This window comes from Lathamus discolor, chromosome 12 (assembly GCF_037157495.1).
Source record: "Lathamus discolor isolate bLatDis1 chromosome 12, bLatDis1.hap1, whole genome shotgun sequence".
NCBI classification, from domain to species: Eukaryota; Metazoa; Chordata; class Aves; order Psittaciformes; family Psittacidae; genus Lathamus; species Lathamus discolor.
The window spans coordinates 6016977-6158490 of NC_088895.1; the positions used below are offsets into that span (position 1 = coordinate 6016977).

General features: G+C 44.4%; 3 protein-coding genes and 3 long non-coding RNA genes across 21 annotated transcripts; 4 read left to right on the forward strand and 2 right to left on the reverse strand.

Moving 5' to 3' along the window:
- Window positions 1-37488: 37488 nt before the first annotated feature.
- On the forward strand, window positions 37489-46611 carry LOC136020890 (uncharacterized). 12 transcript variants are annotated; one of them, XR_010615544.1, is made up of 6 exons: window positions 37489-37555; window positions 37680-37698; window positions 38081-38205; window positions 42559-42662; window positions 44919-45150; window positions 46131-46611. It is a non-coding gene; the product is annotated as an uncharacterized LOC136020890 (long non-coding RNA). The 12 variants fall into 12 exon arrangements; XR_010615543.1 differs by having other exon boundaries at window positions 37503-37555; window positions 37633-37698; XR_010615548.1 differs by having other exon boundaries at window positions 37507-37555; window positions 38086-38205.
- Window positions 46612-48515: 1904 nt separating this feature from the next.
- On the forward strand, window positions 48516-67198 carry UBE2L3 (ubiquitin conjugating enzyme E2 L3). The gene is made up of 4 exons (XM_065693022.1): window positions 48516-48618; window positions 57046-57141; window positions 60965-61151; window positions 64432-67198. Exons 1-4 carry the CDS (start codon window positions 48592-48594, stop codon window positions 64584-64586), a joined length of 465 nt encoding a protein of 154 aa, XP_065549094.1. The 5' UTR covers window positions 48516-48591; the 3' UTR covers window positions 64587-67198.
- YDJC (YdjC chitooligosaccharide deacetylase homolog) lies at window positions 66267-89715 on the reverse strand. Of its 5 annotated transcripts, XM_065693016.1 has the most exons (8): window positions 89506-89715; window positions 86803-87013; window positions 83228-83868; window positions 79778-79950; window positions 72254-72413; window positions 71437-71536; window positions 70351-70528; window positions 66267-69467 (listed from the first exon to the last, which is right to left on the reverse strand). In XM_065693016.1, exons 4-8 carry the CDS (start codon window positions 79933-79935, stop codon window positions 69137-69139), a joined length of 927 nt encoding a protein of 308 aa, XP_065549088.1. In that variant the 5' UTR covers window positions 79936-79950; window positions 83228-83868; window positions 86803-87013; window positions 89506-89715; the 3' UTR covers window positions 66267-69136. The 5 variants fall into 5 exon arrangements, with proteins under 5 accessions (XP_065549088.1, XP_065549089.1, XP_065549090.1 ...); XM_065693017.1 differs by lacking the exons at window positions 83228-83868; window positions 86803-87013; window positions 89506-89715 and adding an exon at window positions 80530-80730; XM_065693018.1 differs by lacking the exons at window positions 83228-83868; window positions 86803-87013; window positions 89506-89715 and adding an exon at window positions 80079-80240.
- On the forward strand, window positions 78584-87050 carry LOC136021133 (uncharacterized). Its single transcript, XR_010615681.1, has 3 exons — window positions 78584-79151; window positions 81617-81872; window positions 86822-87050. It is a non-coding gene; the product is annotated as an uncharacterized LOC136021133 (long non-coding RNA).
- Window positions 89716-89944: 229 nt separating the features above from the next.
- SDF2L1 (stromal cell derived factor 2 like 1) lies at window positions 89945-93812 on the forward strand. The gene is made up of 3 exons (XM_065692580.1): window positions 89945-90167; window positions 90932-91128; window positions 93133-93812. The coding sequence occupies exons 1-3, from the start codon at window positions 89999-90001 to the stop codon at window positions 93409-93411; spliced, it is 645 nt and encodes a 214-aa protein (XP_065548652.1). The 5' UTR covers window positions 89945-89998; the 3' UTR covers window positions 93412-93812.
- A 13735-nt stretch (window positions 93813-107547) lies between these two features.
- On the reverse strand, window positions 107548-119363 carry LOC136020923 (uncharacterized). Its single transcript, XR_010615576.1, has 2 exons — window positions 118851-119363; window positions 107548-109193 (listed from the first exon to the last, which is right to left on the reverse strand). It is a non-coding gene; the product is annotated as an uncharacterized LOC136020923 (long non-coding RNA).
- Between the last annotated feature and the right edge of the window lie 22151 nt (window positions 119364-141514).

Here is a 141514-nt window from a genome sequence, read left to right on the forward strand (position 1 = left end):
AATAGAAGCCAAAATGAAAAAAAGAAGAGGAGAGAGAGGCAGAGAGGAGAGAAAGAAGGGGAAGAAGAAGAAGGAGAAAGAGCGGAACAAGGGGAAGCAGCAGCTAAGCAAGTGCTGTGCCAGGGTGGAACAGCATCGGCTCCCGCTCCCTGGCCAGCTAGTTTAGTAATAAGCAATTTCCTGCTTTTGCAATAAATGTTGCCGCGGCGGGGCTGGGAGAGGGACGCGGAGCTGGGTCCTTCCCACCGAGGGACCAGGGCTTCCCCTATCCCTCCCCACCACCCGCACCCCGACCCCCCAGCCCTACCTCTGGCCACCCGAGTGCTGCTGCACCCGCCGGGTTCCGAGCACTGAAAAAGGCATTTGTTAAGGTTATTTCTCCCGTCACTGATGTCTCTAGTGTGAGTTAAGGGAAACGATACAGATTAGACATGTACTGGAATCCGAAATGAGGTTTACACACAAATTAAGAAAACATCCTCGTGTATAGGGCAATTTGCATATTAGCTTTTTATCGCTCGTGTCTGTTTGTTAAGGATTGACAGTGTGTTTTGCACCACCCAAGGCACAGATGAAGACATGGCCTTTGCACCCTCAGAATCTGTAGAAATCTAAAGTTTTAGTTGTGCTTTTTTCTTTTATTCCTTTTTTTTTTTTTTTAGTTGTTTACCTATGGGAAATATATCGAGGGGAAAAGTTATTTGTGTTTTGCGTCCCTGGTCCTGCAACGACTTTCATGCGTGCTTAACTCCAAGCACATCAGTAATCACACTGAGCAAGCAGGGGCTATTTGGATGTGCACAGCCCACAAGCTCACGCTGTTATTTTGTAAAATGTGAGCTGATACCATCTCGATTTTCCTGACCATTGCCACAAAGTACAACTGTGCACAAATCTGAATTGTACCTTCGTAGCACTTTCTCCCTCAACAGCTAATTAATTTGTAGTAACAGGAGTGATGCATATAAACATTTTTATTGTCATCGTGCTCAGGTCTTCCTCTATCCCGTGCAGGAATCTCTGTATTAGCTGCATGTGCGAGATGACGTTTTCTTTTCTTCTGTGCCCTCAAAGCCACCTATAACCAAAACTCTCTGTAGCCTGAGCAAGGTGATTCATTAGTGAAGCTGAACCTACCATTTAACACATCTCTAAGAATTCCCTAATAGCCTCCACGCCAGCGACTCTCAGCCACTTCCTGTGCAGATCCCTGCAGTTTCCCTGCACTTCAGCTGGACCCCAGCTGCAGCCTAAGCTCTCCTTCCCTGATAATAAAGGTATTTTCTAGTTGCTCATCCAGAGTTCAAAGTTTTTTTGCAGGAGATGGTTTTTTCAGCCCTACCAAAGTGGCTTGAGGAGCAAATAAAGATAAGGCAAATCACAACAGCCGTATCAGAAAGGTCTGGACTGGTGGGTTTGTTCACAGTGCACCCAATAAAGAGCAAAACACTTTAACAGTGGTGAGAACAGCAAACTGGACTGTCAGCACAAGACCCAGTGAAGCAGATAAGGATCAATTCAAGCCTCTTCCCCCACCAGGAGAGTTAATTTAAGATTGGTGGTGCAGCTCTTGGCTGTATTTTAAAGCTAAGTGGCCTTGCAAATAGCCAGGGAGGTGTAGGTAGCCATTTGCTTCACGCTGTGCCAGAGGAATTGGTAGGCAAATACACAGAAGTCCTTGTGCTGTGTTATCTAAACAGGGAGAAAATGCATCATAGAGTTATTTCAAGCAGGTTTAGACATTTGGGTTTAGAAATAGCCACTTTTGTGAATCTCTGTGTGGCATCTCAAGACCTCAACAATGCCACCGTCTGCCCTCAATCTTCCTTCCTTCCGCTGAAGCTCACCACCCCAGCAGGAGTCAGCAGAACAGTCTGCATGCCCCTGCCGCTTCACAGACCAGCATCTTACTTCAAACCCACTTTCTGCAGACAGCTGAGCAGAGGTGCCAGGCGTTGCACAGGAATGGCTCAAGGCACAAGCATTTCAGTGTGTCTGCCAACCCTGCTAGGCAGGTGATAACTTTGCCGAGTGAGGGAAATGAAAAAGGTTGGGAGGAAGGGGAGAGACATCCTCAAATGCCACACAAGATTTAATCTGTGAAAACCTCTGTTTCTGTTTGAATCTTCTCTAGGTTTGGGGATGATCAGTTTTGAGCATCCATGAGGAAATAGAGAGAGAGACACATTCTTAGTGGAGAGGAGACAAAAAAAGATAGAAATTAGGTGTCTGGCACCTAGAAATGATATGGTAGGATGCAGCACTGCATTCAGCTTCATATATACATGATAATTATAAGGTTGAAAAAGAATTAATGAGAAAGCCAGACCTGGCGCTGTCACTAGATCCATGGACATCTGTGGGGAATCTGATGAGCCAGGTAGAAGTATGACCACACCTACCTGGAAAACATCTACAGGCATGCAAGGCAGATACCATGATACCAGTAATGTCTCCAAGCAACCACAGCCATGGAACTTGCCATCCAAACAGAGGGTACACCCTCAGGTTCCAAGAAATCACACCCACTGCGGGCACATCTGGCACTGGCTGAAACATCTGCCTGTGTACATGAAAAGCAAACTCATTATGTAGGTGCAGGGAACAGCATTCTCAAGCGACAGACTGGACTAGAACAGTGATGATGGCACTCTGGTTGCGGATGCTGTGTCACGAGGGGTATCTTCATGAGGGCTAGTGGATACTTTGAAGAAAGAGGCTCTTGTGTTTCCGGCCAGACATTTGTGATTAACTTTGTTTTCTAGTTTGGTCCGACTGTGGGGTTTTTAACATTTAGTTAGAGAAGCTCGCAGTCAGGACAGCAACAGTGGGTTATGCTGGGTGCTCTGCAGACACAGATGAAAGCATCAGCTTCCTCTTTGGTGTGTTGATGAAAATACTGCACATCCAAGGATGTTTGTCCTAACAATATACAAAGAATTCAGACCAGAATGCAAGAACAAGCAGATTTCACAGCAGCCTTATATTAGCCCTTAGTATCTATTCACAAATAGCTCTGTAATGCTGCTTTTAGGCAGAAAAGTTTAATTAATCTTATCCTCCCAAATCAGATTGTTTGCAAAATACTTGGACTCAAATCAAGTCAGTGGCTGAAACCCAGAGGAATTTCAGGGCTTCTGTTTGGTTTTAATTGTTCTCAACCAATTGATGGGTTCAGAAACAGCTCAAATCCTCCATAGCAGTGCTAATAGGAAGTTTATACTCATCATAAAACAGGAAGAGGACACGGGTAGAATTGTTATAGTGGCAGGGCAGTGCTGTGGATGAGGAATGAAGTAATCTGAGCAAAGAAAATGCCATTGCAGAAAGTAAATAGAATAACGACCAAAGGGTGGCCGTGTGCCCCTACAGCTCTTCAGTGCCACCTGCCTTCAGTCCCAGCGCTAGTGGATGTCCAGTGCCATCTAGCAGGCAAAACAGTTGTTTACAGTAGAAAACTGATGGGTAAAGCTGGGCGGAAAAGTTGAAGTGGAAACCTTAAAGTTATAATTCAAGGAACTAAGCAAAACATAAAGGGCAGAGAATACCAGTGTAGGGGGTATGTCAGAAAGGGAAGCGAAAGCGAGGGCTCACTAGCCTGCTCCTCAAGAATAAATAAGGATTTAGCCCTAAAAATACTTTCTTAGCAGAGGTTTGCAGTCATTGTCTCTCCAATGGGGCAGTCCTGACAGTGCTACTGGAAATGCAGAGGACCAGAACATCAGATTGGATCTGAGACAGGCATCCTCTGAGGCATCACATCAACCCAGGAGAACGGTGATTGAACAGTAGCAAACAGTTGGTGATGGCTCGTGAAATTAAGAAGTTACTTTATTGTCCCCTCAATAGAACTATCTCTCTACAGTCAGACACATGTGTCATCTGGAAGGTCTTTTTCCAGCTGACATGAAGTGTCCATGGAGGATACTCCAATTTTATGCTAAGATGGGTTTTGAAGATCTTTTCTCTCCTAGCTGCAAATGTTCTGTGTATGAATATACTCTCTGCAGTAAAGCTTCTTTATAATTAGCTGGATTAGTTGGTTCCCCCACTGCTATGTATGGTCCTTTGACTGCAGTTGGTGGGTGGACACAAAGAACACTCCATTTTACCTTTGTATAATGCTACCGGAATTTCTCATCTCTCCCCTGTTTGTACTAATTCAAAACTTGATAGTGCACAAATTCCACACACGACTTTTCATAGCTGAAGAGGAAAATGCAATCTTTAAGGAACTAAGATGTGATCAAGGGAAATCAGAAACTGTAAATGTAATCAGAATCCTTAGCATCAAAAATAGCCACAAAGGTTTCCAGTTCAGAGCTAGTTTTATGCTATGGCTTGTCTCAGATTGGCTCAGCCTTGCTCTGGTTTGCAGTGTAAGGCTCCTGCTCAAAATCAGGCATTAGAAACCCTATTTAAAAAAAAGTACATAAACAGAAGGCAACAGTTTGAAAATTAGGCACTATTTTTTACAATTCTGCTTCTGTTTTATTCTTAGTGATAGAAAGTTTTAATTCCTTTGGAAGGGAAGAAGCATACAATATTTTTATTGCTGCAAGCCAAAGCATTTTGCTCGGCATTCTGGCATAGGCAGGGCTGATGCAAGGGGTTTTCGACTCTAATCAGATAAAAACATTGCTTCCATTATAACAGGATCTTTGATTCCTGTTGGCCTGTGAATTTCATTGCAAATATGTTCACTCTGTACCTACCTACAAAACATCTGTATTTAACCATGTCTACCCTGTTAGTTAATATAGTCTGTGCAATGGCATCATTTCACTAGACTGTGGGAGAGCAACAGAAAATAAGGAAAGCAACTGATGAACAAACCCTCTACCTGTGTGTTAAGAATAAAGTGAGAATTGCTGAAAATAACTCTTAAATAGATGTCAGAAGAAAATTAAAAAGGAAACATTTCTTCAGCTACGTAAATAAACAGGGAATGAGACAAGAACCTAAATGAAAAAGAATCTAAATGAAGGTTTTTCCAAGGCTTTTAAGAGGAAGAATGGAGCAGACCCAGCATAATTAGTTGGAATGAGGGGATGAAAATGAAAATGATCACAATAAAAGTGAAAGCAAATCTAAAAGAGCTCATAATTTTCAGGCTAGGGAAACCAGATAATTTCCATCCCAGAATTCCAAAGGAACAAGTACCAGATTGATAGCAAGGTTTTGAATTACATTTTTGAGTGGAAAGTTGTACTTGCATGATTTAAAAACAGTTGATTAAATACTTTATTTTAAAAAAATATTTGAAAAATTATCTAATTTTAAGACCATTTGAGGCTTTCAGAAGAGTGGTGAAAGAGAATATAATGGACCGGAAAAAAAAAGAAGTTGCAAAAGAGAAGATAAACAGGATACAACCACAGTGCTGATTTTGCTGATTTTGCTGAGTTTCCTAAACTATTTCTTTGCGTAGGTAACTGATTTTCTAAGCAAGGCGAATGTGGTAGATCTAATCTGTATGGATTTTAGTCAAGCATTTGATGTGATGCCACATGGGAAGTTATTAATTAAGATGGAAAAGATGGGGATTAGTAAAAGAGCAGTAAAAGGCATAAGGAAGTGTCTGAAGGAGAGGTGCCAATAGATTACTATTGGGATAGACAGATTACCGGTGATTCAAGACTAAACTTGTTTAATGTTCTCTATAATGATCTATTGTCATTTAAGCTGGAGTATGCTAAAGAAATGTTCTGATGAAACAGTCAAGAGGCACTGTCATTAACAGGGTCAGAGCATCAGGGCTGGTGAGCTGGAACACAGTGAAAGCAGTGAGCAATGGCAATGGGATGCAATTCCCTACAAAAACAAACGTACATTTGGAATGCACTTCACCATTAACCATCAAAAATCAGGCTGCTTCCTCAAGCTGATCATCAGGGCTCCTTGGAGGTCTGTCCTGCCTCTTGTAGATTCTTAATTTAGGTTAAGAGGAACTATTCTGTGGATGTGTCTCTGTTATCTACACAGAGCTCTACGCAGGATGAAGAAAATTAAATTCTCTTGAAGGAAAAAAACTGACTACAGTAAAAAAAATAGAAAAAAATGCATGCCTTGGTTTGTTTGTGGATGACTGTGAACCATCAGTACATGAGGCAGTAATAGAAATGACAAATACGATCCTAGACAAGGTTCTTCCAGAAGCAATAGGAAGGCCCTGCTGGCATGACACAAGGTGCTGCTGGACTGTCATGTCTGTTGTTGTGTAGGATCTCATCACAGGTATTAGGACAGGTATTAGTCTATCAGGATACCCAGTCTGATCGTAGGAGACACTAGCTTCCCAGCAACAACAGAGCTGAAAGCCACAACTGCTTTACAGACAAGCGCTGATCCATGGCTATGAGAGATGTACGATATGTTGCTGGTAGCAGCTGGGAATTCCTGAGTGCTAGGATCTCTTCCAGTCTTACGTTTGTAGTGTTACAGACAGGATAGTGTTAATCACCAAAAGCGTATGTATATTTTGGCCAGCTTTTTTTGGTCCTGTTTTTATATTTTGGGGGTTACATGTAAGTACATAATGTGTGTGTGTGTGTACACACACATCCAACCATAAATCCATGTTTAAGTGAAGGTTTGCTTCTGCTGCTTATTGGGTAGTGCAGACATACTGAGCTATACTTTGTATTATCTATAATAACCTACAGAGCCAGCCAGTGTTTGTTAATGTGCTACATTTCTGAGTGTTTCTGGTGTTGGTTTTCAAGTTATAGGTAACCTAAAGATCTCTTCTTTTCCTCACATTAGATACAAATAATAAGGAAAAAAAGCACGAAACTCAACTGTGCATAAAATCTTTCTGTTTTCTTTATGTGCATGTACTTTGAGTGGCAGCGTGTATAGTATACATAAGTAATTAATGTTGCAAGCTGGAAGAATGAATTATTGTCAGATGGAGGTAAAGCATACAATATGGTCAAGTAAGCAGTTCCAATAATGGCTGTGCTTATAGAAGCAAAATGTAACAGAGGGCAAACTCTACAGGTTGCCAGATTGGTGTCAATGTGGAGCTTTGTTGCCAGTTGGTGACCAGGGGACAGCAGAAGGATTGGTTTTAGCTGAATGCTTTCAAGCTTACGTGTTAATCGCACATAATGAAGTTGCTTCCCAAGCAGTGGCACTTTAGCAGAAGGGCACAGGTAATTTTAGCTTGATATAGTCGGTGGAGGTCTACCTAAAAGCCACCATTTCCTCCTTCCCTAACTTGACATTTTCTCAGTGAGTTACATCTAGGTGAACAGGAGCCACGTGCTGTCATTGCTAGGAGAGCTACCTCAGGCCACGTGTGCCTCTCCAGATGGGAGCTTGGCTGAACTAATGAAACTGTCGTAGAGCATCTGGGCTATGCAAACTCCCCAAAGTTGGCACTGCCCAGGGTAAAGTACAGCCCAGGCAGCACTCCAGGTTTGGTCAGGTCACAGCAGTGGTTTTAATTAATGTGGTAGAGAAGATAATCACAAGTACAACAAAAAGCCTCATTTCCATACAAAGTGGGTACCAGAATATTACTGTGTTGTAGCCCAGCTGAAGACTGCCCTTTAAAGCCAATGGCCATGCAAATACCACTTTTATATTGTATAAGAGAAAGAAACTACAGTTCCCTTGATTACATGCACACATACACGGGTGTGTATTAACTGAGTATCAGCAGCCTCAGAATCAGAGTCACGCACACAGGCACATCCATAACATGTGCACACACTGACACGCTCGGGGCACAGTCCCTGTAGGGTTTGTTACTGACCCTATCTACCTCTTCACAAACAAGCAGAGTTCAGTTTCAAACTGCCCAGTGTACAAAGCAGATAAAGACTGGCATGGAAGAGCCCATGGGCAGCTTGGCAGCCCTCTGTAGTTACTGGTATCAAAGGTCACTGAATGCTAAAAAATAAATACATCCCAGTGCCAGCAGGACACTGGTGACCCAAGATAAAGTTTCTCTGCCACCATGCCACCAACATGGACTGTATTTACTGCGATTTCTCAAATGCTAGTTAAAATACATGGCTGTGAACCGTGCTTTGCTTTATGCTGGAAGGAGATCTGCTTCAGAGGTCAGGCTCCCTTACTCTCTCATACACTATGCTGGTTTCGTGGAAAGTGGCTTTCATGTGCACCTGAGCTGCAAAGCAGAGAAATTCACTGGGTTCTGGTGCTTTCATTCTTTCTATTTTTCAAAAGTGTTGTTGGATTTTTCCATCCTAAAAGTGCCTTTCTGTTGGAGTCTGACTTCCCCAGTGCTGCTGCAAACCTGAAAAAGCTACACTGGAGCCACTGGGCTGGTGTGGGTGAAAGGGAGAGGAGACTCCAGCCCAGTGCCTGGCATTGTTAACCAAGGTTATAAACACCATTGTTCAGTTCATATTCATCTCCTGTGATTAACACCAATGACAATGGGAAGCCTGACTAGTCATTTCATACCGCGTAATGCAAGGTGACTATAGTTCAGAGGACAAAGAACAAGAGATTGGAAGGGGGGGGTCAGGAGCAGACGCAAGACTGGTTATGAATGTTTGGGGTGATTTAGTTCCATTGTTCTCTGTATCAGCACTGAGGGCTGAGGGCTGCCTTCTTGCAGATTTCTGGAGGCAGTACCAGTTTAGGGGCTGTGCATGGGAATACAGACCCTCTGCTTCTCCTTCCTCTTTTTAACACTTGCATTGTTTTCTTCCTTCTGTTTCTCTGGAGGCACAAAATCCCTGACTCACACTTATCTTAAGGACAATGCATGTAAAAAGGGACATACTAGAAACCCAGATAAAGGCGTAATTCCTGGTGCTCTTCTATTGCCCCTGGGCCATTTACGTGTCATTTAAGGCAGCTTTTAGCCTGTTCTAACTGGTGATGAGTGACAGGATGGTGCAGGGACGGGGAACTCTGGATACCATTACTGAGAATGCCAAAGACACCACAGAGCAATGAATTTTTACACTCATAATTGTACAAATAGAGGAACAAAGGGGCAAATCTTTCTTCCAAGTGCTCAGGAAGCCCAAAGGAAAATTCTGGAGTGCTGAGAGCCCAGAAGTATGGGATTGTGAAACAGACAAACGACAGTTCTGCCCTTTCATCCAGCACAGCAGATAGGCTGCATTTGCTCTCCTAGAGGCAAGAGACAAAGGATGGCTCCTGAAGGGAATCATTGCCCCTTCTTGCATATCAGACAGTTCAGCAGTACTTGCTGTTAGGGGTTGAATGAGAGGAGACCTGGATACACAGATGGAGGGGGACTGAAGTGGAACAGCAAGGCACTTCTGCAAGCTCTTGTCATTCTTCTGGAACCTTTAACAGCACATCAAAAAAGGCTCAGGATTTGCTGTAAGAATTAAGAACTTGCCCAGAGGCTGAGAAACAACATGACATGCCTTGGGCTGCAGGAGCCCATGTCAGAAACTGGTTAGAGCACAAGCATTTCTGCATCCCACTCCTCTGCTCAGATGAGCAACCCACGCCTCTATAAATCATACAGGAGGCTCTCGGGCTTCATATGCATGCAGTAAATCACAGAGGCTGTAGTGAGGGAAGCCCCATCTCCGTGCTGGCTGCTGGGGGCATTGTGACAGTGCTGACTCTGGCGGCAGTGCCCGAATTGCCACCATGCCCTCTATTTTTAAGTAGGGCATGAAGTCTTCTGGTGCAAAAAAAAAGGTTTCTACTTCCTTGTCTATTCTTAAACATTCATTCTAGGTATCGTTCAATCTGTTATGAAACACTTGTCTTAGGATAAGATCACTGAAGAAGCTGTGGCAAGACAACTCTGACAATTTCTGGATGCTGCAGATCTTCTTGGCACGTATCTCTTTGATTACAGTCCTGAATATGCAAGAGGAACTACAGTTTCCCACTCCTCTATACTTACTGCAGTGCTCCCAGCCCCTGAAACTCCTGTCTCCTTCATTATCAAAATTATTCTAAAGTGTTGCTGACTGCTCAGTTCTTTATCCTCTCTGTCCTAGTTTCTTTGTAGGGCCACAGTAGACTGTATCAACAGTGTATTGTTGCTTTATAAGATACTGCAAAACTTTTTGATCCCCTTGGTTCTCTATAGGGCATTCAGGTGAGACTTGTGGTAGCTTCAGTAAGGGGTAGGACCCTGTTTCTCACAGTGATGCTGCTTGTGTGAATCACATCAATCTATTGCTTGAGTGAAGCATCTCACAAGAAATTGATCCCACTAAGTGTCTTCCACTTGCATTGAACAGAGAATATTGGTTTTGTTCTCTGTAACCACAAATGCTTTGAGACGTGCCTAATTGAGATGCTATATCTCCTCTTCTGCAGGGTTTTCAGCAGCAGAAATCACAGAGGCAATCTTGACTCAGAGCAGACGTATTGTTTTCTCTCCGCTTTGGAAATTACTTTGTCTAAAAGGGACGAGATTTGTTGGCTCTTAGGAACTGAAACCATGAGCAGTGGGAGAGGTCCCGGTGGCAGAGCGAGGAATTTGCTTGGTTTGTTACTGTGATTGTGTGGCTGGATTTTTAGTAGTTGCAATGGCTTTCCTGGCTCTGCATAGAACAAAGTGTGAGTAGTATGGGGCAAGAATGCTTCCGGGGGCACTGGAGAGCCACTTTTATGGCTATCTTAAAATTATAATAAACATAGTTAACCTGTTACTTTTATTTTTCCTCTAAAAAAGCCAGAAAGGGATAAAATATTAAAGCAGGAAAAGTATTTTATTTTTAAGACAAGCCGATAACCTGTTTAAAGTAACCCGTATGTGTATAGTTCTTGCTGCTTTTTTTTTTAAACAAGTGGCTATATTTTATCCTTAATTAAGAATTAAAGGGTTGGTATGCACGTGTCTACAGTGGAGACCCCCAAGTGATTCCGAGATGAGGGTAAACTGTGGTGTTTTTTCAGCTAGTTGGTTTGAAATGACTTACCACTTGAACAGCATCTGCAGCAGCGTAAGGCACGGAAGCAATTTTTCTTTTGTAAGAAGATGAAAAAGAACTAAAAAAGGAGTCAAAGAGTAAGCGGGCTGAATGGGCCATTAGCACCAAACTCTAAAGATGTAGAAGTCAAATAGGATAGAAAGGCCCCATAAATTTTTACAACTCCTCGGAGAAAAACACTGTGATTATTAAAACATGAAACCTTGCTTTTCTAAAATGCTTAAAAGATTAATATAGAAATGTCATACTGTGGCTGCTGGAGGGATTATCCTTAATGGGAATGTTAGAAGTTATTTTAATGTAAAGCAAACATAGCCACTGAAGAAAGATCAAAAGTGGAACAAATTCAAGGCTCTTAGTTTCAGGAAAATGAAGTTTGTCAAGAAACTCTTTCTACTCTGTTAATTAGAATGAGCAAATTCTCCATAAATACTGTATATATATGACATAGAAAGTGATGACCTCATCTAATTAGTCATTACCTAATCCAATCACTAGCACAGAAGCAACGCTTAGGTCTCTTATGAAGAATTTTGTTCCCTTTTTGGCTTGAGAAAAGCCTGGTTTTGCTAGTGCACATTTTTGTGAGGTCATGTGCGTGTGTCCGAATAGTTTTGACAATAATCCACCATCCACGGGCAGGGGAAGTTCGGTCACAAGGCACGGTAGCAAATGCTCCCAGAGTTTATGGTGTTTTCCATGCAAGAGCAAATCCTGTGTCTTTTGGGGGTTTTTGTCTCAATCTGGCATTGTTACTGTTTTTAATGTAAACTGACCACAGAGCACCATACCGCTTTGGTCTCTATGTAAGCCTTTGAGGTCTAAATCAAAACTTCAGTGTGGCTTATTTAGAGCAAGAAATGGAGTATTTTCTTTGCTGTTCAGGAGAGAGTATCAATTCCAGGAGCAGTAATTGGTTTACAAATTGTGCTGCTGTCAACTTGTTTTTTTCCGCGAAGGTGAGGCACCAAACCACACTGCGCGGTGCAGCGGTCCTCACACATTGCTGGCCTTGTTTCCCTGTGAAAGGGTTGGACTTGCGGAACACAGGTTCTTTTAACGTCTATTCCGAAAAGGATCCATCGTGGCAGCAGTCAGCCTCAGTCTGCTGCTTTTGCTAAAAAACCTTCCCAGAAAGTAAGGAAGTGCTAAATCATTCTACCCAGTGTGAAAATTCACTGACTCAAATGTTTAGTGTCATATGTGACAGCAAGATATTACTGAACGCAGGTTTTAGTTAGAGATGCATCCCTGGTTTCTCTCCCAGTGGATTTTAGCTTTCTAATGCAACTGAAATCCAAAGAGTATTGGGTAAGCTTGGCAGCAGTCCTATTTGCCACCAGATGTTTGTAATGATAGTCCCGTAAACAGTGTTCTTCTTGTCTTGGAGCAGGATTTCTAGCAAGATTTTCAAGCACTTTCCGAGGTTGGGGACTAACCTGGATGTGTCCTTCTGAAATGTTACTTCCTGAGGTTTCTGACCCTCTCTCTGAGCAGTTTTCACTGAGATGTGACCTTTGAAAGCTCTGTATTTGTATGTTACAGGACAAAATACCTATATGAATACCCTCTCCTCTTCCTTGCCTGTTTTCAGCTTGCCCACTCCCTTCAGTGTATTGTTTCTGGGCAGACCTGGCTCCTGACTTGCTGGCTCCTGACCTGCCAGCTCCTGACTGCTCAAAGCTTTTTCGAAGTCACTGCCATCCTGTGTCTGCCTGGGTTCACCATGCTGGCTGCAGTGGGCTATGCTTGAGCAAAGACACCGCTAACAGTGAGCTCTCTGGAATGAGGAAGAGCACAAGAGGAACAAGAGCCTTAAATGGCAAAGCTGATTCTGGGCTCCTTGTTTGTGGAGCAAGGGAATACAAATACATTGCTGGATGTTGGCACATTCCAGCTGTCCAGCATGTTGGCAATGCTGTTGAATGCATCCTTTCTCAGCATGACACAAACAGCTACCGCTGGTCCCAGCATCTGCATCAACAGGCATCTCCAAAGGGGCTCTGCAGAAATATGGGGACTGCTTCTGGCTCCTAGTGCCTAAAAGATGAGAAAAGTCCAAGCAGGCAGCTCTGTAGTTGCTGTCCTTGTCTCAGGATTCCATCTGGGGCCATGTGCTGGAGATCTGATACAGTGTGTTTTCAAAATGCCCTGTATATCTCATTGTGGGAACTAGCCCAGCAAAGGTGACCAATGCTGGCAGTTCATGAACGAGAGTAAGTCCGGCCTGCCAGGGACTGGAAGTAGAGAGGGGTTGGAGTCACTAGCCAGAGGTGGGGGCTTGTCTGGGGCTTTGTCTTTAAGTGCAACTCTGATGTTCTTGGTCACAGCTTTTGGGTCATTTCAGAAGATGCTCGTGCTGGGTATCATCACATATAAGGCGGGTGGATACTTTTTTGTTTCCCCACAGGGTGGTATTTGGGAATTCAATGCATCCTTAGTTATGGATTTTCCGGGTTCAGTTTCTGAGAAGCTGGTAGGGCAGACATAGAGAGCTGTTTTATGCAGATGCAATACGTACAACTAAATAGAAAGAACTCCAGAACCCCTCTGCTCCTTCTTGCGTGGTCAATTTCTCTACAGAACTCAGAAGCACCACTTAGGCCAGGGTTGGTTCTGATGGCAATTTTATTGTTTGGATTGTAAATTTCAAGTTTAGTACTGAGAATGTTTGTCTGTGGCCTTTGAGGGTCGACTGCTGGTTGTGATGACAATCTGAGTCACAGCTATGGAGCGATTCTGTCCATAAGCCACTGTTGTGGTTTAATACCAGTGGGTAACTCAGGACCACACAGCCGCTCTCTCATACCCCTTTACCCCCTTCCCTGAATAGGGTGGGGAGGAGAATCAAAGGAATGTAAAACCTGTGGGTTGAGATAACATTTTAATAACTAAAGTACAATATATTTATATAGAATATAAAAGTGAAAGAAGAAAGGGAAGAGGAAAAACCCAATAAACACAAGCAATGCACAATACAATTGCTCACCACCCTTTGATCAATACCGAGCTCAACGTGAGCAGCAATCAGTCCCTTCCAGGTAACTCCCCATAGTGTATATACTGGGCATGACATGCTGTGGTATGGAATACCCCTCTGGCTAGTTCAGGTCAGGTGTCCTGTGTCTGCTTCCTCCCAGCTTCTTGTGCCCCTCCTCATGGCAGTGCATGAGACACAGAAAAGTCCTTGATCAGGGTAAGTGCAACTAATACATCAGTGTGTTACCTGCATTGTTCTCAGACTAAAGCCAAAAGACAGCACTGCACCAGCTACTAGGGAAAAAATTAACTCTGTCCCAGCCAAAACCAGGACAGGATCTACCCTTTATTCCATAGCATTCACATGATGCCAGTTCTCACACTTCCCACCATCAAAGGTGACACCATCACCCTTCCTGTCCTTTGAGATATATATATATATATATGTACTTAATATGTATATGTATACACACACAGAGAGATCATTCCCGTAGTCTATGGACCATCCCTGCAAATGTTTGTTGAGTTCATTCAGTCCATGACTTGGGGCTCCATCTGTCATGAGTCTCTCTGGGCAGGAAAGATGGATGGTGTGCGGTGGTGGATTGTTGCATGCTGAAGCTTTTACCAATCCCATCACCGCTGCACTTGTCCAGTTTTATCAAAATTCATTCTTCATTAATGTGGTGATCAAAAAGGGGTCAGGTTCAGATCCTCAAATCCAGAGCAGTGGAGATGGGTGCCACAAGGCGTCCAGCACAGTGATGGGTGTGTATGGCCACTGTGGATATGATAATATCCAGTGTACACAGCATACACCTCTTGGTGGCATTCTTTTGATAGTCGTTTAACCTTAAGCAAGGCCTGAACCATAGGCAGCAGCATGCTGGTTCCCAGCAAAATGCCCAGGTTGGCTTCAAGGGTATTCAAAGTATATTAAAATTCTTTGACATTCTCAAATGCTTCCATAAATAGCCACCAGATGGGTTGCACGATGGCATAGATTGGTGCTAAGCTGCTGGAGACTATGTGTGAGAGAGCACATGCTTCAGTTCAGCCTACTCCTCAGAGTCCTGAAGATCCCCAAATGTGGAAATAGCTTTGGCTGTGCAGAGCTACTATCCACTGGGTCAGTGGTGGAGCAGGGGTTTATTTATGACAGCAGGCACAGTTCTTCACTTCTTCAGGACAGTGAGGAACAATGTAGAGCATGATTTCAGCTGCAGAGGTGACTCTGAAATATGGGTGCTAATGCCCATGGCTGCAGTGGGGCAGAGAAGTGAATGATGTTGATTGCTGCAGTCCCAAAGGGGGAACAGTGCTACAGTTGTGTGTAAGATCTTTACCCTTTTATCATGAGTGTTCTTGCAAACTGCTGTCTACTCACATATGATGAGTTTCCAGTTTTATGTGGGGAGACTGGGAGGCAGTTTCTGAACACATGGAGGTGAATCACTGACCTCGTAGTATGCTGTGACTGCCAAGAACCCTGTGGAGAACACAAACACATTTAACCATATTAAGTGAGAGATAATAGAGAAAGCTGCATGTTGGTATTCAGCAGGGGATTTAGCAAGCTGTAAAATAGGGACTTGGGAAAAGCCATCAAAAGGGAGAGAATTCTTCATTTTCTTGCGCACATCTTTTCATCAAAAAAGAAAGTGGCACAGGAAGGAGATGGGATAGAACAGGGGAGAAGCTAGCTGACCTGAAAACTGATGGCAGGAGCTTCCAGGCTGCTCCCAGGCCCCAGTGCCTGCCAAGCCCCAGTGCACCAGCACCAGTGCAGCAGCAGCAGCAGCAGCACAGCAGTCTCCTGACATCTTGTGGCTTGGCTATACAGTACAACTATCCCTTCCCCCATGGCCTCGGGCACTGGTGTCAGCTGGAGCTGACCTTGGCATTAACCGCAGGCACTGGGGATCCTTATATATAGCTGCATTCCTGACACAAACGCAGCACCACTTCTTTTTCCCTCCTGTGCAAGAATGAATGTGCTCGGGTGAGCCTGTGTTTTCCCAAGTGCTGGCATATGAGGTTTACCCTGATTTAGAGGCACCTAAATTTGCATTGAATATAGATGAAGTCTACCTTTATCTACCCAGATTCTGCATCCGTCATCCTCCCTTTCACTGGTGGAACAGATCCAAACATCCCAAGTTCGCTGTAATCTCTCACTAGCTCACCGATGCTCAGATCAGGGTCTGCTCGTTGGAATCAGTCATTTCTTTTGGTTGTAATAGCCCAGCTTCAATGTTAGTCACGCATGATCTCTAGAGGAAAGGGAAGGAATCTGAAGTATTTAAGAAGGTGTATGTATTTTTAAACTCTGGTTTCTTTTAAGAAAAAACTTGGCTATTAAAGATGTTAAATTTACACACATACAGACATCCATGCAATGCAGTCCTAACCTCTATCATCTAGAAGTGTTGCCCGGTTCTTGAACTTCATGGAAGAACGTTCTGTCTCCTCTAAGTAGCAGAGCCTGACTCTGGTATTTGCCTCAGTTACTCAGTTTAAGAACTGGGAAAACAATGAACTACACCGAAGTTTGTAAGCAGAGAAATCAAGTACTTTTCCTGGCGTTGGGTGCTGTTGGATCTCCCCTGGGTTACTCATTACACCAGGCTCTTGCTCTGGGCTGGATTTGCAGTGGGAGGGCAGAGGACAGTCAGAGCTGGTGCTTCTGAAAACTGTGGCTAGGACTGGTGAGAGCACAGGCTGGAGTTTCGGAGGTGCAGGAGGATGAGGAGGGAGGAGGAAATGAGCTGCTGCTCGGGTATTTTTTTGCAAGTGTGTTTCACACCTTATGTTCCACAGATTGGCAGAACAGGGTGCCAAGGGAAAGACATGCAGCCAGTATTGACCGTTCGTTCTCTGGCAGCCCCGCATGGAGAAGTGCCTTCCATACCCTTCCCTCCTTCAGGAAGTACGGTTCAAAGGGGGAAGGAAATGAGATGGAAAAGGGGGAGAGAGGGCTCACTTACTGGTGTGGAGCAGTTCCCTGGGGAGAAAGCTGTGGCCAGCATTAGGGTTAGAGAAAGATTATCACTGTTACAAAGAAGCTTAATGGGAAATACATGGAGAAAGCTTTGGGAAGCTGAAATTTCATTTTTCTTCATGTCTGTGGGAATCCCAGCAGGTCTGTGTTGCAGGGAGGTAGGCATCCTGCTTGGGTTACCACTGTGCCCTTCTGCTTTACCATTCAGATGCACATAACTCCAACAAGGGCTGTTATGGGAAATTCAAGGGATTAAAAAAATCCAGCTGGCCAGTTTCAGTTTGAAAAAGTATGGAATGGATGAAGTGGCACTGGGACATGAGAGGTTTCTCCCAATCCTCACTATTATTCAATGCATTTAAAGCTTGTAATTTAAGAAACATGCAAAGGAGCAAACTTACACACACTTCATACAATGTCTTTGAATTTGTCATGGTCTTGACTGAAAATACAAATGGAGCTAATGGACAAATGCTATATTCCGTGATAGAACTTGTGCTAAGGTTTTGTAAGATAAATTGCCCCTGACTTTGTGTTAACCAAAATTGGAGTTGTGGTTGCTGTAGCAGCGACTGCAGTATAGACGTACCATTTCCAGTTCAGCTCTATCAGTCCCTTTGTTGAAGTCTGCTGTAAGTAGACAATTGACTATTTGTGGCTTGTGGCTACTCTCTCAAGAGAAGTTACAAACTGAAAGTGATACCAAGTGTTATACAAGGGGGAAACAAGGCACAAAATGGATGGCATTGAAAAGCTAAAAACGTCTCCTTTTCAGTATGTGTAATCACACATAAGCGTGTGTGTAAACACACCCGCATGCAGAACCACACATACGTGCAGCCATGTTTCATTTAACAAAAGGAATTACATTTTTTGAAAATATATATTCAATATTTAGTTGCTGCAGACCGAAGTCATCTGTTTATCTTGAATGCTGAAGAGAGTGAAGGCAGCTGCAATTTGAGCTTCTCCACACTGGCCAGCTGGTAGCTTAAACCAGCAAATGGGGAGGGGGAGGTGAATTATCCCCTCTTGTTGGGCTTAAAAGTGGTCACTGTACAGAATAGCTTTGAGATTACAAGGGTTGTGATTTCCATAGGAACTGCTGGGCTAATACTGTTACATATGTTCTTAAGACTGAATGGTGCCTGGAAGCTCAGCATCAGGTAACCTCCACCACCACACACTGATTCAGGGCTACCTGTACAGAAACAAATGCATCACTTGCTTTTTTCATGCTTCCCATTTGTTTCCCTCAATTGTCTTTGAATCACTTTTGAATCACAGCAACTGTCAAGATGCTGTAAATGGTATTCAATTACAAACACCAGGAGTATGTGATCACTGTTAGAAACTGGAAACATCAAGCAGGTCAGGTGCAACTCCTTATAGCTCCAGAGTGCCTTTAAGAGGATGCCCTACAGTTGATGCCTCTATGGGAATGAAAAATGTTACCTTACTTCGGCAGCTGCATGTGGAGAAGTGGCACAATGGCATGTATAGGGGGCTCATTTGAATGAGGTAACAAGAAGAAAGAGAATGGAGGGGGGAATGTGATTTATGTCCATTTTGTTATTTTCAGTGACAAAATGCTGCATATAAGATGGCTACAGCTAGATTTCTTGGGTGAGTCCAAACCCCAGTGTGTCTGGGGCTCCTGGATTACCCTGCGTGTCCTGATGCGTGCGCCCTTACATATCGGTGCACTTCAACAGCAACATTCAACGTGTTTATCACCACTCTGAGCTGACTGTAGTGATCTCTATACTCATCCTTTTTCTGCACCTGGGTTTTATGATTTCCAAACCACAACATAAAAGATGTACCAGCTTAACCAGCTAAAGCAATGCTGAATATACATGAATGCAGTATGTCTGTAAGCATTGCCATATTTTTCTCCAAAGAATTTGTTTAGGTTACATAAAAGAAACAGGCAGGAACCCATGGGGTTTCATTTGGTGGTTCTCCCTCTGTTCTGCTTGGCTTCTCAGCTTTCAATAGATCCCAAGGTCAGGCTGTTATTTGTTGCTAGGCCAAAGTGGCAACCTCCCACCCTAACAATGCTACTATCTTCATATCATCTAAGCTATAGGGGCCACATTGTGATGCTTTGGCAGTGTTGCTAGGGAGGTTGCTAGGTTAGATTGATGTCACTATGTGGGTTATAAATTGCCTTTACCCTGCTGGCCCTAACTTGGCCCCTAACACAATGATCTAGTAGATGGCATCGAAGTGTTCAAATGATGCATTGGAGCAACATCTTCGGACCCTGAACTTGGCAGCAAATGCATGTTACAGCTATTTGGAAAAGGAAGCTACTTGTAATCTAGAGAAGAAAATAAACAATTGCAGAAAATGCATCATCGCATGTCCAGAAATTAACAAAACTGATGAAAAATACCCAGTTTCTGACGCACATACATGCACTAGAACTAAGGCTTTCCCTTAACTCAGACTGTGTGCCCTCTACATGCCCCACTGGTGAGAAGAGGAAGGAAGTTTTATAAAGACGAAAGTGAGAGCTGAGGAAACGAGGTAGGTGAGCTGAGAATTTCCCAGCTTTGAGTCATGCTGCATGTCACAATCTCAGCTCTACTAAAACATACCACCAACGCCTTTATGATCACACCTGTTTATTCTAGCACAAAAGTGCCATTCCACATCATCCAATTATTTGCATGTTTCTGGTTTGCAACCTCAAGGGATATTTTAATCTTGCCTGTTGAAAAAAAAACCCCAAAAAAAAACAGAAGAAGAAGAATTTTAATTGATTTTTTCTATATTAATATATAAAAATGTAGACATTCTGTGTTCTACAGAATAGAGATGAATGTGTGAGAATAGAGATGAATGTGTGTGCATGCATGTGCACATTTAATTTCTTTTGAAAAGGAATAAATAAAAATAGATAAACATGCATGCCCTTCAGAGCTGTTCTGGTTTAATAAGTAAACACATCATTAGACAGGCTTCTCTTTATGCATGATGTCTTGATATGCTGGGCTTTAGCTGCACACCTCTCATTAGCGCTAATGAAATTGATGTGGCTAAATCCCCATGCATTGTGTTCAACGTACACCTTAGTATATTTGTAATTATTTTTTAAAGACTGCCTTTATTTCAAGGCAGACTAGAGCACTGCTCCTACAGTGCCGTGTGAGTCCATAGGGTGTATACATATTTATAAATGTTTTCAAAATGCATATTGTATTTCGCCCACAGAGCATAACATCTCTGCTGGCTGGAAACATGTATTAAAGAAGGTAACAAAAATCCAGAGGAGACGTCTTTGAAATACATAGTTAATACACATGGGCTACAGCTGCCTTTAAAAGATTAATTTCTTGGCCATTTGCAATGTGGTTTTTATTATCAAAAGCCAATGGACCATATTACAGAAAATCTTGCTTTGTAAATTCCTTTTGCACTTCTCGGGCCTGATTCTGTTACTCGGAATTCAGTGCTTTTCTTTGCAGACTTACACTGTCCTTTGCTCAAAACTGGACCTGGATTGTCACAGGGTTACTATTTGTCCTCCTCAGCTGTCACCAGCATTCCTTGTGCATGTACTAGTGCAATTAAATGAAGGTAGAAGATAGAGATCTGAGTCTTTGTTTAAAATGTGGCTTGCAACACTGAAAACATGAGCATAACTTTGCAGAGTCATATGCATGGGTGTAGATATTTGCATGCACTAAATATGTGGAAGAGTTCAGAGAGGTGGAATCATACTTTTTAAAATGTGGTCTTATTGAAGCTGCACTAGTTCTGCCTGGATTATTGTAATTTCTTTCAGTTGATTTCCTGTAGCGTTTGAAAATTAACTAAAGATTGTCTCGACAACACTTTTGCTAATTCTGTATCTTATTTTTCCTCCTTCTGGCCTTCCCCTTTTTTTCCCTCAAGACATACAGAGCTCAGCTTAGTGCCCTGTACTCCTCAGTTTCCATATGGGACTAGATAAAATGCAAAAGCACACCCATGTGTGGATAGAGCAAATCCTGGCCTCTGTTTCAACCTGTAAGCAGCAACATTTCTGATACGCAGAGGATTTGGGGAGCTCATACATGGGCTCTCTTGGCTTCCCCAGAGACAAATTCAGACCTTTTCAGGCTCCTTTTAAACCAAAAAAAGAGCAAGATTGGAAGTAGAGGGGGAGGATGAAGCTAGTAACTGTTAAATCCTGCCAAGTAGTAGCCCGGGGAACACAGAAGAAACTGTAGGCTCAGAGCTGTATTAAGGGCGATAAATTGCTGTTACTCCTTAGCAAGCCATGAGAGGATGGAGGATCTGCCAGGGTGGATCCCAGGCATGGGTGTTAGTGCCTTTTCCAGAGTAGAGGCTTGTCCTCTGCGACCTTGGGCAAATCATTTGACCTCTCTCCGTATCACTATTCTCTTTCTGAAATGAAAATAAATGGCAGTAATGCACCAGAAAATCTAAATGTGCTGGTGATTACAAGGGGCTCTGAAGAAGACGAAGATGAGATAAATATTTTAGACAGATACAAATAATCCTTCCTCAGCTCCTGCAAAACCTTCATACATTAAACGGAGCCTCTTGCTATGTGGGACAGGATGTATCCCTCAATAAACAGGATGGCTTGCATTTTAATCACTGCAGGGTAAGTAGATAAGGATTTTTCTGGGGACTTCTGTTCTTATTCCTATGGTAGCACTCAGTGTTGTTTCCTTATTTGCAACACTGGAGTGCAGGGCACTCCAAGGTGACTTGTTCCAGTAGAGGATACACACACTTATTGAAGCCATCGGTTTAGGTCTTTGATGATAGTGTCTGCATTAGCATTGAAATTTTCATTCCTTGGAAAGTGTTAAATCCAATACGTAAATGTTGATTTTCTTGAATGTGCTCCTGGGGCTTTTTTGCCTATGCCAGAATTAAGTGCAAAGGGAATTTTTACAGCCGACTTGTAAATTCCTGACAAGAGGAGTTTATAATAGAAGTGTTGACATAACCTTAACTACAGTGACAACTGATGCTGGTTTGTTAGGAAAGCAGCAAATAATTTTCTTGCAGGAAGGCAGGAGTTGGGCACAGAAGGTGAGGCAGCTAAATTTTTTTCCCTGAGAATCCCTGGAGGCTATTGTGTGAGACAGCACGTGAAATGAAGCTGAAGGAAATGGCATGGCAGGCAGGAAAAGAAACACTCTGGAATTTGCTCATTTTCATGAAGAAGAAGGTGCAGTTATCCTCTTATAAATTTTTTTACAAGCTGCATTTCTCCCTTCAGAGGTAATCATGAGGGTCTGATAGCAAGTCAGTGCTTGCTTCTGCCCTTACAGCTGGCTCTTACTTCATTCTTTGTCCCTGAAAACCTAAAGCAGCCAGGAATGAACTTTGCTGCCTCAACTTCATGCCTTCAACTGGAGCAGACACCAGCCCTTTGTCTGCAATCCGTCTGTGTCTCTTACAAGTAATAATTTTTCTTAAAAGTCCCTACATCAGATTTATTTCCTTGAGTCACCTGCAAGAATTCAAAACCCGAGAACATAAACACCCAGCAGTAGATGGACTAGCCTTTGTGTAGCAAGGCTGAGCCACGATCTGAGCTACCAGCACAACAGGCAGAAGCATACCTATTAATAGAAAGAGGTGATTTTAACTGGAGCTGAATCCAAAGGCGCATATGCAGAGTTGATTTTTAGTGCTTTTATTCCCCCAAAGTCAGCTGGGTTTGTTTCATACCTGTCACTTCTTTCCAGTGGGCAAGGGGAAGTTCCTAATCTCTTCTTGCAGACATAAAATCAAGGTGGAATAGAGATTGTGTGTGCATCTCCATCCCACAGCACACTCCTACACAGGGAGCCAGGCCCCCATGTTTCTTGGGCTAGGCTCAGAAGTGTGTGTCTCCCAACCACTTTCCCTTCTGCCAGTTCCACACCTCCCTGAACCTTTGGGATTCATTTCTAAATGGCACCCTATTTCCCAAAATGTTTAACAAAATCTTTCTTACATCTCTGTTGTGATGTTTGCATGTGGAGAGGCAGTTACTCATTGGCAAGGAGCAGAAAGATTATGGTGAGCTGGCACACTTCAGGGTGCTGGGAAGAAGGTCCAGTGCCTGACTTCCTCCCTGTCCAGCCTCTGCCTTACCCCAGCATGTTTGGCAAAATCCTAAAGTAACCTTCCTGGAAAGGTGGAAGGTCCAGGGACAGCATATTCAGTAAATAAAATGCCATGTTGAAAGCAGAGGAAAGCTCTGAAAGGGAAAAGCCAGAACTAAATCTCCATAGTAGTTCTAATTATTTAGGGGCACAAGCTGCTGATGAGCAACAGGGCAGTCCAGGCAGAGGTGACTGAGAAGCACTGCTGAATGCTTTCTGTGGGTGCTGATGGAGTTTTAAACCTCCTTTGTGCTGCAGTATGGTTGAAAGGCAACACGGGCTTGTCGGGCCAGATGGCTGAGAGAGGGTAATACCAATCAGCGACCAGTTTGCACAGAAATGGAAAGGAAAGCATAGACTGCAGATTCCTCATTCTCCTTCTTCCTTCCCATTAAACCAAGATCTTTTTTATCCTTCCCTATACGCTTTATTTTCAATAAATATTGAAATACAATCCCTAACTTTTAGGCACTGCCAGCAAACCTGGCGGAAATACTGCAGCTGCAGCCACAGCCATGAGCTGGAGGACATGGAAAACTATCACTTTTTCCCCTGGCAAACCAAACACGCATCAGGGGAGCAACGTGCCCGTGAATGTCTCTGCTTTTTTCCCAGAAAGCTCATTTTGTGTCAGGATTTCCTCTCTCGCTGAATGCCCCTGCATGAGCGGAAGCAAACCGGCCGGCCTTCCAGCCACAAACCTCTGCAACAAGACCCCAAAGCGCCTTCTCCCCAGCCGCCCAGGAGATCTTCTCCTGGCGCTGGTTTCACAGTGCCCTCTGCTGGGTTCCCAACCAGAACCCCGGGCTGTGCGGGGCTGGGAGCCATGGTGCAGGTCAGCAGCACGCTGCAGAGCTCCGGCCTCCGGCGCTGGAAGTGCGCAGGAGGCTGCTGCGCTGCCGCTCGAGTCCCTTTGTGCTCTGTGCACCATTATGGGCTGTTAATGGAGATGGCATTTGGCTGTGTGCTTTTATCTCACTGCACTTCAAAATGGAGTAATACTTCCTCACTTGGATTCAAGGCTAAAGGATGTATCTCAGTGATACATACATTTAGCCCCGGGTCCCTGCCTCTCACAAAAGGATATGGCATGTAGAGTAGATTTATACCAAAAATGAAGTGCCACAAGGAGCGGAGGCTACCGGATATAACTAGGTATTAGGGCTGTGTTTTCCATCTTGTGTGCCTAAATGAGGGTAGTGACACAAAGCATTGTCAGCAACAAATTGGCAACATCCAGCACTGCTGTGTTTTGATCTGTGCTTATGGGACTACTGGGACTGGTTTCTCCAAATAGTCTTTTCAGTTTTGAAAGGGCCTGCCTCTTTAGGCAGCTGCTGTGTTTTGAAGCCGTTATCTCAGGACACAAAGCTGATATTTGGCATTGTTACTTGTAAGTATTTCCTTTTTTTTTTTTTCTGTTTCTTTTCAAGCTTCTTTATTTATGTTTCTCTAAAACTGTCTCCCATACCAAGCTGATGCAGCAGCAGTGCATGGAGGAAGGCAAAGGCTTAGGTGATTTCCCTGGGTTTGCCAGGGAGTGATGGGGTATCCCTTGCTAGAGGTTTTCAAGAACAGATTCAGACTCAAAAAATCATTCACAAAGGAAAATGTAGACACATTTGAGTCTAACTCAGAGCAGAATGGGCAACCACACATCCTCTTCCAGATTTTTGTTATGAGGAATAGGAACTTCTTATGGCAAAAGCTTTCATGTTCTGTCCAGATACTCACTTCCATGAAATATGTGGCAACTTAATAGCTTTGAAGCAGTTTCCCTTGAAGCTGGCCATCCAGTTCAAACCTTACCGGGACGAGGAACAGGCAGACAATGTGACTGCATAATCCTGATTTTCTTTGGAAGCCAAATGCCAAGGGGTCATTGCAGGTTGGGTTTAAGTAACGATGGGACTCTGCAGTCTGGTGGCTGTGTGTGTCGTATGCACTGGCATGTTCCTGCCTACTGATGGCAGCGAGGAGGAAGTCTGAAACGTCCTTGGCATTTCCTGGTAATCCTGTGTTAAATTCTCCCATGAGAGTTTTCACAAAAACTGCTCCAGTTTATGGTAAGACCAGCACAGCCCGTGTCCCCTTCTTCACTCTGTTCTCCCTTCCCATAAGTCAAACCTGTTTCAAGTTCTTCCCTCCATCTCTGGACGTGTTCACTGCTTCTGCAACCCCAAAGCCATTAAGAAAGAAGCGACGGGGAACGCTGACCTGGAGAACAAAGCAGCAGTGGGGACGTGGGAGGGCATGCAGGGTATGTAAAAAGGTGGAATTAAGAAAGAGATGGGAAAGAGGGAGGAGGGTGAAGGAATGTTAAAGAAATTAATGAAAACAGCTGTTTGTGGATTTGACATTTGACTGGAGGTATCGGGCACCAAGGTCTGTAGAGAATCCCCTGTGGGGTAGCTGAGCAGTTTTGTCAGAGGCTGTGCTCCTTGGTTATACAGTGGAAAACCAGAAGGCTGATTTCTGCACGGACTTGATCATTGATCCCTTTTTTGATTCTTGGCAAGCTGCTTCAGCTTCTCTATGGCACCACTCCTTCTTGTAAAATGCAGACAGTACAACTGCATGGATAGGAATGAGAGCTGAGACTTTTCCAGACCAATGACAAATCATAGAACCATAAGGCTGGCAGAGACCTTGAGAGATTGTCTAGTCTGGCAGTCATCAGGGGTTTTTTAATCAAAGGACTGCCTTGGAATTTAAAGAAAATGTTCCACTGCACAGTGCCAGCACAATGGTTTGAATCTAAAAGTAACCAAAACTTGGATTTTATTCTTTAAATTGGAGAAAGGCATGTTGAGCAAAAGTTTGCAAAAAAATTAAAGCCAGATCTACTTATTCCTTTAAATAGACATAAGTCCCTTTGTTCTGATTAGTATTATCCTAACATCACTTATTTTCATAGATGCTTATAAACATTTTCTTTACTAGTTAAAGTGCAGTGGAATCAGTGCATGAATTGAAAGTCCTAAACCCAGGATATACACACAGCATAGCTCTCAGCCTGCAGGAACCATCAGCAGGGTTGCTTAGATCTCCAGCAACACTACCAATTCCATCCTGATTCCAAACATTGCTTCCCTTATTAATCACCCAAAATATCAAGATGTTAGCATCATTTATTTTTTTTTCTGTTTATTTGGAAGGTCATACAAAGTTCCACCATCTGACCAAACCAGCAGTGCAAATAACAATAGCAATCATCGCTGGGTACTTAAAAGCATATTGTTATTGGGAGGAACAGAAAGAAGCCCTGTTAAGTGAGGGGTATAATTACAGAAGAAAATCCCAAAGATCACACGTTTTCATAATTAACTCCTATGTGCCTGAGCAGAGGATTGCATTCATCTACCTCTTTTTGGCTCATTCTGTTGAAATGTGCAAAGCAACACACCACCACAGCTGCTCCACAGGCAGCAGAACCCTGATGCCATTTTGTAATGATGATGCTATGTGGTCATCTTCTTCACATTAACTGATTCATATCCTGTACATCCAGGAAGCACTGAGCATTTTATTAGAGCTGATGAATGTACACAGACCACTCAAACACAGTATATTCACAAGTGCACGCGTTACTGTGGTTTCACTCTGCTTAAGAGATTTGAGAAAGGTAAAGGCAGTAGGCAGTAGACAGTATCTGTTGTGTCACCACAAACTTTTTTGTAAAAGATCTACTTTTAAAGCAAGAAATAACTGCAGCTTTCTTTTGAGTAGAGAAAGACTGGATCCTCCCACAGGGAAAAGGAAAAATAAAGTTCTATGAATATCAATTTGTCAAGTGAAAAAGCAGTTAATCAAGTTACCAAGTAGCTGATAATGGTCAGGATTCTAATCTGTATTGTAGTCCCACTAAAATTTTAACTTGGTACTCTGGGAATGACCAAGAGAAAACTGAAAGAAAGTGTCAGATAGTTTTGAGTTCTAGACCATAAAAAGCCCCAAGTTGTTACTTCATTTTTATCCTGAGCTTCCCTGATGTGCCTCTGTTTTTCATAGCTGAGACATATTACTTCCAAAATGTGACTCCTAAATACATTCCATTTATGATGTAAAGAGAGAGTATTCTCTGTAGCTGTTTATATGACAAATGTTACAAGATACTGCATGTCTAGAAACAAATAGAAGAGTCATTGTGCTTTCAGCTTTGCAGGATTGAGTCTTACTGACAAGTAGGATATTGCAGTACCTGGAATAAGTCCAGTGATTTAAGTTTTCTATAGTAAAAGGACGCAACAAGTCTTAAGTGGCAGATGAAGTTCCTGTAATTCAGAAAATGTCATTTTATCAAGGACTAATAGAAACTGAGAGAAGTCACTGAAGCCTTGTCGCACATGAATGTATGTGCTCTATCTGTACATCTCCCCCATGCTCCCCCACAAAAACAGTGGAAGGCATATCTTCTCTGTGGAATCTACTCATTTATTTACCTGGGCTTGTCCTCATGTGAAGTACAGCATCTAAAACCCTGAAAAAGGTGATGGGTTGTGCCTCATCTGCTGTTTCTATGCTGCACATGAAAGCTGGGGTGAGTTTTCTTCTCCACAAGCCAGCTGCTAGGAGGGAGAGCTGGCTGGACAGAGAAGTCCTGAGTTAGTGGGGAGCTGAGCGATCCCTGTGTGCCAAGTTACCTAGAAAAATCCGTTTCTGACTATACTTTTATGATCACTATTTTTCCTCCTTGAAATATACACTTGATCCCCCCACCCTGCCCTATATACAATTATGTATAATTGTATATCACAGATGGGAGAAAGCAGTCATGTTTTGTCCACACAAACCAGCAACCAATTCCCTCTTGAAAGTTCCAATTAAGGACAAAGTAACCTGTGTGCTTCTTAAATCCACTGCCCGAGTTCAAAAAAGATTTACACCGAGATTCATGGATATAATTTATCTGGAAAAAAATATTAAAACCCAAAACACATCAAATGTGCACGAAGCAAAGCCTCCCTTTGTGTGCTCTCAGAGGGTTTTTCCCCCCCAACACATGCACATGTACTCCCCCCCTGCCGTAAGAGATCCATTTTATAGATTCAAGGACAGCTCTCTCCAAGAGAAGAAGAGACGTTGCCAAGATACCAGATGCGGTTCCATTCAAGACCACTCATAGGAGCAATTCAAGATGAAATCAAATTAGATGTGTTGGTTATACATAGCGCAGCCTGCTCGGGATACTAAATGACAGAGTTTGCCAATAATTAAGTGAAATCTCAGAGATGATGAGTCCCCAGAGCTCTCTAGGTTATGTCGGTCTAATTCTAAGTGTCATCATTATAGCAGCAGAGCAAAATACTCTGCATAGGCCACAGAGCTGGAATTTTTACTGTGGATATTAGCTTCTCATAGCCAATGCTACAGGGCAGTACTGAGCTTCATTACATGTCTTCTGCTATTACACTAGCTTAACCTTTCCCTGTTATAAAGCTCCTGAAACCTGACTCCCACTTAATAATTGATAGTTAACACTTACTATTGATAGCAGTATTTGTAGTCGGAGCACTTTACAAAGAGCTCATTCAGCTCACTGTGTACCCCGCAGCCTGAGGTGTCCCGCACAATTATCCTAATTTTGAAGAAAGGGAAACTGAGGCAGGAAGGTTGTGACTTAGCCTGGGGCTGGAGGACAACGTCACAGCTGGCACTACCACTCCTGTGCTTCTTTATGGGAGAGCTGGCTGAACTTCTGATGCTGGGAAGCAGATAGTTCTCAAATTCACTGTGGGGATAGAGGTGCAAGGAGCTTCCTCCAGCCCTGGAGAGCATTTTGCTGAGCGTCCCCATTGCCTACAGGCAGTCAGGAGCAAAAAGCAGCCTGCCGTTGGGTACTGCAGCCTGCATGAGTTCCTCTGCAGGTCTGCCTGGGTGGATGCTGTGCTGGGGGGAGACTGGAAGCACTCTGCACGGGTGAAGGAAGTGCCACCTCCTAGTATATTATCTTGCAATTTGAGCTTCCTCATCAGTCATACTGGAGACCATCAGGATGGACTCACTTAACACAGCTTGTACCTTTGCCTACCTCCATCCTTATAGTTAGGGTGAGCAGATCTAATTAGAGAGCACAGTGGACCCACTTTGAACAGGATTCAGAACATGAGACAGAGTAGGATCAGACCCAGATGTTTCCAAAATGTGCTCCCAAGGAAGCCGTCCTCCACAGCCCTCTCACAGCAGGACTGAGCCCTGATGGAATCAGCTTGCCAGGAGTTTCATTGTGCCCATTTCATTACCATCCCTTGCTCTGCTCCCAGAAAACTGAACACCACAGCCATATTCACAGAATCACAGAATCCCAAGGGTTGGAAGGGACCTTAAAAGATCATCTAGTCCAACCCCCCCGCAAGAGCAGGGTAACCTACAGTACATCACACAGGAACTTGTCCAGGCGGGCCTTGAATATCTCCAGTGTAGGAGACTCCACAACCCCCCTGGGCAACCTGTTCCAGTGCTCTGTCACTCTTACAGTAAAGAAGTTCTTCCTGATGTTAACGTGGAACTTCCTATGCTCCAGTTTACACCCATTGTCCAGAGGGGTAATGACTGTTTCCAGCTTAGCAAGTATTCACATTGCTTGGAGTTGAAAATGGTGCACTGAATTTGTGGTTCTGGGAGATCACTGACCGAACAGAAACCCTCCCGAAAAACAGGAACTCATTTCAAAAGCAATTATCTAAATATTAAAAATAAAGAAGTTATTGGAGGGCAGATATAAAAAAGTCACTCCGAAGCTAAGACTTCCAGGAAGGGCTTGCTCAAAATTTAACATCTGTTACGTCAAGGAGAGGGAAAAATCTTGGGGACTGTGTCATGGAAGTTGCTTTAACCAGTAGAACAGAGGAAGGCAAAACCTGCTCTCCATTACCCCAGGTTACAGTACCTAGGGTGGCAGGGTAGGACCAAATCCTGGTTTAACAGTGCTGCAGTACCTCTGTTGGCCCCTCCTGGCCCTGGTTGCAGATACTTCTTCGATGTCGCTGCCCAGTGACCTCCGCAGCCCTGGCCATCCTCCCGCTGGCACCTTGCTGTGACTTGGGAAGGTCTGCAGAGCTCAGCTTGCCATCAGCTTTGCGTTATGCTCCTGACAGACTGACAATGCAAATGGAGCAGGGTTTATTCACTGTGCAAAACAGCATCTCCAAGATGACTAGGAGGAAGTTATAAAATATATAGAAGGTTCTGATAATGATCTTGGATAGATATGTTCATATAGCTAAAAGATTCAAACCTAAGAGGCTTTTAATTAAAGACTGGGGCACTCAGAGCTATTTTACCAAAGAGCTAATAAAATTATTGACTAAATCACTAACAAAGGCAACTGAAGCAAGGAGTTTAAATGATTTCCAGAGATTGTTCTCCAACTGAAGGTTATACTGAGAGAGCCAGCAGTGCAATTAAACCAAATGAGGTCAAGCATGTTGGGCCTTTAAGGCCTCTGCCTGCTCCTCAGATTTCTTTTGTTCTTATAATTCAATTATAAAGCCCCCCCCCTCAAGAACCATTTAACTGTCTCGTAAACCAGTTTGTAAACTTCTTTATTTTTCTGTAAATTGTCTCCTAAAAGTGGCTCTCAGCATTTCAGGCAGTGTGGAGCATGTACGGGCTTCACAGGGCCTTTTGTTCTCATCTGCGCATCACATGCACATGGCTGTTCCCACGGGCCAGAGCTCTCGCAGAGCATCCTCAGCCCAGGCAAAACATCCGCGGCTGGAGGTGGCAGCTGGTAAAAACTGCTGGAGAGCTGGAACAACTGTGACCGTTCTGTCTCTCATTCTCCCTTGCTCCATCCCCTTCCCCCCTGTGTTTTCTTTATCCTGTTTCTATGTGAGGCAGAAAGAGGGAAACTTGTGTGTGTGCCTGATTTCCTGCCCACTAGGTCATGTATCCCAACCCTTAACATCATAAATGAGCAGGAAGGTCTGCTGGCCAACAGATGCCTATGCAGATCCATTCACAAACAGTTGAACACTTTTAAGGTATAGGGGTTTTTTTTCTTTTTACCCTTTTGTTTTCTTTTTTCTGGGGTTTTTGTTGGTTTTTTGGTTTGTTGGGGTTTTTTTTTGGTAGAAATATATTTGTAAAACAGGGTTAGGTGGAAGTTAGGTAGCTCCCAAACACAACACTCTTGCAGACTGCAGTCCTGTTGTTCACAGTGTCCGCTAACTATAGGGGAAGCTCCCATAATTTGGCGAGCTTGTAGATCTGGGTGTCATGGTGCAATTTTTCCTGTGTAAAGAGGCAAACATCAGTTACTTACTCCTTTCAAGAAAGAGAGCATTTGAAGAATGAAACCATTCCTGATTCACAATGGCATTTAAGCACCTGTGGGAAGAGAACAGAAGTCCCAAATTTTGAACACAAAACTCCTGTTCAGATCATGGCTTTACAGACTTACATGACTCAGGGTCTTGGATTCCTGTCTGCATCATGAGGAACCTTGCTACCTTTGTAAATCAGGCCCAGGATGGCTGTCTTCAAGTGAGCCAGAAGCGAGTCTAAATCTCATACCCAGCAATGTTCCTTTTTAAAAATGCAGAGCCACAAGTGGCAGCATTCTTTCTGTCCCATGTGTCCCACGTTCCAAGTGACAGATCTCTGCTCAGAGAGAAACTGAATGCTATATATGACTGTTGTAGCAGGAAAGGAAATACTTCTTCTCCCTCTCTGTGTTTAATTACAGCTAAGACAATTTGGTTGAGACATTGGAAGTAGGGCTGACAGCTCTGTTTTCTCAGGAAGAAAAGAGAAAGCAAATGTCTCTGAGGTCCTGCAGAGGTGGTGTGATCTGTTCCCTCACTGTGCCTCAGCAGGAGCTGGGAAGCTCAGGGAGCTGATACCTGCCAGCCTCTGCTCTGCGGGCCCTCACAGATTTGCCATCCCCAGTTCCCCTCACTGTACAAGAGCAGGGTTTAATGGGGTGACTCCTTGTTTCCTGGAGAGAGGAATACTTACCCTGTTAGCAGCAACACTGCAATGACAACAGGTGTTAGAAATAAACTCATAACTCACTCTGTGACTGATCCCTCTTATGAGGTTAACATCATCTTTCTCAGTTCGTTAAAATCTTGTGCCTCCTTCCCCAAAGGAAAGAAATATCAATACATGAAAGAGGAAGGTAAGTTAATGCAACATTCAGGTTGCAGAGCTAGAGATTTTGGAAATGCTGAGCTAAGATGCCTGTATCAGTGCTAACTCAGCCACATCACACACAGTATAGCAGCCTTGTTTCACTGGTCACGTGCATAGATTAATGTAATTACCTTTATTAAAGGTAATTTATCAATTATTACCTCAAAATATCTCAAAGCATTGCTTGTTGCTAATCTGTCAAATCGTAGATGTGGTTGATGACTGTACCATGGTGGCATCTATAAGCAGTTATGTAGCACAATGCCCAGAACTACTGTTCTTCCCAATCATGAGACCTATGGATTTACTCGTATGCGTCTAATCTAACTGCAAGCCCAGTGGCATTTGCTGGATGGCAAAGGAGATTTTAGCTGAGGAAGTGCTTTTATTACTGTAAAAAATTAATGCAAAATGTCAAATATTTTACACCCAAGCCGATACTGGCAAAAGGCCAGAAATATTCTGGTTTCGCTTGGGGTGTGAATATATTTGATCATCTGTAATTCAAAAGCTTTTATTTCAAAGGAAAGAGACAGTGTGTTGCAATAGACTTTGCAGTGATTAAATATCAACTGTGCCACTTCTCTCCCAAAAGGGGTTTCCCACAGTTCTGTAGTAATATACAGTTCCAAAGGCCATACTGAGATTTATAGAGCTGTATATTCAAAAAATGGCACACGAGCCGCTTTGCTCAGCTAAAGTGGATTTGACTTGCAGCCTGCACAGTTCTGCAGGACCGAGAAAGCAGCCACAGGTCCAGGGTGCCAGCAGGCCCGAGTGATTAGTGAACATGTGACAGTTGGGTCACTCAAATCTGTACAAGCAGTTAATCTAGCAAGTCCCCAGTTCCGTGACTGGATACTCTGGAAGCTTTTGAAAGTATTTGCCAGGAGATCTGGTCAGGTTGGAGTAAAAGGACAGAAGTTCATTTAAATTAAGAGAGTCAGAGCAGCTGATGACAGCAGTGAATTTAATCCTCTCCATGCGTTTATTATTATAAACTACTCTTACATTGTCCAAAGAACATCTCTCTCCTCTCCTCTCCTCTTTTCTCCTCTTCTCTCCTTTCCTCTCCCAACTTCCCAAGAATTTAACATATAAAAGGCAAGACATAAAACAGGACTGCATAACATCTGACCCATGAGCTTGTGTAGCCTGCCAAGAACTTTCTTTGACCCATCGTAATGCTCTAGTAAACAGACTTCTCTGGACTGCCTTCTTACACTTACCCTAGCACACAGCTGGAATGATGCTGAGCCTGCTCGGGGTTGGGACACATGGAAATTTGCTAACTCTCAGCCATTTAATTAACTTTAAAATCAAGACTGATTTTTCCTCTTGGTTACTTGTAGCAATACTTGTGTTCCTCATGAGATAAGTGCACAGGAATGTAGTGGATGAGTAGCTGGATGGCATGAAGAGTTGTCCCCAACTGTGTCTGCAAAAAGCACATATGGAAATGAGGGGTGATTGATCTGCACAGTTTGGTACTTGTAAGACTTGAGCCAGATTCCTGCATCTAGTTCTGAACTCTGCAGTTTGAACAGTGCAAAACTGGGGAGAGAGGAAGGGAGGGAGAAAGAGGGAGAACTAAAGCGCTAAGAGATGCAGGAAACCTGGCCTGGGAGGACAGGTTGAAACAACTGTTGTTATTAAATTTAGAAGAGTTATGAGGGAAGCTACAAGCCTTCAGAAATGATAATGGTGGTTTTTTAAATGTCAGCTGTCACTTCGTAGGTTCCCTAACACACAATAAGAGAGAGTTGGCTAGTTTACACCAAGGGGTATTAGGTTAAATAGTAGTGCATCATTTCTGGGTGTGTGGATAGCACACTTGAGCAGTGGAACAGGTTGTCAGGGAAGGATGTAGAATCCCAGAGAGGGAAAATTTTTAGATCAAACAGTCGTTTTCCAGGTCTGAGCTACCTATTATTTTTACTATTCTTTTTCCCTACTCCCTGTTTCGACAGGTAGGTGGGATACGGAAAACACCTTCTGTCTCAAGAATCACCACTGACTGCAGCTTACAGAGAGCTCAGGTCATTGGAACGTATTGAGGATCTGTCCAGCCCTGTGTTTTTACAGGTATCTGAAAAATGCCCAGACAGAAATACTTGTGATTCACAGGATGGGATATGTGGAAGAACCAGCAGAGGTCCACAGAAAAAATGCTGGTTGTTTAGTACCAAAATAGGTATTTAAATCGCACTGTTGGGAAGACTGAATTTCATGACCAAGTCTACCCCACTGAAATAAAAGGGAAAGTTCAGTGAGACTGAGATATGAACACATATAGCTGCCACTGGTTTTCCTCTCAAGAAAGAAGAGAAAAAGCAAAAGCAAATAAACAAACCCAAACTGCTACCTTGAGCCTGAATTTAGACACAATCCTTTCTATGACTTGTGAAAGATGAGCATGTTCTCCTATTTCTGTATATATCTTTGACTCCTGAAACTTGCGAGGTCTTGGTAGGTTATTAATGGGCTTCCTGAAAGTGGCCTCAGCCTGCATGGACTACACTGAAATAACTAGAAATGAGTTAACCAAGTATACCCAACTGATCTAGAATAAGAACAACTGGCATCAGACACAAGATAAAAATATTAGTCATAGTTTCAATATAAAAAATACTTTGGGAATTCAGAGGTTCCAAAAGTAGGCATCATCTACCACAAACCCTTTCTAAGTATTTCACCTTGAGAAATAATCAATTCATTGGGGGCGGGGGGGTGGGGGTGGGGGTGTGGTTAAAGCTGTTTCACAGCCATTATAGAATTCCCATAAAGAGATGTGGGGAAGAACAGGTAAATCACAGCAAGAAACTGTTCCAAAGTGTCCGCATTCCAGTGAGAAATGTTTTAGGTGAGTTTCTCTTTGGTTAACAAATCATGTTAACAAATACTGTGAATCTAACATGAATAACACAGCCAAACTAAGTGTTACTTTTTTGACTCCCAGGTTTATTAATTTGGTTCTCCAGGTTATTCTCAGTTTACTTGTGTAGAGCTTGATAACCAGAAAAGCTGAGCATTGCCAGCAGAGTGTGATGTGAAGCACTCCCCACTTTTCACCTTTGTTTCTTTTTCGATGTTGTCATCTTTTCATTTCGCTTAAGATGGCATCCATCGGAATTCCTGGCCTTTTAGGGGATTTGAAAAGCTTGCTGATGCTCCAGCATCCTGTTTTCTAGCATTGTAAACTAAGCCTGTCATGAAAACTCCAAAGCAGTGAGACAGTCAATGTTCAATATTGTACTTAGAAGACATTTTAGAGACATATTTCAACCTCAAAACCACAATGAGCAATGCTTAGCCTGTGGCTGGCAGGAAAATGAGATTATTTGATTATTTTATGAGTGTCAGTGTTACGCCATTCAACCCCTAGATGCAGTCACATATCTGTTGGTTTGGCTGATCTATTATGATTATCCCCTATCAGAATCAGAAAGATACCATATTTACAACACGTGCATGCCAACACTTGAAAGCATACACAGTGATGTTGGGAATAATGTATTAAATGGTTATTGCCATAACATTCAGCTTATTCCCACTCCTCAATACCAAATGTTGCAAATACTCTATCAATCAGGTCTGCCTTCACAGTGACTCTAAACATTTAAAGTCAGTAACTGAAATAGAAATGAAATTTCTCATAAAATTTACTTTACAAAAGAAGCTGGGCTCTTTTATTCAGAGTATTTTTGATTTCCAGAGCTATCATTATTGAAAGCCATTCAGACAAATTCCAAAAACCTAACATTGCAGGATAAATCATGTTGGGCACAGATGAGTAATGCACAAGGTTTAAAACCAATTTGCCACTGTTCCAGGCACTGGGGATGAATCCTGGTCTGACTGAACTTGCAAGTAACAGGCCCCTGGATTTCAATGAGATAATAATTTGATCCATGCGATTGCTTCTGTCTCTTTCTTTGATATTGCTGTAATTGTCTCTTCTTCTTTAATCCAAAACAACTGAGATAGAAAGGAAAAGCCGCATATGTTTTTCTAAGGAAGGGGCAATACATAATGTTAAAAAAATGTTTCATCAAAGGTGCAACTGTTTAAAATGCAAAACAGATACTAGAGAGGTGACAAATCCAAGTTCTTAGGGTTTTATTAAGATCTTTCAAGTGTTCATTTGTCAGGAATATTTGTTTAATTTTTTTAATGTATTCAGTTAGTCATATTCGGCTCTCTTTTATGTCCACTTCTCATGATTCACTTGACAGATGGACTTCTACAAGCACATCCCTGTGGGGAAAGTAAATTTTAAGTCATAATAAGAACATAAGACCTGCCATGCTGGATCAGAGCAAAGGTCTGTCTAGCCCATACCCTGACTCTGTCAGTAGCCAAGAGCAGTATATTAGATTTTAACAGTAATGGCTTTGATCTTTCAGTGAGTATTAAGTTGGTGACTAAGCAGAAAATGAAAAGAAATCCCAAAAGCAGAGCATTCCAAAACAGAAAAACCAGCAAGTGAAACCATTTCTCCCTGTGCCTTAAACATCTGTGTCTCACAAGAAATCAGGCTGATCAGGTGTAGTAAAAGTGTTACCCTCACAGGGAGCACTGGGGTTGCTGAAACCTGAATATAATGTTGAGTACCAATAGCATTTATCGTTTTGTTCTACACCCAGATAGATACAACTGCTTTGGGATACTATGGTCAGTTTTTCTGTTGCAAAATGGAAGGAGCTAATTAAATTCTACCAAAAGAGATAGTTTGGGTTTAGGAATTTGGGTTTACACACAGTACACTGGCAATATCTAAAACCTGTTGCGCTCTCATTTCCAGAGTAAGAGCTCCATTTGTTCCAGTGAGATTGTAGTAAAAGTCCTCAGGATTTAGCTCGTCTCTTTAATTGCTGCTGTCTCAATTAAATTGTATCTGTGATAACAACAGCCCTCCTGGAGCCCCGACAGGAACTTGAGCACATTGTGAGTAAATTAAATAATTGTGTAAATTATAAAGTTTACAACTACTGGTTATTGCATAAAAAACTACGTCAAGAGCACGTAGTTTTTGTAACCTTCCTGCTCTAGGAAGTCCTAGAAAAAAAGGTGTTTAGCCTGACAAAAATCTACAAGGATCACTGATAATTTGTTGATCAGCATTAGGTTCATTAAATCTATGCACTTCATTATCTGATTAATTCAGAGGCAGGTTTGTAATCAGTGGTGAAACGTTTAAGATTCTTCTGCTCTGGCCTCCACAACCTCCTGCAGCTCATTAGAAAAGCTAATCAGATTGAATTTTCCACCATGCTGTTTATTGTAGCCCTAATGGAAGACAATCACTTTAAAATTACACTCTTGGCAGGTAATTTCTAAAAGCCAGAAGCCATGCAAGCTCTGTTCTCCTGTGCTCTTTGTCTTTCTTTACTAGGGTAAGGTAAGGAATGGTGATTTCTGTTAGGATTTAGAGAGCTATTTTGCAGTACAGGATATAAAAGCTGCTGAAAAGATTTTTTTGTCTTTACCATGTTTCTTCTCACCTGGCATCCCCTTCAGAGATCATCAGTAATGCGTGGTGAGTTTGTTTTAAAGCTCAGGTGGGTTTCCTACTTGGTGATTTAATTATTTAAAGCATTAAGAACTTTCTGCTTGTGCTTTTATCTTGGGATGAATAGCATTAGTTAAAAAACAAAGACAATGTTTTGGTACTCGTGTTTCACAGATCAGTTATAAACCATGTTGTGCTGGAGCTTTCTGAACTAGGTTACTAGTGTGATCTAAAAGAAAACTATGACAACATTTAGTGGTGAAGGACCAGAAAGGAAGGTGACCTAAAATACAGGGTATTCTTACATTTTTAATAACTGAGTATCTGTGAATTAAGAGAAGCAACAGCAGAAGTTGATAGTCATCTATTGTACTAGCAATTTTCCTACCACTTCTCTGTTTTTCTGAAGGGCAGCTGAATCGGGGAATGCAGCAGGGACAGTCAGCAGCTGTGTGAGAAACACTGTTATGCCATCTATTTTAGAACAAATCCTTTCAGTAAAGTGAAGAACCAAAGCTGGGAGCCAGATGCAAGGTAGCAGAGTGATTTCTCTGGCCATTCTACTGTTTTTTCCATCGTGTGAACACTTGTGGTTCAACTGTCGTATCTGTTAATCTCTCAATATATGAAAGGATGGGCTCTCCTGTGACTGGAGAGGCACCGATGGAGACATGGAATGAAGGCATTTGTCCCCTAGCTTGCAATCAGAAGTGAACCCATTGTGTGATGGAGAATGTGCCAGCATTTTAGCTGGGGAAAATGCTTTTTGTCATATGGTGGGGGAATAAGTGATACAAGGAATGATTGTCTTTGATATAAGAAGATCCCAATCTAAACCCTCCCTGTCAAACTGTGTTCATCACATCTTTATCTATGGGCAGTAAGAGGTGAAAACATATCCATAGAACACCATGAAGAAGGTGCATGCCTAATATGCAGGAATCTTTTTGTCAACCAGTGTGCTCTAAACGTGCCAGCCTGAAGGGCTGGATCCTCCTTTTGGGATGGGTCTTCTTGTCATAGGCCTGACTGAGTAAGCAGCAAACTGCTAATGGCAGCCCTACTTCCTCCTTCACAGATGTGACAGCTTGAATAGCAAGCACTAGTTGTGCTTGGGTCACAAGATTGAAATGTGTTGTGCAGGAAAGGTCAGGACAAAAGCCATAGCAAAATATATCCCCTTCAAGTGGATGGCACGCCTGCTTTTCATTGGTTAGGATAATATTAGGTTTTCTGACATCCTGAAATACGATAAATCTAGACTTGGCTTCATGTTCTGTCATCCCACAGGGTCTGCTCCATTGGATGTGTACAGAGGTAACTGAGCTAGGAATAGAGGAGCATTGCAAGCATTGCATCTCCAGCCAGTGTCAGCTTTGCTCAAAGTATTTCTTGCAGTAAGGCAAGCATAAATGTTCTGGCTTTATTTTATGGGGTTACCTTGTGGGCTGCTCTGATGTGTCCGGCAGAGCCACTCATCCACCAGTCATTTCTCATACCTGCGTGCTCAAAGGGCTGAATTTTGCTCATGCTCAGAAGCTCACAGCCTGTACAGCACAGGGATCTGGTTTTGAGGGCACAGGTACAGGCAAAGGCTCAGGTTAGGAGCCCAGACCATTTTCTCTGCTATTTGTGCAAGAAATGTTGTTCCTGAGAGATGATGCCTTTCTTCAAAGCTGATTTATTAAAACCTACGTTCAGGGTTCTGGTTTGTTGTGTTACCCCTCAACTGTTCTTCAAGTTAAAACCTGGCCGTGAATGAAATACAACTTTAATATAAAATTGGGGATTTATGGGCCTCTTTAAACATAGAAATTAGACATGAAAATAATAATCAGTCATCTAATGCCATCTCCCTGTGAACATCCTTTTGTAGTATTTTGAGTCCTTTTGGCTGGTCTGGCTTTGTGCATCACGAGGCAATTTCAGTTCTTTTAATTAAAAGCAGTACCTCCTGGGGTGCAAGACCTGCCAGTTATCCTCTCAATACCCTTGAAGTCCATTGCCAAATGATTTCATCTTTGTCCTTCATCTGCCTCATCTTTCAGTGAACTTGCAGGTTACATATGGATGGTGATAGCCAAGACAACTATACTGAGTGATATTTATGATGCCACAGAAAACTCCAGTGTTATATCTATCTCTGTATTACTTTCTGTTTCAACCTGGCTCAGCACTGTTCTGTGTGACTCTGTGTAATGAGCCAGGATGCGTCCTCTGCAGTGGCAGGCAGCCCAATTCATAGTGAATGCACAACAGAATACAGCCCAGCTGCTGCAAGCTGGTATCTAACCTGATTTGTGGCTGATGATCCATAAGGTTATGGCTGATTCAGGCTCTCAGCAGCTCTACAGTGCCCTTCCTCCACCCTGGCATGTGCTGCTAACCATGTCAGCTCCAACCTTTCCCATTGCTTCCCCTCAAATGACACGGAAGCCACCTCCAAGCTGTCTCTGATATGACCCCCCCTTCTCTTCACCCCGAACTTCACTAAGCCCATCTTCAGGAGCTGTGCCAGCTCTAGACCACTCGATTATTCCTGCATCTGTTGTTTCCTGAACTTCTAGCTATACAGCTAGAGAAACATCCTTCTGATAGCTCCCTCAGCCCTTTATACAGCGCTTGAGTTCGTACTGTATTTAGTAAAATTTATTGTGGTAAAGATGATGTCTCTACACCTTTTCAGTTAGGGCAGTGAGATTTAAACTTTTTTCAGTCATAATGAAACGTTTTATAGTAGCGATGGGAAATATCAAGCTATTTTAGGGGTTGGAAACAATCTCTCTAGAGTTTATTTGCTGTAAAAAGAACTTCACTTTTGCTTTTAAGTGCCTGGAGTCTTGGGATCTGGTTCCTCCTGGTTCCAAACACAACCTTTTAAGTACAGTAACGTTTCTGTAATGAAGTATTCCTTTCCTACATAGGCTTGTCTGAGGAATGAACATTAGAAGGTCGAGTTTGGCTCAAATCTGAAGCTTGCTTTTAGACAAGCTTTTCCAAACCAGGGACAGATAGAAAGATGAGCATAAACTAAAAGAGAAAGAAAAACCACCTCTCCTAAAACAGCGATCTGATTGCTGTGCGCATTATTCCTGGCTGCATTTGTCACGGCTGCAATGTAACACCGAGATGAAGAGTGCTTTGATTAGAGCTCTTTTTAAACACACAGACGAGAACACGAGAGCCCTTTAGGACTGAAGCGGTACTTGGGCAAGGACAGCGTTGGGTCCCGGCGCTCGTTCCGTGGGCTCTGCTGCCATCTCATGGTTCCATCGACATTGCTGAAGTCAGTCACTTGAAATGGCTCTTTCTGCGGCGGCAGCACCGCTTCAACAGCAAGTCGGGATGGTTTTTCCCTCCCCCCCGGCTTAAAGAAGTTTAGGAAGTGTCTGAGTGTTAGAAAGAAATTCTGCTGCTTCTCATCGCAGAGCGGCTCATTTACGCTAGAGCAGGGGGTTATGGACTACTTCTGGGACACAGAATAATTTAGATTGGAAAAGACCCTTAAGATCATTGAGTCCAGCCAGAAACGTAGCGCGGCAGTAAGTCAGAAAAGCAATCTTATGCCAGCAGTAGGCTCAAGTTTTCTGTACCTCCCTGTAAAGCTATCTGTAGCTTACAAATAGAAAAGATTGAAAAAGCATATTCTAAATTACTGATGGGTCTTTAGGTGTGACAGGAGTCAGAACAGTCCCTGGGGCAGTGTGCATGCATGTGATGTGTTCAGCCAACAGCTGCCCCAGCATCTGAGAGGTACAGGTTGGTTTCTGTGCAGAAATTGGTAGAACCCACACTAGACCTGTCACCTTGCCTCTGCAAAATCCCCCTCTCTAGAGCAAAGAGATTCATCTATGAGTTAACCATGAATCTAAATACAATGCAAGGGCAAAATAACTTTAAGTTTTTACAAGTTTATCCTTCACTAAATGGTGGCTTTAAAAGAAAATGCTAAAAAAAAACCAAAAAAAAAAAGAAGCTTGTTTTAAGTAAGCCTTTATTACAATAAAGCAGTCTCCAACATCCATGTTTTCCACAACCAAAACCTAACCAAATTTGTATCTTAAACAATGAGATAGGTACAGAAACCAACAGTGCTTTAGAAAGCAGTAAACTTTCCACTGTTATAAACACATAATTATCTTAAAGAGTGATATTTAAATATTTGACTATTCAGTCGTTTAAAAATACTCCATGTGTAATTTAGCTGTGAGCCACCCTTTACAGCACCTACAAAGCCAATCACCCTAGATTTTATGTACGGAAAAAATAAAGTTAACAAATAAACCAGTGTAATATCGCAAGGAAACAAACCTATATGAGGAAAATTATGTAATCAGTGACAGAAAACAAACACTTTGGGTAATAAAGTGCACAAAGTGGGGCTCTGATGCTGGATGTAACTTGAATAGGGGATTTCCGTGTATAGGTAGAATAGCTGCAAAATTGGTTCCTTAGTGCTAGCTGAGCAGAATCCTTTCTTTTAAAATCTGTGCTAAAGAAAATTTTTTCTTGAGTATAAATAGCCCTTATAGTGTGTAAAGTTATTTAATTCATGTCTTAGCAGAAGAATGGTTTTGGCAGTCACTCCTCTGTTCAGTTTCAATGAAAACATATGTATTTATGGTACAAATATCTGTATGTAGATCTAGAGATAGAAAAGAATGGGTACATTAATCCTACACTTTACAAGTCAACGGAAGAACTCCTAAATTCAGTTGGAACAGGAAATGGTGCACTTTTTTTGTTTTCTAAATAATAAACAACCGTGTGAGGTTTTTCTTCTACTGATTGAAGGAAGGAGTGTCTGTCGTACTATTAAACTCTCAGATAAACCGCCAGGGTGCTTGCAGTGTTGGAGATGCAACTTTTGTCTTTCTCTGTCCACAGATACACACAGCAATTTTATTCCTTTGGAAGATCCTCCAGCATTGACTGGCCCCAGTTGTCAGCTGGCAAACAAGGCATCCACTGGACATTGAGTGGAGCATAAGGTAGTTGAGAGGATGGAGTAACAAATCTCACTGTTGCTGGATTTTGCTCCTGCTTCCCTTGGTTAATCTGCCATTTCATGTCTTTAGGCTATGCTTTCACTTGTGCTTTTTGCTGGGCATTGGGCAGCAAGCTTTCAAAAGTGGACCAGTACCCTCTGCCACGTAGTCCCTTTCACTAGGGTACACAGCATGCAAATAATTGTTGCTTGGCATCCAAGTGACCTCTGAAATAGGAACGATTCTCCTGATTTTCAAACATTGTGGAGCTGTTTGGAAGCCATTCCCTACCAGGACAGGATGCTGCTGCTCACCTGAGTTTCCTTTTTTCTGTTATACTTTGAACTAGAATTCAGTAGGTCTGATTTTTTTCAAACTCCAAGTCTTTGATGACTGATGGAGTCTGTGCTGAGTCTCACATGCTGGCTATAAAACCACATTTAGTATCTGCGCAGCTGGCACAAGTGGAGGCCTCCCAGCAAATAATGATACTTCTTGCAAGTTGTTTGATCAGAGTGAGATTTCTTGGATAAGGGACTGCTGCATGATGAAGAGGAATCTCTTTGTCTCCTAGTCTATCAGCCAACACAATGACACAGATTCCTCTGTCAAGATCATCCTTTTTTCCTCCATTGCTAATGCTTCTACTGCAAAATCTCACTTTGTGTTCTGCATTCTGCAAGAGCTCACTTGGCTCTGGAGGCTCAGCTGTCATCATGTCATCCTTTGAAACTTCTATCACATTAGGGGGGACGTGTCCCCCTCTGCCATCAGTCAGCTGCCCCTCAAGCAAACCATCCTCATCAATATCTCAAAAGATATAAACTTTATTCTCCAGTAGCTACAGGAAGCTCTACTTTAGGGTGCATATTAGGACCATCAAAAGGGTCATAGCTATATAGAGCTAAGAATACTTTAAATCTTGCAGGTTGTTGTCTTGAAGACTCTAGAATTCAGGAACATTTTTCTGTTACTGATTCCTGGATCTCATTTAGTCTCCTCATCTAAAAGATATCAAGACCTGATTGCCCTGAAAGTGGTCTCGCAAAGTTGTCTGGATCTTTGTTCCAGTTGCTGGGTAGTGGAAGCAGTTCTGTTTGGGCCACTTTGCCTCCTGCTATACTTCCAAAGAGCTTCCCTTCCTCAGAAGCCTATTCTTATTTTGAAAGACATTGCATAGTGTCTCCAGGCTCCCCTGGAGTGCCAGTCCCTGCTGCCAGGCAGCCAGTCCTCTTCCTACCCTCCTGCCTGCAACTGCTCTCCCACAGACTCACCGCTGCCTGCCCTTAATTCTGGCAGTGAGTTCAGACCATGCAGCATCATGTCTTCACCCACAGCCTCTGCAGAAGCTCTGTGCTGTCCCCTTCCTCCTGGAGGTGAGCATCTTTTAAACTCTTGCAGGTTTTTTCCCATCCTCTTTCCTTTGCTTGTTAAATTGCCTTTATCTCTAGCCAGTGAGCAATTCGTTTTTTCTCTGCTTTGTCCCTGTCTGTGCAGCACTGGCTGGGGCCTGGGTGCGAGCTCACCCTTTCTTCGATGCTGCTGTGTTTCACTACAAGGCGGCTGAAAACACAGTGATACATATGACTTTTCTACATTTGCAAATTCCTACGTAGCCAATTAGATGTTATGTGATCACGGGTGAAGGGGAAGCAATTCACCAAGTTAAGAATTAAAGAAACAGTCAAGAGCTGGTATATCCCTAGTGCTAAAAGAGCTGGAGACTCTACTAGGGCTTGTGCAGTGTTAACTTGAGCTGGAGTCTGTTATGTTCATTGTTAGTACAAAGGAAATCGACAGAACTCCCTTTTCTTTTCCTTGGAGGCAAAAGGGACTTAATGGATTTAGTTTTTCACAAACGGTTAAGAAGTACTGCACTCAAGAGGAAAGGGGTCTGTATAGAGCACAATCACTTTATCCAAGTACATGACATACAAAATGCAGGAGGGAGAGAATTAGTTTATAATTCTGTAGTGGATACTTACCTTACACATCAAATGTCAAATACTAATCACCATACATAATTAATTGCTTTAAGATGCTTGTCATTAAAGATCTTAGAAACTAAAGGAACAAGAAAACCTATATAAAAACATCAATTTGTTGGCAGCTTTACAGGAATGTAGGGTGGAGGTTTGTCATCAAAAAAATAGAGCAAGTATGTGCACTTTTTGAAATGCATTTTAGCCTTAATAATGCCAATGGAGAGGCATCTAATGATTTAGGGCATTCATTACTTTTATAATTTTTTTATCTTAGATGCTCCTGGAGATGAACTTTGCCCTTGTGTGTTACTGGCAGATCCTTTGAACATGCTTTAAATTAATTAGAATCTGTTTGAAATCTGAATTCTGTCTATATTCTGCAAACCAGCATATCCAAGGAATCCTGAACATAAGGAGTGGCCTGTTGGACCAGCACAGAGGTCCATCTTGCCCACTACTCTCTCCTTTCCATGGCAACAGAAGATGCTCTATTGAGAAACCAGCACGTAAGTCTCTGGTCTGCTCGTCTTGTACTCCCAAGCATCCATAATTATGACCAGGCATCAATCAGATATGTTAAATAATGATTCCATACCTATTCTAATCTGTTTGTAGACCTGTTACCCAGTTTGACTAGTTTCTTTTGAACCTGCTGACTATTGCTTTTACTGCAGCCTGTGGTAGGGAGTTCCAGACATTAATTACCTGCTGTGAAAAAAGGCACCGTCTTCTGGCTGCTAGTGGTGCCCAATGAGTCTCACTGTGTGCACCTTCATTCTAGTATTGTAAGATCTGATAACTAACAACTTTGTATTCACCCTAGCCATTGCCTTTATGATTCCATAAGCCTTGATCATATTGATCATATTTTCTCAGCCTTCTCCTCTGTAGGTGGAAGAGCCCCAGCTGGTTTAGACTCTTAGTATGGCTCTATCTCACCCTCTGGATCATTGTGTCTGCCCTTTTCTTTACCTTCCCTAATTCTTTTGTATTCTTCAGGTGTATGGACTTGTCCCTCTTTTAAGCAAGAAGTGAGGGTACCAAGGTTTCATATGGCAACAAAATTATCCGTACTCTTTCCTCCTCCCCTTTGTTTTTCATGTCTTGTTTTCTTTCATGGCCATTTTCTAACGGTAAAGAAGCAAGGAGAAATTTTTCTAAGGTTCTTCTGAGGTGTTGGGCACTGTTGTGGCTCTTGTGATCAGAAAGGCTGCTCACACATTTTCTCTCTTTGAAGCTGAACTGTTATGTTCCCTAAAACAGCAGAAATGTGGGAGAAAGTTATCTTTGGGAGTGAGCAGGCATAAATGTAGTGTCCCGTCCCTTGAAGGTATCGCAGAGTAAGCACTAAAACCTGTATTCTGGACACTCTTAAAAGTCAAGTAAAAGAACAGCTAGAACCTGGAAACCACATTAAAAAAGGTTAAAAAATGCAAACCCATCTGCAAAACTCAGTGTAACCAATACCTGCTCTTGGTGCTTACAGGGAAGCAAGAGGTATATTGAAATTCTGTCTGAAAGGAAATTCCTGCTGCTTCTTTGAGACTGTGCAGCACCATGTCATGACTGCCAGCAACTTATCCAGGCGAGATGCAATATGGTCTCATAGCCCTTGTTCAAAACCAGGAGATGCGCCACAGGATCTACTCTGGATCAGCCTGAAACGAAATACTGAAAGGATCCAGGATATTGGCAGCAGGTATGTGAAACATGCCTAGCTCTGTGTAAACTTCTCAAACACCTTGCTGTAATAAAGGATTTCAATATGCAGTGGCAACTTGTGAGGACAGCTACACTCAACAGTGATTTCTAAAGAACTGGCCGGGCTCTTGTTAGCTGTAGTGTGGGAGGTATTTTTGTCCTTGTCAAAGGAAATGTGGATTAATTTATAATTATCCCAGATAATTCTGACACTCTCTTACAAGCTATAAATTCGTGGATTAAAATTACTTGTAATCAATTTGGAATTCTCTGTGGTGCTTCTAGTTGTGTCTCCCGCATGTGGTGGCAATGTGTCTCAGTGCAGGTGTGGGCCTGAATAACTATTTTGGAGCAAAAAATAGGTTAGAAAATACTTGGAGACATATGGTGGTCTTGGAAAATTATGCAGTCAAATGAAGATGAGGATATGAACAGAGTTCTGGCAAATAAAAAAATCAATATAGTCTCTGAAGCAGCTTGGTTTTCATATTTGTAGACATCTGGAAAATAAGTTGTACGAACCGTGCTTCCAAGTTACCATGGCATCAGATTGAGGTGTTTCTGAATCCTATGATCTGAATTAGCCCTTTTATACGATGTTGGCTTTTATTAATGTTCACCAGCAGCACCCCATCCCAGCAGCACATCCAGAATCCTCATTGGAGTCTGCACCTTCTGTTTCCACACTGCCTGTGCCTGCCACGGTACGTAGTGTGTAACTTCTGCAGCCAGTCAGCGCTCTCACTTGCCTTACAGCTCTCTGCTACTGCACCAGGATGCTCTCTGCCTCTTTCATTTTCAGTTTCCTCCGACTGCATTTTTCTTGAGTAAACTGCAGGTACCGATCTTTAGATATTTAATGAAGTTATCACGATCTCCAAGTATGTTTAATAATTATTTACAAATTATTTAATAATGCCTATATGAAGCAGGTAGAGTATTAAGTTGGTTCCTGTACGTGCTGCATAGCTTACTTCATTAACAAATGTTAATTAAGTTTTGGAGCAATAAGTACTATATTAATGCAAAATATTGGTTATCAGATACTATCACTATGTCAGGGGATAATTTGAAGATAACATCCTGGGCTTTACAATTAACAACTTCTGTTGCGTTTTCACAAGTCTCTGAAAGCCTCTTGTAATAACCATAACACTTCCTTTTCGGGTTGTCTGAGCCTGTAGAGCTTATTTTAGAGCTTTGAACCTTTTCACGTGACTTGTTCACAGAACAAGTGTTAGATTGAGGACATGATTAAGTGACATGAGGGAGGGGAAAGGGAAAATAAGGCCACGCATGGGCAGAGCAGATTCTGGAGTAATTCCTGAGCACACAGAGAATGTTTTAAGGAGCAAGTCGGGTGTCTGGACACACGTCAGGTGTCACACAGTACGGTAACTTATGTCCCATGTTGGATCTGCTAGCCCTGTGTCTTGGATACCCTAGGGCACCTGAAATAGTACTGGATGCTTATGGTTAGATAGCTGAACTGCTCCTGCAGCCGTTGCTAGAGGCCAGCTGGGAAGGATCAGAGCCGGAGAGCAGTTACAATTAGAGCTCCATTAAAGAGCTAAAAAGCACATGGCCGTTTCGAGCCTTGATTAACACTGACAGGGACGTTATGTGCCTGCTTTCCTCGAGGAGACTGCGGCAGGGCACGGCAGGCTGGAAGCGCCGGGCGAGGCTGGGCTCAACCGGCCGTGCCAAGGGCAGGGATGTACCGGGGTGGTTTCTGTGGGTCAGGTGCCTCTTCTGGACCCTCCCGCCCGCTCTTCCTCAGGCTGCTCCAAGAAGCTAGGCAGTAACGCCTGCGTGTGACCTGATACAGCCTGCGGCTGCAGCTCGCTGTCCCTTTCCCCACAACGGCACTGAATTGGGGGTGATGCCCAGTACGTGGAACAAGCCCCGCCAGCCTGTTACAGCGCTGGGCTAGGATTAAACCCGCACTGGACAAAAGGCATCACCGGGTGCCGGACGAAGGCGGGCAGCCGGCCTCCAGCGAGCGGCCGCCACAGGAGCCCCGGGCCGGGAGGCTGCAGGCGCTCCTGTCCCGCGGGCCGCAGCCCTGCTCCCGCACGGGCGCTGCGGGCCCGGCCCGGCTCCGCGGGCAGCGCTGCGGGGCGGGGACCGGCGCGGCCCGCGGGCAGCACGAACCCGCCCCCGCCGCCGCCCCAGGAAGCGCAGGGCTGTAGCGCCCGGCCCGCCGCCGCCGCCATGCATTGTGGGGCGGCAGCAGCAGAGCCAAGATGGCGGCCAGCAGGAGGCTGATGAAGGTACCAGGCAGCGCCGCGCCGGGCAGGGCCGGCGGGCGGGCGGCAGCGGGCACGGCTTCTCCGCCCCGGTGCCCCTCCGGGTGCGGGGGGCAGCGTCGCTGGCCGCGGCGCGGCGGGGCGGCCTCCTCCCGCCCGCTCGGTGGCACCCCGGGCTGGAGCGACCGGAACGGGAGCAGCCGGTTCCTAGGCCGCGGCCGTGAGCGGCCGCGCTGTCTCTCCCGCCGCCGCCCGGTGCTGGGGCAGCGCTGCGCGGCCCGCGGCCGCCCCTCGGTGCTGGGCGGGGGCAGTCGGTGGGTGCCGCGGGCCGCCGCGGGCCGCCCCGGCCCCGTCCCTCGGGGGGCTCCTGCGGTGACTAAGCAAAGAGGAAGGGCCGGGGGGGAGGAAGCGGCGCTGCCGGGACGCCTCGCCCCCCGCCCGGGGCCGGGCCGCTGCCCGGGCCGCTGTGAGGGGTCGCCCCGCCGGCCGTGGTGCCGCAGCCGCGGCGCGGTCCCCGGCCCTGCCCGCGGGAGGGCTCGGCGGGGCGCGGGGCAGCGCCCTGTCCTCCGCCCCTGCCCCGCGCCCCCCTTGCCGAGGAACCTTCCCCGGGCGCTCGGGGGTGAGATGATTCCGTTTTCACTGTACGGGAGCGCGACCTCTTCCTCGTATGAGTAAGAGGTTTATCGCCCTCAAACGTGGACCTGGGCTCAGAAGTTTCCTCATTCTCCGCGGACGCGGCACTGCTTCTGTTTTCGCTGTGCTCGCTCGGAAGTGTGGATGATACTTGTAAATGCAAGCGCGGCCCCGGCTGGGCTTTAACCGGAGCACGTTTAGTTTGTTGTGAAACACGGCTGGGGACTGTGTTTCTCCTCATTTAGCTTGAGGAGTACATGCTTTTAGAGAGTGGTGACCACTGACCCCAAAGCATGCGAGTTTATTCTACGTGTTGTGTATAATTGCCGGTTAGCATCACAAGCTGCGTGCAGTGGGGTTTGCCTGGGACGTGCATACACAGTGGTGTTAAATTTAGTCATCTGTAAAGTGCTGTGGCAATACCCTGCAGTATTTGCGTGCAAGGTGCCTGTAGCGTAAATCAATGAACTTCACAGGCTGGCCCTGTGAAAGGCAGGGGGAAGACCCTGCAACTGTCGGGTGATGTAGCAGCCGTACTAAAGCCGCTGTCCCAGTGGGGCGCAGTGTACCCCTGCGTTAGCATCTGACAGATACAGGGGCGCGTCTGTTAAATTTAATACTTTAATACCAGTTTTGCAGCTGGCTTTGGGAACGTGGAGCCCTGAAGGGGCTGGGACGTGTAGACTCGTTGAAATTGTGTTTCCTCCATTGTGCAGATACGTAATTAACCATTGCAACCTGGTTATTTTTGAAGAAACAAATAGCTCAGCAGTGCTTTCACAAAGCTGGTTTTGGTGTTTAAAATGTGCTGCGGAGTGATTAAACATTAAGTGGTGGCTACGTTGTGTGCAGTCATTCATATATATTAAATTAGTAACAATTTAATTGTCCTGAAGGATCCTGATGAGAGGGCATTCATTTTTGGATTTCATTTTTGACAGTTAATGTCACAGCTTTAGTTTTGCCATCAGTGTGTGTCGCTTTATGCTGAAATGCGGTTTCCCTTAGTTTCTGATAGTAAACAACCATTTAATTGTGTATCCTTGCAAGCCAGCTTTTCTGCCTGTTTTGAACCAAATGTGTTAATTCCCCAAAAGCACATCACTGTTATTCTGGTAGGGGAAAAATACGTTTCCAATCTTTCCTTCTTTTGAAATTTAAGCTAGAGCATTAAAATCTTGACATTAAAGTCAAGAACAGTTGTTCTTAATATCTGCAGAGCCTCTTGCTGCCCAGTCCTGCTCCTCAGTTCAGTTCCAGGGTCCTTTGAAACGTCAGTCAGTGCTTTAGTGTGTCCCTGAAATGCTGTAAAAATGGATTTTGACAACGTGACCTCCTTCTTTCTTGGAAAAAGTGTGGCAGTTGCTGCTCGGAGGGGGGGTGTAGGAAGGAAGGAGGCATCAGTTGCTTCCCTCTTACATTTTTACTTTCATTTTTATTGCCTGACGTTTGTGGGTTGTGTGTGTGTGTTGTGTGCCACTTGAAGAGCTATGAGGTGCTGCATCCCATGGCTTGTGAAGGCTACTCACTAAGCAGGCACCTTCATGCCTTTTGGAGAGTCGAGTCACAGCCCAAACAGCTTTGAGTTTTGCCATTCATCTTGGTAGGAGCAAGGTAGAGCTCTTGTACAGATGATGTAATCTGGGTTGCTGCAGTGTGATGTTCCAAAGGTCCAGGCTCGCGTGTGTATCAACTCAGTATCGTTTAAGTTCCAAATGCACAGACCTGCCTAAAAAAAGTCTTTCACTGTGGTGTTTTGCACTGTGGAAGAGCCTGTGGTGTGTCTTTCTCAGGGTTGTAGAATGAGTGTTTATAACTAAAGGAAACAGAGGTTTTCAGGGTGCCGCTCAATTATGCTTAATTTAAGCTAAGCATTAACTGTCTTCTCATCGAGCTAAATATCAAGTTTGTGTTCAGTGAGAACAAACTTTGACCCTTTTATAGGTCGCATAAAATAAAACAATTACCATTTCCTTCAGGTCTTGCCAGCATTTTGAAGCTCTGCATTTTTTCTGGGCTCGTGTCATGCATCGCAGCTACTGGTGTTAATCACAGCGGCTCAGAGAGGCTGCATGTAGTGAGCTCATAATGACATGCTGTCTGCCTGTTGAAAACTGGGGCTATGAGTATAGCTTTCCTCTTCCAGGTGGAAATGGGAGTCCTTTTCAGCTTGTGAAAACCTTTGTATCTTCAGTTTGCAAGCCTCCTTGTGAAAGAAGCAGCACAATTTTGCCATTGTACTTGTACAGTTCACTTTTAAACACAAAGTCAAGTTGTAACAAGAATAAGATTGTCTTGTTATCTCAGGGTCTGTTTGAGCAAATTACCTTTCCTAGGCCAAATACCTTATTTATGGCCTATTCTTGCAGAGCTTTTTACCATCAAATAGGCTAACCGAAGTTCTCTGTGCTGATTCACAAAAATCAGTGGAGGTGTGCCCTTCCCAGGAGCACTCCTAGGTTAGCGAAATGTGCAATAAACACAGCTAATGAATCATATTCCAGTGACATCTGAGGTGGAGTTTTGATCTGTGAGCCACCATTACACCTCTTCAAAGAGCCACAGTTGTCAGATCTTGACTCCTCTTGAAATGTGAGAGGTGGGAATAAAGCAGTCTTTGTCAGGGATATGTTATGGATGATCTCCCAGGGTAAAAACAGACCAATGTAGAGTAATTATATTTAGGGAAGGATCTAAGGCTGCTTCTTTGAAGGGAGCTCCTTTGCTTCATGACCCTTTGTCATGAAAAGCAGACTGTCTCCAAACATGTATGATTGGGAGCATAGATCTCCAAGAGACATGCCAGAGATTTCAGTGAAATGCTTTTCACAGTTGCCACCCGCTAATGTAAAACAAGCCGTTCTCCAGCTGAGATCCGTAGCCAAAAACTATGTGGAGAGGTAGTGGGTAGTTGTGAAGGGAAGGCTATTTCGGTGCTGGATAGTTGGGAGTACTTACTTGATGGTGTACTAGTGTGTGGTACTGAGATGCACCTTCAACTGTTGTGTTTGGAGGAGGCTGTCCTGTCCCATGTGGGGAGCTACTCCCGTCTGCTGATCTGTGATGTGATCAAGCTGAGGTGTCTGAAGTCCACACTTTTGTTTTCTTGGGTTTAGTTGAGAAAAAGGATCTTTAGTATTAAACACTGAAAACGGATTTGAAGCATAAATAACACTTCAGATACGTAGAGGCGAGCTGGCGGTTGTTTTAGCCGTACTGTGTTCATTCTGCTTCCACAGTTGCAGTCAGACATTTATGCAACTGGTGAACTCTGTGACAAGAGCCAGGTACGCGAGGCCACACCCGGGTGCCTGCTGCGGATGCCTGTGATCTTCCAGTATGCTGGGGGCTGGTGCACACCGTAGCCCTCCCAAAGAAAGGGGCTTTCAACAACTTTGATATCTGAAAACAATTCTAAATTGGCTCAAACACCATTTCTCAGTGACAAGGGCAATGTGGCTTTGAGCACTGTGTGATTGTTCAGATGCAGACGTGAGAACCCTGATTCCTTTTCCCTTTTTGAAGCTGAGAATTGGGAAAAGGGTTTTTAATCAAAGGCAAATACCTTGCCAAAAAGCAGAATTACTCAGCCGACAGAAGACGGGAGCGTGCAGGGTTGTAATTTTGCAGAGGTAACTTACTGATAGGTCTTGTAAGAGCCAGAATTTGTTGTGGGTTTGGTGGCTTTGTTTTGATAAAGTCATGGGGTTTTTTAAGGTGTTTTAACACTTCTCTGTATGAGGTTCAGAAAGTAAAACTGTGCCTTATCAGTGTCGCGGAGCCTGTTTATCTTTGTCATGCTGCTTTTAGACAGCGTGTTTGTAAATGGGAAACACAAATTGTAACCAGTAGAGAATCATGTTTTAGAGGTATTTCAGGAGACTTGGTTTCCTTTGGCATTTAAGAGCATTTGGGGCTTGATGCAGAGCTTACTGAAGTCAGTGTGAGCTCTTAGGCGTATTCCCGTATTCCTGGATTGCACTCCTACAACTGCTTGTCTGCATTGTCCTACCTGGCTTGGTTTGTTAGAGAAGTCCCAACCCTTGAAAGATGGATGGGCAAAACAGTTGCAGGGTTTTAAATGACTCAACTGCATTTTAAGCTGATGTAACTTCAATTTTCAATTTCAAAACCAGAATTTTGTTCTGAACAACACAAACGATTCCACAATATTGAAAATCAAAGTTTTAAATCCTTATTATGTGAGAGGTAGTGCGTGCCTTTATGACCACCTCCACCATTATACTTGGAGATCAGGCACCACCTCTGAAACGTTTTCTCCTTTTCATGTGCTGTGTGTAACACTCTCAGTACAGCCAAACTGCAAACAGCCCCTCTCAGGAGAGCCTGTGCAATAAGGCTTTTCTGTTTCACAAATGGGGAAACCCAATGCAGCAAGGTCACGTGCAAGGTTGGTAACAGTGGGCATGAAGGCTGACTGAAGGAAGCCCTTATTGCAGTCCTCCAACCTTTAGTTACGCTCCTCACTTGCTCCTTTAATTATGTTACTTGATGAAATGAAGGGGTGGAGGAGAAGAAAAGGAATTAATCTATTTACTGTCTGCCTAGACTCTTAAGTATTATTTTGAATTAAATATCTGGACTGTATCCTTTTACCACATAAAGTAATTTTTGTCCCTTTGGACTTCTTCAAGCCCATGTTAAATGCAGTGTCCACTTTTAATCTGTGCTGTTTGAAAGTATTTAGTAGCTCATTTGCTATTTTAGCAGTACATTTATACTGCAGTTGTGTCTGCCTCTGGAGCTCTCAGGCAGTTTGAGCTTTACTATGGGGTTTGATGCTTGCCAGAAGAAAAAAACAAAACAGCTCCCCTCACACCCTGAAGCTGTGAGTGGTGAATCTCATGGAGCGCTAGATACAAGACCTCTAAAAGCATGACTTATGAGTATAATATTGCACTGTATTTGTGGGGACAGTAGAATGAAAACCAAGCTGTTTGTAAGCAAGTCTAACATGGAATTGATTAGTTGGGAGTGACATGAAATCTTAAACACTTTGGGTATAAGTGATTTCTCTTATAAATGAATTGGAATCTGTCTTAAGCATGGAGTTCAGGCAAGTCCTCCGCCAAGGTAGGTTTTATTCTCTCTGCAGTCCTGCCTGTGTGGGAGGAAAAGAATTGCCTCATTTATCCCCATCTATTCCTGTTTTGAGGACCCAAAGCAGCAGCAGCAGCAGCACAGGATATAGTCCTGATACACTGAAGTAATTTAGTACTTTCTTGATTCTGAAAGTGAATTCCTGCAAAGGCTTCACAGGTCAGTTTAAAAAGGAAGATGTCCTGAATTGTTTTCAGCTAGTTCTTTAGTGTCCTTTAGACTGCTTATTTCCCTCTCTCAGGTGGTGGGCTTGAGGGGAAATGGGGAGCAATTTTCATATTTGTTTTAAGCTTTTCTTTAATTTCGCACAAAGTTTTACAGTTCAGAATGATCTCTGTGCTGGATTCTTGCATTTCTTAATTCTGCATCCAGTTTTTTTACCTGAATCTAGTTATGAAATCAGGTGTTCAGTTCTCCTGTAATGTGAAGCCGTGCTTTTCTAGTTTGTTCTATTAGCTTAGTAGCACACTTGAGTTGTGGAATCTCGCAGTATTCCCTCTTTCTGTGTCTGGGCAATAGTTCTCTGGGCCAGAAGCAGTGTTAATGCCATCATCTGAGCTTGTTCTGCATGGAAGCTGCACTCCCACTGGGACATTGCGGGGCACATTTCTGTCCTGTGTATAATGTTTTTAATGTAGTAACTAGAAAATTGTCCAAACCCATTTTTCTTCCCTTGTTTTAGAGTGAAGGTATTTGTGATGCATGCTTATTTATGCTTAAATACCTAGTGGTTAATGAGCTTATTTTGTTCCCAGTGTTTGATATGTTGCATCTAGTGTGGAATGGGATTTATCCCTTCTACATACTGTGGAGTAGTGGTTTGCCAGCACTTCGCAGTTCTGTACGTGTAGGAAGTGAACTGCTCACAACTGAGTTACTGTCCTGACCCTGATGGGAGAGGTGGTCTGGTTCAGTCAGACGCTGCCTCAGCTGCTGCTCTGAGCACTCAGCACTACCATGAGGCTGGATTTGCAGTTTCAGTGGGCAGAAAGGATCTCCTATAGCTGTGATAATAAAGGTCATTTTCTTTTGAGTATTTTTGGTTGGTCTGTATCCCTGTAAATGTGCTTCATGGGATTACTGGGTGGGTTTAATATGTTTTCCTGCTGTAAGGAAATAGGATAATCCTCTTATCCTTTTCTAAACAAAAACAAAAACCAAACCACCCAAACTGTGCGTGATGTTGCGTAAATCTAACAGCAGTGGAATCTGGGGATTAGTCCACAGGCCTAGACTAAATAGTTGGGCGCAGTGTGATGAAGATTGTATTGGGCATCCATTCAACATCCAAGACTCCGAGGTTAAACTTCAGTGTTCTGAGTATGCTCTTGCTTTCGTGGGTGCAGTGGGTGGGAATGTAAATGTTCATCTGATGCGTGGCTGTCATGTGGGGTTTGTTGGGTTTTTTTCATGTGCATTTGGAAATCTCATTCTCCCTTTGGGTTTTTATTGTGATGCTAAGTTTATGCAAGAGATTACTGCAAGTATTAAATCTCTGCCAGTCAGATGCAGAAAGGTTTGATCAAAGATGAACATCGAGCTGGTTTAGGAAAAATCCTGGGCAGTAGAGCACTCATAGCAGGAAAATTGATCTTTCTTTGTTTTCAGGGCGCAGTGCCTTTGCTGTAGTTGGTGTTCTGTCAGTGATACACAGTTCAGTTCTGCACATGCACTAGTGCCCAGTGAGGAGCTATGTGCTGCAGAGTGCTCCAGTGTTGCTGTATAAGCAACATTTTTCCTAGCCTATGTGGACATGCAGGCATGCGCTTCAGTTTTGAAAGCACTGGGAAAGCTTTATATGTAACTGTAGAGGACTTCTGAATTTGAATTCAGTTAAAGAGAAAACTGCTGAATTCAACAGCAAAGGGCTACAGTTGCTGCTTGGGGGTGGGGAGAAGTGAAACCTTGAGGTGTTTCTTCTTGGGTCTCATGAAATACCCCACGAAGCAGTTGCTACAGTAGGGCTTATACATAATTTTAAATATAAAATGTCTAAATACTTGTTTTGGTGATGCCTGGATCACCAGCTGCTCAGAAGTGGTTTTACTGGAGCAGAAACGTACCTTGTTCAAGAGCGAATAGCTATGAAGACAGGTATCTTACTATATACTGTTATAGTACAAAACGAGATAAGGCTGTGATTTCTAAAGTTACTGGTCTAAATAAGGCTAGTTTGGCTTAGATTGGTATTTTCCTGAGTTTGTGTCAATTTAAGCAGATCATGCAGGAATTTGTTAGTTTTCAGGTGAAATAATTGGCCTGTTCAGTGGCTTTATCTGTATTTAAAACTGTTATGACATAATTCCTCCAAATCACTGCTTTCCTTCAGATACCTGTAAGATACATTTTATTTCTGTGTCTCACAGTTATCAGTAGCCTGTTACCAAAGGCACGGGTTTGCATTTGAGATACAAAAACACCTTTAAATGCATTTTACTTTGCTGTGTCTGTAACGGTGTTAATAACAATGTGGGGTTGTATTTTCCTGACACACACAAAAAAGTGGGTTTTTAATCCCTTGACTCAGAATTTTACTTCTCACAGTGCACAGTTTCATTTCTTGTCTGTGTGGGCTGCACCACTGAAACCTCAAACTTCTTCATGTTAAAGAAACCCACGCTGACCTCTGAGTGTTTTGAAAAGTGAACATGAGCATCTTTCTTAATACTGTCACTAACTGACACTTTGTTTTTTCAGGAGCTTGAAGAAATCCGCAAATGTGGAATGAAAAACTTCCGTAATATCCAGGTTGATGAAGCTAATTTATTGACCTGGCAAGGGCTTATTGTTCCTGTGAGTACAAATCACTCCTTATTCCAATGAGCTTTAACATAAAATGAGGATCATTCTACCTCATAAATCCACAGCTCAGTAGCGCTCCTGGTGACCGTTAGGTGTTTGCACCCTGACAATCTCTTTGATTATTATAAACCCTGGCTTTCACAGCTGTGGGCTTGGGCAGAAGTGGTTGTTCATAAATACAGTGCAAGTTTATTCAGCAGCATCTTAGACATACTCTGAGCAGTGAAATGTGCTCCTGGATTTCATTCTTGTCTCTTTTCAGACCTCTTGTGTGATCTCCCTGTCTCCTTTTAGTTGAGTGTCTTCTGTGTTTGGTTTTATCCCAGACTGATAATGTTAGGAGGTGTTTCTTGCAACTAGCCTGAAGAAAAATCCATATGTAATTGAAAGGTTTGTGGTCAATACCTACTTGGATGCTTCCTTATTGTAGGCCTGGTCCAACATGGATGGGGCTGCAGCTGGCAAGCGCTGTGGACTCTGCTGGCACTGGGTTACTTGGGAGGGGTGTTGGAAGCAGGGAGCAAATGATGTTTGTGGTTTATTACGTTAAGCTTAAAGTACAATATCTGAAAAGAAAAAAAGATACGAAATATTTTGTTTACTCACTAATTTTTTTTAATCGACTGGCTGCTGCATTTCTAGGATAAAATTGAGTACTGGAAAAAGTCTGATGCCAGGAAAGGGTTTAGGTTTTCAGAAGTGAGCTTTTAAAAGGAAGTCTCTTTATTTAGGCATTAATTCATGCCAAAACAATTCATTTTTTTAAAAGCACTGCAGTCTTGTAAGAGAATGTCTGATAGAAGTAGATAACTGCTGTATCAGTCCAATAGAGAGGGGAAAGCGGGGAATCTGGTATACTGAATTCATTGGTTGACAGTCACTTGGTTTTTCACCTCTTGTAATTTCTGCTGTCATGGCCCATGCTCCCTTTGTTACATGAGCTACTTCTAAGCCTGCAGCAGTAGAGGCTGTGCCACTACTGGGCATCAGTTCTGCTTTTCATTGGGGGCTGCCTGAAGGGTCACACTGAAACCACAACCAGTGGCAATCTGGTTTTGTATTGTAAGACCTTGAGACATCTCTTTAGCAGTGCTGCTGCTTTATTAGTTGGAGGCCATTCCTGAATTCAGGTCATGCAGGCTGAGGTAATAGCTAGGCCTTTAAATACTGTAAAACACATTTAGTTTGCTGCTTACTTATATTCCTGAAGGAATTCCTTGGAGTGGTTGAGGCTACTCTTGCAAATAAAGCAAGCAGGATTTGACATTAAAATATGACAGATCTTTAATAAGCCACTTGGATATTTGTGGTTCATGTGTAACAGTTTGCTGCTTTGATAAAACTGTGAAGCAGTATAAGACTGGTAAATATGAATGATAAAGCAAAACACTAAAATATTTATTCCTGTTAAAATCCTCAATATGTGGTGTACAGCATCTATTTTAACAGTTTCTGCTCACTAGAAACCTACTGTTTGTTTTGCAGAGGTTCATAACATTCTAAGTGTTTAGATGCAGCAAACTATGCTTCATACCTGCCTTGTGGTCTATAACAGGCCCTGTTACAGAGGACATAGCCTTAAATTTACTAATGATTGCTCAAGTTAAGAGGGAATTTTGTCATGGAATTACAATTCCTATAGTAATTAATTGCTGTGTTCAGAGTACAGTTTATTACTTTCAGGGTACACTATAGAGGATGCTTTAGTCTTAGCATGATTTTGTAGCTGCTGCAATGCTGCAGTTGATGGCTTCAAGCTCTAATGGACAAGCTGGTTGTCGGTTCAGTTTTCACTTTTGAAGGTTTACATGCTGCTTCCATTTTAGAAAATGTTCCTGCTTTGTGTTTAAAGATCTATCACTCCTACTTTAGCAGGACTAACCAGTTACCGATTGTTATAACTAGGCATTACTTTGGTCAGCTGCTTAATGAAGGTGTGAGAGATGCAAAGGTTGGTATTTTTACCAGTATTCATCCAGAATTATCGCAAGCAATACTGCTTTAAAAGGCTTTGTTGTGTGTAACAGACTTTGTTCTTCTGAACCACCGTTAGTTCTTAAGGGTGTTTGCTCAGTTGAGAAGCAAATTGAAGACAGCTTGTCAACTCCTTTTCCTATTCTGTAGAATAAGATAGTTTATGTAGTTTGTACTGTGCATGGTAAAGGTACACTGTTTGATTTCAACATCAAAACAAGTCTATCTGCCCCAGGCTCCTTGTTCTTGTCAGGTACAGTTGGTGTACTGTGAGTTTCATGTCACTTAAGCAATGCTGCTTGCTATGGACAAACTTTTGCAGACTAAGAATACTCCAAGTGAGTGTTAGTTATGTTTGTCACTTGTGTTTTGGTATTTATGATTCTGCTTCTCTCCCTTGTCAGTGTCAAAACAAATATAACAAATAATTGCAACTTGATTGCTTGAATATTCTGGTTTGTCTGTTGAAAACATAAGCAACTCTTTACATATATTTTTTTGTTCAATTTATTGGTGGGTTATAGTGAAGGCCTATTCTGACTGAAAGTCAAGCAGAAAATGGACAGTTTTAAGCCAGATCAATTCCCATATCAATTCAATGAACATCCTCACAAACTATACCATATGATGGAGACAGGAGCAAGGGAGCTGCAGGGAAACAGGGCACTAACTGGTTCAGTTGTTACCACCACCACAACTTACTTGTAAAACTTCCAAAGCATTTAGGGTTGCTTGGATAAAAAGTAGTTGCCACTCCAGTTACCTTTCCTTGACCACAGAAATCATTGCCGTACTTAGAAATGCACAGCCAGGTGTCTCCATATGGATGAAACTAAAACTAAATGTGTTCTGTCACAGTATTTGAATACAACACTCCTCACCCCCAAATATTAGTAAACGTTTTTCAGCTCCTGGTGTGGGTTTGATTGCAGGGAGTGGTTTGGTTGCTCATGAAGAATGTGTGTGGTTGTACTTCATGCTAACTGGAAACTCTCATCCTTTGATTCTTGTTCCCAGAGTGTTTGGAAAGGCTTCGTGCCATAGTTACTGTTTTCGGTGCAGAATGGTGTTTTCATAAGCTTTACATGTAGCAACGGTGTATTTTTCTTCTGCAGTTAGCATCTGAAGCACTATCAATAGTCTCACAAGTTTTCTAAATGAGATTCTGGGCATTGTTTTTTCTGTTGCAGCATGAAGCACTACTTGGCTTACTTCAGGTTTCTCTCATCATGCTCCTTCAACAATGATCTGATAAGAGTGGGTGCTAAAACTGCGTACAAATTCAGAATGTTCTCATCAGCAGACGCAGTGAATGTCTATCTTTAGTGCTGTTGAATACTCAGCACATTTCTGTGTAGTCAGCACAAAAATGTTCTCGGAACATACAGGGAAATCTGACAAATCAAATTGCTTTGCTGTGTTGTGAGACACATAAAATAACTAGGTTTAGAGAGAGCAATTTTCCTTGTCAGCTTCCTGTTTGTATCTCAAAGGTTTACACTGCTTTTTGGAACACAAAGTTGGGAGTGAAGCTACCTATTAGATAGGACTTTGAGTTTGGAGTAAATGGGACTGCATGCTTTCTTACCAGTAGGAATGTCATTTGATTTCAGAACAGTGGTAACTGTTTTTCCAGGGTGAACACAAAGGTAGAGGCTGTCGTGCCTTTCTCTTACCAAATAGGTTTTGATGTTTCCTGACACACAGATACAGCAGTATGTGCTGGAAAAAAGTGCCTTTAGAAGAGGTCATTTGATTGATAGAAGCCTGGAGCATGCTTTTACTTAATTGTATGCATTGGAATATGCCAGATTCTTGACATTTTGCCTTCCTGTTGCAGGACAATCCTCCGTATGATAAAGGAGCCTTCAGAATTGAAATCAACTTCCCAGCAGAATATCCATTCAAACCTCCTAAGATTACATTTAAAACAAAGATCTATCACCCTAACATCGATGAAAAGGGGCAGGTTTGTCTGCCAGTAATTAGTGCTGAAAACTGGAAGCCAGCAACCAAAACTGACCAAGGTAGGACTCCATGTGGAGAAAGAACTGGGTACCAAAACCCTTGTATTGTGTTTAAGTGTAAAGCTTGTCAGCTGGTCACTGCTCTTACGGAATATTCATTGTCATAAGATTTGTGTCATGAGTCAGGTGCTGTGAGCAACTCTTGTGGAATCTCGTTGTTGTTGGAACGTAAGGTGATGACACTGACGCGTGGCACTGCCTCCTCCGGGAAACCACAACACTCTTCATGACTGAGGAGTTTATCATGGGCGTGTACTCGATGTGCCTAAAAACTCTGGTGGTATTTTGTCAGGGGGTTATTTCCTGTTTCTTTTTAAACAGAAACTTTGTAGTTCAGAGGTGTTCATGACATTCCTGTACCTAAGGACCTAAACCTCAAGGCTTTGTGTGGCTCAGTGATTTGAACATAAGGTTTGAAATAGCTAGGGAGTCACAAACAAAACCTGATACCATAATACAAATAAACTCTTAGGTCTTAAAAGATCCCTGCTGCGAGGTTTGCTGTGCGGTGCCTTTGGATAAGAATTCAAATACTTTAAGGAAAAAAGTTTCATCAGGTTCTGTGGCAGACTGAGAGGGGGATCCGAGTTGGGGTTTATTTCCACTGTTGTTGCTTCCCTTTTGTTGGGGTGAGAATTTCATGTTTTCGGTCAGGTAGTGATTGGTTTGATATTAAGCATTTATTATTTTACCTGTAGAAAGAGCAAACATCCTTGAACTGTGTATTTTTTAATAACACTAATTCAAATGAGTAGCAGTTCAGTGCAAGAGCTTCAGTGACACAGAAGTGTTTTGCTCTGTGGGAAGAGATAGTTTCTTCTTTCAGTCCTCTGTAAGGTTATCTTCACTTGAACTGTGTTGCTGATAGTAGGCGATGCTGTACGGAAGATTGCTTTTTTTCTGTGTGCTAACAAAGCTACTCACAGTTTGCATGATTTTGCTACAAAGATAAAATAGGAAAATTCCTGTAGTTGTTTCAGTGAAGACCAAGCAGTTGAGTGTTGGGGAAAGCCAAAGGGGCAGCAAAAAGAACCTGCGAAATAGGTCAGTGAGGATCTTGCCATTTGTGGTTAATTCCCGATTATACAGGACAAAGATCCTTTGGGAGGCATGAAATGGAAACAATATGTAGCAGGTTTCTGTTAACACCTTGGCACTTGGTTTAATTTTAGGAGTCTTCTCTTGAGAAGTAAAGGAACCATATGTTTGCCTAGCTTGAAATGCAAGTGGCATTAGTTGTGGAACTGCTGAAACAGTGGTTTGCATGCAGGAAGTAGTCAGTGTCTCCCTGAGAAAGAGCAGTTCCTTTTTTAACTGAGTGAATAAAAGCTGTGCTAAAATCAGAATCTGGAACAAACCCTGGGTACCAAAATACTGCAAATCTCTCAATTTCTGCTGTTTTCTGGTCTTCCATCTGTCTTTTAACTCTTTCTTCAAGAAGCTGTTTTAGTGTCAGCATCTGTTACTACATGGTTGTATGAACCTGCAAGAATGTTATTACAGCCCTGCTCAAGTGCCTGTTCTTTTTTCTCCTGAACTCTTCTGCACTGAGAAATGAACTCCAGTAATGCAAGGTGATCAGTGCAGCATCCACGTGTTTGGTTTTGATAGTCAGTTGTCAAGAACAGGGAGAGATTAGGTTCAGTGTAAGTCACTGGTTTGCCTTTCATGGACTAAACATGCATCTTACTGCTGTACTTTCTATTAATTTATGCTTACTATTAATACAGACCTTTGTGCTGGTATCATTTTAAAATGCTGTGGGTATCGAGGAAGCTCCTCAACAGCTTGTGTGTTAACCCTAACACAGTAACACCTTCTCTATGGTGCTTTAGCGAGTTTTTTGTCAGCGAGAAGGGATTGTTGCATGTGGTATTGATGCTGATTTCATAAGTAATGATCAGTATGGTGACAGTTGTCAGAAGTCCAGGACTGGCGAGTTCCTGCCAAGTGAGCTAGTATCATTTATAAATTCCTTAGGATGCAGTTTAAGCTGTGGTTTGTGGTAAGAACTGTTCCTGTTCAGCAGTATAGTGACGGGTGTGCTTCTCTGGATTTTGAGTGTATGTTTTAAGTTGTCTTCCCCATTCCTGTCAGATCAGGGTGGAAAAGAATATGAGCATGAAAAAAATCAGTGTTCTTAAAGAAGCCATTCTGGTATCCTGGCATCTACTGGAGTGACCAGCATTGTAGGAACTGACACTGCGAAACTAGGGAGGATCCAGTTAAGCTGCAGAGTGGCAGCTTTGGAACAAGCGATGGGCTCTAACTTGTAGCTGAATTGTGGAGCTCCCTGCAGCTGGAGGGGGGTTGGTTTGTGGGGTGAGCTCAGGAGGAGGCAGCTGGCTCTACTGTGCGATGCACAAAGGTAACAGTTCTGTTCCACTTGCTTTGGAAACTCTTGGGGTGCTGCTTTGTGTTACTCTGGGTAGCCCAAACTTATCTCAAATGGAGTATTAATACTGTTGTACAGCAAAGTGCGTTTCCTGTGTCCCCACTTTCTGCAGACTTGCCCAGTTACACGCACGCTGTCTAGTGAATACATGAGAGCTCCCGCCCACTGGACCGGACTGGCTTTAATTGGCTGGGAGAATGTATATGGGGAAAGTGTAGCAATAAATGTCACTGTGGTGTGAGGTTCGCTGCCTGAGTGTCCAGTACAGCTCAGTTACTTTAAGAATGACATTTCCTTTGAAAGAGATGGGTAATGTTGATGAAATGGCTGTACACAGGGGGGTGAAAAGCATCCTGTAGTTCTTACCCATCTGTTTGCCCAGGGTATCTCTGCCAGTGGATGCATTTGGCAGTTCAGAATAAAGGGAAGAGTTGTGCCCTGTAAGTAAGAATTGTAGATAAAGAAAGCTGAGAAATGGTTCCCAAACGTAGGCTGGTTACAGCTGTGTTATTGTGAGAGGTGGTAGGAAAAATGCTTCACGATGGAAATCCCCTCGTCACCCAAGCCCTTTTAGATGGACTTGTCCACGAAACACAGGCTCTTCCTTAGCCATAGTATTTTGGATGGGATGCCAGTTACATGGAAAGAGTTTGTAGTGTGTTTCGATCTCCGTTCAAGTTTTGTTTACAAATAGGATTTTCTGGCTTTCATTCACAGTCATTGAACTAAATCTTGGCGCATTGCTATGGCTCATTCATACCCAGGTTTATGGGCTGTATCTAAAGGCAGTTAAAGCTCTTTTCTCACTGGGGAATTTTGCTTACGCTTTGATTTCTTTCAAAATGAACCATCTTGGCCTGACGGTGTTTATACTTCTTTTGACAGTAATCCAGTCCCTCATAGCACTGGTGAATGATCCACAGCCCGAGCACCCCCTTCGGGCTGACCTAGCTGAAGAATACTCTAAGGACCGTAAAAAATTCTGTAAGAACGCTGAAGAGTTTACAAAGAAATATGGTGAAAAGCGACCAGTGGACTAAAACCTGACACAGTTGGTGTCAGCAACGTATGATAGAAGATCGGAGCAGTGCATTTGAGACACCCCGTAAAGCAGGACTCTATGGAAAATTGACAAGTGCCACCTTTCGGTGTTAACTTGTGGCTGTTACTAACTTTCTACAGTTTTCTTAATCAAAAGTGGGCTAGGTAACCTGTAAAGAAAGGATTAAAATTTAAGATGTTCTAGTTCTGCTTTCTTTGTTTAAAAATCACTGCTTCAATATACTTTAAAGTATGCTGTTTTCTTTTTCTTGTCAGAATTTATCAAAAATATCTTAGACTTATATTCTGCCCTTAAATTGAAAAGGTTGCGGCTGTCATTATTTTTTTGCAGTTCCCACTATCTTGAGTTCACTCAGTTCTTTATTGGATTTTATCCCCCTCCCCAAGCCGATGTCTTAGAAAAGAAAATCCCAGTTCTGGCAGAAAATGATTGAGTGTTTGGCAGTTTTGTTTACTTTTCCTTCCAAATGTTGCACTGTGCTTTGTGGGACTTGCTGCAAGTTCCCCTTAACTTCAGTTTGTAACATAATAAACCAACAGATCCCACAAAACCAATCAGAAATAATGTTCAGGTCTTATGTAAATCTGGCTGATGTTACCACCAAATGTTTATTAAACGGGGAAACCCAAGTTTTTGTGTGCGTCATTGAATTAAAATATGGCTCATGTCCTGCTTTTGGAAAACTTTGGGGAAAAAAATCTATAGCAAGTGAGTAGTGGAATGTGATTACAAACTTCTTTCACTTCTGTTCCTAACACCTCTGCAGAGCAGCTGGGGACGCGCACCCACAGAACAACAGCCCAACCAGTTCAGAAGAGTTTCAGAAACTGGGGACCAAGAGGTACCAAAGCGATAAACTGTGTTTTTGAGTTAAAAATTGGTCATCTGGAGATGCTAATTTTGAATTCAGGTACTAAATCTGGCAGCACTGCTGCCCATCTTGGAACACTTTTCCATCAGAATGCGTTAACAAATATCCTTGTATTAATGGGATGGCACTTGTGCCCAATTGCTGCACAGCTCTGACTGAGAATGGGAGGAGAGCAGGGCTGAGCACTAACCTGTAAGGGAGTGTGCTTCGCTGCTGCTGCTGCTCCTGTGTTGTGAAACCACACAGGTTAGATGATGTAATGAGTGCGTCAGGCCTCATTCTGTCATTCTAACCTCATCAGGCAGAGCTGTGTTCCTGCTGCTGCCGGGCCCCCTGCACATGCTGAAGGGGGAAGCCCTTTCTGCTCAGAACTGCGCGTCCTTTACTGCGCCTGTTGCTTTCTGCCTACGCCACTTCTTCCCCAGCCTAAAGCGTGACCGTAGCTCCAGTCAAACTGCCATACAGTCAAACTGCCGCCTCCTCCCGCCTCTTGAACTTGGGTAGGTTACTAAGCAAATCTCCACAAACCCACAGGGATCGGGGAGCACATATCATTGTGATATGCAGGAAGTTGAGTTAGAAAATCCCTCGTACCCAGGTGGTTGTCTGCACTCCTAAATTCAGATTTAATACAGCCTCTGCCTTTGCAACCTTTCAGAACTAGTGTGTCAAGCAGTAGGTCTCTTTTGGTTTAAATGTCTTGTATATTTGCTATTTCTTCATTCATCCCTCCCATCCGGCTTTCATTTCAATTTAGTGTAAACAATGACAGCCCAGTATCTCGCCTCTGGAAGTACTTTGTTTTTATAAGTTAGGGAGCTAAGACATTTTATGTTTTAAGTGTTCTTAGACAGATTCTTTGGCAGGTAAATAAACCACATTCACCTTATTTACGGAAACTTGCATTTCCTGAGTGTTTTCAGGCTTGTGAGAGCACTGTCTGTTACCAAATTTTCACATCTCTGTGTCTTCATTTGCAGAAAGTTGGTACTGATTTTGTTTCATTCACGCTCGGATTCATAATAAAACAATGCCAAATTATCTGTCAAGCTGAAGTGTGTAACTTCCGCATCACGTGAGTCACTGTACCTTTTGATCATGTCTGTGGGCATGGAAACTCGCCATCCTTGAGATTTTATTTAAAACAAGACTGTAGCACTAGTTGGCTGCCCTCGTTACTACTCAATCGCATACTTTCTGGTTGTGAGCCTCTCAGGTCAAAGACTGCGTTTCTCTGAACCGGTGTGACTCGGATGCCGTTGAAGGGAGATGGAAGAGCTGTGTAACACGAGGAGCTCCAGTCCATCCCTGCAGGCCTACAGCAGCGCTACACCAGCTATTCCGATTTCATCTGCAAAGGTCACATAGAAGACAGATATTGCCATCAGTTCTCTGGGTGTGTTCGGCATAGTTCATTTTCTAAACTACGAGATGTGTAACCCAAGTGATGGCTTTTGTTTGTAGGCAGCCCTCTGGAAAAAGACAGATCAGATACTGTGCTGTATGCTTGAAGTCTGAGGAAAGAAATCACAGTATGAAGTCCTATGTTAACTCAGGAAATCAAGCTCTTGTTCTCTCCGGTTCCCTAAGCCATGCTGAATTCTAAACGTGCAGTTTAATATCCAAAATACAACATGCTGGTGAAACTACACCCAGGAGTACTGGTATAGGCTTCCTGCAATTCCATTCTGCTACCCTAATAAAAATTTGCTCTCAAAGGCTTTGTGGCATGGTTTTCTTTTCAGAAAGGGGGGATTTAGACTTGTTTTAAGTATTCTGATGTAGTGATACTCTAGAACCACTGAGGAACTTCCTCCTTTATCTCTGTGCGCTTTAGGCAATTTAAAAGTTCCGTATTTCAAAGTCTTTTAGTAGCTCTTTATTAGTTTCTCTATTTAAAACTCCCTTGCATTTAAAGGAATACTCTGGGTTCAATGCTGCTCATTTAGAAATAAGGAATTTGCAAAATGTAACCGAGGTAAGTCTGCTGTCATGTTTCAGGATTCAGCTAACAGAGCTCAGGGCATGGGTAACGTCCTGATGGCTGTGATGAGAGCACATGCATCGGTTGGAGCCACTTAAGTGTTAACAGATGTCCATCAGAACACGGTCACAGAACGGAAGCTGCGTTCTGGTATGAAATAACCGGGGTTTGTCCCTGCACAACAGCAAAATACCGTCAGTCACTAGATGGCTCTCACGGGCTTCGCTGTGCCGGGGGCCGCGGCTGCTCCGAGCAGGTCTGGTCCCTGCTGGGGTTTATTTATTTTCTGTTATCACAGAGCAGGAACTTCGATGTCCAACACCGACGGGCCCGGCCTCAGCCATCAAGTCACGCCAGAAGACTCGGCTCTTTGGTGCTGCCAGAGGGGGTGTTAAAACCAAACTTGGATCAAATTAATTCTGTGCTGCTAACTTAGGAACCTGGAAACATTTTTAAAGCAGCCCTGCTGTTATCTTTGATATTTGTACAGAGCAAAGCCTTCCTCAGCTGTTTTGCAGTGGGGTCAGACGGATCCGTTATGAACAGAACAAGGCATCTCAGCACCCTGCCAGCAGCCGCAGCAGCAGGTGAGTGGCTTTACTTTCCCCTTTAAGCTATAACTAAAAGCAAAACCCTCCTGCAGCATTCCAGTAGAAAAAGACTTGAGTTTATTTTTTACTTAAAAGAATGATGATCGTATTGATACTTTCAGTATTTAAAGAAAAAAAAAACGTTTAGCCAATAATGATTACATTAAATAGATCAGGTTTGGGCAGAAAATGAGCATAAACAATCAGAAATATTTCTTCCCCTGTGAAAGTGGCATGCCAGCAGCAGGGCTGCAGTTAGACCTGTTGGGACTACTGGGACTTGCTTAAGTTCAAACACCCTGATGACAGACATAAAGATGGACAAACACATGCACCTTCTCCATTTGGAAACTTGCTCATGGTTGGTCCACATCTGTCCCATGCATTTTCCCTGAGAGGCAGTGGGCAGCGCAGAAACAGTTGCTGGGGAGCTCTCATGTGCAGCAGTGACTGAAGCAGCAGATGGCTCAACAGTTGCTGTTCTTGCAAAGTCATCCAGAAAGGACAAAAAGGAAAGCCTCTCTGAAGGGGCTGTGGCTGATGTTACTGTCCTGCGGTGGCTTAATGCCAAAAGACAGTGTAAATGGGACGAGCTGTAATCCCTGCTGGCTGAGCCTGTATGTGGGATGTGGCTGCAGATGCCACCATGCTGAAGGCGTGATCTTACTATTCTGGTGAGATGCTCTGAAGGCAGTGTAGCGTGCACCTTCATGTGTGTCTCGCCAGATACAACCGAGGTGGTGCCTGTGTGCTCCTTGCTCTCACAGCAAAGTGTGTCTTTGTACTGTTTGTGTCGTAGGAGCTGGGCCCTGGGAGGAGGGCTGGGCCTTGGCTGCCACACTGTGCTGGAAGGGTGCAGGGCTATGGGGTGCAGGGGAGGTCTGTCACCTTCAGAGCAGGGGCTGTGACCTAAAATCTGCTGCTCAGGGCACCGGGGTGCTACCTGTAGCTGCTGACGATGGTGTTCTTCCATGAACACTGCTGCTGTCCCCAGGCTGTTCATTCTCCTGTCAGCTGCACCAGAAGGTATTGCACTGGTAACTGTCTTGCAAGTCTGAACAAAGGTGTGTATGGTCACTTGCCTAAAGATCTTTGAAGGAACAAAGCTGAATATTCCTGGTTTTGTAATGGCTCTGCAGCTCTGGATTGATTAATGTCTGGAGTTCATGGAGGCGCTCCCAGGACTGCGAGAAGTCGTCCGGTCCTTCCCCACAGCCACCGATGGGTGGGACACTGGGGTACCCGGGATGCACCATCAGTTCGATCGTTACAGTCCTACTCTGTGGTGGTGGGTCTGTGGGTGAGGGTGCTTTGGACGTGATCTCTGTGATGGCACTGTCGATGGCGCTCCAGATGTTATTGACAGACATGTTCTTGCCCATGGTGGTCAACCCTATGTAAATGTCTGGCCACCTGTAGCCAGAGGAGGGAACACTGATATTAATGCTAACAAGGTGGTTAGAAAAAGTGTGTTACATCCTGCAGGTTGGGAAGCAAAATTAAGCTAAAACTTCAGACAGAAAAGAGGAAGGGGGTTCAGTCTGACAGACAGGCCCAGCAAAGACCCAGCACTGCCGTTATTACTGTATTTACATGTGCTGTGTGACAGCACAAAGGTGGTTTGGCATCTGTGAGCTTGCAGGTGCATTTTGTTGGCACAAGAGGGAAGAGAGAACTAAACTGAGCAATTCTAAGCTATTGAAGTACTTACCCAGCCAATTAAAGCCTGAACAATAGCCATCTCTAGTTAATAACCCTTGGCTAAGGGGAAACAAAAAAAGTGACTGAAACAAAACAGAAACCAACCTGCTAAGAGAGCATTCTGCTAAAGTATAATCAAAGAGTCATAATGGCAGAACACTGGACTTGCCTCCCCTTAACAGCAAACACTTCTTTCCAATTAGTCTTTTTCCTGCTACTTAAAACCCTTTTTTCACTACTGCAGGGAGATGAAAAGTTACTTCTTGAAAACTTTCCCTAGATTATACTTTCAGAATTCCACTCTGATGCAGCGTCAATGCAGCACTCATCCTCCTGCCATGCCAGGTACCAGCTTCACTAGAATGCCTGAGAAACGTGCCCTGGAAAGAAGATTCCCTTCAAGGTGAGAAGTGAATCATCTCTGTGCAAACAAAACTTACTAAGCCCTAGTGCCCCCAGCACTTTTGTTCTCCTCTTGAACCTTTTAAGCCCCAAAGTGGAAAGAAGGGTGGTGGTCAGTTCTGGAAAGGTGCTATCAGGAAGTGATAAGATCTTAAAGCCTTACTAGAAAAAGGATGAGTAATGCCTGTCTTACCTTATTCCATGACTTGTAAACACATCCACTGTGTTAAAAGAATCCTCTTCCACTCCCAGGTAAAACTCCATCAGGGATGGTGAAATCCAGTCACATTTATGGAGGCCTGGCTCTATTGGGACACGTGTGTACTTAATCCCATATTCCTCTAACACCTCTGCAAATATGTGCCTGACCTCTGGGAGTGAAAACACAGACACTATAGTCAGGAATCGCATAATCAGCTCATCAGGTCCCTGCAAGCTGTTAGCACAGAGACATCTTTCCGTTCCATGTTAAAGAAAATATAATCCTATTTGGTTTATCTTCTGAAATGGTTTTCTTCATCTGGATAGGAGCCGCTTTCTGTACCGGAAGCATTACTCCCTCGATATCTGTAATAGGTGCCTTGTTTTTCCTTTCACCACTGAGCATTTGGTCCAGCAACCCCCTTCTATCTTAGCAGCTCTGGTCCTTAAATGCCCCAGAGGTGACTGCACTGCCAGGAACAAGTTCTTCATCAAGTCCCTGCACAGCCAGGTTTGTTGTGAGGGTAAACTGCCAAGAGCAATGACATTCACAGGCAGCTGAGGGCTGGAGTGGGGAAATCTGGGTGGCTTTGCTCTCTGTTTTCCATCTCTGTACCACAATTACCTTACTTGCAGAACAGGGACAAAAGATACTTGCCTATCTCTGTAAAGCATGCTGAGACCTGCAGACAGACATCAGTGTGGAAACACAACTGACAAGATAGAGTTCTTGTAGCACCTGAAAGACCCAGGCTTTCCAGTTTAAACTGGCCAGTCTGCTACTGGACTCCTTGATGTGGGCAGGAGCATGCAATTAGGATGCTGAGGTGAATTATCAGTACTAGGAGGAAAAGGTGTAACCTGAGCCATTTGTGCCATTAATCCCCCTGTAATGCTACAGAAAGACCCAGATCACCAGTCAGCTAACTGAGGCCCAGGTGGGAACATCCAATTTGGAATTGTAGAGTGGGTATTGTGCAGTGAGATTTACTGCCCAACCAGGAAGCTGTGGCAAGGGGAATCCAGCCTGAGCTGACTCATCTCTGCAGTCTTGGGAAGAAGAGGACTCCTTTCTTACCTGGGAGGACATGGATGTGCTGGTGCCCATCCATGTGAGGAGGTAGGTGACCTGTCAGCTCATGGAACAGCTCCACTTGGGCCTTTAGCTCCTGCCTTACCTGCACAGTAGAGAAGAGTCAGAGTAAGCCCTCTCAGCAGGGTGAGGTCAGGAGGGCGCAAAGGAGACCTGCTGGCTTCTACTTGTGACATGGCTCTGGGAAGCATAAAATGCTGTGATGTTTAAATGGACATGCAGTGCCCAGAACGTCCCCTAGGTCTCTGTGGTACTGTTTATGTGGATGGTGCATCACTGGAATTTTCTATGTTAGAAATACTGGATATTTGAATACCCATTTTCCCTTTAGAATGAATGGGGAAATGGCTGCTCATATTCCATAGGCAGTTTTGATCACCATGCATCCTTCTCATGGGACAAAACCAGCCATCTCACTAGAGAACAAAATCTTCTCATGAAGTGATGAAAGGCTTACTGCCTGCTTAGCACTTCTGTCATTTTCCCTTTACAAATGCTTAGGTTCTTTGTAAATATCTGTTCCAATGCCCTTCTGTCCCCTCAGATAAGTAGTTTAACAGGACATTAGCATATGCAGGCACTGAAGCAGGGAGAAATGAGTTCTCAAAGGCTGCAGAACCTCTGGCAGAATTGGGCTAAGGACCCAGAAAACCAGCTCCAGCTGCCCAGATTCAAGATTCATCTCTAAGCTTACTCACAGCTGGGACCTAGGGAAGATCTTCAGCTGTTACGTGCTGGGATAAGTGCAGACTGATCCATGTCAGGAAAGCAAGTTCCATGATTGTATATGGCTTTCTCCTACCTCTGACATATTCAGGAGACCTTTTGATAGCGCTGTTCTGAATCCCATTTTTCCATGGAAGAATCCATCTTGGTTGAGCAGCGAAGAATTTGTTTTGAGCGCCTCACACACAGGAGAGCCCTCAGAGAGGTTGGCATGGAGGCCTATTGGGATGTTGTATCTGTAACAGGAATAAAATATCTGTTAAGCTTTGCACCTCTACCTCCCTTATAGTGCCTGAAGGTAGAAGATAGCAGTGAAAGATTTAGACTGATCCAAAAAGTGGCTGTGTGCTCACTAGAGTACATCTTTGTATCTCTGCCCATCTAGAAAGGAAAGCAGAACAACACTAACCAGAGCAGAGTATCTCCAGGTAGAATCCCTGTGCAGTCTGCCAAGAGCCAGTCTGTGAGACTCCTAGCTCTGTTCCCACCCTGACTCATGCAGGGAGAGCAGCCATGAGGTGTCCAAGACTAAATACTGTACCTGAATGCTACTAGTAACTGGCAGAAAAATCTGGACCTTGAAACCCCTTCTAAAGCACTTCATTAGCCCTTGCTAGGTATTCCCTTGAGTTGTTCACCCTATTAAAGATGCTACATTTATGAAACATTCAAGTTTTAATTGACAACTTATAAAGCTTCCCCTAAGTAGAATCCAGTCATATATAAACAGTGCCCATGGCAGCTGTTATGGCAACAGCATAGGCTACAAGTGTAAATGCTGTCTGACTTTAAGGGTTTCCTTAAAGGATCCAAGAGGCTGCAGCTGGAACTGCTGGCAGTGTCTGGGTTTCTGTCTCCTGGTGCAAATGATCACTCACTGAGTGACAAGGCTGAATTGTGCATCCCTCTGGCAGAGACAAAGGATTACTGCAGGGAGGCCCAGCGTAAGAGTAGAGCCTTGCTAAGGGATCACAAGGGTACAATTTATTTACTAGTTGCACTCTGCAACATTAAAAAAAAAGAAAAAGAAACAGTGCAGTGTATTTGCAGAGCACTTCTCAGCCACAGGCTCTTCTAAAAGTGCTGGGTTTTTTTCTTAGTCTATGCCGTGGATTCCCCTACAATAAAAACAGGGCCTGTGAATGCTCAGACTTGTGCTGAGTTTCATTAGTGCTTCTGGAAATCTTCAGAATCAGTGGCCAAAATGATGCTTTGAAACTTTTTCCAAGACAACCCCTGGCCTCTGGCTGCCCCAGTAAGTAAATGACAGAACTGCAGTGTTCCTCTGCTGCCCAGTCTTGAGTCATGATGCAGAGTTAATTTCAAGGCAGAAAGCCTGTGATGCTTTAAATCCTTCCTGGAACTTCTGCATGGAGCTGTTAAAACCGGGCATGGCTTGTTCCTGTTACAGCCTTTGTACAACAGTTGGGAAAACAAAAGCAATCCCCACTTAGGCAAAGTGTGCAAAAAACATTTTCCCCTTCTCTCTGCTGCCCTGAAGCTGACTAGTGAAGCACCAAGTCACTTGGGACAGGTCTGTGGATGGATTGAACTAAGCTAGTCATTTAGCTTCTTCCAATCCTAAGGCTTTGGCCCTTGCAAGACTGAAACTCTTTTTTCCTGGCTCTTGCATCTCTCGTGCTCCAGGTAGATGGTATAGTCTGTTGCTAGATACTGCTCCTTCTCAAAGACATAAATGTTATCAGTCAAATTGTATGGACAGCTCTGTGAAACAAAATGAGTCCATGTCTTTACAGTCCACTCTGAGATTAGGGAGCTTGAATGTTTGCTGAATGGAGCAAAACATCTTGTGGAGAGAAACGTCCCCTCTGACTTTTCTGATTTTTCTGCAGCAGGGCCTGACTATATAGTTGATGATAAAATGTTCATCTTGTTTTCATACATGGGGTCTGAGCACATGACGTGCACACTAACTCCTTTCTAATACAAGAACTGAAAGATGCTGTCATTCGGAGTGGGGGCTCTTCAGCAGGTGGCTGATGGCAGAGCAGGAGGCAGCCACACTGTAGGAGTGCTGTGGCAGGAGGACTTCTCCTTCATCCTGTGACCTGCTTTGCACTCTTCATGAGCCCAAAGGCAGAAGGGGAGCCCATGGTTTTGTTTTGGAAGTCCACCCCAGACTCTTTATCATGTCTCTGGGAAGCTCTAGCTGCATCAGCTGATAGCAGTATTTGTACCACAGCCAGTGCTGTCTACAAAAAAAAGGATTCATGTGTTACCATGAATCAGCAGATGGGAGATTTTTTTGTTGAGCACTCTCCTCCTCATGTGTTGTGGGAGGGCAAGAAATGAACAGCTGAGCCTTTCAGCGTTGTCTCCCAGGAGCATCAGATGAACTACCTCCAATTGTGCAATGCCTCACATGCTGTTAGGGAAGCTATTTCTAGGAAAGGCAAGCCCCTCTGACAGGTGTGGGACACCAAGGAGCCAAGCACTGCACTGCAGAACATTAGAGCTGCTCCTCTGCCTGAGCTGAAACCAGCCGCAGAGCTGGGGAATGCACAGAATGTGGAAGTGCAGAGAGAGCTGTCCTTGTTCTTGCTGTAAGGGGAGACTCTGACTGTAACATTAGAGCATGTTTCGGAGCTTTGGCTAACACCAGCTGAATATCTTAATAGTTTTCTCTTAGAGTTAGTCCTGGCTGGTTTGACAGACTGTCTATGCTGAGGCATCTGAAGAGGAACTGCTAGTGTTTAAAGGCTCTGGAATGCAGGGACTGAAACCAAACCTCAAAGCACAGCACGTGAGGAACTTGATCAGAAATATTCCCCTGTGGGAGATGCACAGAAGCAGGCATGTTGGGAAGGCTGTAAGGATATGGGAAGGACAACACAGAGGGTGCAGCAGGATTCTATGGCTAGCTAGCATTTTCCTGTATTTAAATATGCACTTTTCCTCTGGATCCAGTGAGCCAGATGATGCTCTGGTTCCGTACCAAATGTCCTGTGCCTGGTGTTCATTCCTAACAGTCCTGACACTGCATGAGTATCCGATATCCTGAGTGCAATGAGATGAAAGCATGAGCAAAACTTAAAGTGTTATAGTAATTAGCCAAGGCTGTACCTTGGAAGAAGGCGCTCCAGTCATGCTCTGCTCTGACCAAAGGCTTGAGCTTTAAGACTGAACCAAGAGGCTTTTTCCCTGACTATTTACACACATTGGACTAGCTCTTGCTCCATAGTGCCTCTCACCACTGAAATGTAGCTTCTGCAACCAAACAGCAATACCAAGGCATAATGTATTGTAAAAAAAGGCATGGAGAAAAGTTAAGATACTATCTGGGAAAGGATAGCCTCTTACAAAAAATGCTACAAGGGGCAACAATGAGTTCAGTCTGGAAAGATTTCTGACACAGCAAGCCCAGCCCAGTCATCAAATAAAGAGAGGAAATGCGATCAGCTAAACTGCTTCCTTTTCAAGTAGTTGCTTGTTTTACCACACTAGTGCTCTGAACAAATGTCTCTGCTAAGGCAATGGGCTTTTGTGCAGTTGCAAGCCCTGTTCATTCATATCCTTAGCAGTAAAGGATCCCTGGAAACTGTTACTGTACTGAGTCACTCTTTAAAGTGCCCACTGGCTTTGCACGTTTCTGAGCTTGGTAGATGAGCTTGGATGCCCTGGGCCCTTTCTGGCCACAGCAAGGACTCTGTGCAGGCCCTGCGTTCCTGGGAGCAGTGGCTGTGGGAATCGTGCAATTCGCTGAGCACAGGCCCAGTTGTCTTGCTGAGGGCTGCATGCTGCAGCGTAAGCAAGGCACTTGCCCTTTTCCTTCATGGGCAAACAGATCCCACTTTCAATGTCCTGTTTGTATCCTTATCCAGGAAATTACTGGTTCATCGGGTTTCAGCCCAAGTGCGACACAATGAAGAACTTCACGTAAATATCTGTATCTAGACATCTTGCTCCAGTAAACATCTAAGTATCTCTCAAGCCAGACAAAGCCAGGCTGTGCTTCGTGCAGAAAAAGTAGACCTCTCAGGTTCTCCATGTTGGCATTTGCATGCTTCCCTACCACCCCACTTTCACCCTTCAGCAAATGGTAAGATCTAACTGTCATTCATCAAATAGCACCTTGTCTTGCTCCACTGCTGCTAAGGACTTATTTCTGCTGGAAGAAACACTCCAAAGCCTCTGTATTGTTAAGAACTGGTACTGTAGCATAGCTTAAGGATGTGACTTTCTTTTTAATTACATCTTTGTACCAACTGAAGCTCCTGGGTCCGTGACCCTACATCAGCAAAAAGTGCTGTTGCCAGTAAAGTTAATCTGATCTTGGATTCTAGTTTAAGGCCTCAGCTGGGATCCCACCTCTAGTTCAAACACAGTTTAGCTGTGGAACTGTCTGCCAGGTGATAAACAGTCCAATAAAAGGGTGATGAGAAAGCATGAGAGATTTCTGGATTAGTCAGATGTTGACTTGGGAGGGTCAGAATTAAGTCACAATTTACACACACATTTTGCAATTAGTGTTGATGGGAAAGGAAGTGAAAACATAGACAGCAATTAAATGTGGTTTTGTTAGATTCTTCTGCTAAATGTACCCAGATGTTGTGGGGGCTTCAGCTTTTGTGTAGCTGATGTTCAGCATTTAAACTGCAAAAAAGAGGCAGGAAGACTAAAGTTGTATTCTAAAATATGTCACTTTTCATCAAGTTTTTGAATATAATCATCTGGAAAAGGGTCCTAATACTCAGTCACGACTAAGCTGGTTGATAAAAAGGGAGAAATATGGCAGGAAACAATCTTAGGTCTATTTCTGCTTTTTCTGTATTTCTAAGGAAAAATTGACCTATTAATTTCAGATACAAAATAACCCTTCCAATCTCAGGGAGAGGCTCTGAAATAATCACTAGGAAGACTGGCTGACTTCAAGGTGGGGTTGATAAGTAGAAAACTGAGACTCTATTATATGGATAACCAGGAAGTTGCAGCCAGTCTATGCCCCATGAGGAAAAAAGTTTTGAGTTACTGAAGTACAACCTCCACAATGGCAGTCTGTTCCCTGCCTGCTGCTCTGGTTATGTACTGCTCCAGCAGTCTCTATCAATAGGTTTGTCATTTGGTGATGGGTCAGACCTGATGATCCAGGATGCTGAAACTTCTCTTTTGCCTCGAGTAAGTGGGGTCCCCAAGATCCAGAACCTAGATGTTAGGGAAGGTGTATTATTTACTGCTTGGTTCTGCTGGTTTGCAGTTTGTGTTAGAGCTGGTACAAAGATCTGCTGACTACCATCACATTTCTGCTAACGCTTCTAATCAAAACAGGGTTTCTGATATACCCAGAAGCCTACAGAATTATTGTGAAATGAAGGGAGGAATGGAATTCCAGAGGAACTGTGATCCTTCTTGATGGATATTGAGTCCTAGTATTGTAGGGCAGCATGAGGTGCTTAAGAACTGTCCTGATAGGTGATAAATCCAGTCTCTGCTTATACCACTGGTCAAGGCTGAAATGTCTGCTATGGAGTTAAGCATATATGCATGTGTGCGTATATATTGTGTATATACATAATATTTACTTAGTTGGGCTCTGTGGAGAAAGATAAAAGAGGATCAAAAAGCAGGGCAGGCTTTCATCCCATAAACTACAAAATGTTGCAAAGCTTCAATATTCACAGTGGGATGGGAGACAACACCAAGCAGGGGAAAGAGAGAACAGTGGCAAGGCAGTCAAGCAACAGTGATACTTTCCCATTTTTACACCACAAGATGAGGAGGATTCAATGACATTTCCAGTAAGTCTGACTTACTGGACACCTGTCTCTAAAAAGATTTTATGTGAACCTCTGCAATAGAGGAACAAGTATCTTAGGGGTGGGTGCATGCACAGGTACCAATTAAGGTGTATTACCAGCACCTGAATTAGAACATGAGCAACCCTTTTTGGCAAACCTGTGGGTGAGTAGGGCTGAATACAGCTGTACAGAGTTACACAAATGAGGAATTGCAGAACCTGGGCTGTTGATCTTCAGTGCTGACAGATGTCCCCAAAGTCACCCTGCTTATATTGTCAGAAATAGATTTAAATCCACTTCATTGACACAATTCAAAACTATCCCCCAAAAGAGTGAAACAGTAGCAGCAGGTTGCATCTTCTGCTGTGCCCTCCCCTCCAACCTGGCTTTTCACACCTGTATCAGCTGTCAGCACAAGTGTCATGAACTGGATTCAAAGATGGTTTTTAAACCTCCATGGCCTATTTTCTGACTATGGAAATGAGGCCAGGTGGATTCTATATTTAAAAGCCTGCTAAAGACCATGGCTAAAATAGCTGACAACATTAGCAGAGCACTGAGGCTTAAAGCCTTCCATGGTGCCTCTGTGTCTGAGAAATGCTGGCTTTATCTTCATGTTTTACATTTCATTTGTTTTGTTTACTAACAGGATTTTAGTCATCCCAACAGTGTCTCCTCTTATCATCCCAGAGGCAGTTCCTCTCTCAATGCTTGTGTGTAATTTCTAACCTTTTTAACAGAAGATTAGTTTGCCACTAACACCACACCCTGGTTTTCCTATACCACCTAACACCAAAGAAGCTACAAGCTGCAAGCAATTTCCAAGTACTCCTAAAATCACAGACAAATTGAAGAAAGATGCTCAAGGAGAACAAGGACAGCATGATTCTCATTAAACTGTCCCCTGCAGCAGCTGTATTTGAAGCATAAGGGCTTAGTTCTCTACTACCAGCACAGCTCCTTTCTTGTACTGCTTTTCTAAATTGTTTCTCAATTCTGCTGCTCTCTCTTCCAGGACATGTTCTTACTTCCAAGCACCTGCCCACACTGGAGCTGAAGCATTAGCTGAGTTTTACCTTCTAAGTACAAGTAATGCTTCCTATTAAAGGATTTACTGGGCTAGTCCATGAGACCAACACAGCATTTGATTTGCTATAGAGCCAACTATGCCAGCAACCTCTGAGAAGTTCCTGAAGGAGTAAAGGTGCCACGTATGAGGTATGGTCCCTCTTTTTGTGTATGCAGTTTTTACAGATGGATTTATCAAGCCTAAAATTAATAAAAATACTGGGGTATTTGTTTAAAAGGCTTCTGGGGTGGGAAAAATCAGGCTTTCCACTGTCTAGATTTGTAACTAAGCCCTTGCAGAATTACACCTTTCCCTGATTCTGCAATGAACCTGGGTGACCCTGTGTTCAGCCTTGCTCAAATGCACCAACTTAAATGAGATTTAAAGATTTGTGCTTTTATGCTCTACTAGTTTTAGGGATAGCAGCTTGGCCTGAGCATATAGTGTGGACTTTCATTCTGATGGTGCATCTTTTAGAAGTGTGGGAAAACAAAGTCCACCCAAAGTCTACTACTCAAATTGTGTAAGCGGCTTTCTATCCTGATGAAAAAAGGTGCAGTGGCTAATACTAGAGAAAGAACCATTATGGGTATGGCTGGCAGGTAATTGGTTTTGCTATGAACAGTCTTAGTAAGTATGCCTGGAATAGTTTCCTTATGCCACCCTAGGCTATGATCAGCATCTATACTGGGGTTACAGAAGACCAAATTTTACAGGCAAGGCTTTTGATAGCTTCTGGAGGCTGTCCACAAAGGAGCTAGAGAAAGTAGCTTACCTCTGTGCCAGCTCAGCTGCATCTGTTGCAGCACTTCCGTTGACTAGAAGGGACACGTTAGATATTGCACCAGCCAGGAAGCAGTCCACGATGCCTTGGTTTCTCCGAGGACAGTAGCCAAAGTCGTCTCCAGTTACTATTAGCTTCACCTGAAGCATTCTTGGAGGTCATCCCTAGCAAAAAAGGAGGGAAAAATCTGAACAATCGGTAGTTTGCAGATCACAGGCAAACAGGAAAAGACTGGTTCAACGAAGGTGAACGCAAGCATGACTCAGCCCTTGACTAACTCCTCCTGCTCCACCTCAGCCTGCCGCTGTCTCACAGCTTCCACAGTAGCCGGATTTGGTGTGGCCGCCCGGCTCACACCATACCTGCCTGCTCTCGCAAAGAGAGGACCGGAGCCTTTCTTTGCGGGAGCACAGGCCTGCCTGCACTGTGTTGCTGTAAATGAGGATGTGCAAACGGTCAGGGGCTTCGGGAACAGACTGAACCGACAGGGGGAGGGGTTTCAAATTCCTTTCCCCGTTACCCATCCTCTCCCGCGGTGCCCGGGCAAATGGCAGCGGTGCCAAGCATCTGAGGCTGCTGCGACACCTCGCTGCCACCGATCCCGCCATCCAGCGCGGCAAGGGTATGGTGCCGGCCGTGGGGCTGCAGACGCGTATCCCCGGGGAGAACGGGAAACGAGCGGCCTCCCGCTGCAGCGGAGACAGAGGAGGCCCGGCCAGCCCTCTCCCCGGGGCAGTGCGTACCTGCGGCTCCTGCCCGCTCCCAGGGACGTCGCTGCTCGCGCAGCGGTCCCCGTCACCGCTGCCCCGGGGTGGGTGGGGATGCTGGCCCCGGCAGAGGAGCTCTGTCCGCGCCGCCCAGCCGCGCATCCCCCCCGTTCCCGGGTGCTGCCGAGCAGCCCCAGCCGGGAGCTCACAGCGGGGAGCGGTGGCAGCGCTGCAGAACGCGACGCCTCCGCAGTGCTGCGAGCACGGGGGCGGCCCCTGGCGGCCGCGGCTGGCACCGCCGACCGGCCAGGAACGTTGGCCCTCGGCTTGCGGGCAGCGTGAACTCGGTGTGAGGGCAGAGCTGTAGGTCAGTAAAGCCTGGTCGGGAAGTCCCTGCGGCTGCTGATGCTGGAGAGGGGCAGGAAGAATAGAGAGGCAGCTTCTATCGTGCTGTCCTTCAGTGCCGAGTGAAAGCCAGCTCTATATCAGGCTGCATGTAAAACCCTGTTTGTCCTGGCACTGAACTGCTGCTTACCGCAGGAAAGCTATTCTTCACCTACCAGAATGGAAGTGAAAGCACTTTACTTTCACAGCTGCATTTTTCACCTATGGAAGAAGATGAAGTTCTATCAAAGTAGAACACACCCCTTTTTGGTCTCTCTAATGTTATCCCAAGATGTGCACCCACTCCTGCTATTGCAAGGGGAACAACAAACTGCTGTTTTGGGGCAGGAAGTGACAGTTCAGAAAGTGCTAGAGTAATGTCCTGATAACCTGTCCCAGGAAGCAAGGATCATGATGTGACTGGGACCCTTGTGTGGGTTATGGTGATTTCCACATCTGAATCTGTGCCAATGTACAGGCAAGAGGGCTGAACAAGAGAAGCAGCAGCCATCAGGCCAAGCATAAGCCTCTTGGAAGAACAGCTGGGATGGAACTAGCTCGAGAAGGGCTTTAAGGGTTGTTTCTGTGGGAATGGACAGACCATCCTGTTACTTAATTCATGACTAAAGCAAAGTCATTTAAGCTAACTTAGCTCTTTCATTGCAACTGTGTCCCTGTTCTCAGCTCTGGACAGTCCTAGCATAAAGAAACCAAAGCCTCTGGGTGTTCCCTCTTTCAGCAGAATCCAATTCCTAAGAGACAGACAGCGTACTCAAGGCCCAGGGTCAAGGAAATGATGTGTAAGCACAGCCAGACTGACTGTCCATCCCAGCAAAGGAAGAACCATCAGTTTGTGGACACAAAGCAGCACAGTTCAGCGGAGGGAATTGCACTGCTTTTACACCCAGAGCTGAGGTATAAGATATCTGGTCCTGAGCACCTCTGCAGTTCTACATCTCTGTTTCCTCACAAGGAATTTGGAATCAGTGAATCAGGTAGGTTGTAGCCCTGTTGATCTTCAGGCTGTCACCAATTGCAGCCCATGTAGGAAACTGCTACAGGACTCTGGGAGGGGAAAGCCTCTCCCTCCCACCTTGGATGGCTCTGCAGCAGAAAAAAATGTTTTTCCATAGTCTGAGGGCACTTTGAGGGACAGCTAAGATTTGGATGATTGTTTGCAAGCACATTTTAATATTTTGAGGGAGGAAAATAAAAGTAGAATGGGGGGTGGCAGTGTTAGTCCTGGAAGAATTTGGTTCCTAGGCTGTGCTCTCCCTATAAGCACTGAAATGGGCAGCATGGGGACTTCTGCTTAATCTAGAGTGGATATCTGCTGTCTGTCACTTCTGGAGCTTACTCTTCCCTAACAAGGAAATGAACACTGACTACAGGAAATCATGGTGAGGGTTGAAGACAGCCTTCTGCCCCTTAGTGACTCCTTTTCTCATGGAAAACTTGTATGGAATGAAATTTCCGAAAAACTGTGCTAAAATGCTGTAGAGGAGTTGCTAAATTTTCGTTCTAGCAGCTCCTGTGAGCATTTCCATCATTTAATAGTTGTATGTTTCTGTTACAGAGAAGTGTTTGATGCTCTGTAAGGGTTTCCAGTGCTGTTGGCATTTCAGAGTGGATATTTTGCAACTGGTACTTGCTTCCCCTTCTGGGAGATGAACCTCACAGCCAAACCACCTTCCCCCAAGGCTTCACTTACTGATGAGGGCTGGTACTGTAGCAGATGAAGTCAGCACAACTCTGAAGTAATGTGCTCAACCAAAACCAAGTACATACTGCCTTTGCCAATGAAAACTCTGGGGGTTCCTGCCTCTTTCTAGTACTACCAGTGGTGCTTGCCTCTGCACAGGTGAGAGGCACTATGTAAGAATCTTGGACAAAGCTTCTCAGGCTTCTTAACCTTAGTATGCATTTAATGCTATTAATGGTAACATCCTTCTTAAATACTGAATGAAGTTCCTGGAGACTTTTCTTTTCCAGTTTCCTGCCTGTTTACCCAGCTTTTCTTCCCATGACTGGAAGCAAAATCTCCCCAGCAAGCAAATCTTGCCACTGTGCCATGACCCCCTTGGATCCCAGCACAATGTTTCCTCCACATGCCCTAGCTGGCTGCCAAAATACCCCTTGCAGCCAATCCTACACAGTCTGGAGGAAAGTCTCTGACAAATTCAGCCTGGAGCTGAAAGGCAAGGCAGGCTTCCTCTGGCTAATCTTTCCTCTTCAATGAAGACATGAATGAGAGTATTGGCCAGCATTTCTGGCAAAGCCCCATAAGCTGGGACATGTACTAAGCACAGGCTGCATCTTCCAGCTTAACTGAAACAAAATACAGTCATACCTTATCTTAGTTGCAGAAACCAGCAGGAGTTCTCTCCATCCTCAGTTGCTTCACTGGTTTTGAGCTTGAATTTCTTTTCCTGAACTTTGAGTTATTCAGTAGCTGTTCAGAGGTTTCCTGTATTTCACAAAAGCGTTTCCTAACAGTTAATGCTTCCAACAAACCATCTGTTGATATGTTGACAGAAAGAATGTATTTTCTTTTTATTGTTCCCTTGGCTGCAGTAAGTTAGTTCATTTGGGATTACAATGGTAGCACAGTAGGACTTGGTTTGTCTTTTCCTTGCTTGAAATTTTGTTGAAAGTGTGAACTCTAAAAGATGTTTGAATGAGACAAAGTAAAATCCATTTTTCATTAGATCAAAGAATGTCAACATTGTCTTCTCTTCCCCGGCTTTAAACGTTTACAAAATCTTTGAAGTTCAGTGGCTTCTGTAGAAATGCTTAAATTAAAGCCTTTTCACTCTTCTAGTGAGGTTGGTTTTCAGAGAAAACAAGACATTTATGTTCATGCTGTCAGCATTCATCTCAGTCTCTTCTTAGTAGCAGTGAGCTGCATTCCAGTCTCCTTTGCAGAAAGATGGAGATCATGCAACAGGCTAATGCAGCATGTGTCTCTGAGGCTGCAGTCCCCAAAATAATCTGTAGCCCAGATACAAAACTGGTCAGTTGACAGGGCAGGACATGAAGTAGGACACCATGGCGAGGCATAGCACAGAAATTAGAAGAAAATAAGGGGTATTTTGCAGAGACTGAAGTAGGTGATGTTCAAGAATGCTGTAGGGACATGTGTTCATTAGCATGTGTTAATTTTTCATCATCTGAGCTGAGTGAACCTGAACAGCAGTGATGAAACAGAACTGCACTGCAGTTTTCCCAAAATTCGCAGACATGCCCAGCCGAGGATGAGGCAGAAAAGTGTTTCCTCAGTCGTTCAGGAAACTTGGGTGCTGCGTGGGGCCAGGGCAGGGATAAGGGTATGGGGCAGTGCTCTCAGGGCACCGGACCCAGGACGAGGGTACAAGGCTGGCTGTGGCCCACAGCCCTCCGGCTGTATCCGGCTCAAACTACAACTCCCGGCATACCGCGCGCGGAGGCAGCCCTTGCGGTTGCGCAGCCAGGCACGTGGGCGCCATTTTGTGGCGAGGGAGGGGCTGCGTCTGCTCGTGTACCTGTCAGTGACGGGGAGAAGTCTGAGCACCAGCATCTCCCTTCCACCAGCCGCTGAGCGGGCCTCTAACCATGCAGGCCTCCCCGCCAACCGGGTGTGCTTGACAGTGCCTGCGAGGGTCTCCTCTGGAGGGCTGGAGCTCAGACTAGGATGTGCAGCTGTCTGATGAAGCAGGAGCGCTTTGGTGCCAAGCCTTTCCTGTGACACCCACCTTAGAAAGCAGCTGCACAGAGTTCATGCACAAACCTGGGTGTGCACAGTGGCAGGGCATGCCGGCTGAATTAATTCCCCAAATCCCCAGCAGGGAGGGGGGACAGGGGGTGTGTTCTGCCCATAGGCAGCTCTTGCAAATCCTGGGCGCAAGCGCTGCTACTCCAGATGGAAGCAGCAGAGTATTGCTCCAAGCTGATTCAAAACTAACTATAATGCTGGATAAACCCATCAAAACCCTGTGGTTAGACTCCTTACTTGTGACTTGCAACCTGCTGCATCTAACAGCTGCCTCCCTCTTGCATCAAAAAGGGTTGAAGTCACCAAAATCTAGGGTACCTCTGTTAAGAGCTGAATGGCTTCCCTGCACGCCATGTGCTTGGCAGTGTGCCTGTCACTTCCCCTCTCCCCTTTCTGAAACCATCTGAATTCACACCAGCACAAAAAAATGGCAATACCTGACAAGGTGCATGGCACTATCAAGGTGGCTTAATGTGAAAGGCAAAATTGCCATCATGACCTTATTATTAATTTGACACCTGCATTACATTATGACATGCTATAATGTATGTAAAGTTTGGTTAAAGTACCAAACTCAATTCCTCCCTGATGCAAATCCTCCTCTTCTGGTCTTTAGAGAGACTATGTATTGCTCATTTTAATCTACCTTCTCATTTTTCAGAGGGTTACTTTCTTTCCACTGTGTTTCCTTCAGAGTGTCTCATGCGGAATAAAGATTAGTGTTTAAATTTGAATTTAAGCTATAGCATCTGTGATTTCTGACTGGGTTTGAGGTGATGTAAAGCCTGTCCATTCCTTTTCCAGATGCTGCTTTGCCCGACGTTGAGGTCTTTTAAATAAAAAAAGATGCCTGGTCAAAAAAAGAGTTGGGACAGGGAATCCTTCAACTAGATGATTAAATGAAATGAGTACTGTTTAAGTGTGAGGATTGATAGCTTAAACTAGACTATCTGATTCAATTAATTGTTTGATTGCATCAAAACTCAGGACTTAAGTTTGCCTTCTCTGGAAGTTATTATAGTATCTGGAGTTAATTTTTTTGTATTTATGATAAAAGTACCTAGAGGAAATTATCTCTAGGCAGAATAACACATTCACTGAGGTCAAAAAGTGGATGATTTTACAGAAGATCCTTATATGAAATAGATCCTTAGTGGATTGTTCAGAATTACATGAATATTTATCTACCATTGAATCAGATAAAAAAAATCTAGAAGTTTTTCAAATCCCCTTAAGCACGAAATTAGTTTAAAAGCTACCTGAAATGATGTAACATAGGTTACAGTTTTACTTTCTTATACTGAAATAGAAAGTCATCAAAACTACAATATCAATCAAATTCAAAATAACTTCCTCAGTTTAAATTTACTCTGTATAAACAAGAACAGAGTTAAGCCTGAATCTGATTTTACAGATGTTGATTAGAAGCCATTAAAAATAATTAAAGATACAAGGAGTAGGTCACTTCCTAAAGGAGTAGAGTGGGGAAGCAAACAAAGTAAAGTTACAAGGATACAGGCTTTTCAGAAGGCAAAAGCAGATTGGCAAGTGTCCCGTTGAAAATGCAGTCAGATACACTTTTATCTAACTGTGGAAAAATACTTCCAGAGTAGCTTGGATTTATGTTTGTTCCTGTTACAAATGTGTACCTTGAGAGAATGTCTGGCTTAAAAAAAGTGCAGGGTAATGGCATAAGGCTATAAGCACAAATTGATAGGGCTGAAACAAGGAAATCTGAAGTTCTTATACATCTCAAAAGCTTACATCAGAAAAGGGAAACAAAAAGATTCTGTGTAAGCAGAAAATGAGTATTGGCAAAGTAGAATTAACCAAGAAACCCATTAGCCAAAATACCACTCCTCTGCCAAATACGACAGAACTATTGCTTCCAAAATTCCCTGAAAGTCTACCACGAGAGGTGGAAGACTAACTAAAGCAGGCTACTGCTGGGCTTCAAGAGAAACAACATCTAAAAAATTTACTAGTACAAATGATAGCCAGTGAGGACTACCTATTTTATCAGACATGGAAGAAGAGACAGCTGTAGAACCATGAGTATTCAATGTAATCTCAAAAGAGTTCCTTCTACAAAAGAGCTACTGTTAGTACTGTGAACATCAGGAACTCCTCAGCAATGTTACTAGGAGTGTAAATTACTCTGGCAGATCACTTACAGCAATTGTTGTCTTCCAGCATCACTGAAAGCACCTGGAAAATCTCAGCTGGTTGAGTGGAAGTGTATGATAATTCTTTTGGAGCTCTGAGAAGAGATCCCATCTTGAAGGACTGGCGTCAGAGAGGAGTTAAAAGATGCTGGCAATGTTACTGGACACAGATCACCAGGACTCTGCAGCACTTTCAAGGAAGCCCTTTCTTCCTCAAAAACTAGAAACAGAAGTCAACAATAAAAACATTAATCATCTCTTCTCTCCCAGGTGAAAAGTTCTTCAATTTAAATACGTGTATGTCAATACCTTTTTTGTCAAATGTCTTCTTTACTAACTCTGCTTATTGTATCTACTGAATGCCAAAATCTGAATAGCTGATTTTGAGTCTCTAGTCCTTCAACATTTTGGGCTGAGTGCAAAGAAACTCTGTAATTCCCTAAGCTTTTTGCAAGCTATCTTTTTTGTCATTTTGATTTCTCAGCATTTTATTATTATTACTACTGTTTACTCTTTGTATTATCCTTAGGGGTCACAGAAGAGCTCTATTGTAAGGCATGCAAATGGATACAAATGCTTGATCTGAAGTGAGGTTTATAACCACCAGAGTTCATCAGTGTGAGGTGATCTAAAAGCATTTCGCACTGCCAAATCCCACTAAAATGTGTTTTTCAGGGAAGGCCAGCTTATACCTACAGGTGAATCTGAGTGGAAGGGGTAGGTGTTTTCAAAATCCTTGAAAATTGAGTGTGCAGAAGGACTGCAGAGTTAAGTGAGGGCAGAAAACACTCTAGTTACATTTTACACTCTCCCCTTTTACAGCACTGTTAAATTATTTTGTGTCCATGAACAAGAATCATAATGATTCCTATCAAAAAAGCTGATGTTGCCACTACCAATGTGCACTGTCACATAATTTCTGTGGCAGTTTTACCTGTAGCTTACAGCAATCTACTAGAAACAATAGTGGGCCCTGTAGCAGTAAGGTGGCAGTTAATTGCTATGGGCGTTTGGCATTGATGAAGTTCTTTGTTGGCAACCATTCAAACCCAATTATGTTTCTAAAGTAAGACTGAAAAGCGTTGTAGGAAGCACCATGTAAATGGCACTAAATGCAGGGAGACTGAGCGACCTCCCAGAAAGATAGACAGGTGCCAGCTAAAGCCCCGTATGATTGATTTTCCACGGCTAGAATGGCAACCACAGACATCTGGTTTTGCCCATTTATAACAGAAGCAGCAAATGCGAACTGTTGTCTTAGTCAGAACTGCAAGGCTTTTTAGAATGACATAGAAATATGGCATTTGACTGTCAATGGGTGATCTTTTGCTTTTCTATGAGCAAACATTTATACTTCCGGCACTAGGAAATGAGGTTTTAGTCCTCAGAAAAATGAGTCTCTGTGTGTGTGTGTGTGTGTGTGTGTGTGTGTGTGTGTGTGTGCACGTTTGTGTGACTGAACTTAGTACTTGGGCTTGTTTTTAATGCAGGCCTGACATTTAAGTCAGAGATTTTTCTTAGATATAAACTATATAAAATGGGTAAAAACCAGCATAAAGAAAACTAACCATTCAATTGGCTGCTATCACATGGGTGGGAAAAAAACCTCACAGATCCAGAACTGGTAGAAGAGGTAGAGAGTCAGCTGAGCATCTTATGATGCTTCTGCTAGCCAGCAACATTAATGTGCTTTCTAAATCATCCTGGCATAGAGACTGCAGTGTTGCAGTTCTTTGCTGTTGGACATGCAGAATACCATCGTTACAAAAAGTGAAGTGCCAAGGCAGGTGCCCTTCTACCTGTTCCCTTGCTGCTAAGATGGTCAAAAGCTTTTGCTCTGTTAAATTACTTTGTATTCCTCAGTGTTACATGACAATCCCACCAGACTGTGATGTGATATATGGGTTAATCCAGTGAGCAGTTTCAGAAGCAAAAGCTAATCGACCATTGTAGGAGTTCCTGCGTCCTATGTCCATGGTTGCTGCCTATTGATAAAGGAGACTTTTTTGGGGTGGTTAGATTTATTCAGTCTGCAATACGGAATAAGGACAGTATGTATATAAATTTATGCAACTGTCTTTAATACTGAACAGAGCTTAATAATCTGTTTTTGTTAGAAAAACTTCACGAAAGAGACTGAATCGTAGGAGGTAAACTTCCACATCCAAAAGCAAAGATGTAATCACTACAGCCAATGATACAGTAATTGCTCTTCCTTGTATAGTATTTATGCCTCATCATTAGAAGCTCTAATGTAATCCAGAAATGACAGGACCAGTACTCAGTATTATCATACAAAACAGTTCACTACCATGAATTTCCTTTGGTTCTCAGCATTATGTCACATTTGTCTGTAAACTGTAAGAACCAGAACTGCAGGGCGGAGCAGGCCTGAATGTGCCAGCTCAGAGCTGGAAGCATCCTGAATGTAGCAACACAAGCTGACTGACCCATCTGTGCCAGTTCTGTCTTCCTGAGACTGTATCTAGACCATTACCTGTACCTGAGCCAGTAACTATAGAGCTGCTTTATGTTGGACAGTGCTCTCACTGTGAAGACATTTATTCTTCCCTTGCTCCCATGGTAATTGACTGACCAGCCCTACTTGCAGCACGTTTTCTCCCAAGGTCCTTAGCAATCAGTCCAGTGACCCTGCTACTACTTTTCTCGCAGCCTGGACTACCTGCCAGATGCGAGGCTCCTCTAACTAACCTGGCCTGCTCTGCTCCGACATGAGCCAAATCTCAGCACGAGAGAAGGACGAGGAGTCCTGTCACGGCCTCCGCTGCCAGGCTGACTGCTAAGGCACTGGCTGGTGGAGGCGCTGCGGGCGCCGCTGGGCGCTGACCCGGCCGATAGGATCCATCGCAGGCGTCGCGGGCCCGACCGAGACTTGCGCTCGGCCCTGAGGCGCCGCTGAGGTAAAAGCACCGCGGTCCTCCTTCGCGTCCGGCCCTGGGAGGTGCCACGCCGCTTGCTCTGATTGGCCATCTTTTTCCCTTGGCCCACGAGCTACTACTGCTATAGGTCTCGCTGCGGTGAGGTCACTAAACCGTGGCCCAATGCGGAAGCGAGGCCGAGCAGAGGGCTGGCGGGGATTGGCCGGCCATGGTGCTGGCGCGCGGCGATTGGTTGTGCTCGCGTAGGGGGGTGCGGAAGCGCGCTCCGCTGAGGGGGGCGGCGGTGGCGGCCGGGCTGCGGCGCGATGCAGGCCGGCTGCCGGTTCTTCCCGCTCTTGCTCCTGGCGCTGCTGCGCGGGCTGTGTCACGGCAGGGAAGCGGCGCCGGGCGCTGTTACCTGCGGCTCGGTGCTGAAGCTGCTCAACACCCGCCACAGCGTGCGGCTCCACTCGCATGAGGTCAAGTACGGATCCGGTGAGCAGGGCCAGGCCGGGCGGGGGGCCGTGAGGGGGGCGGGCTGGGAGATGGCAGCAGCTGGGCAGAATTGAGGGGACAGGCAGTGAGAGGGGCAGCAAAATGGCGGGGGACGACAGGTTGTGAGGGGACTGGAAAATGGCGGGGGGCAGGGTGTGAGGGGGCAGGAAAATGGCGGGGGGGCAGCTTGTGAGGGGAGCAGGGAAGGAGGAGGTGGTTAGAGGTTACTGAGGTTTATGTCCCTGGGGCAGAGGGAGCAGCAGGCCAGGGATGGGGGTGTGGGGTGCACTGGAGACATGGCAGCTCAATAAGGAGAGGCAGATGCTGAGGCCTGGGGTATGGGAAGATACTGCAGCTGTGGTTTGCGGGTCCTGGAGCTGGGATGTGACAGGGACGCTTTGCCCTCATCCCTAAAGTGGTCCCCGTTCTGTGTCTAGGGCCTCGACATTACCTTGGCAGCATCTGTTGTGGCAACAAGGGTGCTGGTTTGTTTGGGGACCTAAAGAACTTGGTACTATTTTTGAGAAATGAATGTGAATGGATGTACTTTGCATCCACTAACACATGCTATGTTTCACTTCTTCAGTCTGAAAGATTATTTGATACCTGTATGCCCGTTACAGTTAGTAAATGGACTGTGAGGATTAAACATCTCTTAAACATGAAGGCATAAGAGCATTAAAGCACATTTCTTCAGTTCTTTCAGGACTTTTTGAACTGGGGGAGTGTGTTAAGTCTCCTGCTATTTAATTCTATTCAAACAGGAAGTGGGCAGCAGTCAGTGACAGGAGTTGAAGCTTCAGATGATGCTAACAGTTACTGGCGGATTCGTGGGAAGAGTGATGGCAGTTGCCAGCGCGGGACACCGGTGAAATGTGGGCAAGCCATAAGACTCACCCATGTTAACACAGGGAAAAATTTACATACTCATCACTTCCCATCACCACTCTCCAGTAACCAAGTAAGTGGTTTTGAATCTTAAGCTTTTGTATAAATAGTGCATGCTGTTGACAATAGTCTCTCCAGTTTCTCATGTTTTTGAAGAATCAGACTTGGATACCAGCTGGCAGAAACAGTCTATGCACATCCAGGGTTCAAGTAGATGTTTCTCCGCATCTTGGAATAATGTATTTAAGTTCTTGACAGAGGCAAAATTTAATATGTACCAATATCAGTATTTCAGTGAAGTTTTAACATCTGCTGTTATTATTATTATTATCATTATTATTGTTATTATGCACTATTGCTACTGGGGAGACTGTTGTGAAATATTTAGTACTTTCAAGGTGTAGGAGACTGAGAACATCCCTTGATGTTATGAAGATTGCTCTAGAGCAAGGCAGCTAATCATGTTACAGCGCTAGGCACTCCTAGGTTCGAGTTTCTTGGCCATCCAATCTATTAGTCATCTTCTTGCTATCCCTATTTCAGTTCAATATTCTTAATTATATGTCTTCTTTCTACAGGGAAAATAAATCTGCTGTGACAATTGTAGTTGTTTGTCATTTTGTATGTATCTAGGAGAGCATAATTTCTGAATGTAATTAGGTTCAAGTTTTACCCTTGAACAAATGCTTCTCCAACACAGAAAATCTCTCTTAAAATAGGTAATGCGAACTTGGTGGAAGTTTGTCAGTAGGAGTCACTTTAGTTTTCCTTCAGCCTATGTAGCTAGGCCATTGTATTCAAAGTTGGAAGATCTGACTCTATGTGAAAAGGGTTTGTCTTTTATCATGAGTAACGTGAGTGAAACAATAAAGTCCAGTTTTCTGGACTGATTGTGAAAACAAAAGAAGTGAGGGGAAAATGGCATTTCAGAATAATGATTTAAAGAACAGATTGATTCTAAAACCTTCTCCCAGCGTTCATTTCTCAGTTTAGACAATTTGTGTAACATTGTCATTTATGCAAAAATGTTCAGCAACTGTCACTGTGTTTCTTTGGTTTTGCTATGTGTTTGCACAGTATCTAAGAGCAAGGAAAATTTGCATGACTTCCCAAAGATTGACAGGCCTGTGACTTATGAATTGTTGAAATATGTAGTTATGAACACAAACTTCAATTTCATGTTCTTAAAAGAAGTTGGATTTTCAGTTAGTATGTTGTCTTTCACACTTTTTGGACTACAGGAACTTGAACTAACATGACCCTGAAATTTTAGGTTACTAGATACAAACTACTGCAGTTCAGTTTTGAATTTGGTCATCACTTCTATTTATCAGACTTTTAAGAATTTAAGGTTGTCAAAAGTCCTAAACAGTTGGAGTTTAGCCTATCCAGTTTCTGGAAATGCTTGAGTGTTTTTTTTTTGGGGGGGACACACATAGTGAAATCTCATCTCATCTGTTTTGTTTTAGCAGGAATTTAATTACTTTTATGGTCTTCCTTATGTTCTTTTAAGAGCTATTCAGCAGTGTATCTGAAGAAATAGTATAAACCAGGATAGCTGTTGACCCAATTGAAAGCTTGGTGTAATTAAGTGAAAAGGAATATGATAACTTATTAAGCTAAATGGGGTGTTGTGATAAAAACACATGCTGAAAAAAAAGTGCTGCAATGGTAGCTATGAAGATGTTCATACTACAAAACTAAATGTCTACAGTTATAAATGTTTTTGAGTGGAGAAAAATTTACTTCAGCATTAGTGTTGCTTCTTTTAAATTTTTTCTCAGAAAGATTGTTCTGATTTCTGTGCTCAAGTACTCTTTTATATTTTCTTTGTAATGTGTGCTGGGGTTTGTTGGCACTTTCACTCAGATAACATGTTAGTGTTTGGCACTTTGTGTTCAGATTGTAGCAGTAGAAAGTCACTGCTTCTGCCTTTGATAACTCTTGTAAAGCAGCGCAACAACACTTTATTTCTCTCCATCCTTGAAATTCTGCTGACTTTGCGATTGATGGTTTTGTGTGTGTGTTGAAGGTGTTGGCTTACGTTTTCACTTCAGGAAGCTTGTGTCTCTAACAGGAAGTAAGTGCCTTTGGTGATGATGGCGAAGGAGATGACCTCGATATATGGATTGTGCAATGCAGTGGGACTTACTGGGAGCGGGAGGATGCAGTGCGCTTCAGGCACGTAGGAACTGAGGTGTTCCTTTCAATAACTGGGGAGCAGTACGGCCATCCCATTAGAGGCCAACGGGAAGTTCATGGCATGCCTACTGCTAATCATCACAACTATTGGAAAGCAATGGAGGGCGTCTTCATCAAACCCAGTATGGACCCTGCAAAACATGATGAGCTCTGAATTGACACAGAATCCAAAATGCTTCAGCTTACTCCAGTGTTCGGAGATGCTAATTCTTGGTCTCTTATAAGTCCCGCCTTGCCTGAGTGACTGACTTTCTGTATTACTGGAGGGCATTAGTTCATTCTAGGAATGCAGCACTTATGTGGAGAATGGCATCTGCCAGATTCAGCCTTTGAAATTTGAATATTTGGCAAAATACTGTCTGAATTTTTGAGCTTAATCGGTGAAACTGGTTCGTAAATCTGTTGGTTTTCGTTGTCGTTTGTCTTGCTTGTTACTTTTTCTCAAATCTGAAGGAAATGAATAAACTGAAGTAATGCATTTCTGTAGTCCCAAGTACAATAAAATTTTGCATTTTGTAATATTTTTTCAATTATAATTAAATATTTGTAAACTGATTTCTACTTCTTAGTGAATGTTATTGATGAGGAGATGGAAGAAGTCTAGAAAGGGAAAAATAATTTTCAAATTTGGTGTCTTTTGAATATCTTGAAGTCAGCTACTCAGCCTTCCAGAAAATGTGGTCTGTTTGAAAATTGCTTCCAGTGTGTTTTGTGAGTTTCCTTGTGTACTTGCATTGGAAGAGTTGAAAACATTGTGTATGTTGGAATAAGAAGAAAATGTTTTAACTTGCTGACTTTCTCCAGGAAGTTCAGATTGTCTGGTAGTGGTGATACTCCTAATTGTCAAATGGTAAGACTGTTCTGCCTGATGAACTGGTGTGGAAAGCTGCTTTTTGTTTGATTAATATTAGAGTTTTATAAAATTCCATGTGGTGCAAAGGAACAGTTCAGTTTTACTTATGTTGTTGTACTTGCATGTCAACTGTGCAAGATCAGTATGAGAATCCAGTTAAATAAATAGTGGGGTATATGCCCAGATGGGGTGTTTTTTGTGTGAATCCAGAAGAGAAAAAAGAATCTTAAACAATTGTTCAATGAAGATTCCTTGCACAACTTATGAATTTCTGTGTGCCTTCCATCTCTGAAAAGAGGAAAAACCCTAACTCTTGAATGTGTTTGTTACATGGTGTTACTGAAAATACTGCTTAAAGTTCAAAGTGCCATACAGTTTCTATTTGCTTTAAATTTAGTTCATGAAATGAGTGTGAAAACTCAGAAAATTCAGCTGTTCTTGTTTCCATGTGTAAGTAGTTTTACTGATGATGGTCTTAATTAGTCAATCAGTTAAAGAAGCAGGAAACTGATTTACTGCTTTTACAGCTCCAGTCACGTGCTGCAGTGTTAGAATGCTCTGTTGAGAAGGTGCTGCAGGCAGTTAAGCTTTATAAATATAGTTGCTGATACATGCTTCATACCCTGTGGTGCTGCATGCAGTTAGGCTGTACAGGCTAGATTCAGGTTTTATTTAAGGGCTTACTGGTAGTGATGATCCTTCATACCCTATGGAACAAGAAACCTCCGTGACAGTTGTTTTGTGCACCTGATTGTTTTCCTCTGGCAAAAAAGGTAAGACTGTTTCTGTTACTCTTGTTTGCATGTGCATATTTAAGGATTACAGGCATTAGCTTTTGCTAGTTTGTATTAGAAGTAAATTCTATGTGATGAATGTTGGGTTTACTGATATTCCTGACTAATAGGTATTGAAGTTGTAGCTATGGAAGATAACTATTTATGAACAAACCAAACTTTCTGCATAAACAAGCTGACTTTATTAAAATGGAGAGCCTTTCTTTTGAAGTTGGTGTATGAGTAAACACAGAAAGTGTAGCAGTATTTGGTAGGAGGAAGAAATTAATTTGCCAATGAGTTTTCTGTCACTAACAGCTAAATGCTTTATGCCTAAACCATATGGGCTAAGTGTTCGTACACCTGTGGAATACTGAGTTGGTTTAGAAGGGGTAAAACTGTATGTCTTATCTTGCTCTGTGTGCCAGGTGCCATTTCTACCCAATGTTTATCTCTGCCTGGGAGTTTCTGTCTTTAGTAAAGATATTTATCTGTCTTACTGTGCTTGAGTGGGATCTTACTGGACCTTCCTCTTTCTGTTCTGGATTTGAGCCAGATTGGTTTGGTGAGACTGAGAAAGAAGCTAGTTCTTTACTTTCTATTATGATCTCAGTTTTGAAAACAGTTGTACCTTTTGCTCCTGAAGAACCAAGCTTTGCCACACCCATATATCCATAAATGCGTTATTGAAAGATGTGTTCAGCAATATTGCTGTGAACTGAGTGTCCTTCACTTTTATTCTAACCAAAGTGTAAAAGTCACTGGGCCTTAATGTTTCACTTATGCATGTTTCATAATAGATATTTTTTTCTTATTGCTATGAAAGTTGTGTTGAAGGGCTCTTAAATGAAGCAAGTGGAAGTACATCTTATTTTGGAAAGGTCTGATATAGTGCCAAAATAACTGTTGGTACTCACGATTTTTATAGTCTGCATTTAGTGAGCTCTAAGTTAACATAGGAAGCGCAAAAGCTTATAACTGTGAAAAAAGGTGGATTGTTCTAGTGTGCCCTCCTTTGTATGCAATTTCTAGGTTTAAAAGACTTTCATTAGTATTTGTTTAATGTCCTATTTTATGCTTTCAACTGAAGTACTGAGATTTCAGAATTCGATTCAGGTGGTTTTATTTACTTTGGCTGCTTACAGTTCAGCTGTTCAGTCCTTCCCCCACAGCTGAGGACTAGAGACTTGGAGAATCCCAGTTCTTGCTTGTTAGGTTTTATTGTTTGTTTTTTGTATAACTTATCTGCCTAAAGATGTTGGGACTTGGGTAAAACATAAAATACTGAGAGGTGAAACCTGGGAATGCTGTTTGCTTCTTTATTTCCCATTAAGGTGATAAATTAAATTTGATAATATTTCTTGATAGAATTCTCTGTGCACTTCAGGTTAAGTGAAAACGATTTTGGCTTCTGATAGTGGCAGAAAATAATTAATTAAAATAACTGACAGATGCTTTCCAGTTTTTTGCTCCCTACTACTATAAGAACTCTGAAAAGTTTTGCCAAAGTTTTTACTCTTCCTGTAGCAAATTAGAAATTATTTTGGGGAAAAGAGTTGGATAGATGTGTATTTATAGTTGTTCTCAGTAGGAGTGATTGCTAAAGACGATCTGCATGCTTTAAACTCTGGACTTTGGAAAAAAATCCCAAACTATCAAATACTGCATTTTATGCATGTGTATATCTAGTTCAATGTAAAATGACAAAGAGTACCTTAAATGTTAATCTTGAATGCAAGAAATGTGTGTTCATAAACATCTTTAGTCTTTATTTCCTAAGGCTTTCTAAAGCTCTGTGTAACTGCTCAACATATAAGCACTTTCCACACATTTTGAGTTCTCAGGCAGTACAGATGCAGTACTGCTCATTGATTCTTCATTCTGAATGTTGGGGCTAAACATAAACCAGTGTTTTAATTCCAGTTACTGAGTATGTGTGGGAATACTAATTGAGTGTATGTGTTCTTGTTTAAATTAGCATAAATTAAAAAAAAAAAAAAAAAAAAAAAACAAACAATCAAACCAGCCCTATAACAGCAGTGCTACTCAGGAGTGTTCTCGAGCCAGTTTTGCTGAATCTTCTTTCTCTTCTGCCTCTGTTTGCCAGCACTAACTTGCCAGTTAGTGTAGATGTGCTGTGTGTCACACCTGTACCAGACACAGGCTGAACCTCAGAAATCTCTCCTTCTGGCAGCAGCACCTTGCTAGGTGTCCAGCTCCCTGGTTGGCATACTTCCTAGCCTTTTAGGTTCCCTGCTGGCAGCTGGGAAGTTGGCCAAGAGCCTGTGAGAGCTGTGTGTGTTCAGGGTGCTGCAATGCTGGCTGCCCCTCTTTCCTAGTTTTGCCTTCTGACCTGTGCCATTTTAATTTTGCAGTTCTGTCTTTCAGCTCATCTTCCTGTAAGCCAGCTCTGGGCCACCATTCGGTATCTTTGATAGTTAATTGCTTTGTAACACAGCTGTTTTCATCAGCTGCCTTTAAGGAACCCATATGTCTGGGCTTACCAAACAACACTTATGGTTGTGTCATTAAACCTTTCTAATGAAACAGTTTTAAAAATAAAGTTACCCTTAAACAGGAATACTCTAAGCTAAGGAGGTGCTTTCTTCCTGTAGTTCCCTGGATTGTGTTCTATGAGATGGGAAGCATGGGAGTTTGCTTCCTCAAGATGGAATAAAATGTTCAAATTTACCAATCTTGAAGTTGCATTGGAAACACAAGGCAATTCAAACTTACCTTAGGGTATATAGCATTTATTATGTATGCAAGTCACAAATAGTAATAAACTTTAGGGTCCTAAGGTTATTTTAAATACTTAGATGAATAAATATTTTATGCTTTCTCTCCTCCTCCCACTGACATTCTAAGCATCTGAGTGCTCCCATGTTTATAAATACCTTATCAGGACCTCAAGTACTTACACCTAATAACTTATTCTATGCAAAAGATGGAACACCAGGGACCAAGGTTAGCTCATTCTAATCTGTTTCCTGAATCAAACTTCCAATAATTTCGGTAATGTGTGGGAATTGATTAAGAGATGGTCAACCAATTCCTCTGAGGATAATACTGAGTTAGTTTGGGGGGGAGGGGAGTGAAACAAGAAAGGAATATAGCAAGCGCCATAAAAGTAGACTAAAGTGGTCACACACTTCAATGCTTCTTCCTCTTTAAATTGCAGCAACTTAAACTCATTATAACAGCTTTTTCCTATATTTGGCACTGTACTAATTATAAATTAGCATAAAGTGCACAGTAGAGTCCTCCTATGACAGCTTTGATGTTGATTCAAGCTGCTGTTTTGTGAGGATTCAGCTGTCTTCAATCCTTTGGGAAAATGGTGTCCTGCTTCATTAAGGTTAGAAGCTGTGTGACATCTCAAGGGTACCAAACCCTCATGAAACACATTACAAATTAACCAGAATGTATGCAAGCTAGCAAGCTACCTACTTAGTTCCTGTATGCTTTTCTAAGCTATAAAAACAACATGCGAGTGTTGGTTTTGCCTGTCTGGAGAGCTTTTGAGCTTGGATACTTGGATACAAAGCTCTTTGCTTGATCTTAAAGAAGATGATTGTGTATTTATTCACATAAGCTTCATTTTCTGAGAGTACTGAATAGTGGCAGACGTGTGTGTGGTACTGAAAATCGGAGTATAACTCAAACCACAGCTAAACATAAGATACAATAGGTACCCAACGATGTTATTGTACTGGTACCTTCTGGCCCTTTTGCTGCAGGCTGACAGGGTCGCGGTCATTGCAAACACCTTCCCGCTGCTGCCTGACGGTGCCGGCTCCGCCAGCGCCCTTACACTGGAGCCTGTTCTACACTCGGTGCAGTCCAGCTGAGCTCTCTGTCCTGCCAAGAAAACGGCCCTTTGCATCATCTGTGTAACAAACTGAGCCGGGCTGTTGTGAAAGGGGCGGGCGTGCCTGCCTTATCTCCGGCTTGGGGCTCGAAGCGTCGCTGGTGCCGGGGGGACCGGGAAGCCGCCGCTAGTTAGCGCTGCTCCTCCGCCGAGCGCTGCCGGCTCGCCGCTGCGGGCGGCTCCCTGAGAGCCGTGTGCCTTTGGCAGCCGGCAACATTTCAGCAGCGTAGTTTCGATCACCTGCAAATGTATGTTCTTCGGTGGGGGGGGGGAACAACTGTCATGAGAGCTCCTGCGCGGCCGCGTCTCGCATTGAGTGCGCTCCGCCAAGTCGTTGACTAATCGGTGATTTGAAAAGGAAGTTAAGACATTGGCGTAGGCTACGAAGTGATGCTTTAGGCGTTTCTGTTTGCTGCCTTTCTATAGTCTCGATACAGTGCGGCAAAGGCTGAAGTCTGTTTGCTTACAGTAGGCATTTGAGACAATTACCTGTATCATAAAATTAAATGCCGGTTTCCGCTCGAGGAGATAAGGGGGGGGGACACGGATGGGGACGGGACACGAGACACGACCCCAGAAGGATCCGCTAAACAGGGAGCTCGCCTCTATCCATCACCCACAACAATCAGGTTGCATTTTGTGGGATCTCAAAAGCAAAAACTAAAATCAAGCGATCTGTTTGATACTTCGATATCTGTGTAAGATACATCGCACGTCAATGGCAATACTTACATGAACACCCAATGTCCCCAGTGTAACTCATCCGGCGCTCCTCGGCTCCTGCCTGCACTGCTTCCCCGGGAGCGGTTCCTGCGCCATGCGCCGCGGGTTCGTTTTGCCGTTAGGATGAAAGGCGAGCTATCACCTCTTACTGAGACGGGATCCGTTGGCGAGTGGGGGGAGGCTGTTCCCAGCGGCTCCTCCCTGGCCCCCTGCGGGGCTGCATCTCCCTCTGCCTGCGTGGGTCACCCAGCCAGCCTCGGTGGGGACGGGGCGCTTATTGCCGGGGCTTTGTTCATTTACCGGGTAGGTAGATTTTTTCGGTAGACCTGCCCGGCTGTGCGGCTTCGGTTTCTCGGCATCAGCCGCCTGCCGATATTCCTTCATGTCTAACGGAAAAATCCTTGAGGAGCAGGCTTCTGCTGGGTACCAGTCGTTGCGAGGCAGCCTCTGCTAACAGCGGTCCTTGGGTGATGGTGGCAGGAGGCTTCCTCCCGCTTTACCGTTGCGAAACGGTCCTCACACCGCACTCTTCCTCCTTCCCTCATCCCTACTCTTCCCCGGCTTCTGCCTGCTCACAGTCATCGTCTTTCAGCCTCGCCAGCCGGAGCGGGCCGAGGGGTACCGGGAGGAGGACCTGCAGATGGGGCACCGGCTGTGGGCAGAGATCGTCTCCGGGCAGGAGCCCTGGGAAGTCGGACACCGGGAGGAGGGAAAGCTCCTCGCCAGCTGGGCACTGTGATGCTGTGCCGTGAGGCTGTGGCAGGGCTGACCCCCGGGAACGGGGCAGCGTCGCCGCCCTGTACCCGCGGGTCCCTTCTCGCTTCCTCCGCTGCCTCTATCCGACTTCCTCTGGCCAAGTGGCAAGTTTAAAGCCCAGTAGTTCAAGCGTTGGGCTGGGGACTTAGAGGAGAGATGTGCCTCCTTGTGCCGGCAAGACCGAGCAGCGCGTCGGTATCTGTCCGGGAGAGGGAGCCGCGGGGGTCCTGAGCGCTTGTCCCTCATCTAAGACGTCCGGGGGGCTTCGTGCTGACGGAGACTTTAACTGTGAGAGGGCTTGCGGAGAGGGTTCCAGCCCTTCGGGCTTCTGGCACTATGGGGGAAACGCGCCGTAACGCACCTCCAGCAGTTCCTGTCCTACCTGTCTACTCTACTCATATCCTTCCCGCTTATTAAAAGCGGGAAGGCTCGTGATTCGTGGCAGCAGCATCTTATACTGGGCTTGTGTCGTGTGTGCTTGTGACTCCATCGCCGAAAAAGGGCTCTTACAGCCGTGCGGCTGAAGCAGACGTCGGGAAGTGCAGAATTAGAGGCTTCTCCTGAAATTGCATCCCAGGAAGCACCGCTGCTGTCTCTCTTGCACTTTCGCAGGCATCACCTCTGTCTTCCCTGGGTGTGGAGGTGGTTACTGCCGAGCTGGGGGCGATTTTTCTGTAAAGCTACACAGAAAAACACTTTTACGTTGTGCTGCGTTTCCTCAGCAATACAAACCCACGGGGGCTCTCAGTCGAGCTGAGGAACTTCAGTCTGTGGGGCAAAACACCTTCAAACGTCAAAATCTTTGCCTGTCTCCTACGTGGCTGCTGATTTCCTTCACGAGATGAGAGGCTGTTTGCTGTGATTATCTGAAACTTTGCTAAGAAGTCCCAGCAGCCTCGGAGACCTCGGTCTCGGCTCTGAGGGTGAAAGTGCTTCGTGTCTCACCTTAGGAAAGCTGCCTTGCCTTCGGGTAGAGCTCGGGGCTGGAGAGCAGGAGGGATGCTCAGCACAGTGAGGTCACCGGGCTGGCCGGAAGATATACACCCCAATGAGCAAATGTATCAGCTTGGGCTGCTCAGCTGGAAGAGCACAACTTTCTTCCTCCCTTCCCAAAAGGGTAGAGGGAATTGTGATTTTTTTGGAAGTGATACCCTTCTGAGCTGTAGTGGGTAGTGGAGCAAAGCCTGAACACCCTCCCGAGACTGAAAGTGTCACACGCAGCTTTTACAGCCTCCCGTGCCTCTAGACCTGCCCTACCGGGAGCGAGCCCCACAGCACCGAGGAGTGGCGGCGCGTGTTCCGCGGGGACGGGAAAGAGGAGGGGCGTCCCCGATGTGGAGGATGTCACAGTGAAGTGACGGAAAATTAGGGTTTCTGCGCCCGGCGGTCCCCAGCAGGGCAGGGGCGGGGGCTGCTTGGGGCAAGGCGCACGCGTGGCGGGGAAGCACACTGGGAGGAGGGGGAACCTCGGCATCCCGTGCCCTGCCCGTCAAGCAGCCCTCGCCCTGCTCGGAACACGCCCCTGGCAGGGACCCCGCGGCGGAGCACCAGCAGAGGACCTGCCGCCGGCTGCGTGCCACCGGCGTAACGGGGAAGGGATGCTGGGAGGGCTGGTGCTGGGTGGGACGTTACATTGAAAGGTGCTTTTGAAGGGAAAATTATGGACGGTTGCCCAGTCTAGATCACTCTTGGCAGAAAACCACCTTGACACTAGAGTATATCTTTTTGTATCTTATGCTTTAAGAAACCTAAGGAAAATTATTATCTGTTGTTCACCCCGAACCACTGGCTTATACTGAAAGTCGAGGGATCTCATAGCAGGAATAGGTGAAGCTATGCTTAGGGTACTGGGTTGGGACTGATGACCAGCACTCAGTTCATAGCTGCAGAACCGAATGATCCCAAACTACATGTTGGTACCTGTTCGTCCCACCTGGAAGAGAAATAATAAGTTTTCTTTGCCTTGTCTGTGAGCGGTGCACCAGGACCCGGGGCTGGGGTCTGGGAAGGCTAGGGGCATGGCCTGGGCTGCCGAGGTGACCCCCGCCTCTCCCCAGTGTCCGTCCCCCGTGGCTCGAAGCACAGAGGAAGATCACTTGCACCTCTTTTCTGTGGGTCTGCTCGGATCCACAAGTTAAAATGGCAAAGCGCACCCTGTCCCTCGAAGGCAGCAGCTCCTGCGTGGCCCTGCCCGGCCTCCCAGGAGCCCGAGGGGGACCGGGTGTCCTGCCAGCACACTTCCTGGGACTGCTCTAGCCCCTGATCGGCACTGAGGGGTGATGGGCTCCCCATGCCTCGCAGTCTTTCTCCGCCCTGTGCTTTCCGCCCCCTGGGCCGACCGTCTGCTTGTGGGAGATTCGCGGCTCTCTCCGCTTTGCGGGAAGCGCAGGGACACCGGTGCGGCGGCGGCGGGACCGCCCCGAGCCCCCCGGGGTGCCCGGGCAGGGCTTTCCCGGCGGCACGGTCGGAGCAGCAGCGGGCTCCCTCCGGCCTGGTCCTTCGGGGCATTTATGTGCATCAGTGGGTTTACAATTGAATAAAGAGCCATGAAAGGATGTGTTTGGATTTCAGGGCTATTTTAGGCAGAAATAATCGGAAACGTGTGAGTGAATAGCCTGAGCAATACTTACCGAACAGCCTCTCCTGCTGCGTGTTTCTTCTTCCCCCTCTCCCGCCCCCAATCTATTTTATTGTGTGTCCTCAAGATAATATTTTGAGATCTCTTTGTCGGAAAGTGGCTTTAGTCGATGCATCCTCTTCACCGTCCGAGCCTCCCCTCCTCGTCCCTGCCAGGGTTGGTGGACGTGAGCCTCCAGCGGAGGGCAAACCTTCCCTTTCCCTCTGCACCACTCCAGTCCGTCCGGGGAAGCTCTTCGGGCTTCTCTTTGGGCAGAGCCGTGGGAGCCAAGCTCCGGGCTCTTTAAAGAGCCACGAGGCAGAGACCCTCCGAAATCCCCACCGTGGCCGGTTTCACCCGACGGTAGCTGTCGTGCTCTGCCGGCTGCGGTGCACCGGCCCTCCCTGAGCATCGAGGATGAGCCCCTGGCACCGAAACCCTTCCTTAGGGCCGGCGGCAGCGCAGCTGGGGGCTGCCCGCCCCGTTGGGGCAGCGGGCTCGGAGCAGAGCCCAGGGAGAACCTCCGGCCGGAGGCTCCTCTGCCGGAGGAGGGAAGCGGCTGGTTTAACCCACTGCGAGGGGTTGTCCTGCTGTGGTGCCAAGGGCATTTCCTCTGGTCCAGGCTTTGAGGAAGACCCGTTACCCCACTGGCTCCCTCATACAGGGTACAGATAGAAAACAGCTCGCCTTCACTTTTCCCTATTTAAATATTATCCTGATTCTCTCGCCCCTCTGTAAATTCTCTCCTGCTTTTTGGTGGTTTGTGGGGGGTTTTGTTTGTATGTTTGTTTTTGAGCAGGATGAAATTTGGCTTTTGGTGTTTTGGTGGGGTTTCTTTGTGTGTTTGCGTGAGGGGGTTTTTTCGGTTTTTTTTTTTTTTTTTTGTTGTTGTTGTTTGGTTGGTTTTGGGGGGGATGGGGGGATGTGAGTGTTGGTTTGTTTCTGTTGTTTCAGGAGGGATGCCTCTGCATGAAGAGGGAAAAGAGGGGAAAAGGGGATTGATTCTGATCAGAGAATTTGTCCAGAGGTTCAATAGAACATCAAAACTACCCTTTAACTTGCTCCAAACGCTTCTATAAATGCCCTAAATGAATCACTTGGTGTTTGGGGGTGTGCAGTGAGGAAACCTTAGCTTCGCTCTTACTTAGTGTCTGTAACAGCTGCTCATGAAGGAGGCCTCCATACTTTTCTGGGGCTGTTGAGAGATTCTCTGTTCCTTTGGGATGGGAGTCTTTTAATATTGTTCTGGGAGCAAAAGCCTCCCTTTTGTGTGACTTCTTAAAAAATAATCTAGAGGTATGTTTTAAGGTGTGACCTCTGTAAAAGGAAAACCAAGCATTGGAATTTTCTGCTGGTGGTCTATATAAAACCAGATTGCTGTCACCCTAAACTTCTTCTGAAATATGATGGGGATTCACTGTGAAAGAACAAACCAGTTTGTCTTCTAGCCCTATGTGATGGTACTCGCTGTAACTCCCAATTATTTTGATTGGGCAAACTGCTTTGCAAAGAGTAGCGATTCCTGGCAAGGGTGTTGCTTCTCAGCAGATCAGTGTTTGGGGGAAGCAGGACTATGTCATTTGTTGTAGTAGTAGCAGGTGACTCTAAAGTGTTTGGCTTATTACATACACCGCACAAAATGGTACATTTGAGTTTGCACTGTGCACAGCGGCTTATCATTGTCACCTGATCTGTGTGCCAAGGAGGTTTGCAAGAGAAGATCTAAGGAGATTTACAAGCTCTGCCACCTCCCAGGTGAGTGAGGAAGCAGGATTTGTACTGAGTCAGTGGCTGATGCTGAGCCCAGGCAGCATGTCGTGTCGTACCTAGTTCCATGCAGTGCCACAAAGAGTATTTTGGTTTGCCCCAAGGAACTTCCATTCTCAATTAGCCACCCACCCGCTGTTCTGCGAGCTCCTTATGGCAGAGATCCCTGCCCGTGGAGCTTCTGGTGACAACACGCTAAAGAGCACGATTTTAAAGCTCTCATGTCTTGAGACTCTTCTTCCCATCTGTTCACTTCTGATCAGAGGAACGGGTCCTTTGCAAGGATGCAGGGCTGCTAGATCCAGGCTTTGCCTGGGGAAGCTGCCATTCCCAGGAAAGGTATAACAGAAATCTCAGAAGTTGTGTACAGATTGAGCCAGGCTTCAGCTGAAAAGCTAGGGGGATAATGCCGTGGTCAAGCCTCCAGTGAAGCAGTTAGGCCACCTGCTACTCTCTTTAGATGGGAGCAAGATGCTTGCTGGAGGGCTTGTTAGGAAGGGAATATACTTCTAGGTACCTTAATATGAATGGGGTTCTCTGGAGGAGTTGACAGTGAATACCTTTTCCCTAATCATTCACAGCTAGGATTTAGATTTATTTTTCCTTTCACATGCCTCCTCCTCTGCATAGCACTTTTGTCATAATTGCCAGAACATATCCTGTCTTCAGTCTGTGCGGGATGAATCCTGAGGATTGGATGTGAAGTGGTGGCAGGATATGGCCCTAAAAACCAGCAGCTTGTGCTTCCTGCAGGGAAGTTGCTGTCTAGGGCAGCCCTTCTAGAGCAGCTTACACCCTCCACCACATCAGAATAAGCACAGTGCTGAATAGCAGGTCCAGGGGAAAATTCTATTGTGCCTTAGTCCTCAGTAGATGTGCTACAAGCTACCTAGTGGTATTAGGTCTAATCACAGGAGTTTTCCCATTAAAGCTGTGTCTGGATTTATGTTGATCACTTTAAAACAAATCTCATAGATATATTTAGTAGAAGAATGTGTAAAACCCCAACCCCCAAATGGTATTATGTAACCAATACAGTATTTAAGTGCCCCCTGTGTAAACTAACTGAAAAGCCTGCTGTTTGCCTTCCTTGCCTCTGTTGTGTATTGGTCAACCGAAGCCAGGCACTCTGTTTGCTGTTCTGATTACTATTTTAAAAGGAAAGATCCATAGGATCATGTTATCCAGAACGTGAAAAAGACTTAAACTCCACTCACTGGGCTTAGAGAGGGCTCTGGGGCTGACTGATGGCCCTCTCCTGGGCTGCCCAGCACCATGAATTGCCAAGGGAGCTTATGCCATTTGAAAGCACATGCACATCAAGGACAGAGCCCTGCACAATGCACTTTGTCCCTTTATTTTGGCATGTGTGGTGCAGCAGGTCTCAGTGGCCTCTGCAGCCTCAGCCATAAGGTTCAGCTGAGCTCAGCACAGATGAAGATGTTTTAGTGTAGGGTCAAGGAGATGGTGGGAGCTAGCAGACCAACTGAGAGTGTGTTCCTGCTGCTTTCTCTAGAGCTGGTATCAGGTGGAAATAAGAGGTGGATTTCCTCTTGCTTTGAAGCAGTAAGAGTTTGTAGGCTTTCCCCCTAATTTACTGTTATTGATCTGCCATCAGCTCCTTGCCCAGTTAAGTCCTTTATTCAAGGTGCTGGATCTTAGGCGCACAGTGGTTTCCCATTATTGTTATAATCTTTTGCCAAAGAGAGATTCCCCCTTCTCAGTAATGCACCAAAGTGGAAGTAATCGCTCTTTTTTTCTTCTCGCATTTGTCCTTTCCTGTTTCATTCACCGATTGAAAAATGGCTAAAGAGCAGCCCCCATTTCACCTCCCCTTTTCCCTGATTGACTCAGCAGCTCCTGGGACAGAGAGAGGAAAGGGGCCTCGAGGTCACAACCTTCACAATCTTCAAAGCCCCTGCCGCTTCCAGCAGCTGTCACAGCTCTCACTGACCATATCCCCAGAAGGTCAGCAAAAAAATAAACACTGGGGCCCGACAGGTCCCCTTCTCATGCAAACTGGCCATTTCCCTCCCCAGCTCCCATTCCATGCATAGATTACACAGAGGAGACCCCCTTGGATTTGCACAGAGCTATGCAAGAGCAAAATGCCACGGAAAATAAAAGCAGAAGGGCTTCCTGGGCAGGCAGGGTGGGAAAAAAGAAAAGCAGCTTCCTGAGCTCTCCATGCCCACCCACAGGCTGCTGCAGCCATTTTGTGTGCGCGATGCCTGAAGGTGAAGCTGGGGAGGGGGCTGACTTCCCTGGGAGAAAGACTGCAGGGAAGGATTCAGCTTTTTTATCTGCTTGTGTGTGTGAGGGACAGAAGACAGAATCCAAAAGAAATAGGAAATGAAGCATAGACTGTAAAAGCCTTTTCATCAGGATTAGCTTGCATCCCCTCACCCACAGCCTGCCTGCTTTCTGCACTCACCTTCCTCTGCAAAAAGTCATGATGAAGCAGAAACAGTGCCAGGGAGAAGCACAGGTTCAAAAGGCCAGAGTGGAAAGGTCCTTTGCTAAAGGAAATACCCCTCACCAGCTCTCTGGTATCCATTTCACCATGGCCACTAATAATCAAAGGGCTGTTTCCTGGCTTTCCAAGCAGTTCCCAGATGCAGAGTGCTGTTCTCAGCTCCATTATTGCAAACCCTTACCCTCCCACCCCACACTCTCGCTTCCCTACCCGTGCTCCATCGCTGAACACAGCATCAGAGCACGACTAGAGTCCGGTTTTGTTGGGCTCCATAGTGAAGGAAGAAGCTCGTTTTCCTATTAGCGTTTCCAATCCCTCCCCACCAATCCCAGCGGGCGCGTAGCACACCGGATCGCCGGACAAAAGCCCGTCGAGGGGGTTTGTGGCTGCAGGGGAGGCGGGAGGGGTTGGAGACCTGCAAGAAAACCCACCAGGAAGAAAAGGCGGCGACAGGGGACGTAGGAGTCACTTTATTTATTTGCCGCAGGCCGGGTACAGCGGAGGGGCGTCACGGCCGGGCTCCGCCGGGGCCGGCGGGACGGGAGTCGCCGCGGGCCCGGGCCCGGGCCAGGGCGGTGCGCGGAGCCGCTCACCTTGCCCTGCCCCTGCGCGCACACGCTCCGCAGCTGCGTGTTTAAACAAAGAAAGTTGCACAACCGAACCCCCCACTTCCTCGGTTAAGGTGGCTCTCGGGGGGGCGTCGGGACGTCCCGTCCCCGCACGCTGTCACCGGCTCTCGCCGCTCCCCGGCGCACTGACGCCCTTTCATTATTGCACTGCTCGCTGCGACCGTGACAGTAGTGCAACAGGGAAAGAGGGGCAGCCCGCCCGGTCGTCCCAGCGCTCGCCCAGCAGCCGCGGCCGCCCCTCGGCCTGCAGCCCGGCCGGGTGCACGGACGGAGAGCCCGGGGGGCGATCCTGGCTTTGTCCCCGAGCTGGACGCCTCCCCCCGGAATGATGCCGGGGAGGTGGATTTAAACCGAGGGCAGCGGCAGGGTCAGCCGTTCAATGGGGAGGCAGCGGGCACGGCCCCGCCGTAGGGCTTCGGACCCTTTCTTGCACGCCCGCGGGCCGGCGAGGCGATGCGAGCCGCGGGGAGACGCGCCTCCGGGGGACCGGCTCAGAAAGCTCTGCGGCAGCGGCTGCTCCGCCGCGCCCTGATCCGGCCTCCAGTCCCCTCCCACCAACCCTTTCCCTGGGCCCCTGAGGTCCCGAAAGGGACCGCGGGGACCACCTGAAATGGAAGGCAGGGCCACCCACTCGGCCATCCCGGCTGCTGTCAACCCCCAGCTGATCCCTCACAAAGCACAGGAGATTGAACACCCCTATCCCGGCTCCGTTCCCACGTACCTCGGTGCGCAGCTCTCGGGAAGGGCCGGGGGCCGTCCCCAACCCCGCTGCACCCAGGAGCAGCGCCCGGCCCGGCCGCTGAGCCCAGCTCTGTATCTGGCGGGCCCTGCTCGCCAGCGCAGGCATGAGCTTTGTTTCGAGGAGGTTACTGGGATTAAAGCCTCTGTCTCTTTGTGCTGTGCTCTGCTTCGCATCACCACCGGTTTTCGGGCTGGGATCAGGCACAGAAACAGCAAGTGTGGCTATGTATCTCCTCCCATCCCTTGGTGGGTGTTTACATCATTATGTAAAACAGGCACCCTTCAAATGTCTTGGGACTCATACTATTTTAAAATGGAGCTGTGATGGGTTTCTCCGGTTTCAATCATTCCTGTGCATTTTAGACACGAGGCCATTCTGAATCCCGTGTGATAGCATCAAAAATATGCCCATTACTCACAACCGGAGTCACCACAATAGCACGATTATTTGTCACAAAAACCATCTCTGCAGTTACTTGCCTATCTAACAGTGCTCAGCATTTCACAACTTTTCCCTTAACTCGATGGGCACATAGGATTGTTTTTTTCCTGCTGTGGCTTTCTTCTGTCCATGATGAGTAACCCTCAAAAGAAAAGACCCTATAAGCAATATTGCACTACTACCCTGATCACAAAAGCAGAGGCAATATTGATAGGGTCTCATCCTTAAGGTTAGGAAGCTGGATAATGTGTCTTGCAGCAGGTGACTGGAGGGAGCTTCATTCCATGCCTGCAAATGGGGAAGGGATAAAAAGTTAGAAAGCAGTGCACTGCCCTACAGATCACAGCACCATGTGCTCCCAGGAGGGTGGGGATGCAGGACTGGAGTAAACCTCTGACCCCACAGAATCTGTGCATGGGCACTACCCCTTTCTCCCAGGGCATATTTAATTGCAGTATGGATTTTATCCAGGTTTTGACACCTCCATCCCCCGTTCTCACATTCTTCTTCTCTGTGAATTTCTCTCCTTTATTAATAACCTCAATTACCTGTTAGAGGCTGGGAAGTGCTATTTATTTGATTAACCGATAGCTGTATTTTGAACCTCTTACTAACAGGCATCAAACCTTTAAAGAACATCCTTTCCAGGGCTGTCCTACTTGGAGAGCCCAGTGTTTTAAAATATCCCTCCCTTCATTGGAAATCACGGGATTAAGTACACACCAAAAATTAGAAAGCGAAACAGGATCTCCAGGGCTGGCTTTCCAGCACTGACTTCACATTAATGCACACAGATTAAAGAGTGTTTGGAGACGCACACGTGTTTTGCCCTAGCTTGTTTTGTTTGGCTTTTTCTTCTCCTCTCTACCCCCCCCCTCCCCAGGCACCTTTTCTGTCCTAGGGACAGAAATCTTCAGCTAGGGCTGTCTTAGTGTTGAACACACCAACAGCCACAGAAATGATTCCCAGGGAGGGGCCAAGCAAGACACCTCCAGCTTCAGGGCTGCTCTGCCAACTAGACTCTTACTCTGCAACCTGGCTCCCAGTTAACCTGCCCCAGTGCATTTGTCACGTAAGAATGCTTGAGAGTCCAGAGGAGGAAGGAAACTTCATTCCCAGGTCATCCCGCACCAGGTCATGATTTTGACACTTTAAGCTTCTCTTTCCTCAGCCTGCTTTCCAGTGGATTAAATAGGAGTGTAGTGGAGAGACAATCCCCTAATTCATAGAGTCCTGGCTAATTTATCCACGGCACACTGATCTGGTCTTTGCCATTGGAGATCCCTGGCATTTGGCATGCTGGTGTGAGGCAGCCCTGCATTCTCTTTGATGCTGCCTGACTTGCCCAAAGCAGCCAAAACCCAAGGACATGCCAAAGAACGGGGAACAGGGGAAACTCAATTGAATTGTGTGGTTTTTGTAATGGACTGATAAACAGAATCTCCATTCTGCCCCAACCCTTCCTTCTCCCCATACTTTGTGATGCTTGTGGAAGCAAACAGGAATCTTTCTTCACATTATTTATTTGTATTAACCTTTGCTCATGCTAACTAAAAGGCCATGTTCACAGAGATTGCTGTAAACAGCTCAGAATGAGTTTTATGAAACTTCTGTATTCTTGTTACCTTGGCAAAACCTCAGGTTTAATCCTGCCACCACTTCTCCACAATCCCTGCAACCTAGACATCCAGTTGGACCGAGAACACACACACAAAAAAAAGACTCAACTAGGCTCAGCCTTACCTTTCCATCTATTCCCATCCAGTCTCTTATTTTGTTTATTGTTTACCATGTCTTTTCCACTCTTCAGCCTTGATGTTATCTCAAACAAGACTTAATACACACAATTTAACTTCTCCAATGGCCCAAGAGACAAACCCACTGGCAAGTTTACAGTGGAAACATACAATCTGCACATCAAGTGACATTACTAATGCACCAATAGTGTGTGCGCGTGTGTGTGTGTGTAGCACCATTTAACAATTTCTACACAACTTAAGCATTTCAGTAGTTGCAGAAGCTACAACTGGCAGGAGGGGGTAAGGGATGTAATTAGAAACGTCAGCCACAATTTAAGTTCCAAGCAAAGGCAATTACGTTACTTTATGTTTCTGGATTTGTGCTGAGAGCCTAGATGTGTCTCAAAAATTTCTTTATCTCCAAGTGGACTTGTATTGGCACAGGACTCCCCAGCCTGCCCTATTCCTTTTTTCTAACAAGACAAGAAAAATCAGGACTGACTCAATCTCCAATAATATTCCCCCAGTCTGCAAACAATATGCAAAGCCTGGGTCATGTCGTGCCCTATAGCAGGGAGCCTCTGGAATGTATATGGGGGTTATTTTAAAATAAACGTTTAAACACGAGATTATGAAATGCATGCTATTTATACACCAGGAGGCTCAGCATCTCTAGATATGTTTAGAAACCTCTCTCGCCTTTAATCACTGTTATAGAAACTAAATGGAAATGTCACCCAGACTAGTATGGAAATAACACTTTATATGTTGCTCAATAATGGAAGCTTTTTTTTTGGCTGTGTGTCGGGGGGGAATCTTTTACTGTAGTGGAGTCACTGCTGTATGTTTAAGCCACACTTTTCTGATGTTAGCAGACAAATAGACTGGAAGTGTCCTTACGATGAAGCTTTGGGATAAATAAAGTAGTGAGCTGACTCGCTGGAGTTCAGAGGCCTCAGGCTCCTTGTGGGATCAGACCCTGTCTTCCCCGCTTAGTTTAGGGAGCCATTTCCCCTTCCCTTTGTTGCTGTTTGTTTGTTTGTTTCTCTTGTGGTTAAAGATGCCACTTGGGGCAATCGGGTTGTTTAAATTTTTCTCTCAGTCACAAACTCACAAAACATAACAGGGTATCAGAGCTGCAGCCCGGCCTTGCTTCCCTGGCCACAGCCATTTTGCTAGCCTGAGGAAAGGAGACCATTTAAAAGCCATCTTGCAATTAAATACATTATATAGTCTACAATATGTTTTCTGCAGCAGAATTGACACCATTACCAAAGGTCAGAGCAAACACTTTGGAAACAGCTGTAGGCTGAGATTTGATTTAGAGTTTTCTATTTAATAATTTTATCATTGTTTTAAAGCTGGTAAGTGTTGCCTTTTTAATTCTCTCTCTCTCTTTTTTTTCTTTTTTTTTTTTTTTTTAAGAGAGAGAGAAAATTCTTAGCATTCCAGTCCTGGCTCCTTAAGTCTATCTAACAAGTTTGTACAAATCCATCCAGAGAAAAAGGGGATTCTTGCTTCCATGCAAGAGTCAACTTGTCCAGGTGTGAGAGACTCCAGAGAGTAAGGGTTGATAATCCTCTCTGAAAATGCCACCTTCCCAAGAGCGTTTCATTCACCGAGCTTGGGGATTCTGTCACCCACGGCCACTTACCAATACGTTCCCCTTCTCCTGAAATCAGGAGGGATTACACTCCAGAATGTCCTGCCATTTGATTCTTGCTTATAATATTTAGTTTGTGGGTTTCAATAACCCTTTTCTCAGCAGCAATATTTCCTCGGCTGGCAGAAGCCAGATCTGCGTCAGTGAGCTCCATTAAAAGGAATGACAGAGCTCCTTAAACAGCCTAGACTTTGTAACCCCACAATACGGCTTTTCTGCATGGTGTTTACCAGTGCTCTGCTGTCTGATGGAAAAAAAAAAAAAAAAGGAAAAAAAGAAAGACTTATAGTACTAAATGTAGGAGCAAAATAGAGCTAAACCCTATCACCTTGGAAGTGCCGATCCGCTTCTGGCCCTGCAGTGTACCGCAGGGCAAGTGGAAGGTCTTGTGGTTGCCTTGGCTGGGGAAAGCACGCATAAGGGGCTGGTCTTAGGGTCTCCAGATAACTCTTCCCCACGGTGGGGGACAGACTCCCCTCACTGCACAGCACTGCTGCCCATACACTGCCCATCCTTCGCCTTCAGGGCAGGGCTCTGAGTTCTCAGGGGGCCTCAAGCCCAAATCTTTACAGCCCAGCCCAGGCACCACACAAGGGGAAGCAGCACCTCCTGTGTCCCCCCTCCCCGGCCGCCTCCCTTCCCCAAACCACCCAAGAGCAGCGAGAGCAGGAGCGACCTTAACACAGCTCTAGCGCTCAATGCAATGACTCAAAACGTCCCCCTGAAAAAAAAAATCCCTCTGAAAACTTAAACCATCTGATTTCACTTTCCGCTCCAATTGGTTGTGTAGCCAGGGCGCAGGTCTGGCCTCCTCCACCACACTAATACCCTATGTGTGCTGCCTCCACAGAGGAGGGGTTCTTTTAACAAGTTTATGCAACAACAGGATGGAGGCTCTGCCGGAGCCCTTCCCCCCGCAGCCCGACCTGATTCCCCGCATTCCTCCCGCGCCCTCCCCCTCCGACCCAACTGGAGACAAACTCTGGCATCTCCACACACATGCAAATGGTTTCCCTTGCACAAATACAGACTCCTGAAGGGGCCTTTGCTTCCGAATCCCCCCCTCTCTTTTTTTTTTTTTTTTTTTGCTTTCCTCCAGTGCTTTTTTTTTTTTTTTTACTGTTACATTCCTCAACCAGGCAGGGTTAATAAAAAAAAAAAAAAAGAAAAAAGAGAGAGTGGGGAAGGGAGGGTTTGGAATGTGGAACCTCCATTCCAGGCCCAAATCTGCAGGGAACCCCTTCCTCGCCCCCCCCATCCCTGGAGCCTGTCTGCAGGAGAACTGGTGGTCAGGGAAAGGCCCTCCATGGGCTCTATTGCCCAGGCGGAGGCAGAAGGCCACAGAAGATGTCTCCTCACCCTCTGTGAATGGGACACGGTCTTGTCACCGCACAGGCCTTTCTCTATATCACAAGAAGCCTCAAATACCCCCCACGCCCAGGGAAGGTTTTTACGTGTGGCGACCATATTATTTTTAAAGACGTAACTTTATATAGGGAAACAAGCACGCATCTATTCCCTCTGTGATTTCTCCACCTCCAAACAAGGCAGGCTCACACGTCTGAGAGGCCATCTTACAGCCCCGCATCAGCCCCACCAAGGCTTTCACTAGCACTTATTTCCACTCGCTGATGGGCTCCACAAGCACACACAGAGAACAAAGCACTGCCCTGCTCCAGGGTGGCTTCCAGCTTCTCACTGGTCCACCCTCCTTCCCATCCTCCTTGGTCAGGGGCAGCGAAGGGCCCCTCATGCTTCCACTCTGGTCACTCTTGCACTCTTATTGATGGTGGGGGGAGGACACACACACCCCCCCCCACAGCCCTTAAGAGGTTTCACTCTCTCCTACTTTTTAATTAGTCAGAAATTAGGAGGAGGAGGGGAAGTGCCAAAGCTAAACAGGCCTCCTCATTCCTTAACACACTCAAAAATGGCAACCGTGCTACAATGCAGAGATGGATGAAAAGAAAAGCTCTGGAGAAGGCAGCCATGGCGGCTCAGGTTACCGCCACTGAGGCCTGGAAGCCGAACTGTATCCGCCACCAGTACAGTGCCTCTGGTTCGGGTGCAGAGATCTTAGACTTCTCCTCTGGGCATGAAAGGGAGACAGGCTTCAGCTCCTCACCAGAAACAGAGGGACTGAGAAGGTGTCTTTTGTTTGCTCCCTTGTTCATTGAAGAACTGAAGTGTGCTACTGAGGATTCAGCTTCCCCTCATCCCTCCAAAATAGGACATGACCCCCACCCCAGGATGTGGTCCTCCATTTTCTGCCTCCCCATGGCTCGCTCACTAGCACACCCCGGCCTGGCTTGGAATGTGTGGTACAAGCTGGAAACACTCCTTTACCTAGATTTGATTTCCAATATGACGGCTCTCCCCACCCCCACCCTTTGCTCCCAAGGTAACAGCTCAAGGCTTCAGGATAAAAAAAGGGAGGAAGGTCCCATCCCCCAGCCCTCCAAACCCCTTTCTTAGCAGCTGCAGGCGAAAATACCACATCTGCCTCCAACTGCACCACGAGTGACAGTCACCAACATATTGTTATTTAAAGATCAATTCCAAATGCAATACTGCTGTTCCTAGGCCTACATCATCCCTGTGTCTCTCAGACTCTCTCTGCGTTGCTATTGGGAAGTGCAGGGAAAGATTGTCTTTCAAAGCCTATTGATTATTATTTAGGTGCCTTCTAGTTGTTTGGGGTTTTTTTTTTTAATGAAAATGAAGGTATCAATATTGCTTTAATCTTAACAGTAATTCCCCCAAAAGTGAAATACGATGGAACTTGAAAAATACATCATAGGAAGCAAAAATTAAATTGCCTGTGAATGCACGTGTATATCTTAAAGTCACTGAATTCTATACACAACAATAACATCTTCAGGTTCATAAACCTCTAATTTTTAAAACAGAAGCAAGAAAATATTCAGACCCAGACAGGGTATTTTTAAAGGTGGAGATTGCTCTAAAGGAGGACAAGAGGGCTTTAAAATGTGAATAGGCCAGCTTTTTATTTTACAACTTGGACACACAGACCCAGGCTAGTGGCAGAAAGGGCAATCCATTTTGCACACTGAAACAGTCAACCCGGGGAACAAAACCCAAGGAATTTCCACACAGACCATGCAACCTAAACACAAAACAAACAAACAAACACACACATGGGTAGGGATTTGGGTTTTGTTTTGGGTTTTTTAGGCATTTTCTACATTATTTTGATATTTTAATGCTCGCTGGAGCCTTTGTGATGAAGGGAAGAAATCAGAGGAGGGGGCTGGTTCCCTGCTAAAATGTATTAAATAACTACAGAATCCCATAATGTCAGGGACTGGATGTGCAACAGTAACTGATCATAAAGGATGTATTAGGACTGGAACCAAATGCTTTGACAATATTATTGCACTGCTTTATTTGTGCAGACAGTAGTGCAACATTGTCAGAGCCAGCGATACCAGCAGCCACTGTCACGTTCTGCACAGCTGTCCCTGCATCCTTTTGTAAGGGACTGTTACATTACAGTGTTAACCACAATAACGTTTTTATGTTTAGCCCCAATAAAACTCTGCATGACAAAGTTTATTTGCAATTGTAATTAGACAAGGTAAAAAAAAAAAAAAAAAAAAAAGGAAGAAAAAAGGGGAAAAAAGGAAACTAACAACAAAAAGTTAGTTAAAAAAAAAAAGACGGGGGGGATGGGAAGAGAGAGAGGTAGAGAAAGACCACTGTTAGTATGGCTTGTTAAACAAACCATTCCAGTCTTTTGCTACATGCCCAGTATATCGAGGCACGGTACGTTATAAAGGTTTTATACAATCAAATATTTTGCTACAGTAATGGAGAAGAAAGGAACAAGGGCCATAATTCAGCATCCCCAAATGTATGTGTTTCCATAAAGTCCAGATTGGCCAGTCAATGAATCTGAACTACACCGTTCAAACAAATCACTGAAAGTGGCAGCCCTTTCCTGTGTCTTCAGAAGTTTTCTTATTTGTGTTGTGTGTTTTATGGTGGTTGACCAGTACAGATGCAAAAGGCTGATGTGTGTGTATATATAGAATGGTATAAATACACAGTACTTTGATTTACTATGGAAAATGTTACAGAAATGATGAGACTTGTGTACAAAAATACCTAGCGCCTGTGCTTCCATCTCACATATATCTGTGTGTGCCACCACCCAAAACTCAGCGTAGAAACACTACAGAAACAAATCAACAACATTAAATCCCTATAGACACAGGGACCTTAAACATATAGGGGAAAGTTTCTATCAGGGCAAAAACTATAAAGGAATCCTTATAAAATTTCAATGTAGATATTGTTGGAAGTATGTAGAAGTTAATAATTAATTACAAGTAAACAAAGCAGGTAATGTGATGCCTTGAAAGCTCCCAGAAATGTTTGGAGCTTATGTTTTAAATAGGATGTGTTTAAATCATTCCAGCCCATGTCGATAGAAAGACATCTAAAAATGCAGCACCCAGAATCTCTCTCCTTATTTAAAACCACTCCCACATGTATAAAACCTTATTTCACACACGTGCATAAATACACTGGAGGAGGCATCTATTTTAGGGTTGTTTGCCCACTCTGAAGAGGGTGGGCTGCTAAAGGGGGTCATGTTTCTGCCAGCCAATGCCCTTTTAATATTGCACTGCTCATCATAATTGCCAGTAGTACAACAGAAAAAGGGCTCTGGACAACAGCATACTTCAGAGACTTTCCAAAATAAATGATAGATCAGTTAGAAACTTCTCCAAGTGATGGCCTTCTATGCATGATTTACTCTAAAACAGATTTGTTACAGTCAAAAAAAAGGAGTTTCTTCAACAACCACATGGTTTCAATGTCATTCTTTAAAATTAGATTTCAGTATTTCACAACTTCATCTCCAATTAACTTCAACAAGAATTTAGATAAGCTTATTTTAGGGACTTTTTTTTTTTCTTTCTTTCTCAATGATGAATGTATTGCATTAGAGCACATGAAAGCAAAGACCGGAATTGGGGTGGTTCCCCTGGCAGTTCAGCACCCCAGTAGGGTACAAAAGTAGGTGTAATGAATTGAATTAAACGTGATCTTAAAGACACAATGGAGGAGATGTTCATATCCTTGCCATTGCTTTCATCTGAATTGTCTGCTACAATATTTGCTGTTTATTATACACATGCTTGCTAGGAGCTTAAATTATTTGGTTTTAATTGCTAGGGAAGTCTTGCTCTTTTACACAAGCATCTAAACAAGCTTCCAAACCAACTGCCACCCACGAGTGAGAGACCTTTAAAAATCATCTACTTGCACCATAAAAACATTACTGTTGTAATTTTTCCTTTTTCAGAAAGGATATATGGGTAGTAAGGAGAAAACATCCGTTAATCATTACAAATCAGACATTCCAAATAATTTTAGCAATAAGTAACATTTAAAAGTCAATTTGTTAGTCTTTAGGCTGCCAACTGTTTACCATTTATTTCTCTAAACAATTTCAAACTTAAAGCTGGAAAATGTAACTATTTGTTAAATAAGAATCGCTTGAGAAATCATAAAATACTTTTATTTCAAACTTCAAACAATGCAAAGAAATTCGATGCAAAGAAATCCAAACTTGAAAGCAACTTTCCATAAACTGTATAGACAAGTAAGAATCTGAGCAAATGCTAAAATGAATTAAACTGATTCAGGGGGACGGGGGGGGGGTGCTAAGTTAGAAAATGCACTAAATGAATTCTAGTTGTCAGATTTTCAGAGCAATATTAACAAAGCCATTTGATTTGGAATTGTCCAGTCCCAGTTAGAATCTTGAACTAGATCATTCTTTCTTTTTGCTTTAATTTGAATTTTTCCTCCTTTTTTTTCTCCAATAATTTAGCTCTAATAGAGAATCCTGGGCTAGTTTGGAAATGTTAAAAAGAAAAAAAGAAAAAGGGGAAATATAGAAAGAAATAAAGGAGGGGAAAGAAAGAGAAAACAACTAGAAGAAAGAATGTGCTGTAAACTTTAGGAAGTTTTTGGGTTCTCGAGCCCCAGGTCTGTGTTCAGGGTACAGCCTTTCCTTACACAACTCGAAGACCACACACTGGAGGGAAACGGAGCGGAATTGGGGCAAAGTGCAAGAATGCCAAAGAAACACTTTGGGCTGCGCACCCTGGTTTATTGCAAAAACTCTACGCTATTTAAGCAAAGCATTAGTTTTACGAGATTTAAATATTAAGCCAATATAAATACTGGCTGGAGATAGCATGTGACTTACTGCCTCACTCTTCGGGGCTTTAAGCAAAAAAGAGGGGTGTTCTCTAACAGGATCTTTTAGCAAAACATGTTGTCTAGAGAGACAGGAGCTTTCCTACGTTTCGAACCGGGAACCGTGTTTCCCCGGCGGAGCTCTGCGGCTCCGGGCACAAGCAAACCCACCCGGGAAGCGCAGCCCGGCGGGGCTGGGGGCGCGGGCTCGGCCCGGCCCGGAGGATGGGGCCACAATCCATTCCTTAGAAGAGTTTGCAAAGGTGAAAGGTTTGAGAGAGTAGGGTTAAAAATAAATTAGCTCACCACTATCTAGAGATGTGCAGCCAAGCCCGCCAGCAGCCGTCTCTCCAGTGCTCCTCCGGCCAGCCGCACGGACGGCGCACACCCCCCAGCCCCTCTCCAGCTCTATTTCCGCTGGCACACACCGCTGTTCGCCGCTTCTAACGCTCCCAAGTTTTATTCCCAGCCCCGCTGCCGCCCGAGGCGGCTCCGGCCGCCGGCTCGTTTCAACACCTCGTATCGATCGCACGCCAGAGAGCAAACCGACCAGCGAGAACTTCGCTCGGGAAACCGCTCCGCTTACCGCGGGGGAGCCAGAGGCTCCCGCAACGCCCGCGCCGCAAGCAGCCCTCGCCGGGAAGCGGCGCGGCCCCACCGGGCAGCCCCCGCACGGGACGGGAGCGAGCGGACCCCGCTCCTCGCCTCGCACCGCTCTCTTCGCCGGGCTCCCCCCCCCGCGCCCTCACTGCCCGGGGGGGGATCGCCCCTCGGCCGCCCGCCCAGCCGCCGCTGGCCCCGCGGGCCATTGTCAGCTCCGCGGCGCGCCCCGCCGTCACCCCACGCCCCCTCCGCCCGGGGGGCCCGCAGCTCCCGCCATTTCCGCCCAGGCAGGCGGATGCGGCCCGCGGGCGGCGGCAGGACCGGGGGGCCCCGCTCGCTGCACGGTACCTGGCGGCGGGAGGGACGGATCCCCGCGCCGCGGGGGGGAAAGTTGCCAAAAGAAGCGCAAAAGAGGCGGTGAGGGCGGCCGCGGCTCCGCACCCCTCGGACCCCACCTCCCGCCGCCCCGCGCCGCCGGCCGCCGCCGCCCCGGGCGCGCCTCGGCGTGTGTCCCTGATCGATCCCAGCGTGGGCAAATCCTCCGGTACCAACCTCATGGCCGCCCCGCTCCAGCCTCCATCTTTGACTAGTTGACATTCAGCTCCTGCCTGACCAACTCCTCATTAGCATACCACCCCCGCCATTGGCTCGCCCCTGCGCTAGTCTTTGCCACCTCCTCCGCCATTGGCTCCCGGGGAGGATATTTAAAAATATTATCCCCGCGCCCACTGGCTGGCGGGCGCGCACGTCACGGCTCGCTCTTTATTTTAACAATGAATGCACAAACACATTCTTCCATTCACAAATTTCTTTTTTTTTTTTTCTCAGGACTTTGCCCGCCTTTTCTCCAACTACATTTTCATTGATTTTTTGTTTCAACTGAGGGGGTCCCGCTTGTAAACAGATAAATCAAAGGCGAACAGAGGGGGGACCTGAGCAAATAGTATTTTCTCTCTCTTTCTCCCTTTTGTTCGGCAGCGCTGGTGTTGGGGGAACAAACCTTATCCCCAGCGGGCCCGGCCCGGGTCGGTGCGGTCGGGGTGGGGGGGCCGCTCTGCCCGAGAGGTTGCAGCTATTTTGTGTCTATTTCGGTTTCAGAGCTCACCCTCTTTCCCGCAAGTCGAAAAGCGAGCTCTGCCCGGGCAAAACAAACAGCTACGGTTGTCACATTTAGGAGCGTAATTATTGCTGGAGGTGGAGAGGGTTGGCTGGAGGTTGTGTGGGGGGGGGGGGTGGTGGTGGTGTCCGTGCCCACGGTAGAAGCGGCTCCGCTCCCCCCGACCCAGCGGGCAGCTGCGGGACCGCCACGTTCCCCGCCCGCTCCTCCCGCAGCCGCGCTCCCCGTCAAAGCAGGCAGGGTCTGAACTGAGAGCGCCTAAAACACACCAGGTCACTTCAGTGCACTTTGTGACAACGAGAGCTTTCCCTTTGGTTTGCGCGGTTGGGTTGAAATCAGGCGATATCAAAGTTGAAGGCTTAGGGAAGGAAGCTCCGTAGTATTCCTGTTGCCCTGCAAATTATAAAATACAGGAATCGTTGATAAAGTAATGAACAAAGACTGGGAGAGTCATTAAGAGACAGTCTCTCAGAGGGGAACGTCTTGGTGAGTTTCTTTCCTGAAAAGATTTCTGCTGTATCATTAATTAACAAACTCACCATTGGGCGGTTGCTTCCCCTTTAAAGGACACGGTTCCTCCTGTGGAATCAGATCTTCAACAACTGATTTCAACAGATGTTTGCAAAATGAAAATATTTTCATACTCCAATGAGACAAACTTAAGGGCAAAGGCACTGGGTGAACTGTAAGACAGCAGCACACTGCTGTGGCAAGAAGGCTTCGCAAATTGTTTCTTAAATAGATTTACTGGTATTTTATTAACAATCTGTCTTCGGAAAAGACTATACTTTTCCCCTCATCTGTTGAATGGTTTTAATTTTAAAGTACCTTTTCATTTGTTAACTACCTTCATACCAAATTTACCCCCAAAATACAACTTGTGTGTGTGTGAACTAGTATTTTATATTATACAAGAAAAAGGATATTAGCTATTTTTAAAAATAAACCAAACTTCCTTTGTATCTATTCTTGGTTTTGGGAGTTGGTTCTGATTTGGATATTTTTCTCCATATATGTCTGCGTGCATGGGCATAGCCCCCCAGGCACAAATATTGAACCCAAGTTGTAAATGCTGGGTCTGGGTACTAATGGGTGGGGACCTGGAGCAGTGGATCTCTGGCAGTGTTTTTGGAGATGGGAGAGAAGGGCAGTGGGCTGTGAAATCACACATTCCTGTCCAATGGAGCTGAAATAATGGTATTGTTCTCTGGAAAAGAGGTTGCTTTTCTCTTCTCCATTCTTCCCCTGATCTGCAGGGACCTGATTGTGCAGTTAATCAGCAAAAAAGCGTTTGATGTAAGGCAGGGCGTGAATTCAAAAGGGCCAGGGGGGATTCAAGAGGGATTCTTCTGTCTGTTAGAAAATGTTTTTCTGGTTTCAAAATGGTAGCCATTTGAAAAGCTGCACTGGTCTTCCTTCAGAGCTCCGAGTTTGTAGTAGGTACCAGCACTAATTATATCGCTTCCTTTGTGGGTTTGGCACTTTACTGCTGGGGAGGAAAAAAAACTAGATATCTTGCAGCAAAAGGGAAGATGTCCTTCCTGGAGCAAAGGTGAGCCCCTATATCCCCGCAGTTCATTCCTTCAGCTGGCTATCAGTCGCCAGAGAGTCTCCCAGGACTGCCCTGCTAAATGTTTAGCATTGAACGATTCAGAGTAAAATAAAGCCCCTGGGGAGCAGGTAAGAACCAAGTTGGTTTTGTAGCTCTTTGTGGTGACCTGTGTCCTGAGCATGACATCCACCTCCCCGAATCTTTAAACACAGCAGCTTTCCTGTTCCACACTGACTCGCCTGTAAATCTTTCCTTGCCTGCCTTGTCTTGAATGCCAATAATATTTGAAGTATGTTTCTTATTTCAGCGTGGTCATTTCCCAAACTTTTTAACAAAATGCTTTCTGCTGCGGTATATACACAACATCCTGCCAGCTTTCCTAGGCACAGCGTCTATACATATGTAAATATGTAAATTCGTGGCTATCCCTTTACTTAATATATTATTATAGCTACACAGGAAATGACACATCCTAGAGAAAGGCAATTGCCTTGGATGTTTACGTGAAAAATGTGTAACTTTTACAGCAAGCCCCGAACGGGTTTGTAAGCTTAATTTTGGCCAAACTGCAAATAAAGTCAAGGAAAGGTCCCCATCACCACCCCTGGGTCCCAAGCCCCGATCTGTTGCTGTGTACCCCAGCCCTGTCCTTCCATAGGGCTCCTGCCTGCCCTGAGAGAGGAGGACTGCTCTGCTGTAATGCTGGAGTGATTGATTTGATTTTGGTGTTTCAGGGCTGGGGGGCGTCGGGGAATTCTTTGGGGTTTTATTTTTGGTTTTGGTGGTGTGCTCTTCCCTCCCTTTGGAAAGGAAATCTAAGACAAGACATTTGTTCTGCTGTTAGTTTGCTTTAAGGAAGGGCTCCTTGCAGACGCCCAGCGCTGGAGAAGAATGGCGTTTTTATCATTTTTAAACATCAAGGAGGGGAGGGAGAAAAGTTGCTTTTTTTTTTTCCTCTCCAGATCTTGGGGTGTTTTTGCAGTGTAACTCAATCTGATGTCACGGGGGGTGGAGTCTCCGCTGCGTTTGCTTAAACTGGAGCTGCCTCAGTTCAAGGCCTTGTGGCTGAAAGTTCTTAAATCTGTGGCAGACAGGCATGACTGTTCCCTAATGAGACCCCTGCTGCAATAACGCGGTTTTTATTTTAATCAGCTTCTTAATGCTATTAATTACCATTTCTTTCATAAGACTCTTCCCATCTGCAAGGTTAACGTGGTCCCACACCAACAGCCCAGTAACACACTTCACCGTTACTGTCTGTGTGAAAACACATGTACAAACTCATATAAAACCTCCTTAATTAGGTCTTGAACATACATATGCTTTGTGAATGTGGGTGACAGACAGAAACAAAGAGAAGAGAGGAGGGCAAGAAAAAATTCACAGAAGTTTCCAAAGATATTTACAGAGGCTGTTATAAATTAACTTGAAAATCCATCCTCGTGGAAGGTTGCTACATTTAGGAAAGCTAGATTTGATTTTTTTGTGTTTTGTCTTTTATTTCCAGCTCCGTAGCCGCAAACACTTGCTCTTGTGGACAAAACTGTACAGCTGGATTCAAAATGAATTGATAAAACTCCATGGGAGACAGGAACAAATAGATCCATAAAATGTCCACAGGGCAGCATTGACTAGTAATGTTTAAACTTAAAGAGAGTGGACTTTTGGTTTGCATCAACTTCAAAAAGAAAAATCACCACAGCTCCTTCAGAGAGGCTGGAAATCAGAGTCACGTCTGAGCTCATCTAAAACCTTCATTCTCTTCTCATTTAGCACAGCTACCTTGGCTTCTCTTTTTTTAACACGCGTAGTTGCAAAGTGAAGTGGATCCTTTATTTAAACACTGATTTGAATCATTCCAAAACTTGTCCCTAAAGTGGGTGAGATCTCACCAGCCCCATGTTTTAACCAAAGTAGTTCACAAAAAAGTTTTCTTTGAATGGGCTTTGATTCAGACACATGAGAATAAACCAGTTTCAAATTACTCAGTGTATGTCTATCTCTAGCCACATGTTTGTGGCTGCATATCACTGAAATTCAAATTACTCTTTATTTTTCTCCCAGATTCTTACAGCTTTTCAACAAATGCAGCTTGTTGAAGGACTTTTTAAATAATAATAAAAATGTAATGGAAATAAAAGCACTATTCACAACAAAAAGGCATCCTCAGGAAAGTTTTAGCAATTGAAAAACTGTCAGAAACGATTTTTAAAAGTTTAAAATGCACCAAAGCCACCCCCCATCAGCCACATCTTTATTTAACAGAACAATCGTTTTAGTGTGATAAAGCAACGTTATTTTCTTCAGGACGTTATCCTATCTGCAGACTTGAAAATAAGAAAGGCAGAGAAACCTCCTTGTTTCTTTCCTAAAAGAGCAATAATCTTAATAATTTCCTAGCTAGCAGATGGCCAAAAATACCTTCCATGTTTCCATAAACACATCCAAATCGATAGCTTCAAAAGTGACTGAACGGAACCGAAGTGCAGCCAGCCCAAGGAGCTGCACTAGCCTGAGCTGAGCTCTGCCCGCGGCTCCTGTGCTCGGCTTGACAGGATCCGAGCGGAGGGAGCGTCAATGAGAAAAACACTCACTAAATGGAGTTATGAATGAGGGATTGGATGGGAGGGAAGAGAAAAAAAAAGGAGGGGGGAGGAAGGGGAGAGACACAGCTAATGCAAAAATCAGTTTAATTCCTTAGGTTTTACATTGATGTGATTTTTCCCTCGGATCCCGCCGCGGCTGCGGAGTCGTAGTAAAACCATCCCTAGCCCAAACCCGTGAACGTTCTCGCTCCAGGAAAGAGGGGCATTGTGCTTCTTGGCTCACATTTTCATCTTCCCCCCCCCCCCATTCGTCCCCCATCTCTCCCCCCCTCCCTCTTTTGTAAATCAGAATGAGGAGGTTTTATAGTGAGTCTAATTCTCACTCCCTCCATTTCCTTCCTTTCTGCATTTTTTATCCCCCTTCCACCCCGCCCCTCCCCTGCCTGCAGCCCTGGTATTGATTAACCACTTCGCTGCTACCCCTCCGCCCTGCCTCCTCCTGCGCCGCGCCGAGCCGAGCCGGGCCGGACCGGTCTGCCCCGGGACCGGCGGGAGGACGCGGCCAGGGCTGCCCCGGGGACGCTTCCCATCGCCGATCGCGGCGCTCCGGCCGCTCCTGGCCAGCCCTTTGAAGTCAGTTGCACTTAATGGTATTTAATGAGGCTGGTTGGAGTGCCCGGCCGGCTACGGGCATGGGGAAAAGCGGTAAAACAGAACGCCAGCAGACCCGAAATTGGGAATATTTCACCAGAGGGATGCAGCCCCCGCGGCTGCGAAGCGGGGCAGGGAGGAGAGGAGGAAGGAAAAAAAAAACCCAGTCCGAGCACCGAAATAGTTAATGGCCCCTGGATGCATTGATTAGTATTGATGGCTTTGGTAGTTTTAATGGATTTGTTGTTTGTGGGAGGTGGGGAGCTTTTGCCTTGCTTTGAATTCTAACCCCCTGGCTGGGAGCTTGCTCCTAATTGCATGCACAGCATTCCTTCGGAGTGGGTGGTATCACCTTTTACTACTGCTCCCTTCCACAGGGAAGGCCTGTAAAAAATCCCTTTCATGTGTCCGAAAATCAATACCCAGGGCTCTGGATGGCTGCTGTAAAAACAAAACAAAATCCTGTCCTTCCCCCCCAAAAAATAATAATTATATATCTATATAATACATGGGGAGAGAGAGGGAGAAAAAAGAGCCCCATAAGAGCAGTCCTGTCCCTGCAGATGCACTCAAGGGGCAGTTGGCTCCTCTTGCCAACCCCAGGCAAGACACCTTCGGGCTGGTGTAGAACGAGACCCTATTTTCACAGCTGCTGGGGGCACTTTCGGAGGGCACTGCAGTTGGGAGCTGGATGTTTCAGGCTGGTTCTGGTCAATAAAAATGGATCTGGCTTGAAAAAGCCTGCTCCAGTGGCAGGGAGGCTGGAGGGGCAGGAGCAGTGCTTAAGAGGTTAAACAGGACCGGGTGAGTGGGAAGTTGCAGAGTTATGGGTGGAGTTACCCACACTTTTAAAAAAAGCACAACAGAGTAAACAAATTCATCTTTCAGTCAGTGTCAGGAGGAAGGTGAGAGTGCAGGGGCTGCGCCTGCTGCGGCCAGCGCCGGGCATGGGGAAAGCACAAAACGAGACAGTTTGTTAGGAAACTCTTAAACCAAGTTTAGTTTTCGTTCTGTCCCCAAACCGTGCAAAACTGATACCAGTCTAACTTACAAGTGAACTTCATGTTCACTTCTCTCCCTGCTGGATCTTAATTTCTTTAGCACTGAGGGGAGAGGCAGTGATTGTTAAGCGTTTAAAAATCCATGCAAAATAAATCAATGTGTTTCTGCCATCTACATTTCAATTCAATAACATAGTTTTCATAGAGCTATTTCATTAGTATGGAATAACTCACCTGTAAGTAATTACAGCTGACTTGCTTTCTAGCAGAGACCAATACAAGTCCAGAAAGGGGATAAAGGTTAGCTCAGAGAAATACTGCAGAGGTTTGGCATGGGTATAAAAGTGAATAGCTGTGTTCTCTCCTTAGAAAGCAAGTCATTCTTAGTCATCATTTAAAAGCAAATTCATAGCTGTGCCTCGAAGATTCCTTTAAACCTCAAATTTAACAACAAAACACAACTTGCAAATGTTCCATCAGTAAAAGGTAACGTCACTGCATCCAACAGAAAAAAAAAGCTCCAAAGCAACAAACAGCCCAAAGTTCCTATAATAATTGTTTGAGAAATCCACCTATCTCAGATTTCACACAGGCTCAAACAGTCAAATAGTTTGTTTGATATTTGTTGTTGTAATTCTGCTTCTTGTTGAAATTGTGTGTTGGCACTGAGTTACATTTGTTTGAAATTAGTTTATCAGTGTAACACTAACTGAAGAATGAGTTTACTGGTTCAAAAGTGCACGACTTTGAATGAGATAATTTAAGTGGAGCTGTACATGGAAAAACACCTACAAAAAGTATTTTTAATAATTTTTTTAAATCCAAGACTTGCTATTCAAATTAAGGAGCTTTTCTTCATAGAGAGTTTAATGCAAAATTTTATTTAAATCATAGTTCAAATGTTTCCCAATTTTATTCAACGATTTTTATTCAGCAAAAACTGCCCATACATTTTGTATTAATTCACACTAACATGCAACACTTCTTTCTGTGTTGTCCAGAATATGCAATAATAAGGTTTCCAGGATGTTTTAGAGAACTCGGGTTTCTTTGTTACAAACCAAATTTTAAATAGAAAGAATATGTTTCAGGATTAGCTAATTCCAGAGAGTTCATCCTTTCACCATCGTACAAGCTTTTTTATGTACATTTTGAAACAAAATATATACAAAATAAAATGCCTTCCTAAAACACTTAGGATGTGCTCCTCCACAGAATTCTGTGGATTTGTACTTTAAACTCATTTTGGAACACCAGTTAAAAGGTCATTTTGCTATACCAAACAATTAAAATGTGCTTTCAAAAGGACAGGGAGAGGAGAGAGCTGTGCTGTGAAAGATTTGGAGCAGTTTTGTAGGAGTGCACTACAGCGACAAAACCTGCACTAGAAAGTGTTTCAGGATCTGACTCTTTGCTTTAGTGTCAAGAACTTTCAGGTTATTTTAGCTATTTTTTTTTAATTTTTTTTTTTTAAGACAATCCACAAAACTGGACCTGAAGCAAAGCCTGGGGTTCAGTTCTTCTTTCCAAACCTATTTCATAGGGTCTTTTCCAAGCAGTTAAAAAACCCCCAACCTAAAACAAAGTGTATGACCTGCAGTTCAGAGAGCATGAAAAAAAGGACAGTTATTTCCTTCATTCACTGAATTTAGCTTAACAAACAATTTTGGCATTTCATTTGTTTGAAAGCTGCAGCATATTTATCTCCCAGACATTTTAGTGCACTAATCTGTTTGACATTCAGGAAAAGTAACTGAAGCAAACCCCCACCTCTTCATCCCTAGCAGAATTGCCAATTAATATGATTCTGTTTGCCCTGACCAAACGGGAGGAATCAGCAGGGTATTATGGGAGATTTATCCAAGAGGGACATCTCACTTCTGAGTTCAGAATTTAATATGAAAATACATAGTTAGAAAGGTTTTCTCTTTCTTATGGCATCTGTAAAATATGTGCTAAACGTGGAGACAGTTGTGTGTTTGCTGAGGTGTGAGCGAAGTCTTTGGGCAGCATTAGCAGAGCTGTTTGTTTCTCTGCTAAACGCAGAAAATAGCCTTTCCACTTCTTTTAACTCCAAACCCCCACCTGTAAACACATGTGCAGATGCTGCTGGTATATTTAAAAGGAGCTGATTGATACAAATGGAATTATGAAATTATGATTTGATTATCAAACAGTTTAGCTTGAAAGGCTTGTGAAGCTTCAGCTTAAATTTGGGGGTTTTGGAGGGGTGAACATGTGGCTGTGATCTTGGTTTGCCTATCCCATAAACTGTCTTTTCAAAATGAAACAGAAAACTGCAGAAAGAAGTGTTCACAGTTTTGCTTGGCATGGCTACTGAATTGCATTCTAGAACTGAACTGAAAACTCATTTCCATTGCTTTTAGCTGTTAACCAATATAACTTTGTTTTAAGCTTGTAGCCTCAGTGAATGCTTCCAAAGTTAAATTTAATCTTTGTATTGCTCACTAGCACCAAAGAAGCTTAATTTTAAACAACATTTATTTAAAACTTTGTTTCAAGATTAATTTCCCCTTACCTTAAATCTTGTGTGATTTGCTCTTCTCACAATTCCAAAACAATTGATATTGGCATTTAGTTAAATTATTTTCTCTCAAGCTGTATGCCAATTGTTCAAGCCCATCAAGGATTAGTGGTTCAGTTATATTTAAAACATCACTTTTTACTTCACATCCAGTTTGCAGGCACCTCTGGTTAACTGAGCAGAGCACCTACCTTTAATTATAATCTAACGTTCCTCATCACTTCTAATGAAAGATACTGAACTAGTTAAGCAAGACTTTGTTGGCAAAAGAGGGACAAATGAATTAAGAAGCCCCCGCAGTAATGTTTGTACTTACAGAATTTCTTTGGTTAGTATCTCACCCACACTGTGCATTTAGCCACAGGAAAGTGGCGGGTGCTTAAGGTGTAAAAGACTCTTCAGAAATATTTCAGTCAACACTGCTAGCTCTTGAGCATGTTTATGTATGCCTTTCATGTCAATGGGAGGAAAATAGCAATGAAATGTTGGTGTTTATACACACAGGAACTGGTTAGATATACCAGTCTGTAGCTGGGACCATTTCTGTGAGAGTGTGAAAGCTTCTTCATGCCTATTGAAAACTGTACCTGGAAAAAAAAAACATCCCACAAGACAAATGAATTTTGCAATGAGAGCTCAAAGCTGTTAGGTGCCTGTGACCAAACCAGGGACAAATTCAGACACAATTCACTCTAAACACTCTTAGAGAACAGGAGCTTTTTCTGTTGGTGAAGCTGGAATTTAGATTGTAGAAGTCATCTGTTAAGATAAAACAGGTAAAGCAGTGTCTTCCCAAAACATTTAAAAATGTTCTTTATCCACCATGGTATCTTTGTGACTAAATGATTTTAGTAACTGCTGCAGGGAATAGGACATTAGCTAACAGAGTGCAAAGGGTCCCTGTTTGTCTCAATCTTCTGAGTATCCCTTGTAGTGGACTGAGTCCACATTTAAAATGTTTAAATGCATTTCCCCAAATGACATCAAAGACTGTTTAAATGAATATTTGGATGATCAGGGAGCAAATGTTTGAATTTGGAAGGGAAGGGACAAATGTATCCTGTATGTGGTTGCTGTAGGACATCACACATGGTTTAAGGTGGGCAAATGTTGTCCCATGGTAAAGCTGCTGTAGGAAGGCAAGGAAAGGACCACTATTCAAATGGTAGGAGGATGTTTGAAGGATTTCACGACTGAACAATTCCGGTAGGCAGAGAAAAATTGGGAGGAATTAACAGTGCCTTCGAGGAAGGTTTGTTTTTTGTGTGAACAAAGTAACAGGGAACTAGAGAAAAGTATAAGTGACTGCAGGAAAGAATCAGTTCACCAAGTCTTCCAAACACTTGATTTAATATTACCAATGGAAAGGAAGACTTGGGCTTTGTTGCAGAAACCAGAGATGGCACATTTTTTGACCTAAGCTTAGAAGGAAGCTACTTTGGTACTGCCGATACCACAAAAAATCCTTTAAAAAGTCAAGAATTCTGGAGAAAAATTGCTCTGTTAAGACCTGGCAGTGGAAACTTCAGGCATCATTTTGTTGAGCTCAGAGAGTTTTTCTCTTCCCCATGTGAAAATTTAAGAGAAGAAAGATGTAAATCAGTTGGGATTAAAACCAAAAATAAAATAAGTTCCACACTGTAAGAACACCTTGATAGTACTTAAACCAATCAGGGTTTCTTAAATAATCATATAAGCTTTGTCTAACAGGGGTTGACTCATATACAGTACAAAGTTTGTCTGCTGCTCTTGCCTGCCTCTGGACAGACCTACCTCAGCTTCAGTACAACTTTTGGAATTCACTAGCATCCTAAAACTGCTGTTTGTTAGCCTGCTGGAGTAACCGCTTTTCTCTGCTGCTCCCATAGAGGATGTGCATCCTCTGCTTCCCTATTTCTCATGTGAATTAAACATTTCATTAAAAGATACCATAAAAAGAAATCCTTAAAATCTTCAGTCTCATTATGTGACAGGGTATGTGTTTTTATTAAGGGTATGTTAAACTGCCCTGATCCAAATAACAATCAAGATAACATCTCTTTAAGCTACATTAATTCAGACCCTTAAAAGCCAATGTGTATATGGCAAAGAGTGCAAATTAATATGCTAAAGGATGTTGTGTCCTTAAACCACACTTTCAAACACCAGACCACTCCAGAGAGATCGGACTTGCTCATCTCATTGAAATGAATCAAAATTAAACAAATTCTCCAAATGTCAAAAGCGATTGTAAAAAACCAATGTGCATTGCAACCCCCCCCACCTAACCAGCCATTATGTTTAAAGGAAATCTCTGATCTGCAACTAATTAGGAGCAAAATGGTTGTAAAATATTTAATTTGTGAGTAGCATTTTAAATTCAGTAACAGCTATAACAAAATGGGGAAGTAAATGACATTAATCACTCCTGATACTAAATTATCCCTATTTTGCTTCTAAGACAGGAATCAGACTGGGCAATGTTTTCTATTAGTTAAATACATCCATAACCCAATGAAAGCCTAGGAGGCCATTTCGGTAATGGGGATTCCAACATCCTTGTTGTTCTTTTACTTTGTGTACTTTTTAAAGGTCATGTAACTGTTTTAAAGACTTGCCCCTGGATTTTTCAGCAGAGGTAGCGAGCGTTGCTTTCCTGATAAGAGCTATTTCAGACAGGTAGAGCAATGTTCCTTGCAGTGAAGTCTGAACACCAAGCTCATCTGAAATTATTTTAATGTCATAGCCTAAAGGAAAATACTGTTTTCCAGCCTACAAGACCAGTTTTCTTTCTTTTTTGTTTTCATTCAAAGAAGAATAACTTCTGGAGGGTGATACTAAATAAAGCAATAACATGTAAGTGGTTATTTTCCAGGGCTGAGCTATTGTTTCACTCAAAATCTGGTATCTCATTTGTTTTTAATATATTAATGGCAACTGGAGCAAGTGGGTGCAAGTGCTCAACTCCTCCAGCCCAAAAAACTCCTGCGGGATGTCTCCTGCATGGTCTAGCAGCCAGACACTGAGCAAAGACAGAGTTTTACTGTCACCTGTTTTCCAGGTTTTTATACCCTCTGCCTGTACTTTTCCACTTCTTCTTTCATAAAAAGTAAACCTGTATTTTTATATATATATTTTCTAAAAGAAAGAATCATTTTTTAAAGCCCATTTTAATTCATGAGCATCTCAGATTAGATTCAGCTTCTCAAGATGAATTATTTCCTGCTTTTCTTTCTTGTAAATATCTTCCACCACCAACCACCTTCTGCAGATAAAACTTTACCAATTAGTCATTTACAGACATAAACTCACAAGGCAAAAAACAGCCTTTGCAGCTCTAGGCCTCTTTGATGATGATGATGTTTACAAATGCTTTCACTGCTGGGCTAGTAATGTGCACTTTGCCATTAGCTCTCTGAAACTGTTCGACACACAAAATGTGCCTTTCAGTAAGGCAGATGGTAAGAAAGATTGTTCCTTTCATTATATGCAGGACACTTATAAAATAAATAGTGGCTGGGGTGAACGTACTGATTTCTTCAGACTGAAAAAAGCTGTCTTGTTGCTCGAAATGATTTCACTGGCCGAACAGGTCACTCACATAAATATCTGTCCTGGAGAGATTTCCACTCTTCCTGGGCTGCCACTGTGCCTCTCAGCAGATGAGGCAGGGGCTACTGGTGCCAGGTGCTTTACATGCTCGTTGTAAGGCAACCCTTGTACATGAAACGTGACTGCAATCCTTCCTTTCTCTACTGTGGTTTCTTCAGTTTCTGTGAAAATTTGCTGTTCCCTCCTTCTTCAGATGTCAAGTGCACCAGGACACATTGGGTCCTGACAGCACTGACCTACACAAGAGAACAAAAGTTATACATTTGATGGGGATATAGGAGCTAAAAGGGGTTAAGTCAGGCAACAGAGACATGAATTATCTGCACTGCCTGAACAGAAGCAGAAGTGGGTTCCTGAACTGTGGCTTGCAGGAAGAGTAAGTGAGAGAAACACCAGAGCCCAAATAGCTTACACCAGTTCAGGAGAAGAATAGCTGTTTTGATAAAGGAGGGAGTGGGCAAAGTTTTTACTGTACAAGCACCACAGGGGTTAGAGCCCTTTCACTGTTGCAAGCAGCCTTGGTAAACGGCTAAGGGTCTATCTGGAGTCAGACAGAAGGGAACATGAGGTATGTCGGCTCTGCTCCTCTGTGCCAGGGTGTGTACTCTGCGCTTTGGTTTTCCTTCAGCTGTTGGCTGGGACAGACCATTTCCACTCCTGGAACTGTTTTAAGGCTCAGGCAAGGAGTTTATCCCAACACAACCGGTTTTTGCTTTACAGGCAATCAGGACAGCACATGGAGAGCAGGCAGCATGTTTTGCTTCTCATTTGAGTACCAAACACTTACAGAAATGTGGAGGTCAGAAAGATGAATCAGCTGCCCTCCATTTGCTTCCCCACAATGCTCTCCTGTGGGCCACAGGATTACCTGAGTTTTGGGTTTCCTCGAATACCTACCAAAATATTTTAACAGCTAACTTCGGTAATTCAAGAAAAAGAAAGAAGCTAGAATAAATCAGCTAGAATAAATCAGATTGAGTCTTTAACCCATGGTGCAAACCTCTTTCTATTTCTAATCACTAAAATAAAATCAGAGCTATAACAATCAGTTATAAGAATCAAAACTAGTGTGATAAGAGAAAAAAACAAATGCTCAGGAAGGAGGGGTGGAAAACAAAGACTTCAAATGTCTCCACAGAAGGAAAGAGCAGGTTTGTAAATCTGTACAATTTGTAAAAGGGCAGGAACTTGGGTACTCCTTGGAGACAACCTCTTTTTGCCTTTTCCTGTGCGGGACATTCATCATTGCCACCTTGGAGCTGGCTCAGCTGGGTACAGAGGTTCTGCAGGGGAATGTTTCCCCATCTCTCCTCCTGTCCCTCCATCCATCTCCCCATGGTATAACACCCCTCTTACAAGATGACTGACACTTGGTCATGCACGATCATCTGTGTTTAGAAGCAAGAAGAGAAAATGCTGTGAGCAATCAGTGGATTCTAATGTGTTTGCCACTAGGAGGTTTGTTTGCTTCTTGGAGGATAAAATCAGGCAAGTCTTACCCTGATGTATGTACTACTGGGCAAAGTAATCTCTACTGATAGTGATCTCTACTTCTCATATCCATGCCATCTGGTTAGCTGTGTCTGCGGCTTACAGCTCCCCATTCTGGAGAGAAAATGGGAGAGGCAGCTGAAGATTTGAGCATGAATCTTATAAACTGTCTCATGGTCAACAGGAAAATAAATGAGAGGATCCTCAGAACATGGATCTGCTTAAATACCTGTTCTTAGCACATGACACTGAGATTGCTAATGATCACAGTACCCTGATGCTTTCATAATCTGGCGTGTCCTTAGTCCAGGCTTCTTGGGTTTCAGTTATATCCTTTTGTCTCGTGCTTGCAGCTAATGCAGGACAGGAGTCCTGTGGCTGAATTCCCAGAGAAACTTGTCTCTAGAATTTGACTGAGACAATGGCTTCTCTGGGGAAAGTAACCGAGGAATTCTGGGTTCAGCTGAGGGCTGGACAAAAATGTGGCCCAGCCTATTTAATGACAGGTTTCCACTTGCCTTCCCTTGCTTTACACTGTTTCCTAAAACCTCATCGAAGTTAAACAACAAAACATTTTGTTGCGATGTAGTGTCTGACGCTGTCTCCACTGGTTTACATGCGTGCAGTGGGACTGGATCAGCACTGCTGCCGAGTCCCTGAGTACTACTGATAGGAATGACAGATATTTGCTACTGCTTGGGAGGATCCATGGAAACTCCTACGTGATTTCTGTGATATCCTGCCATCAGAGGAACATGTCATGGCCGCAGTACATCAAAAGAGTAATCTACCTAGGTTTGTCCTGAAGGAAGATGCTGATCTGATTTAATGTATTCATAGAAACTAGGGATGGGGAAACCTCTCTTAGTCCCTGTAGCCAAACCCCAGCTATTGCTGGGATGTCCTCTGCACTGAGAAATTGAGATTGCTGTTAAGAAATCTCTCAGCATCAGATGGGCATTATGAATGAAAAGCAAGTACTGCAGAAGCCAAATTTCATTTCCCGGGCTCGGTATGGACTGTCAGTGAGGTCAGACCTGGGAACTGACCAGATTCTACAGCAACATCCACTATGAAGGAGTTTCTATTTTACTGTCTGTGTGTCAGATCAATGCTTTTCTGTACAGTCTTGTTTTATACACTGTGTTTAGAAATGGTTCATTTGTTTTAAGGAGACATGGGGTATCACTGGTTTCAACTCTTTGAAAATGGAAGGCTGATTAATTTCTAATTTGGTCACTTAATTAAGGTGAAGAGCTTGGAACGGTTTCCCTCTGAAAGCAGTGGGACCTTTGCTGCTGACTTTGGATGCAGGTAGAATTACACAATCAAGCTGTGTTGGTGCAGTACGACAAGTGCACCAGGGTGCTAAAGAAATAGGCTTTCCACTAGAGCTCAGAAGTGAGGTCTGGAGAGCTTCCAGTTCCTATCCAGCCAACAGCATCTTGTGTTGAAATCATTGATGTGGATCAGTGTGAGGATTGAAACCCTGCTTCTGAACACAAGTGCATAGTGTTCATTGGCTTAGCTGGAGGCTGCGTGTATGTCTCAAGGGGGAGTATCTATTCAAAGGCACAGGACACTGTCCTCAGCGCTTGCTACAAGAGGATTCTTTTTTGTGCCAAGGCAGGAGACCAAGATACTAGTGTCCTATTCCAGCTGGCCAGGGAAGGGCTTCCCAGGAAGCAAAAAATAAGAGGATAAAGAGGCTTAGATCATGCCCTGCCAACAGGAAGACAGCACTCGACAGCTACATTTCAGAGCAATGTCTTTCTGCTCCCTGCACTCTCAAGCAGAGACACCTTCCTCCTATCCTCCTGCAGGGGAAGAGGTCCACTCTTACTCCCTGCCACTGTTACCCTTTCAGACCAGAACAGGATTATTTCAACTGAGGACAGCAAGGCAGCTGCCTGTGCATCCACCAGCTCACAGAATTAAGTATGGGTGGGCTCAGCAGCAGGGTAGCCAGGGCTATACTGCTGCCCCAAACAGGGCTGTGCTCCAGGAAGGGAGGAGCTGAAGTTGCCCCTTGGCTCTGTCACTGCAGAGCTGCGGGGGGCAGAGACCATTCACACGCAGGAGCAAGTACATAAAAACAAATGGATTGGTCAGTGATTCCTTATACTCCCTTTTCTCTCTTCAGTAACCAGTGTTGTGCCTTATCTTGCCCATGCTTTAAGATCCCCTGGTGTTAGTGATCTATTCATTACAACAGGCAAAACCCCTTAACGCTTCTCCAGCTGCACCAAGCCTCCCAGTTATAGGAACTCCCTCCCCAGAAAGCCCTGCTGCACTGGGGGTTAGGTTTTAAGTCTGGCATGTCTAGGGCACTTTGCTCTTGTTCTGACTGTTCCTTGCTGCAGGTTCTTCTCTATTTGCTGGTGAGTGAGTACCTTTAGCCTGTGTTATTTCTCTGTGTTTCCTTTTTTCCTTTGTGAAGGCAATGTTTATCTTTTCATAAGCTGTTGTTATCCAAGGCTCTCAAAACACGTGGCACTCTGTAATAACACCTAAGGCAGACATGATATTGCTAAGAGTAGCAGCTTGCAATTGTAAATCTCAAGACGTTTTATGAAGGTGGTTGTTTTATCTGCTTTGCAAATGTCATTGCTAAAGCAAGGAGAAGTTGGGTTGCCTGCCCTAGGATGCACATCTCCTCTGTGACTGAGCGAAGATTAGAGCCCACTGATCCTAATTGCACTTGTTCTGTTTGTTTCCTTGGCCTTATTGTATTGTGCCTGTGCTACATAGCACACAAATGGGGCGCTTGGAGTGAGGTAGGATTGCAAAACCCCTGACACCTACAGATGGGTTCATTCTCATTCTCATTCAGAGTGGTGATGGGCACAAAGTTCAGGTACCCTTGCAGGGAAAGCCCTGTGCTTTAGTTGTGAGAATTCATGTTTTGTGCCAAGTAGTTTTGTTGTTTTCTTTGCCTTCTTCAAGTGTTCATTCTTGCAGCTCTTAACATCACTTTAGATCTTGCTGCTGTAATTGCTTTGCTTCTTCTCTGTGTTGCTCCAAATCCAGTTTTCAGATGATGGTGTGTATCAGGTAGATGAGGAATAGTTGTACATGTGCAGAGTCTTGTTTTAAAATATCAGATGGAGTAATGGTACCCTGCTGAAAGCTAACAGGGCTTTATTATGATTATTTGAGCGTGTTCCTCTGAGTGAGAGATTTTCCAAGCCCATCAGCACTTGTGAGCAGCAAGAGAGAACGATCAGATGCCAGTGTATGCTTGATAAAACAGCTGCTCCTTCTAGAGCCGTGAGTCAGTCTGTTTTACTGCGAAATTTCATTGGAGTCAACTGGAATTTTGCCTGAGTAAGGTGCTTGAGATTTTTCTTCAAGTAACTTTACAGTTATTCAACATGGAGAATTGGGTATCACGTGACATTCCTAACACAATATTATGTTTCCATTCTTGCTGCATGAACATACTTATCTGAAGATTAAGTAGATTTTACACTTACAAAAGTGCATGCTCATGCTGAAGGCAGACAAAGACCTCAGAGCTGTTGTGTTACTGGAGCTCCGGTTATTTATTCAACTGTCCACCATGGCAGGAGTTTTTCTGTTAAATATATAATTCCCCACTTTTTTCCTTAAACAAGAGAAGCAGAGGGTGAAGGGGTTGGAGATTAAAATGTAAACAGCAAAATTTATTATAATTACAAGAGTGTTTCAAATTATTTCCTTAAACTGCAACATAATTTACCTCTAGTCAAGGTCTCTATTGGTGGTGAAAGAGGAAACTGCTTGACCTTGGGGTGACCTCTGGCCCCCGGGGGTCAGCGCCCGAGGAATGCGCAGATGTCACGGTTCATAAGCAAGGACAGAAACTCTCAGGTTTCCCAGGCAGAGAGGCGCCAGTTCGGGGATGGGGCCAACATGTGCACCTCCCTTTGAACCAGCCACTCGTACCTGAAATCACATTGAAAGCAAGCATGCACTGGGCTGGAGACAGGGTAAGTCCAGAGCAGCCCCAGATGGAGGCTTCTTCCAGGCATGGGCAGAAGCAGCAGAATATAATGGAGAGAAACACAGAATTTCACTAAAGAGGGTCAGCATCTGTGCTACCTTGTTAGTTATACTCAGGGAATGCTGCAGACAAATGTGGTCTGAAATACGGATCCATGTAAGTGCTTGGCAAGAAACAGGGCAGCTTTGGCCACAACCAACTGGTGCAGCTTGTTGCTGATGCAGAAGCAAATGTCCTATACTCTTAACAACGCAAAGAAAGGAGAAAGAAATGGAAGGATTTATTTGCCATACTAAGCTAACAAAACTTGTGCACGGGCTGAATTAATGCAGTGCAAATTGCTGCTAGGACTTTTGTGGTACTAGCAGAGATCCTCACAATGACCCAGGTCTGGCGTCAGTTGAGCTGCTGCTTGGATGCATTCTCTCTTTGCCCTGCAACAAGGCCATTTGCACTGCCAGGCCAGGTTCTTTGAAGAAAAACAAACAAAAACCTCACCACCACCATGGCCAAAAAAACCAAACCCAAAAATTTTCATGATGGAGAAAACAAACAAACAAACAAAAAAAAACCCAAAACCAAACCCAAAACAAAACAATACAAAAAAAAAATCCTTCTAAATAAAAACAAATTAATAAGGAAAGTTGGGTTTAAGCTAAAACAAATTGTGTGGTAAATATTAAGCTTAGGGAGAGAAAATTACAGCAGCAATAACATTCAAAGGAGAAATGGGATGAAGGGGAAAACAAACACCAGGTTAATTTTAATATTAAAATCATACCTTATGCATCAAAATAAAATTTATATTCAAGGAAATTGTGAACCCAAGGGCTCCTTTCAGCTATTTGCAGCCTACAAACCACAAGTTGTGCTAAGCATGATCAAAGTACTTCACAATTAGTTTGGTTTTAAATCACTATAATTGTCAGCCTAGGTTGTAATCAGAGGAACGTTGCTGTGAAGCAGCAGCAAACTTGCCCTGGTTGTAATCTGGGGAAAATTCGAGAACCCCGGGATGTGGTCAGTTAACAGCAGCACAAGTGCTTGGGGACAGGGCTGTGTTAAGCATGTTAAACATCAGAGAGCCTGTCCCGGGTTCATGAGACAGCCAGCCTGCCCCGGCCGCTGGTGCAAAGACCTCTCGGGCTGCTGCTGCTCCGGTTGGCTCCCTGCCTCAGTTTCTCCCTTGGGGAAAAGCAGGCAGTGACAGCAGGGAGTCTTTATAAGGTGCAATTCATGAAGTGCTATCAAATACATGTGCTTCAGGTGCTCCCGGAAGGTGCTTGTGTAGGTTTGTGGTGGGGATGGTTGGAAGAGGCAGCTAGCGGAATGAGCGGTACAGAGTACTTGGATGGAGGAGGCTGCAGGAGTGCCAAGAATGACTGCAATGCGAGTATGAGCCTGCTCGAGCATTGCTCTTTTAGTAAAGCTGGCAGTGTGTTATCTGGAAGCTGCAGTGGGTTTCCTAATAGATTCCTTGGAAGTTTCAGGTTGGAGAGCTCTTCCAGGGGCTTTGCCAACAACAGAACAGAATAGAGGATGAGCTCAAATGCTTTTGTAATTAGGAACAGTTTTTTGTTGTTCTTTTTTTGTAATTAAAAAGATCTTCCAGGAATACCGGAAATAAAGCCAGCCTTTGAAGGAATCTTGCTTTCTAGACATTAAAAGGGTAAAGGTAGCTTTAATCTGGACTCTGCTATGGAGAAACTGAAGGAAATTTCCCCACTGAAAGCCTTGAAAAGAGAATTTGCTCAGCAGTACAAATGAATAAAACAACAAGGCTTTGTGCTTGAGGATCTCAAAGCGTTTTCTGCTCTGCACCAGGAAATGTAATACCTCCTGGGAGCTGTGCTAAATTGGAAACAGGGACCCTCTAAAAGCTGCCTCAACCCTGCTCCGGCTGAGTGCAGCCATGCTTCCACCAGTGCTGGTGGAAAAGACAAGTGATGTTTTGACAACTTGAGTCCTCACTCATGCCTTTTCTACAGGGATGCAGCAGATGAGCAGCCAGTGCAGACCTAGTGAAGCAGCAGTTAAAAGAATTAAATTTGCCACCTTGTATCCAAACATGTCAGAGGCTTCGTTGGTCTCAGAACAACAGAAAAATCATCACCTCAGGTGCTTCTTAGCAGAGAATCTCCTTGTTTCCAAAGAAAAAATGGAGGTAATGTTAGGGTGGCAGTGAGGGAATGCACTGAGTAAGGATGCTCTGCTTTGGGCTGGCAGTCTCCCCAGCTCCGTTACAGAGAACATGCAGAACTGAAGGAAGGACAAGCGCCGTTCTAGTTTGTCTGAATCATCTTCTCTAGTTCTGTTTTCCTCTAGGCACCAAAGAGGCATTACGGAAGAGATGACTGAACAGTAGCAAAGGGCAGGCAATGTGACTATGAAAGAGCAGGGGAATGATTAGTGGAAGAAAAGAGTACTGTAAGAAGCAACTGATACCTCAGCTTTTCATTTGGGGAAGGCAAACCATTTCCCAAGAACCCATTTCTGTTCAAGTGATGCTAAATGGAGAAAGCCCCAGGGGTGGCACTGAAAGGAGGGGATTATAACCAAGCACAGGGGCTCATGGAGAAAGGTATATTTGTGTTGTGCTCTCCTAGTTGAGTGTAAATGGGTGGTAGCTGTCTTTTTGGTCTACTTTTGCAAAGCAACTTATTGCAACTAAAGAAAGTCACAATTGGAGCAAGTAAAGGAAGGGACCTCAGGTGTCACTGTGCACTGCCAAACCTCCTGGCAGCCCAGGTTCTATCCAAACCAGGCATGGACACATGGTCCTGCTGAGTTACCAAAAGCACCCAACAGAGTTTTTGCTGTATGATGCCTAGCATAGCACCGGGAAATGGCACAGACAGATGATACCTGATCTGGTGTAAAACTTCTCAATATGAGGGCTGTCCTATCAAACTGCTATGAATAAAGAGTTCATAGACTGAGTTTATATCAAAGTAAAATCTTTTATGGAGTTGTGGCTTTTCTGAACCAATGCTAAAAACCTCCTAACTAGTTTCCACTATGTTGCTACTTATCTAAGGACTGATTAGACCTTTTGGCTCTGCTATCAATTTAAGTGTTCAGAGGTATATCCTGTTGCCTCTGTACCAGCTAAAGCATCATGTAGTGGCTTGTTACCACAGTGTTTCTGTTTGTTTATTTTAGAGTGGAAAAAAGCCTGTTACGCTCTTGTACAACTTCAAGTATCCACACTAACCAGTGCAATGGAGAACAAGTCCAAATAACACATCAGCGATGCGATCTGGCTTTGTCTCCAGCCTCTGGCATACACCATTTGTGGTACATGCAGGCTCCTGCATTCCTGTAAAATTGTCCTCTCATGACTCAGCCCACACCAGTCAATAAAAGATAGTCCATAAATCCCATGGCTGGAAGTAACCAAGTAATAAAGAAAGAGAGAAGAGTTGAACCAAGACTGACTCAGGGATTATCTTCTTGTTTCCCTTTTTCATGAGTGGGTGAGCATCTGAGGGAAAGAGGCACAGTCTTTGGGATGCAGCAATGGAAAGATTCTCCTATTGACTGGCTTGACTCAGCAAGCAGATTCCTTCCCACATGGAGTCGTGGAAAGCAGAGGGTACAGAGGGGGAGAAGTGATAGTAAAGCTGCACCCAGCCCTCTAGCAGCATCAAAAGCCAGATATGGAAATTGTTCCCTAAGCAGACAGGACCCAGAGTTGTTTCTTTAGCTTTCCTTTGGCTCTTCTAAGTTTTCCTTGCTGTCAGGAAGAGCTAGGTGAAAAGGGAGGGGAGGGGGGGGATCCGTGCAATTCTTCCACTTGAGTGTAGAGAACAGAGAGCAGAAGGTGCAGTGAGAAGCCTTTTAAAGTGGTCATAGATGTGTGAGGTCCGATTCTGTTTTCAGAAACGT

Bases quoted from the DNA above. Each gene is read 5' to 3' on its own strand.
- UBE2L3 (XM_065693022.1), top strand. From the start codon at position 48,592: ATGGCGGCCAGCAGGAGGCTGATGAAG. The intron at 48,619-57,045 runs GTACCAGGCAGC...TTGTTTTTTCAG, and splicing joins CCAGCAGGAGGCTGATGAAG to GAGCTTGAAGAAATCCGCAA. The intron at 57,142-60,964 runs GTGAGTACAAAT...TTCCTGTTGCAG, and splicing joins GGCAAGGGCTTATTGTTCCT to GACAATCCTCCGTATGATAA.
- YDJC (XM_065693016.1), bottom strand. From the start codon at position 79,935: ATGCTTCAGGTGAAGCTAATAGTAACTGGAGACGACTTTGGCTACTGT. The intron at 71,537-72,253 runs GTAGGAGAAAGC...TCTACTGTGCAG, and splicing joins GTCTCCTGAATATGTCAGAG to GTAAGGCAGGAGCTAAAGGC. The intron at 69,468-70,350 runs GTAAGACAGGCA...CTCTGGCTACAG, and splicing joins TTTACAAGTCATGGAATAAG to GTGGCCAGACATTTACATAG.
- SDF2L1 (XM_065692580.1), top strand. From the start codon at position 89,999: ATGCAGGCCGGCTGCCGGTTCTTCCCGCTCTTGCTCCTGGCGCTGCTG. The intron at 90,168-90,931 runs GTGAGCAGGGCC...CTATTCAAACAG, and splicing joins TGAGGTCAAGTACGGATCCG to GAAGTGGGCAGCAGTCAGTG. The intron at 91,129-93,132 runs GTAAGTGGTTTT...TGTCTCTAACAG, and splicing joins CACCACTCTCCAGTAACCAA to GAAGTAAGTGCCTTTGGTGA.